The sequence below is a fragment of the Ipomoea nil genome, unplaced genomic scaffold, assembly GCF_001879475.1.
Source record: "Ipomoea nil cultivar Tokyo-kokei standard unplaced genomic scaffold, Asagao_1.1 scaffold0805, whole genome shotgun sequence".
NCBI classification, from domain to species: domain Eukaryota; kingdom Viridiplantae; phylum Streptophyta; class Magnoliopsida; order Solanales; family Convolvulaceae; genus Ipomoea; species Ipomoea nil.
The window spans coordinates 2,072,632-2,185,321 of record NW_017617233.1 but is presented as its reverse complement, the minus strand read 5'-3'; the positions used below and the strand labels follow the sequence as shown (position 1 = coordinate 2,185,321).

Below are 112,690 nucleotides of genomic sequence, written 5' to 3'. Positions count from 1 at the left end.
TAGCATTCAAAAAAAAAAAAAAAACCTATATGAAAGTCCCGGTTTAACTTTAAAATGGGTGAATTAAGTTATAAAATTTTTAAGCCTATTTATCTTAAATGATTAAATCCAAGAAAAAATGAAAAGAAAAACACCAAATTTATAGTGGTTTAGCAATATCTACTCAGGACCGACTCTGGACATGTTTGCCCAGGGCCCAATTATATATATATATATATATATATATATATATATATATATATATATATAGACACACACACACATATACTATACAATAGGTAGTGCTGCCTGCTGTATAGTATGTGTATATATATCATTTTTTATTTTTATTTTTTACAATTGGCCCCCAAAAATGGGGGCACAATTGTAAAAAACATATTATATATATACTATATAAGTTATATATTTTTTTTTAATTTTTTTTTTAATAATTGGGCCCCAAATTTGGGAGCACATTTGTAAAAAAATATATATAAAAATTGTATGTTTGTATACATGGTTGAAAAAATCGCTAGGCATTCCTCTCGGGAGAGCTTAGCGCCTAGACGGCGATTAATCGGCGCCTAGACACCCCTTTATTTTATTTTAAAAAAATTTGTTTAATAATAATATTTGATTTTGGTATGAACAACTAATATGATTTTATTATTATTCTATTCAATAATAATATTCGGAGCAATGCTATAATGCTATATACCTCTGCATAATCACTCTCTATCAATTAGTATTTGTCACTTCAATTGATGTATACAATTTTAAAAAAATAATTACTACGTATAAAAAGCTTGTCACGTTATGTAGTAGTAAAAATATAATGATAAGTGTAACATTTTGATACATAGTATGTGTTCTAACTTATGTGTTATATTTATTATTGAGTTAATACCCAAAATCGTCTTCGACTATAGTGGTTTTTCTCAATTTTGTCCTAAACGACTTTGGTGACTTAATGTAGTCCCAAAGTTTTGTGTTTTTACTCAATTTCGTCACAGACTTTTGTGTTTTTGCTCAATTTAGTCCCCCATTTGTTATTTCGTCAATTTATTGTTAAATAAATAGATAATTCAGTAATTTTAATATTGACATCTCTTTATTCATAGACATGTGAAGTGCGAAATCCATCTTTTTTTTTTTTACGACTTACTCCCAGAATCACTTCTAAAGCTGCGAATATAAAATTTGATTCGTAGGTCTAAGAGTAACTCTGAGTGTAATTCGTGTAAGAAAGAGAGATTTCTCACTTCGCAGGTTGAAAGTAAAGAAAGATCAATATTGATATTATTGAATTGTCCCTTTATTTAACACCAATTTGACGGAATAACAAACGGAGGACTAAATTGAGCGAAACACAAAAGACTGGGACTATATTAGGTCACCAAAGTCGTTTAGGACGAAATTGAGAAAAACCACTATAGTCGAGGACAATTTTGGGTATTAACTCATTTATTATTCATAAATCAAACAATTTTCTTTTTGTATTATTTTAAATGTTCTATATATATATATATATATATATATATATATATATATATATATATATATATATATATATATATATATATATATATATATATATATATAATTCATGATTACACACACAAAAGCTATGGGAGACATCGAAACGAGGAGTATTACTAACGGTGGCTATAGACCTTACGAGCTCTAGAAAATCCCACAACATCCTCATGGATTATAATTTTTAAATTTGTGATTTTATATTTAATAATACTTTTAAATTAATATTATTTAAACAACATTTAAATTAAATTAAAATTAAATTTATTTTTTCAAAAAAACTTTAAATTAATTTCTAAATATATTTTTTAAAAATTGAGTGATGAGGGCACTTGCATTTTTTTTTTTTTTGTTGATGCGACGCTTGCCGTTGCTACCCAAAGTCGAAATGTGCACTGGATAATTCATAATTTATGTACTGTAGATTCATAATTTCTATATTGTAGATCTATAAAATTTATAATGTAAATTCATACCGTATAGAAATTATGGATGTGCAGTATATAAATTATGAATCTACAATATAAATTTTATAAATTTACAATATAAAAATTACGAATTTATAATTTAAAAAGTATAAATGTACAGTATATAAATTATGAATGTATAACGTGTTCACCATACACATGATAAACACGAGTCCATAGCATAATTTGCTACAGTTTATCAACTTGGTTAGATTGTTGTTGCTACTAAATAACTAAATATATAAATTTTATATCTTAAACTCGTTAGCGTCCTCTGTAAATACATAATACGTATATGCTTCGCTCTCAAAACCCTTCCGCTTCGCTTTCTGGGTTCGCTGCCGCTCTTATCTGCGATAGAGATCTCTCACTCTCTCCAATCCAGGTCTATATATAGATGCATCTGATCTTCGCCGTCCGTTCACCGTAACCGCGACGATCATTTACCTTCGAGGGGAAACCCTAGGATTTCTCTTCGATATCGCCGACAATGGGAGATCCCAACGATGCGTTCATGCGCAACAACGCCGCCGTTCAGGCGCGCACCAAGGCCCAAAACCGTGCCAATGTTATGCAACTCAAGCTGGTAAATAATAGTTTTATTGCTGCTTAAGTGTAGGATATCTTGGATTTGTTCTTGTTTTGTTATCTAGTTCTCTCTGGATTTAACTTAATGTGGATGTGAGTTGTTTATATTTACTTTGATAAATATAACGCTATATCAGTTAAGACTTAAGATTTGTTTGATTCGTTCTGTTACTCCACTCGCATCCTTAAATTGCTTTTGAGTTTTGCATCTGCCGGTTGTGAGTTAGTGTATATGACGAATTTATGGCCTTGGATTGGTTTTGAAGAGTGTGTGTTTTGGAAGTATTTTCACTGTATTGATGATAATTTTTGTTGATCCTACGTCTATGTAGAGCTTTGATTTATCTTATTTGTGCTTTGATTTATCTTATTTGTGCTATATTTCCTCATGGAACGCTAAATGCTCAATAAGATTTGAGGAGATTAGCTCAAGCCTGAACTCTGTTGCTTTGGTCTTGCTTCTGGCAAGCAGTAGCTGACAAATGAGACTTTTCCTGAATGATTGAAATAGTTTCAGTAACCTGAACTTTGTTGTTTTGGTCTTTCTTCTGGCAAGCAGCAGCCGGCAGCGGATGCAAATGCAATTTTTTCTAGATGTTTGGATCAGTTTCAGCAATGTTTTTTTATTTTTATTTTTTTTATTTTAATTTTAATAAATGCTAACATGCCCTATTAATTTATAGGGCATTTTGCTTCCTCCTACTAATCTAGTTAATTGTAATGCAGATTGGTCAAAGCCACCCTACTGGTTTGACAACTAATTTGCTAAAACTGTTTGAGCCTCGCCCACCTCTGGAATTCAAACCACCTCCTGAGAAGAGAAAATGCCCTCCATATACAGGTTTCTATTTACTGTTCTGATGAATTTTATTGGTTCGTTGATTAACATGAAGCTAAAATGTAAATCATTTTCCATCGGTAGGAATGGCTCAATTCGTTAGTAATTTTGCTGAGCCGGGTGATCCAGAATATGCTCCACCTGTTAAGGAGGTTGAAACTCCGGTAAGATATTTTCCAAAAATAAAAATAAAATCTTCATGATGTGTTTTATGTAAAGTTAATCACTGGATTTTGCTCTGTAGATGGTAAGGACACATCTTGATATAAAAAACTGATTTCCACTAACCTATTGCATAATGTGTTTTTGCATGAATGAAAGTGTTTGTTTATTCTAATCTTCACAGTTTTTATCAGACCTCATTTTTAAGATGCTCTTTAATGTTCTTCCTCTCTATTGGTCATCATTCATTGGTTATTTTTTATTTTTATCATCATCTCACCGGTTTTCCTTAAATGATAAGGGTATTTTCTTGAAGTTTCTAAAGTCATTTAAATTGTGTATGCGTAAACTGCTTTGGAACTTTGATTAGATTTCACTTAGACATGCCTGATTATGTTATGAATGTGTTTCACTTGATTTCTTTAATATAACAGACAGAAAGAAGGGCTAGGGTCCACAAGATAAGGCTTGAAAAGGGAGCAGAAAAGGCTGCTGAAGAGCTTGAAAAATGTACTTTTGGATTTGCTTCTTGCCTTTGCTCTAATACATACCTGAGTGTATCTTTTGAAAGTATTGGTTGATCTTGAACTATATTCTTGCAGATGATCCAAGTAATGACCCAAATGCTACAGGAGATCCATACAAAACATTGTTTGTAGCTAGACTCGTGAGTAGAGATTATTACAAGTTGATTATTTTAAAATTAAGCTATAGATATATTCACATTGCAGGGGACTTATGTGATGGCTTTTTGTTTGTTAACAGAACTATGAGACAACTGAAAGCAGAATCAAAAGGGAGTTTGAGGCTTATGGTCCTATAAAGAGGGTAGGTATTATTGAGCACCCCCCACAGGGGGTTCCAATTTTTGGCTTTTGAGTCGGTAAGAGGTAACCTATATGGTGGGATTGCTATTCTCTTGTAAATTTCCCAATGTTGTCCTTCCATCCCAAATTGGTTGTCTATCTTTCAATTTAGTCTCTTAATATTGTTGATGTGTCGAAATGGTTGAATCTATACTTGCTTTAGAATGAATATAGTACCAGTTATTTCTTGACCAATTAATATGGAATTATACTTGGGAAGTAACTATGACTAATTATTATTTTGTATTCTCATTTCAAATTGGAATGGAGGAATTATCTATAAACTTCTTAAGTTCTTAAAAGCGATTTTACATAGAAGAAATCGGTTCTCAACTTTTTTTCAGTTCTATATCCATAGCAGTTGTAAGAAGTCTTTCTTTTACTGTGTGTATTGTGTTGCATGACATTTGTCTAAATATATCTCATAAGTTATTCATTGCTGTTGATACCCGTTAGAACCTTTCCCTCATGTAACTTGAATATTGCCACCTTATTTGTTCCAATTTATACCATACACTAAGAAAAAGATTAGATAGTTAGCATCCCTTTTTACTTCAAAAGTAGAGGTTGGTAAGACAAGTTTTGACTTGCTTCTCAGGTAAATTTTTACTCCCTCTGACTGTAACAGTGGTCCTTCTATTCCTTCTTTAGCCCTTCTGGGTCTTAAATTTTTCCCATCAAGTCTTGACATTCTATTAGCTCATAGGAGCTTCTCTGGTAGGGGGTTCATCTGGTAGGTAATGTTCTTGGTAATAAGAAATTTGTTCACGGTGTCGTTTGGATCCTTGACTTGTCAAAATGGAACCATTTTAATCCTGAAGCCTGTGCTTCATCCTGCCAAACTAAGCTGAAAATCTTAAGTTGAGCAGAGCAGTGATGCATTATGCCTTTTGGCCCTTTTGAAGCAACAAGAGAGACACATACCTTTCCTGCGCTGGGTCAAGGGTAAAATTTGTTGGGAGTATCAACATCTCTCTCTCCTTTTTAACTTTCATATGTCCGGTTTCTGCTACTAAAATTTTATTTTTGGATTTAAAGGCTATCAAAAATGTTTCTGCAGTTGAGGAGCCTGGTATTTCATATATTATTTATAGTTATTTATTTATTTATTTCCAAAACATTCCCGGGTAAGGGGAAACTAGAATGTCTGGGAACTGTAAATTCGCCACAGTTTTTTCGCTACTCTACCAGTGACGGTGATGCCTATTGCCTGGGAGCTCTATGATAAAAGGTGAGCACGGCTTATGAGGCATAGTGCCTGTCTGCCGTGCCAGTAGGACTTTAGTTAATGTTTAATTGCATGAAATAAAAATAAAGCTAAAACTGCATTTTGGCATGTAGATATGAATTTCATTCCTAAGATGATTGCTGATTTTGTGTTGTTTGAGTTTCAGGTTCGTCTGGTTACAGACAAGACAAACAACAAACCTAGAGGATATGCCTTTATTGAGTATGTTCATACTCGGGATATGAAAGGTTTTATACTTCTCTAAGGCTTATTTTTTGGGGTGTTTGGTAAATAGTTGTTAGCTGATTGGGTTAGTGAGTTTCACTAGTTGATAGCATTAGGATCAAATAAGCCAAAATTTGCTAATAAGCTAACTATATTATCAAACAGGGCTTTATGTTTCCTCATTTCTTTATATCATTTATACCTTTTACCAAGACTGCAAATATGTGTTTTTCAGCTGCATATAAACAAGCTGATGGGAAGAAGATTGATAACAGAAGGGTGCTTGTTGATGTTGAACGGGGGAGAACTGTCCCAAATTGGCGCCCCCGAAGGCTAGGTGGTGGACTTGGAACAACAAGGGTTGGAAATGAAGATCTTAACCAGAGGTCCTCTGGGAGGTAATCATGTGGTTGCAACATATGCACTTAAGTTTTAAGTTTTAACAGAGAAGATAAGGCTTAAGCCCTTCTTCTCCACCAAGGGGGAACACCTTTAGGTTTTAAATGTAACTAAATGATGTTAATTGTATTGTGAGAGAACAGTATAAAAGTGGAAACAAAATTTGTGAAATTAAACTGTCAACTGGTGTCACACATTTTGTTTTTGCTTTAATATGGCTTGCTATTTGTGAAATGGCCCTGTGTCCACCCTCCCTCCCTCTCTCTCTCTCTCGTTAAATATTAGGTTTTACTATGGTTATAAACTTATTATAGCTCTACTAAGAGAACAACTCAGATAATTTTCATTCATGACATGCTTCAAAATGTAAGGTAATTAGGTAACAAATTTTTATTGTTGGCCTTTTCAATCCTTCAGGGAGCAAGTGCAGCCAGGAGGACCATCTAGGTCTGAGGAACCAAGGATTCGAGATGACAGAGAGAGGTAAGCATTTGCCTATATTGTTTTTGTAATGTTCTTATTTGCTGTAAAACTGTGTATAGAAGCATGCATAATGTGCTAATGAACTTTCTGGCAACATTTCAGGGACAGAGAGAAATCCCGTGAGAGGGGTGGTAGGGATAGGGAAAGAGAACGAGAAAAGTCTCGTGAGCGATCTCACGACAGGCCAAGGGATCGTGAGCATAGGGATGAGAGACACCACAGGGATCGTGATAGAAAGGATAGGGAGAAGGACCGTGGGCGTGACCGTGATAGAGAGCGTGATCGTGATAGAGTGCGTGACCGTGAACGTGGAAAGGATCGTGATAAAGATCGAGATAAGGAGCGGGAACGAGATCGTCATCGTGAGAGGGATAGAGATAGAGGCAGAGATTATGAATTTGATATTGACAATGATCGTGGGCGTTCTCGTGATAGAGACTATGATTATGATCATGAGCAAGACCGACATGGTGAAAAGGAGAGGAACTATGATCATGCAGGGATGGAGGATGACCAAGGGTGGTATGAGCAGTCTGATCCTGGGCATAGGCGTTCAGAGGGAGATCGTGACCGTGGACACTATGATTATTATGACCATCACCAAAGTCGTGAGTATGATAACCAGGATGCACGTGGAGATGATGACCGCTACAAAGATTCTGGTCGTGATCGATATGAACAAACGGAGGATGATGATTATGCATATGGCCGCGCAGGATCTGAGCCATCTGAAAAGGACCGTGATTATCGGAAGTCTGATAGGCCAAGTTCTCGTGAGTATGAGTACTAATGCTTGAAGGCCAACCATCTGATGATTTATTTACTTCAGTTTAATGTCTCAATGTTCCTACGGCACTTTTGGAGCTGTGTTGGCAGTGAATGTGATTGATGTTAGCAAGCTTTAGAAACTGGTATATCCCAGTCTAGGAGTGCCTTTTAGTTGTCTCAGTTCCATTTTCTATTCTGTTGTGAACCCTGTATGTTCATTGGAGAAACATACGAGTGAGTGGTCAGGCACTGGGGGGTTTTTCTTTAATGTTTCGAGTACTCCTTGATTTTGAATGTTTCATGGTCGAATTTTTTTTTTTTTTTTTTATCTTCAGTGTTAAGGTGACTTGGTTTTTGAGTCGATTCTTTTTCTCTCGTGGTGGCATTTAGCTTTACTTATCCTTGGCGGTAGTTTTAATTCTTTTAGACTGCTTGAAGAATTAACATTAGCCAAAAAGTGTTTTCCAGGCCAGAATTTCGAAATGTGATGTGTTTGAGTCGAAAAAGTTGGTTTTTTTTTTTTTTTAGTCGAAAAAGTTGGATTCACATATTACTTTAGGTTGCATTCTCGATAACAAGCTTCTTTGCGATATTCTTCATTCTTGAGTCTTGACGGTAATACTCAAACGTGAAGCTTATTCTTAGCTTAGCTAAAGCTATATAGTACTGGTGGTAGGTACGGTCGGTTTAAACCACGAACTTTCCTAGAAGCTTCGCAAGCAGAGGTTTCATATTCCCAAGTGGAACATACAACCAGAGCAGTGAAACCCAGTTACGGACACATCCTCAAATTATGCTACATCCAATAAAGACAAAGTGATGGCGAGTTACAGAGGACGCAACTCCTGAAGACCTTCCCGGAAGTTTCACAAGCAGAGAGGCGGTTAAGGACAACCAAAATGTCACATATATTGCTAAACAGATCCAATATTTTGCTAACAAATCATTCATAATGCGGACTAGTTAGTTCTATTACAATATACATCTCATTGATGCTAATTACATCTCACTAGTCACTAGTAAGTATAAAACTATAAATCAATTCAGTAACGGTAAGAGTATAATCCACGACGTTAACACCATTCATATATAGTTAGGTTCACTTACAATATGAAACTAATATGTATAAAACTTTAAAGTTAAATAAAAAATTGTTCAACTCTTAAGATAAAGATTTCTCCTTAAGGAATGTATGTAAGAATAAAATGATGAGTAAATGAGTACTCCTTTAGGTCGGACATACTTAAAATGATGAGTAAATGATGAGTAAATGAGTAAATGAGGGCAACCCCAATAAAATTGGTCGGACAACATGTTGACTTGGTAACCACAAGCTTACAAGTTCGACTCTCAAGTCCTATTTGAGGGTTTTCTTAGTTTAAACCAGATAACCAGTAAGTTATGGGACATACTTACCTTTAATAGGCTTAAAGTAGGAAGAGGAACTAGATCCCCTTGTAGGTAAAAGGAAATGAACAGAATAAGTCAAAGTGTAGGTTTTTTACTACCACTCCTTAAGCTACGTACAACTGATGAACTAAGAGCTAACTGTTTCATCTTCTCTTATAAATATAATGTAGATAGAAAACTATGCACTAAAAACGCGTACACTCATTACCTTTCCTCCATCCATCCCCTATTTACACCACTTCCAAGCTAGCTCTAGCCTGCAGATACCAGTGCACACACACACACATAGCAGAGCTAGCTAGCCTTATTGGGTGGTTGCCAATTGCCATGGCTCTGAGGAGCGAGTTGAGTAGAAGAATTCTGGGTTTTGCCATAACAGCAACATGTGTAGTGTTCATCCATGGCTTCTTCGCGGTTGTAGGCAGCACTGACAGGCTCCTGCAATCCCCTGAACCAGCAGTAGTGGAAGACAAGAAAGCAGAAGCCTTTTTAGTCAGGCTAATGCACTTCTTGTGGGATGGACACTCCTCCTATCAACCTGTCTGGCCTGTAAGACAATAAATTCTCTCTACTCTTTTGTAACCTTACCTAGTTAACAGTCTGATTAACTTGACTGGGGTTGCCCCTCATCGATTTCCATAATGTAATATGTTGTGTGGAGAATGCATGCAGGAGATGAAGTTTGGATGGGAAGTGGTGGTGGGAAGTCTGGTGGGGTTTCTTGGTGCAGCTTTGGGGAGTGTTGGAGGGGTTGGAGGTGGTGGCATTTTTGTTCCTATGCTCACTCTCATCATCGGTTTCGACCCCAAATCATCAACAGCCATTTCCAAATGTATGTCACTTCCTGTATCTTGTAAACATGATTGATCAATAATACACAGAAACGAAGTAAAAAGAGTTATAAAGCTGATAAAATACTGCAACACCTAACTGTTTTTGAGTTACCAGGTATGATCATGGGGGCAGCTGGATCAACAGTGTATTACAACTTGAGACTTAGGCATCCTACATTGGACATGCCATTGATAGACTATGACTTAGCCCTCCTGTTTCAACCTATGTTGATGCTTGGCATAAGCATTGGAGTGGCTTTCAATGTTATCTTTGCTGATTGGATGGTCACTGTCCTTCTCATCATTCTTTTCATAGGTAAATCACCACAACAGACATAATTGAATGAAATGTTCTGTCTCAACTAAAAGACTAAGTTTATAGTTAGACTGGACATTTATGTTTATATATTATACACTCAGCACGCTCCTCACGTGTGCCAGCTGGTTACTTTTTAACGGGCTCCAAGCAACATATGGACCACAGTCTTTTTTACCTGATACCATATTGAAAATGTGCTTCTAAAAATCTAAACTAATAGTTGGATTGCACATTTATGTTTATATATTATATGCTCAACAGGCATAATCAATAGCAAGATGTATAGAGTTTGTGAACACTTGTTCTTGCAGGTACATCAACTAAGGCATTTTTGAAAGGAATTGAAACCTGGAAGAAAGAAACAGTGATGAGAAAGGTGAGTTTTTGCTTAGCAACAAAAAATAAAAAATACAGAAACAGAAACCATAATCCAACAAACTTGAATGTTTTGTCATTTTCAGGAAGCAGCCCAGCTTTTAGAATCAGAATCCAAACCAGGTGGTAAGTCTATCACTCTCTCTATACAAAGTCTTAATCTTTTTTTCTTTTTTTTTGGGTATATTCAAGGTAGTGCAGTGAATCATGACTGGTGGTTTAACTTCTTGAATTGCAGAGGGTTCTGGTGGGGACTATAAAGCACTTCCTAGTGATCCCAAGTCTAGTCTAAATGAAGAGGTAAGAGCATTATGGTCCATGTTTGTTTAATCTGCTATTCTTGATGTCATGAGTACAGTGTAATCACTGACAAAAACCTTAAAATCTAGGTTTCTATGATGAAAAACATTTACTGGAAAGAGTCTGCACTGCTGATGTTTGTCTGGCTGGCTTTCCTAGCTATACAGATTATAAAGGTAATATGCCATTCCTTTTTTTTGGGGGGGTGACGAGGGAAACCCGTAGTTATTATCCGAAGGTATACACTGGGTAAACTCTATCTTGTGACCCTAGCCGGTAAAGAATCACACAAAGGTAAACCAGGTTGCCCATAGTTGACCGGCTCAAACCAAGAAGGCCAATAGGCCACTCCAACTGGGAGCCAAACTTAGAATCTTGTGGTTACCAAACTAACAGTTCGACCAACTTGGTTTCTGAATCACATCCAACATTTTTATGAATCCCTTTGCAGACATACACTACAACATGCTCTACCTGGTACTGGATTGTCAACTTGTTGCAGGTAAACTGTCTGAATGATCATGTCATCAATCACTAGATTTTCATGGATTTCTGACAATGATTTTATGTTTCTCAGATACCCATTGCAGCTTCTGTTTCTCTGTATGAAGCAATAGGCTTGTACAAGGGCACCAGGATAGTTGCATCCAGGGGAAAAGAGATACAGACTTGGAAGCCACATCTTCTGTTCTTGTATTGTGTCTGTGGTATGGTGGCTGGGATTGTTGGAGGGTTACTTGGGCTAGGGGGTGGGTTCATCCTCGGACCCCTTTTCCTAGAACTCGGAATTTCTCCTCAGGTACATTCGCCGTTAAAAAGTCTAAACTGATAATTGAAACTGTATATGTATTTATTTACATTTTATATATTATGTACACGACATGACACGTTCTCAGGTTGCAAGTGCAACATCAACCTTCTCGATGACATTCTCGTCCTCCATGTCCGTTGTTCAATATTACCTTCTGAAGCGTTTCCCAGTCCCTTATGGTAAGACATTTACAATCATACGCTTATGCTTTAGAAATTTAAAATCTATTCACGAGCAAACAGAATTCATATTTTATTCCTTTTCCCTTAAAATCTAATCCGTAAACCAAACATGCTATTAAGGTTTTAACCTCTGACTCTAAACATAGGTTTTGAAGTATGTTTTTGGCATTTGCAGCTTCTTACTTTGTTGCAGTGGCTACATTTGCTGCCCTTGCTGGGCAACATGTGGTGAGAAGGGTGATAGCCATTCTTGGGAGGACTTCCATTATCATTTTCATACTGGCTTTGACCATTTTTGTCAGTGCAATCAGTTTAGGTAAAATAGCGATTATTATATTATTTGTCGAGAACTAAATATAAATGTTGATCAGACCGGGATAATTTTAGGGTACTTACCCATTTAGGTTTCTTGCAAACTAATGCAGGTGGTGTAGGAATAGCAGACATGATAGAGAAGCTGGAGAACAATGACTACATGGGATTTGACAACCTCTGCTACCATTCCTAGTATCCTGGATTTCTCAGACAGGATGATGATGATGATGAGGATGAGGATGAATACATGTTTATACTTAATTGTATTCAATTTTATGTGCAATGCAAAGCAAGTCAATTATTTGTCATTTGTTTCATGATCATATGGTGTTGGTTGTGATATTTAATTTGTGTATTTCTTATGCCAAGGAGTGTGAAATAATACTCATACATGTTATTCAATTTTGGTATATTCTGAGTAAATTTCTGCTCTTTTTTTTGGGGGGGTTAAAAAACATGTTATTCACCCCTTCCCATTAGTCCGTATGGACAGATCTCGATCATTGAATGCTTGAGATGCTTATTTCGCCAACTGTGCACTTAACTTGCACAGTTCGCGATGCAAAACTCGCGAAATCTAAGTCATTGATCTCAAACATTTAATGGCTCAAATCTTATCACACGAACTCATAGGAAGCAAGTTGACACATTTGATCATGATATATAAATATATATATATAAATTTTAAAAACTCTTGAAACTAGTATATGGAAAATGTTAGTAGTATCTCATATTTTGATCAATTTTGATATAATATATAAAAAAAAAAATTATCCAAACTAATAACCTAGAAAAGTTCACTCAAAATTTAAAAGTCAGTTTAAATTTTAATTTTTAATTCATATAATATAAATAATAGATAATGGTCAAATAATCTAGCATCTTGTGCACAGATGACACTTGAATTGGACTCTTATATGGGAGATTGTGAGTTCGAGCCTCACTGAAAGCTTTAATAAATTGAAAAATAATTATGAACAGATATTATATATTATAATAGAGTCAGCAACATTCAAAAAAAAAAAAAAAAACTTCAACAGGATCATTAAACTCACAAAATTTATACAATTATGTCATTTTTTTAATGTAAAAGTTTTATTACCGTATACTTGGAAGCCATGTCATGCTACTTTATATTTTTATAATAATTTAAATCTTATACACGATTCAAATATGATAGTTAGCCTTGAAGTGTTGTTTAATTGTTTTATACAAAAAAATAATAAAAAAAAAAATTTAAAATTAAAAATTAAAAATTACATTTTCCAAGGAAGAACTCACTATGACTTATTCGTAATTCGTTCAAACTCCAATTTTAGATGAAGACTAACCATTTTGTCCTTTATAAAGCTCAAATACTTCTCTCTTATTCCTCCCAACAAAGGAAGACATCCCTACCAAGGTTTGGTTGGAAGAAAGGTTAGAGAGGAAAGGAATTGTAATTCGCTGGGAATAGAATAAGGTGTCAATAAATTATAAATTCAGGGGAAAGGAATTGTAATTCGTTGGGAATAGAATAAGGTGTCAATAAATTATAAATTCAAATTATAGTGTTTGGTATGAAGATGAGAATAAAGTAGAAATTTAAATTATCATGTTTGGTATGCAAAAATAAGGCATGGAATTGAAATGAAATAAGTGATACAATGATTGAAATGTCCATATCTACTGTTGCTACTAATAATAATAAAAAAATAATAATAATAGCCTGCATGGGTAGCTCAACTGGTCATAGAGGTGAAACTTCGGAAGAATGACCAGGGATCGAGTCTCGATCTATGTTCGGGAAAACAAAAAGGAAAGCAAAAAGAAATAATGCTCTGTCGGAGAACCGAAAGGAAAAGGGGACAAAATAGTAATAGAGGGTAAAAAATAGTTTTCATACTACCTCTTTTTCTCCCTTCAAAATACCGAATTGTAATTCATCGAGGGGGAGGGAGGTCTGAATTAGAATTCAGCATTTGGAAGAAATTGTAATTTCCTCTACCAAACGACGTATTTATGGTCTCCGCAGATATGTAATTCAACTACGCCTAAACTATCTCCAACAAAACAATCCATAAAAATATTTCTTTGAACACCCTCTTTATCTCACATTCACGATTTCCTTAATTATATAGCAATTCCTCTCCCACTACACATTCCTAGTAAAATATATTAAAGGATAATCATAATTCATAACTTCGCTAGAATTTAAGCTCTAGCATATTCATCCATAATTTCTTTTCATACTACCTCTTTTTCTCCCTTCAAAATACCGAATTGTAATTCATCGAGGGGGAGGGGGATCTGAATTAGAATTCAGCATTTGGAGGAAATTGCAATTTCCTCTACCAAACGACGTATTTATGGTCTCCGCAGATATGTAATTCAACTACGCCTAAACTATCTCCAACAAAACAATCCATAAAAATATTTCTTTGAACACCCTCTTTATCTCACATTCACGATTTCCTTAATTATATAGCAATTCCTCTCCCACTACACATTCCTAGTAAAATATATTAAAGGATAATCATAATTCATAACTTTGCTAGAATTTAAGCTCTAGCATATTCATCCATAATTTCTTTTAGAATATAACTTTCACAAGGATTAACTTTGAACGAAATAATCATTGTGTGTGGAAGTAAGGGAAGAAACTTAAGCAAACTTGCAATGGTGCATATTGGATGGAGGCATATGTGGTAGAGGCACCTCACTCTTTTCAGTAATTTGAATAGATAAACGTGCTTATGAGAGAGCATCCATACTAGTTTAAATTTTCACGGGTTTTTTATGATCCAAGTAGGAGAGATGGATGAAAAATAATAATAATTAAATTAAATTTAAAAAAAAATGCTGCATCGAACTAAAAAAAAAAAAAGCAGGTATAACTCGCAAACGGGCGCGTGCAATGGTGTTTGCTGTGCACGAAACTTGACTGATCCGAGATCCGAATATAGGCACGGGTGATCCGACATGCTATATCCTAATCCGATTTATTACTTCCACGGTGTTATATAATTCGGGTAGTGTTAAGGATGTGGCCACCAGATCCGTTCAAATATCCGAAGTATTATATATGTGTATACATATGTATGTTTCGTACGATGTCGTATGTATGATATATATGTATATATGTTATGAAGCATTGAAGCAGGTATGGTTTCCCATTTCTCCTTAGAGTGCAGTCGGTCAGTCGCGACTTCTCTTTTGCTTCTCTTACCCTCTCAGTTCTCTGAGTAGAACTCTGAGATATATCTTTCCCTCTCTTCTCTAATGACTACTGAGCAGTGAGTATACTCTCTTGAGTCACTTCTAGAGTTATAGACATTTTACGATTCTAGTGTTCTACTTTTCTCTTACTTTGTGTCTTTGACGCCGGACGCCGATGGTTCTGTGGAATGTCAAGTGTGAACCTGTGGTGGAAGCCTTTGATGTTACATGGATAAACAATCAGAGGAGATAATTGAAAAAAAAATTATTATTATTTTATTGTTGCAGGCTTGAATCCTATATTACAATTCATTTTATGAGAGAGATGGATGAAAGATAATAATAATAAAATATTTTATTTTTTTTAAAAGCAGATGCATCGAACAGAGAAGGAAAACAAAAGAAAAAGAAAAAAAGGGAAAGGTATAACTCGCCAACAGGCACGTGCACTGCACGCGCCTTGCTCGGCGTTTGCTGTGCACAAAATTCGACCGATTCGAGATCCGAATATAGGCACGGGTGAATATCAGAATCCGACATGCTATATTTGAATCCGATTTATTACTTCCAGGGTGTTATATAATTCGGGTAGGGTTAGGGATGTGGCCACCCGATCGTCCGAATATCCGAAGTATTATATATGTGTATATATATGTATGTTCCATACGACGTCGTATGTATGATATATATGTCTATATGTTATTAAGCATTGAAGCAGGTAGGGTTTCCCATTTCTCCTTAGAGTGCAGTCGGCCAGTCGCGACTTCTCTTTTGCTTCTCTTACCCTCTCAGTTCTCCGAGTTCTCTTCATCTCTGAGATCTATCTTTCCCTCTCTTCTCTAATGACTACTGAGTAGTGAGTATACTCTCTTGAGTCACTTCTAGAGTTCTAGACATTCTACGATTCTAGAGTTCTACTTTTCGCTTGGCTTACTTTGTCTCTTTGACGCCGGACGCCGAAGGTTCTGTGGAATGTCAAGTGTGAACTTGTGGTGGAAGCCTTTGCTTGAAGCCCTATTTCTCCAGGATATATAGGGAGAAAACAAGTAAATCGCACAATCGCAGTTTTTGTTTGTTTGTTTGTTTTTGTTTTTTTTTTAATATTGTTTCTGTGGTTGATCGTTGATGTGTTCTGTTAATTTGTAAAAATGCAATTTCTATGATGAATATTTCATATGTGAACCCTAATTTTTTGGGGTTTCAATATTCTATATCTGACGGTCTGTTATCACTATATATGAGTCCTAAAATTTTGACAATTTCATATATATGATGGATTCTGATTAGGAAATTAATTGTGGAAGTTATGGTCCCTTATATGCTTTATGTGGATTTCTGATTTCTGTTAGTCTGTAAAAAAAATGTAATTTATACGATGAATATCTCAATATCTCATATGTGAAATGTGAGGCCTAATTTTTAAGGTTTTTACACATTCTCCACATATACCATCCACTACTGTATCATTATAAGTTCCTCTCTTCTTATACTTGATTGGTTGAATCTTCTTACTTTAAATAACAAATTCTATAATTAGCAATTTGATAAATTTGTCAAAATTGGTTAATTTTGATTTTTGTTTTTTAATTTTTGCAAATTTTTTATTATTTTTTTGTTGCAAATTTTGTTTCTGATTTCATCGGCAGATTGATACGTGGACATACAATCTTAAGAATATGTAGGTTCTAAATTATACTCCATCTTAAACTTTAATTTAAACTAATATGAAAATTTTAATTTTAAATTTATAATCATCTATATTTTTATAATTATACAAAGCTATTATTGATGTTACATGGATAAACAATCAGAGGAGACATTTGAAAAAATTATTACGGAGTATTATTTTAATTGTTGCGGGCTTGAATCCTATATTACAATTCATTTTATTTTGTTAACTTTAGAATTCATCCAATTCGCTATTGATGGATGCGATGAGATTGAATTATGAGAAATTCTAAATTTGTTTTTGGCTTAGATTAATGAATTGGAGAGAATTAGAATTTAGATCTTACAAATTGTTACACGACACGAAAATAACATGTGAATATTTACGGTTAACGAATTAACATGTTTTGGGTTATTAATGGATTGACCATTAATAGTCTGTTAAAATTTGTGACTTAACATGCCAACTCATTTTTACATTTAAGAACACTTTTAACCATTACTATTAACATTACTTATGAATGTAAAATATTATGGTATCTTATGAATTAAATGTGTTTACTATAAGTGGGTCTATTGTGTTAACTCATTTAAAAATTATGTTCGTGTTAAAAATTTTAATCGTCATATTTATGTAGTTATTGTGTTGACCCGTTACTCAATTCGTGTATCAAATTCTTAGGTCTAAATTAAATTCACATTTTTAATTGAGCCAGTCATATACAAACGAGAATTAATTTAAATATAATACAAACTTAACTATAGTTAGGATCTACTTAAGAATACTTGCACTCTTAAAAAAAAAAAAAAATGTGCTCTATACACTCATCCGTACGGGCCTACGGGGGAGTTTTTGAATTTTGAAAACAAATGCTTTAATTACTGTGCGCTTTCACAGACGCAACTGGATGGTCCTTTTGGTAAATAAACATCCATTCCTAGGGCAATCTTAAAGCATGGGTTTCCCGCCTTTGGTTCGGATATTACAATTTATTACAGTACCTTTTTAGAAAAGATTTATTTTATTAATTCCATTTATAATCCCAGAAATAGTGGAACTGTCGAAGCGCGTGCTGCAGTTGCAAAGGCCGTCTCATTTTCTATCGCGCCTCCATTCACTTCTGTCTGCAAGTTTGAAGCTCCTCACATTCCCTCCACTTTTCCAGGTAAGGATTCCTTTTGTTGAGCAGAAATCGGTTAGAATTTCTTTTTCCCGGTCGTATATTTGCCAGTTGTGTTTTCAAATTTTTGTGCCCTAATGTTCAGTTTTAGTGATATTTTTTTTGAGGGAAATGTGAAGTTTTCTGCTGTTTTTGGCGGTTTATTGAGTCGATCTTGTGTTTTGTTTGTGAACAAGTGTTATACTGAAGCTTCTGAACGGGATGGAGACCGGAGAGGGAGAGAAGAACAAGCCTACTGCGGATTCTCCGACTTCTGTGCTTGAAGATGAGGTATATGTTATTTATTATTTTTGTTTTCGATTTTTCGTGTTTTTAGCAGAGAGTCTAGGTTTACGAGTACTCTGTTGTGTGTTTGGTTGCTGTTATTGTTGATAAATGCAGGATGAAGTGTTCCTTGATGCAAAAAATGGAGATACTTCTAATGTATCTCAAGCAATGCTGAGAGAAGAAGAGATACTCTCTGAAAATCGTCTAAAGGAGGAGGAAGAGGAAAACGATCCAAACAAGACAGATGAGTTGAGCGAAACTCAGTTTTCAAGGCTGGAAGAGCTTCTCACACAGACACAACTTTATTCAGAATTTCTGTTTGAGAAAATGGATGACATAACCGTGGTATATTATCCCATTACTTACATGGAAAATTAATATTGCCTTTTTTTCTGTTAATCATGGTAATCCTTATTTATTTATTTTCTGTGGGATCAGAATGCAGCTGAAGAAGATGAAGACAAAACTCTTGCAGGAAATAAGAGAGGTCGTGGTAGAAAGAAAAAAACCACCTACAACAATGCAAGTCTCTTTATCGTCTAGTCTATGGCTACTATGAAAGTGACCAAGGATATCTAATTATTTCACATACTTAAGATCATATCTGTTTACCAACCACTCAGTTAACATTTTTCCTGTTAATACTTTTTTAGTTGTTGAGTTTTTGACCATGTAAATTATTTTTATTTTTCTAGTGCTTGTTTGGCCTAAGTAGATAAAAGGCAAAGAGATCAAATTTCTTTTTTATTTTATTTAAAAAGAGCTTATATAAAGAACTTCTGAAAATATATTATTTGTAATTATTTAGAATAATTGGCTAATATTGGAACACAAGCTTTTCATTAAAAGGTCTGTCTCCAAGAAAAATCTTTTCAAAAAAACCTCAAATTGGAGCTCAGGAGCTTCTCAAAATCAATGCAAACTACCCTACCTCTTATCTACTCCAAAAATGCACTTTGTACAAAACCTTGTTTGGCACAACGTATCTTTTTGAGTAGATAAGAGGCAATAAGCTGCAGCATGCACTTAATAGGGTGCTGATTATTCACTTAGCAGTTAGCACTGGATGCATACTTTCTAGCTATTTTCTGCTGCATTTTTTTTTTCTGATAGAATATCATGCACACAGAAAAAGGCAAAGCGAGCTGTTGCAGCAATGCTGACAAGATCTAAAGAAGGTGACTCCTCAGACTATTCATCCCTTACTGAGGAGGAGAGAGCTGAAAAAGAGCAGTCTGAGCTTGTACCATTGCTGACTGGTGGGAAATTGAAGTCTTATCAAATTAAAGGAGTGAAATGGATGATCTCCTTGTGGCAAAATGGATTGAATGGAATCCTTGCTGATCAAATGGGACTTGGAAAGACAATTCAAACAATTGCTTTTCTTGCGCACTTGAAAGGAAATGGCTTGCATGGACCTTATCTTGTCATTGCCCCTCTTTCTACTCTTTCAAATTGGCTGAATGAGATTAATAGGTAATTGAAATGTCTTATTCATCTTCTTTTGAAGCTAAGTAACATATTCCAGTCTTGTTAGGATTTTCCATTTTTTATGAATTCAAATTATCTCTTTATATTTACTATTACTTGTAGCTTTGATTCCAATGACTTAAAACCATTTTATCCTCTAATTGTAAGGTTTGTGCCATCAATAAATGCAATAATCTACCATGGTGACAAGAAGGAAAGAGATGAGTTACGAAGAAAGCACATGCCCAGGACAATAGGTGCCAAGTTCCCCATTGTAATTACATCCTATGAAGTTGTGTTATCTGATGCAAGAAAGCATTTGAGGCATTATAGTTGGAAATATCTTGTGGTTGATGAGGTAATGTGCACTAATGCAAAAATAAATAAATAAAATAAAATTGTATATTAAGTTTGGATATTCATCATTTATCATTTTTCAAACCTTAGGCCATTGGTTTGAAGTTTAGTTACTCTGCCTACTGCTGTTCTGGTCTTATTTACTGTTTCCTTCTTATTTTAGGGGCACAGGTTGAAAAACTCGAAATGCAAATTGTTGAAGGAATTGAAACTCTTACCTGTAGAAAATAAGCTCCTTTTAACTGGAACACCTCTACAAAACAACTTGGCAGAACTTTGGTCGCTGTTGAATTTCATTCTACCTGATATATTCTCATCTCATGATGAATTTGAGTCATGGTAATCTTATTTATTTTTATATTTATTATTTTAATTGCAAAAAAAACTTATTAAGCATTTAAGCTACCATGGTATTATTAACTCTAATTCATATCCTGTGGACATAAGTGCATATTTGCAATTTGTCATCTTGTCCTTGGAAAGTTTAGCAATTGTTGGCATGCATTTTTCTAGTGCTTAATCTTGACACTTGAGAATTGCTTTTCTCTTGATTTGGTACAACATTTGATTGTGTTCATGACACATAATGATATATTGATATAAATTTATGTAAAACATGACATCATATAGTATTTGTGAATGCCGTGTTATGACTTGTGAGATTATTAGGTGGCAAGTCCTGACTCCTGACAGGTGGCTCTGTTTCGCACTGCATATTTTTCCCTTTTCTTTCCCCCCCTCCCTCTCCTTTTTGCTTTTTGTATGACTGCTCTGTTTAGAGGGTGGCCTTAAGTCTATACTTTTGTATGACCAGATAACTGTCTTCCATTTACGACTATTTAGGTTTAACTTCTGTGGTAAGGGAAATAATGAAGATTCGAATGAAGATTTGGCAGAGAAGCGAAAAGCACAGGTATGATTACTTTACAGTTTACACTAGCTGCTTGTTTCCTCATCTGAGCTGAAGTTCTAAGCTTCAGAAGTTGGAATTTGAATAATGCAGGTCGTGGCAAAACTACATGGAATATTGCGCCCTTTTCTTCTACGGAGAATAAAAGCAGATGTTGAGCAAATGCTCCCTCGGAAGAAAGAAATAATTTTATATGCCACTGTGACTGAACACCAGAAGAATTTCCAGGAGCATCTTATCAATAAGACTCTGGAAGGCCATCTGATTGAGAATGTTTCAAATAGTAATGATTTTTTTTTTTTTTTTTTGGTTTTGTTTTGTTTTGTTTTTTTTTTTTTGTTTTTTGTTTTTTGTTGTTTTTTTTTTTTTTTTTGTGGTAGGGAATGCTTAATAGCACAGTGGCACAGTAGCAAGATAATTCATAGTGGCTTATCATTCCATTTGATTTGTGAATAAAGGAATTTCTGTTGTATTTTGTTGTAATATGGTGGTGTATATGCAGTGCATGGTTTCAAAGGAAAGCTTAACAATCTGATGGTTCAACTTCGGAAGAATTGCAACCATCCTGACCTCTTGGAGTCTCAATTTGATGGTTCTTGTATGTTTTTTTCAATTTATGGCAGGTATTGTATTCAATGGGTGGTTGCCAGTCTTAAATTGCCTAACTTTCTCTTTTGGGCAGTTCTCTTCCCTCCTGTGGAGCAAATAGTTGCGCAGTGTGGCAAGTTTCAGTTACTAGATAAACTGGTTGGAAAATTGCTTGCTCGAAAACACAAGGTACTAAATGTGTCTAAATATATGCACGATGTGCTTCATATTTCATAGCATTCATATTTTCACTTAATATCTTTTGCTGGCACAACAGGTTCTGATATTTTCTCAGTGGACCAAAATGTTGGACATAATTGAGTACTATTTTAGTGAAAAGAATTTTGAAGTCTGTAGAATTGATGGCAGTGTCAAGTTGGATGAAAGGAGAAGACAGGTAATTGCTATAATTGCTTCACATCTAATTTCTTTGCAATTTCACATCCCTATTAAAATGAAAAACCATAACATCCGTTGGCTGTCTATGGTAAATTATTCCTTTAAAGATTGCATAGTGTTATGGTGTTTGTTGAAGTTCACTCTGCATCTTTAAAATGCATATTATAGTTCACTTACTAACACTTCTAGGTTTCTTATTTTCTATGTACTTTGTTCTAATATTAGGTGAGATCAAAATCTGCTTTTCTGTAGGGTGAATTTGCCTCTTGTTTCTCTCTGTTTGTTGGGTAGTTTCTCTGCTACTGGTTGGTGGAATGCAGAGTTTAATGCTTTTCTTCTGCTATATTAAAATGCTGTAAATGATAGACTTCGTTCTCTGATGTCTTCATGGTTGAATGTTGGAGTTGATTTATCTTAAATTGTGATGATCAAATGTTCTGGGCTCGTTGTTTGAGTGCAGTCAGTAATAGTGATCCATTAAATTATTGAGGTTGTTCATTTGCATTGAAGATCTTTAGTGACAGTATTATAGAACATTTTTAAGTCTATTTATTAGCTTAGCATAGATAAATAAATACTGAGTAATTATTTTTGATATGTTTGTTTGCTTTTGAACAGATTAACGAGTTCAATGACGTGAACAGCACTTGTAGAATATTCCTCCTTAGCACTAGAGCTGGTGGGTTGGGCATTAATCTCACTGCTGCTGACACCTGCATTTTATATGACAGTGACTGGGTACTACGTTGATCTTGTCCTCTCACCTTTTCTTTCTTAGACCACTCAAATATGGTCATCTAGATTAATATAAATCTGCTGTATTGTTCCTTCTCTCTTGTCTGGCATTTATCTTTCTAGACTAGATTGATTGATTAGTTTGGTATTGCCTTTTCCAGAACCCCCAGATGGATCTACAGGCAATGGATCGATGCCATAGAATAGGTCAGACAAAACCTGTTCATGTTTACAGGCTTGCAACTGCCCAATCTGTCGAGGTATGATTGCCAGTGTCTTATAAACCAGTGTTGCAGCAACATGATATGCTGACCTATACTTGCAATGAAGTAATTTGCGACTTCTGTGATATTAGGGTCGGATTCTGAAAAGAGCTTTTAGTAAGTTAAAGCTTGAGCATGTGGTGATTGAGAAAGGACAATTCCAACAGGAGCGAAGCAATCCTACTATCGTGCAGGTTTGTATAATTAGTTTGATGCTTCAATTTGTTTGGCTTGAAAGGAAGTTTAACTCCCCCAGTCTGATGCATGTTATGTTTCAGGAAGAGGACTTGCTGGCTCTTCTGCGGGAGGAAGAAAACGCTGAAGATAAGCTGGTGCAGACAGATATCAGCGACGAAGACCTAGAAAGAGTGATGGACCGTAGTGATTTGGAAGCTGTTCATTCAAAGTTAAATGGGAAGCCTCAGCAGGCATGTCCAAATGCCCTTCCTCTTAAAGGACCCGGGTGGGAGGTGGTTCTTCCTACAGCAACTGGAGGCATGCTCTCTGGCCTCAACAACTGATGTGCTGGTTTATGGTTTGTGGAAGTGACTTTTTTTTGTGGGAGTATAGAACAAGGAAGGTTATGTTATCCTCATTTTCCTAATCTCTGAGAGGATTACATCCAGGGTGGGAATCTCGGTAGAATTTTGTAAATGGGAAGCTGAAAACTGAAGATGGTGCCTGGTTAGGCAAAACTTAAACTTATTTTTGGTGGTACAGATTTCAATGTGAAATCTAGGGTGAATTGAGACAGTGATGACTTAATATCAAGTAGAATCAAGCTCTATCGAGTTTGGCCTAGGTTTTGGATGTTTGTTATTTTACTACCTTTGAGAATGTCAAGTTTGGCAAATGAGATTTTGACTTCTGACTTGATGATCTAATGATTATATTTCTAACGGGAGATGTGGAAGGATGCTTAAGGTTTTGAATGCCTTAACTTAGTCTAAATAGACTATTAATTTAAATATTTATTTTGAAACTCCCACTTGTTTCAAGATGTTTGAGACAAATTGAATTTAGCATAATTGTTGATTACTTATCATAAAAATTATAATACTTATTGCGTAAAATTTAATGTCAATTTAAAATAAATAAATTGTTACTTACAATAGATATAATAATGTTCATATGTGAAGATTGTAATATGTATATGTGAAATGTTATTTATAAAATAAATTATACACCGTAATTCTTATTGGCTATAGCAAATCACATCTATAATTACTTGGTAAAAAGCAATTAAACAATTTTGCCAGGACAAAAATTCCGTTGCCGGGAATCGAACCCGGGTCTCCTGGGTGAAAGCCAGATATCCTAACCGCTGGACGACAACGGATGCTTGACACTGATCCGCATAAAATATATAACACACGTTTCATAATACCCGTCAGCGTTTCTGCTGCGACTCTGCTTTCATTTTTTGTGTATCTTCCCCGTCTCTCTTCTTTCTATCCACAAATTAATTTTCTCCGGCGACTCTATTTTCAGCTCTTCTTCTCAACTCACATTATCTCCCAACCCCTCTCTCTCTTTCTAGAAATTTGACGAGTTATGGGATTATCAAACATTTCTTAATACTCCGTAATTAATTTCATTATATTGGTTTTTTAATGACTGGAATTTGGTTTCCATTTGCTAAGCTGATTACTGTTGTTTAATTGTTCAGTTCCCATGATCCATGCAACCGTGTTTGTCTTGTAATTTCTCCTATTTCTGTCTCAATATATGATTACAGAATTGAACTTCTACAACTTATGGTTAGTTCCAAATCTCCATCTGTTTCTTCTTAGGGATCCCCTTTTCCACCCACTTTTCCTCCATATTAAAACGAAAACATGGTTTAAATCAAATCAATAAATTTTGTCCTCAAAGATGCAGAAAAATTGCAGTAATCTTTAATGTCTCCTTGCCCCAAAAGTCCATTCAAAGATGTTCAAAAAGGCAGTAAGATCTGTCTCTGCTTTGTCCCAACCACACACTACACATATTAGAAGCCTCCACTAATCCATTTTGAATCAAAGAAACCCAGCTATCATTAGGTTTGACTGCTGATTAACAACCACTTTTGTCCTTACTCATGCAATAACTTAGCTTACCTATGTACATCAAAGATCTGTTATTAGTCAAAATATATATTTGAGATTCTTCCCCCTCCATAATGATATTACCAATAATGAAAGTGACCCTAAGTGTTGTCCTTCACTTTGTAGTTTGTATGGTCTAATGGCCATTAACACTAAGCAAAATAGTTAGGTTATTTTCAAGCTTGTTCTAGATATATTATCTAGTGTCATTCTTTACTTCATGGGGAAACACCTTACTGAATGTCTCAGAAGACCAATATACAGTTCTCACAGAGAGTTAATGAGTGAGTCAAGCTCATTGTAAGTTATTAAAAAAAGCTATAGCATTTTAGACAGAAATTTATGGATATAACAAGTCATCAAGATCAATCATTAAAACATGAATATTAATTCAAGTAAAAATAAAATTAAAAAAATCTCCGTAAAAATAAAAGGAAGAGAAAAAAGAAAAAGTGGAGGACTAGAATGAACCAAATCAACATTGCCGTTAAGGTATGATATGAACCACAGCTGCTTTACAGGTTGGTTGGTCTCCGTTTTTGACGGCAAATTATATTTCCGGATTAGGGTTGATTTTACACCGTGGATCCAATATATAAAAAAGGAAAAATACTAAATATACTCGCAAGGAGTATTACTCTGCATATTCTATTCGACAAAGAAAAATGAATGGATATTTTATCGTAGGACACCTCATTGGGAGTAAAAAATTGAGTATAAAATGAGAATAGATGTAGTATTGCTCTATTTGTAGTAACGATTTTACATACATGTAGATTTATTTTAGAAATTAAAAATAAAAAAATAACTAAAGTATCATTTAAAATAGGAAAAAGGGTCAAACAAGCCCATGAACATTACTTAAGAAGTCAATTAGACTTTTAAACTTTCAAAGGTTGAAATTAAATCCTTAAACATGTTATTTAAGAGTATTAAGACTTAAAAAACGTTTGGTGACCTATACTTACAAATCACTAAATTTTCGGCGAAACTGTTGTAGGTGTCTTTTGGTTGCCTTCTCCGGCGAAGGAGAAGGCAACCCATCTGGTCGCCTTATCCGGCAAGGAGAAGGCGACCAAATGGGTTTCCTTCTCCTTCGCCGCATAAGGCAACCAAACGACACCGGCAATCGTTTTGCCTGTATCTTTTGCTGGAATATAGTTGGATCTTGTCGCAAATTCGCCGGGACTCTAGTGACTTGTAATTATAGGTCACTAATCGGTATTTGGCCTCAATACTTTAAAATAATAATATGTTTAAGGATTTAATTGCAACATTTGAAAGTTTAAGGGTCTAATTGATTTCTTGAGTAATGTTCAAGGATGGTCCCATTTTTTCCTTTAAAATATTTCAATTACTGATTTTAATACGGAGTAATATTTTTTTACTCATAAAACAAGTTAAAAGAAAAAAAAAGGTGAATTTTTTAAAAATCAAAATTCACTTTATAAAATAGGCCTTAATTCACGATATAACTACTGGTTTTTGACTGGGATGGTCCCTACTACCACTTTACCATTTTGGGCCCAGCATAGAAGGGCCCATGAGGCCGTCATTTCTGCAAATATTTGGTGGTAGAATGGGCCCCATCTTCTCCCCTCTTTCCGTTTTATAAAACTCTTTCATATCCTCCCGCAGTCGAAGCTTTGGCGAGTCCAGCACGGAGCTGACTCATCATCATCATCATCATCTGTTTCTGTTACTGTTATGCTACATTTTGAAAAGTGATATATTTAGGTCTTTCAAAGATTGCAATTCAGCGGCGTAGCGACGGCGATGTTGACGCGCCGTTTGCCAGAGTACGTGTAAAGCTCGTCGCTCCGTTTTCATCGGGATGACAAACCTCAACAGGGCGGCTAATTTAAGGAACAAATAATGTTTATCACTAATTTTATTATTATTATTAAGATTTCAAGAAATGAATGGTAAGGTTTTACGGTTTCTCGTAAACTTGACAGGCTAATAGTTATATTATCAAATTACAAAATACTTAATGAAAAAAAAAAAAATATATATATATATATAAAATTTAAATATCTAATTTAAAAAATATAATTAGTTTAGTGTATGTTATACTCCTGATTTATATCTATTTTTATATGCTAACAAAGGTATATATTTTTGTATAGTTCAATTTTATTAGATAAAATCATTTTTACTACATTCTTGTTAGATAAAATCACACTTACACTCTAAGCTGGGCACTACAAAATTAGACACGAAAAATAAAAATTTTTAAAGTTGTGCTGATAATAAAAAAAAAAATTATTAACGAAAAAACAAACAACTAGAAAGTAGTGTGACACTGTGACCTCTCCAGTGGACTTCAGAAAAATCTTTAATCAACCCTCGTTTTCATTTCAATCTAAAACAGAGTTTCCATAAATTGCAGCAAAATCCTCTCTCTCTCTATCCCGCTCACTCACTCATACACATTTTCAGGTCTCTGGGAAGCAACAAAGAGAGATTGGTTGGGTTTGGATAAGACTTGAAATGGCTTATATGTGCACTGACAGTGGAAATCTAATGGCGATTGCCCAACAAGTGATCCAGCAGAAGCAGCAGAAGCAACAAGAGCAAGAGCAGCAGCAGCAGCAAGAGCAACAGCAGCAGAAAGAGCACTTCTTAGGCCTCAACTCATTCTGCCTCAATCCATGGTCCGCCGGATTGAATGGCGGTTCTGGTTTGGGGTATGGACTCGTCGGCGGCCATGCTTTTGCCGATTCGTTTCAGGTTCCCGCCGTTGAGCCTGGGTTTCAGTTCCCCAGCTTGGATAACCAGTTGGGGGCGTTTCGGTTTCCGGATTTTGGGGGCGGAGGCGAGTTTGACTCGGATGAGTGGATGGAGGGGTTGATGGACGGTGGAGATTCCACCGGGAGTTCAAATCTTCATTCTGCCTGGCAGAACAACTCGGATTTCACTGCTCTATACGCTGCCGATCCGTTTTCTGCTTCTCCGACTCGACTCCGTATCGCGTCGTCTTCTCCTACACACCTCAATTCCGTCATTTTCGCCGACAATCAGAAGAATCACGCTCCTCCACCGCCTCAGACCTTGCCGTGGTTCCCAACGGCATCCGCGCAACCTCCGCCGCCGTCAGCTAAGGACACGACGCCACAGCGAAACGACGTCGTCGCAGAAGGTAGTTCTCCGGAGAGTTTATCTTCGAAGCCATTACTGAAAGCCTTGGTAGACTGTGCTAGACTCGCCGTTTCGCAGCCAGAGAATGCCGTGAAATCACTGATACGAATCAGAGACTCCGTTTCCCAGCTCGGAGACCCGACGGAGCGAGTCGCGTACTATTTCTCCGAAGCTCTTTACAATCGCCTCTCGAACTCGCCGGAAAAGCGACCGGCGAACTTCGATGCAAGCTCAGAAGAGCTCACGCTGTCATACAAAGCCCTCAACGACGCATGTCCGTACTCCAAATTCGCTCATCTAACTGCAAATCAAGCAATCCTCGAAGCTACTGAGAAAGCGTCGAAGATTCATATAATCGATTTCGGTATTGTTCAGGGAATTCAATGGGCCGCTCTTTTACAGGCTTTGGCTACCAGGTCCGGCGGTAAACCTGACAGCATCCGGATCTCCGGCATTCCCTCGCCGGTACTCGGAAACTCCCCGGCGGCGTCACTGTTGGCAACCGGTAACCGTTTGCGCGATTTCGCGAAAGTTCTGGATCTGAATTTCGAGTTTGAACCGGTATTGGGTCCAATCCACTCGTTAAACGGGTCAAGTTTCCGGGTCGACCCGGACGAAATTCTAGCCGTTAACTTCATGCTCCAGCTGTACAATTTGCTGGACGAGACAACGGCTACCGTTGGAACTGCACTCAAGCTAGCCAACTCACTAAACCCTAGCATTGTAACTCTGGGTGAATACGAAATGAGCCCGAACCGGGTCGGGTTTCTGAAGAGATTCAAGAACGCACTCAAATACTACTCCGCCATATTCGAGTCCCTGGATCCGAACATGACCCGAGATTCGCCGGAGAGGGTGAAGGTCGAAAGCCTGTTACTTGGCCGGAGAATCGCGGAATTGATGAGGCCTGAGGAACAGAGAGCCAAAACAGAGTGTGTGGAAGTGGAAGTGGAAGTGGAAGACAAAGATCACTGGAGAATTCTGATGGAAAGTGCTGGGTTTAAGGCTGTAGCCATCAGCCATTACGCCCATAGTCAAGCAAAAATTCTTCTATGGAACTATAACTACAGTTCATCATACAGTCTGATTGATTCTCCCCCAGGTTTCCTCTCCTTAGCTTGGAATGATGAGCCTCTCCTCACTGTTTCCTCGTGGCATTGATTGAATTTTAATATCTCGATCGAATTTGGCAGACCTCCACTCCCTGGCATTTTTACTATGTGGTGTGGATCAAGCCAGATTCGAATTATGTATACACCTAAGTTTGAACTTTTTCAAGCTTGATTATCAGTTAGGAAGCTCTTCAAGTTCAGATTAAGCAATATGATAAACAAATTAGGGAAGATTGTGATAATTTTTGAAGCTCTTTTGAGTTCTTACAACCAACCCAAGTTATGAATTTGACAGTTTACCAAAGTCCTGTGTTAATATGTGACAGGTTTCTTTATTTTGGTTTGTAGGTATGTGAGTAGTAGGTTTTCTTTTGGCACTTTTTCTTGTGGGCAGGTTTGTTGTTGGGAGGAGTTGAAAAAAAAAAAAAAAAAAGATGGAAATGGGAGGGAATCAACTGTGATTGTGCAAGTGGGTAACTGTGATTTATCATGGATAATGACAATTGGGGATTTCAACTTCATTTCTTCATTTGATAGGGTGATGAACACAGAGCAATTCTGCATTTGTTGCTTTTGCATATCATTATCAGCCTATAGTAGATTGGTAGGGTGATACTAATCTTTTTTTTTTTTTTTAATGAGTGGTTGAATTATTGTGATTTATCTCTTTATTATTCTGTCGAATTAGAGTGTGATCGGTCCTAGAGTGAGTGAATTTTGCTTTCTGAGGACAAGAGTCTAAGATCCTGCAGTAAACTGTAATCCTTCACAAGCATCATTGCCATCAGCTTTCTAGCTGTTGTTGTTAGGATTTATGGTCAACATAATGATTCAAGTATTAATTTTTAATTTAATTGTAATTGATAGGAGTTACAGTACTCAAATAATTGAATATTAAGGTAAGTTGAAAGGAGAATGTCCAATGGAACTAATAGCATATATATATCCGTCATTTATACTAACACCTGCTCGGATTATACCTCCTATAATGAAATCGTTATATCCTACACCACGGCGCACATAGCACTGTGCGCCGCGCGCCTCCCAAAACGACATCGTTTTGGGGTAGTGTTGGGAGGCGCGGTAGGAAGTTGCTGAGATTATGTGTATTTGTTCACAACGTTATGTGTATTTGTTCACAACGTTATGTGTATTGGTTCATACAGTTATGTATATTTTTTATACAATTATGTACATTCTTTTTATACAATTATGTACCTCCGAATCAGAAAATTTGTGTGTATTATGTTAAGAGTTGATGTGTATTATGTTAAAAGTTTATGTTTATTATGTATTATGTATTATGTTAGATTATGTGTATTATCTTTTAAAAAGAGTGTATATTTTGTTATATAATTATGTACATTCATGTATAACATTATGTGTATTCTAGTATAACATTATGTACATTTTTGAACAGCGGATTTTTTTTTAAAGAAAAAACTACTGCCATTCACTGGGACGGGAAATTTCAAAAAAAAAAAATAATTAAAACGACGTCGTTTTGCATCTGAGCGCATAGTGCAACGCGCGCCGTGGTGTAAGATATAAATTGCCCTTATAATGAGGGGAACGATTCCCAATTTGAACCAATTCCAATATGTGATCAGTACTGACCCGAGCCGGAAGCAATCTACCTTTTAGCTCGGTCCCAAACCCTTATGTATAAGGTGTAGTCACTGGGCATATTTACATAATATTTTGTTTTTCCTAACAATTTTTTTCTTTTTCTTTTTCCCTCATTTTCTCTCTAACCTCTAATCCTATATGGCCTATAAAAAAAAAAAAAAAAACTAAAAACTCAACTACTAAAGATGCCATAATAAAAAAGAATACACACGAAATGAAATATCTCCAAGTTAGTATTATTCAAGCCCTAACTTAAGTTGGGCCATGAGAATTCAAAAGATGAAAACCATTACTTATTTTGAATACTATGGACTCTAGTACAAGATAATACTGTAGTCTAAAGAGTCAATAGGTCAGAAGTTCAATATGTGACCTTCTCTTAATGAGAGTCAAAGAGGTGTCATCTGAATACAAGATACTTGACAAATAATGTTTTTTTTTAGAATATCTAAAAGTGAATCTTTAGTATATTAAGTATGAATATTTATCCATGATTTATATTGCAATGTACTGTAAAAATTACACGATAATTATTTCTCATTTGTAAAAATATTTTTATGTTGGAACTATTGCCACTTTGGTCCTTGAGTATTAATTATGTCATGTTTTTATTATAACATTTGATCTTGCCAACCAAAAAATATAAGTTTTCGTTCATACAAGTTTATTCGAAGCTAAATATATAATACTATTACTAAAATTTACCCATAGCAACCGCAAATGTATAATATTCGGAATATCTAGCCATAGTTATTTATATATATATATGTTGCGTAGACGTACGTGGCAGATTGTAGTGGGTGGTAAGTATACGTGTGAAGCTACGAGAAATCCAGACGGGTGGTCAGAGCTGAGCAGGACATTGTTGAGCCTACTATATACATACATCGGACCACCCATCTCTTCTGATATCTATAAAGTAACTAACCGCCTAAGATCAGACGGCGTAGAACATGCTCACCGCTCTCCGATTAGCAACGGCGAGAACCCCACCACCCGCTAGCCCTTTGCCGCACCGATTGCTTGGCCGGAGCCACATCAGATTACGACGAGCTGTAACAACAGGAGCTGCTGGCTGTCCCGACGCCGCCGCCGACGACGACGACATGCAGAAAGTAAACGACACCGAGAAACCGCCGCCGCAGCCTGCTGCCGAACAACCACCCAAAGTCGGGTCTGTACATTATATTTCCCCCATCATCTTCCCTAGCTAATTAAGCACTGTTTATCTATGTGAGCATATATCCATTAATGTGTATCCAACTATCAGTTAATGTGTATCCAACTATCAGTTTAGGCTTTTAGTTGAGATGGAGTACATGCTTTAATTTGGTATTAGAGCCAGACCGGTCATGGATTCGAATCTCAGCGCCACTCGTCGCTCCCATATTAATGTGTATCTAACTATCAGCTTAGGCTTTTAGTTAGGATGGAGCACATGTTTTAATTATCTATTACTATATATGTTATTCAACTATCAGCTTAGACTTTCATGCTTAGGATACATATGAATATAGTGGTTGTTTTAATTATGTGAAGGGACACAATGTCATCGTTTGGGGAAGGATATGCGACGAGGTCCGACGAGGAAGGGTTCGGAGGGATATACGGCGGAAATACAGGGGAAGAAGAAGGAGAGAAAATTATCCGAGGAAATACCCCTGCCGGTAATCACTAATCAATTTTAGGATGTCTTTCATTCATGGATTTACACAAATGATAATCAAAGTTGATAATCTTTTAAAGCACAATTATGAAATTTGATTACTGATTCGAATTAACAATCTCATTTGAACTTTAATTAAAAAAAAATATCGTGTTGTAATCTAATTTTTAAGTTTGGATTAATATTTTTTAGATTTTTTTCATAGTGATGTGTTGGATGTCATCTTATTAGGATATGATTAATTATCTTAATTTTTTATTTTTTATATTTTTAAAATATTTATTCTCATTATAGAGTCATATACAACCAAACATTAATATTGGTAATAATTTTAATTCCACCATCCTATTAAAAATGTATAATATTTTTACTAATATAAAGTATTTTGATTCCCATTTCAATTTTAATTTTCATGTGAACCAAACACACCTTCTCTTTCTCTCTATTCCTCAGCTCACCGGTTTAGTTTTTATTAGGAAAATGACTTTTTTTTTTTCCTCTTGAATTACATGTTTATAACATTTTATTTTTCTTTGAATTATTCATGCATTCACATTATCCTCAAAGTGACAATTTACTTATTTACCTATGTTAAATGAGTGTTTAGACCTTTAAAACTAAGAGCAAAGTAGGTATTTTATTTATTTTCTCTTCTCTATAAAATTATTACTTATTTATGAAAATCAGAATAAATTTACAAATATTACAATTATAATTTTAAACTAATTAGAATAAATTTACAAATATTACAATTATAATTTTACTTATATGAAAATCAGAATAAAGTTGTAGATATTACAATTATAATTTTAAACTAATCAGAATAAATTTGCAAATATTAGAATTATAATTTTAAGCTTCACGTAGTAACATAATTAAAACTTAAATACAAATGATTTATTATTGCTAAATTTGTTTTTAAGTCTTAATGTTGTTAGTAGCACTATGTTAAAATTATCATTATAGTATTTGTAAATGGTAATTTTTTATATTTATTCTGATTTTACATACAAGTAAATTTCCTCTTTTAGATCAGAGAAGGAATCCATTTAACAAAGAAAGTGTCACTTTCAAAATAATTGAGGGATTAATAACCTGAATAGATGAATGATTCAGATGAAAAAAGTGCTATAAACATATAATTATTATTCAAGAGGAGTGTGTAATTTTTTTTTTTATTTAATTGCACTTATTTAAGCTAATAATAGTCCTGTGTGATGTGTAATATGTGTACGTGATTGGAAGAATATGGTGAGAATCAAGGCAGCGAAGTAAAAGAGAAGGAGAAAGGGCGCCACCAACCCCATCATCACCCTTCAACCTAGCTACCTACGTACCTACAATATGCATGCATGCATGGCATTCACTGCTCATTGCAACACAACACAACAAAATACATATAGTTGTTCCTTTTTTTTTTTTTTTTTTTTTTTTTAATGCTCCTAAATTTGTTAGTTTATGGTCATTTTATTTTTGTTTTTTTTTTTAAATATATAAAATAATATATGTGGGTACTTGTTGACACAAGAATCAATTGTTGGCCCCCCACGGAAAGATCTTTGCATTTTTTTTTCTGCTTTAATTAAATAAATAAAATTGATATTTGCATTTTTTTTTTCTGCTTTAATTAAATAAATAAAATTGGTAACTTATGGAAAAAGAATCTAATCTCCAAAGAATCAATACCGAACCATGACCTCTCATTTGAAGGGTTAATTTCTAGTATGGATCATAATTACAGTAAAATTATGAAACTGTAAAATCGGACTCGTAAAAGATCTAACACGCGTAGGACTCAAAGAGATATTGATTTTAATGCCACGTGATATTGCGCTGGATAACCGCCAGAGCAAGTCGGTTAACGAGGTTAAATACTAACCGTAGATCGCTTTCCATCACAATCAATCCCTACCCTATATTTCTCCTTCACATCCTATAAAACCAGCGTTTTCGCGCAAAATTGCAAACGCCGATCTGCGCTACGCAAAAGTCGTCGTCGTTCTCTCTCACGGGGTATCGAGATTCAACGTCTGCTCGTTATCGCGTCATTCATGCCCGTGGCGATTGATAAGGCAAGTTCTTTCTTCACATCTTGAAGGTTCTTCTTTCAGGTCACCGTCGAAGATGTCAGGAGGTTCACCGGCGCGGCGGGGAAGCAGCGCCTTGGACGATTGGTGTCAAAGAAAATAGGCGGATTGTATTTATGGGTTGGTTGAAATATTGGATGTAAAAGGAGATATCGGGGGATTGAGACCCCCCGATTGATCTTTTGTCATCTCAGACCTTTGCCATGTCGGGTGCGCTCACATGGCAGGTCGCAAACTTAATAAAAAGAAACAATTTTTTGGGTTCTGAGGGGGGATCGCACGGGATCTTTTTCGCCCGGGGTCTTCCCTCTCGGTGTTGTGTTGTGCTTGTGTTTCTTTACGGCTCAACTCCCAAACGGCATCACAATACTACAACATAATTATCTGCGAAATCGAAAGGTAAAATTGCTCAATTTGCTTTTATAATAATTGATCTTATAATAACCCTGCAGAGTATATCCTATAATTTTAACAATGCAAATATGAATGAACGGTTAATGTATCTGCAATAACAATTCCCAATACAATGTTTAGCAACTATGTGGGCTGTAAAGCTCTTCGTTTCCCAATTCATCCAATTCAGGTTCATCCTTTTGTTATACTAAGAGTAGTATTTATTTCAGTTTCTGGTGTATTTTTGGCTTGTAAAGAGCTCTGGGTTGTATTTTGAGTTTGGGGTATTAGAATTCTGAATGAATGAATGGAACTGGTGTTTGTGTAATATTGGTAGTAGATTATATCTGTTTTGGTGGAAGAAGACTTGAGATTTTTCCATCAATTCAATGACTTGAAGAATGATGGTGTCAGCAAAGCTGGAAAGGAGTATGCAGCATATTAACAGAGGTGGAGTTAGATGACATATCCCATTGTTTATGTATTTCTGGATCTTCCAGTCATGAGATTTTCATGCAAAATTTTATGAGATTGGTTGATTGGTTTCTATGGATGCTGTTTTGTTTGTCTGGGGATTTTGTAAACATTGTTCCTTTCAGAGTAAATGCAAGGTTCTCTTAATGTTACTGTCAAAGTTCCAAGTAATCCACCATCCCCTCCTGTCACCTGAAATGCAAGCAAGAATGAGAAAAAAAAGTTGTAATGGCTTATGGACAATCATCACCAGCAGTAGTATTGTTCCAATTACTTCTGTAATTTGGTCATTTACAGTTAGTTATTACTCTGTATATTTCTCTCACCACTCATGGATCAGTGAAGGTTTTATAAGAAGTATATTTTAATGGCAAATGGTTTGTTGCAGTGAAGTGATTTTATAATCTGGCATTCCAATGTTTGTTAAACCTGTAATTTTTATCCCCGGAAACACGCGATCTACCTCACTTTTACTGTTTTTGTATTCCAGATGTATTAAAGAAGACTGGTTCAAGGTTGCATCTATATAGAAAAATATATTTATTTGGGGGAAGAAAAATAGTATATTTATCAGAATTTTCTTGCTGGGGAATAGCAAAGGACTGACCTTCAGTACAGTGCAAGTCAAGGTATGCTGTTATAGATGTGTTTTGACTCTTCCACTGAAAAAAAAGAAAAAGTATGGATCATTCACCCAAAAGGTTGAATCCCTAACCCCAATAGCTCAGCATATAGGCCAAATGTTGGTGGTCACAAGGGATCTGTTCACTTTGAGCATAATCCACACATGGCTGCTGTCGAAGTTTGAATGTTGGTCTCTTCTTCCAAATACTGTTTACTGAACCATTAAGTCCTCCTTATACATGTTGGTTGTAAAGTTCATGGTTGTTGGTAGGTTATTTGTCCACATTTCTTTTTGGCTTTCTAAAGTCGCTACGTGAAGGTGCTTACTTAATGCATAAAATAATTTCAGCAGGAAATTTTCATGAGTTAGTTGCTTTGTAACTTAAATTTTGATAATGTTTTTGCAGGAAGAAAGTGGTGAAGTATTCAAAGCAGATCACCAGGCCACTGAGCTAATTGAGCAGCATCTTGAGGTTGAAAGCCCTAGCTTGCTTCAATTCCATCCCTCTAAACCATTTCGGGTCGGATGGTGGATTTCGGGTGTACGTTCCACAGGACCCAACACCTTTCTGGCAGTGCAATCCATTTCTGAAGGAGTGCAGTCCAGAAATACCAGCAACGTAACAATATGGGATACCGGAATTCCATTTTACACTACTGTATATCATGGTTCAAAACAGTATGTGCTGTTGAAACAGCACCGGTTACGTCCAACTAATTATGTTTTTATGTCGTATTCAGTTCATTTATTTACACCTATTCTTGTTTCATTAGAGCACAATTAAACTATTTTAATTCAATTATAATTTTATTTGACTATATATTTAATATGTGAGATATATTATTGAATTTTATTTTATACACAGTTGTAATTTAATTACAATATACTACTAAAGTATAATTTAAATTCAATTACCATTTCAGAATAATAATATTCAAATAGAGTAAATACCTAAAATGGTCCATCGACTTTAGTTAAATTTACAAATTGGTCCTTAACTAATGATTTCAACCAATTAAGTCCTTAACTTTTCAATTTTGACCCTATTAAGTCTCCACCGTTTGTTGACCGTTATCTCTTAGGATATTTATGTAATTGTAAAGCTCCATGGTATAGATTACAGAACACTTATAAACGCATGTCCACGTGTACGAAACATCCGCTTTTCCCTCTGCAGTTAGTGCTCTTCCCCGACGCAATCCTTCTGCTTCAGATCATTGAGTTCCGGTATTGAATCATGATGCATACTCTGCTGCACACCGATATCTGATTCAGGGTCATTTACTCCGACAGCGCGCCACCGAGGTGAGCTGTGTCGAGGAAGTGGTGAAGCACGGGCGCCTCGTTGACGACCGCTTCTTCATAATCTGCAAAGGCCAGGAGCGGTTCCAGGTCACGAAGCTGGCCGGACCAAGCCGTACTTGGTGGCGGAGGTCACGTTGGTGGAAGACCGACCACGTGACGGGGAGGAGGATCTTGAATCGCTTGCCTCCGAAGTCGAAACGTATATGAAAGACGTGATCCGATTATCCAACAGGCTTAACGGCAAGCCGAAAAAGGAGGCGCAAGATTTGTGGTGGAACCTTTTTCCGACGCCGTTCTCGTTCTTCGTCGGAAGCACGTTTGAAGGCGCGCCCAAAGAACAAATGGCGTTGCTGGAGCTGGAAGACACGACCATGCGGCTAAAAAGGGAGAAAGAGCATTGGAATTACATAAATATCCTCATAGATAACGGTAAAAAAGGTCAAATAGACGAATGCCTTAATTGAGTCAAAATTAAAAAGTTAAGGACTTAATTGGTTGAAATCAATAGTCGATGATCAATTTGTGAATTTAGCTATAATCGATGGGCTATTTTGGGTATTTACTCATTCAAATATGTGAGACATGTTATTCAGTTTTATTTTATACACGCTATAATTTTATTACATTTCTACTAAAGTATCATTCTAATATTTTCAAGAAAAAAGGTATCATTCTAATATATTTTTAAATTTTAATTAAAAAAAATGATATACTTACACAGTTACACTATAATATAATAATTATAATAAGTTTTTATTTTTCATTATTTATTTTCAAAAAAAATATTTGTAATAAATCTATTTTTTGAATGCTACCGACTCTATTAGAATGTAGTATATGTTCATCGCTACTTTCCCAACCTACTAAAGGTTAACACCTCCACTGAGGCTCAAACTCACAACTTCGCATATGGGAGTTCAATTCGGATGTCATCTGAATACAAGGTGCTTGGTTACTAATATATTTATTAGAATTAGAATTTTATTTACAAAGATGAGGTCACTTGTGAGATTAAGTGGTTTGTAAGACAAAGAATAACTTTAATTAAGTGGCTCGGGCAATGAGTTAACTTACTAAATTTCATGCTCGCATATTTAGACCATTGAATTTATTGGTTTCAAGCTTATCGCAATTACCTGGTTAAGTTTTTTTACCCTAACCCTAAAATCATGCTAACATATCAGTTTTGAACTAACATTGACATCCTTTTCTTACTTGCACCATGCTTGCCATCCAAGGGCCGAGGCAACATGGTGGCAGCTGCCCCACTGTAAAAAAATTATACAGCCTCAAAACAACGTCGTCATTTTGGGGCTATATATATATATATATATATATATATATATATATATATATATATTAGGGGTGTTAGCAAATAGGATGTTCGGTAAACTACTCGTGTTTGTGTTCAATAAGCGTTCGTTTATGTTCGTTTATTAAGGTAAACGAACATTAACAAACAAAATTTAGAGCTCGGTTTATAAACGAATAGAGTCTGAACAATTGTAAACTCGTTTGCTAAGAGATTGTTAACATGCTCGTCTGTGTTTGTTTAATAATGTTCGCGAACAAGTTTGTTTAATGTTCGTTTAATAATGTTCACGAAAAAGCTTGTTTGTGTTCGATTAATATTTGTTTGTGTTCTCTTTATAGTTGTGTTACTTGTTTTATTATTTTTCGTGAACATAGATTATTCCTTGTTTACGAACGAATGGTAATCATAAACGTGTTCATATATTTGGTTATTAAACATTCACGAACTTGAACGAACATGTTTGCAACTATTAACTAGTAATAATTAATGTGAGTATAGTATTTGTTGTACTAAATGATTATGAATAAAGAAGAATAAAAAATAATTATTCTCCTTTGATGGTCGAACTAACAACTGGAGATGATTACTAGAGGACAAGCCTTTTTTACGAGCGTACAAAACATATAGAGATTGATTATTATTTTATAAGGGAGAAGCTTCAAAAAGGCATCATCAGGTTACTACACATCTCCACTGACAATCAAAGAGCTAACATCTTGATCAAGCCATTACAACCTCTGCTCTTTCAGAAGTTTGTTTCCAAGCTGGGGCTTCATTCCATGTACACTCCCGTTTGCGGGGTTATTAGAGGACAAGCCTACTACTGGTCACAACTAAAAAGGCTAGTTAGAAAACAGTTAGTGAGGCAGTTAGAGGTAGTTAATCAGTTTACTCTCTTCCTCCTCAATGCTCATCTTGTATTCAAGTCTCATATAAAAATGTATAGAATTAGAGCTTGCAATCGAAACAACAGTAATCAATACAACAGTGCTTTCTTTCCTCCTTTGATCCATCTTGCATTTCATGATAATGATCATGATAGAGAAATGATGGGTGTAACACTGTAACTAAATAATATATTTTTAGAGTTTTATTAAATATATTCTTTTCTATTTCATTGCTTTTATCTTTTTATATGGCAATTATGATAATGTATTTTCATTATGTGAGTTCCATCAAGAATATTTGTGTAAAAAATATGAGTACGAAAATAAAAATTGTGAGTAAAATTTAAAAGATCTAACCTGCGTAGGACTCAAAGAGGTATTAATTTTAATGGCACGTGATATTGCGCTGGATAACCGGATTAACCGCCAGAGCAAGTCGGTTAACGAGTTTTAATACTAACCGTAGATCGCTTTCCATCACAATTAATCCCTCCCGTATATTTCTCCTTCACATCCTATAAAACCAGGAGTTTTCGCGGAAAATTGCAAACGCCGCTCTGCGCCTCGCAAAAGTCGTTGTCGTTCTCTCTTACGGGGTATCGAGATTCAACGACTGCTCGTTATTGCGTCATTCATGCCCGTGGCGATTGGTAAGGAAAGTTCTCTTTTCACATCTTTAATTATTGATGTAGTTTTTCTCCGCTTGATTCTCAGATATGCGCTGAAAGTTACGATTTTTCTTCATCTTTAATCTTCTTTTCTCACGGTATAAAGGTTTGTCTGCGTTGTTGTTCAATTCTGTGATTTGAAGTCGCCGCCTTAATGTTTCTTTTCATGGTTTAATCTTGATCCGAGCCTTGAAGGTTCTTCTTTCAAGTCACCGCGTTTTACCTATTCGAAGATGTCAGGTTTACCGGCGCGGCGGGGAAGCAGCGCCTTGGACGATTGGCGTCGAAGAAAATAGGCGGATTGTATTTATGGGTTTGTTGAAATATTGGATGTAAAAGGAGATATCGGGGGATTGAGACCCCCCGATTGATCTTTTGTCATCTCAGACCTTTGCCATGTCGGGTGCGCTCACATGGCAGGTCGCAAACTTAATAAAAAGAAACAATTTTTTGGGTTTCCGAGGGGGAGATCGCACGGGATCTTTTTCGCCCGGGGTCTTCCCTCTCGGTGTTGTGTTGTGCTTGTGTTTCTTTACGGCTCAACTCACAAACGACATCACAACACTACAACATAATCATCTGCGAAACCAAAGGGTAAAATACCTCAATTTGCTTTTATAATCATTCAAATTCATTAGCTACAGAAATCTTATAATAACCCTGCAGAGTATATCCTATAAGTTTAACAATGCAATTATGAATGAACGGTTAATGTATCTGCAATAACAACTCCCAATACAATGTTTAGCAACTGTGTGGGCTGCAAAGCTCTTCGTTTCCCAATTCATCCAATTCAAGTTCATCCTTTTGTTACACTAATGGTAGCTAGTATTATTTCAGAAATTTCTGGTGTATTTTTGGCTTGTAAAGAGCTCTGGGTTGTATTTTGGAGTTTGGGCTATTAAAATTCTGAATGAATGAATGTAACTGGTGTTTGTGTAATATTAGTTGTGGATTTTATCTGTTTTGGTGGAAAAAGACTTGAGATTTTTCCATCAATTCAATGACTTGAAGAATCATGGTGTCAGCAAAGCTGGAAAGGAGCATACAACATCATATTAACAGAGGTGGAGTTATATGACATATCCCATGGTTTATGTATTTCTGGATCTTCCAGACATGAGATTTTCATGCAAAATTTTTTGATTATGGTTAGTTGGTTGCTATGGATGCTGTTTTCATTGTCTGGGGATTTTGCAAATATTGTTCCTTTCAGAGTAAATGCAAGCTTCTCTTAATGTTACTGTCAAAGTTCCAAGCAATCCATCATCCCCTCCTGTCACCTGAAATGCAAGCAAGAATGTGAAAAAGTTGCAATGGCTTATGGACAATCACCAGCAGCAGTAGTATTGTTTCAATTACTTTTGTAATTTGGTCATTTACAGTTAATTATTACTCTGTATATTACTCTCACCACCAATCACTCGTGGATCAGTGAAGGTTTTATTAGAAGTATTTTAATGGCAAATGGTTTGTTGCAGTGAAGTGATTTTATAATCAGGCATTGCCAGTGTTTGTTAAACCTGTAAGAGTAACTATTAATTTTTATCCCTGGAAACATGAAATCTACCTCACTTTTACTGTTTTTGTATTCCAGATGTATTAAAGATGACTGGTTCAAGGTTGCATCTATGCAGAAAAATATATTTATTTGGGGGAAGAAGAATAGAGTATATTTATCAGATTTTTCTTGCTGGGGAATGGCAAAGGGCTGACCTGCATGTCAAGGTATGCTGTTATAGATGTGTTTTGACTCTTCCATTGAAAAAGAAAAAAGAAAAAAGTATGAATCTTCCCCAAAAGTTGAATCTCCAATTCCATGGAAAAAAATATGGATCCTCCCCAAAAGATTGAATCTCCAGTTCCAGGGCCTCCCCACATTTTGTAGGAGTCGAAATATTTCGGAAGATATAAATTACACGGTGACTCATTGGCTCACTAGACAGGGTCGATTTTCTCACTTTGTACACTGTCGTCGTTGAAATTTGAACTTGGTCTCTTCTTTCAATACTACCTCCTACTAAACCATTGAGCTATGCCTCTTTATACATGTTGGTTGTCAAGTTCATGGTTGTAAGTAGTTGATTGGTCCACATATCTTTTTGGCTTTCTAAAGTCGCCCTTGGCTTGAAGGTCCAAATTCTATTGTAGACCATGGTGGTTGTTGAAATGACATTAGTTACGTCCAATTAATTATGTTTTTATACGGTATTCAGTTCCATTTATTTACATGCACTTTCTCTAGTTTCATTACACCATTAGTTAAGCTCATGGTGTAATAAATTCATTTCAAAAGCGGGAAAGGGGGTTCTAAAGGCTTCTAATCCCTTCCAATCTTTACAATGTCGGTTTATTTGCTACCTTTGAACATATGTGACAGTTTAGAAAGGCTAAAGGCTTATGAACCGTTTTTTGTGGGAGAACAATGGAACAGCAAGTAGAGGAATTTCATGGCTAAGCTGGTCTCGCCTCTGTACTCCGAAGTATAATGGTGGAATGGGGTTCAAAAAAATTCATGAGTTTAACTTAACCCTGTTAGCAAAACAAGGATGGCGCTTGATGACTTGCCTGGAGTCTCTAGTTAGCAAAGTTATGAAGGCAAGATACTTTCCATCTACTGATTTCTTGGGAAAGATGGAAAGTATCTTGCCTTCATAACTTTGCTAACTATGGAGGTCCATATTAGTTGGGAAAGATGTTTTAAGGGAAGGAATGGCTAAGTGTAGGATATCCAGGGAGGAAATGTATACACTGACTCTTCTACATGTATTATATGTCCACCAGTTTGGAATCCTCTGCCAGCCAATTTCTTAAAGTGTAATGTTGATGCAGCTTTATTTGCTGATGGTGGAATCAATGGCGGTGAAGGAAGCTCTCAAATGGTTGAAGATCAATCAATTTAATAATGTCATTCTTGAAACTGATTGTTTACATTTCTGCGCAGCTTTTAATTCTTGTAATTTGAACCTTTCGTATGTTGGTTTGATCGTAAAGCAATGTGGTGTGCTTGCAACAGACATTGAGAACCTTTGTGTTCCCCATGTCAACAAGTTAGCAAATCATATAGCTCACGTTTTAGCATGGGCTTCTGATTCTTTGTCTGCCTTAAGTTCGTGATTCTTTATGCCACCGACATGTATCTCATCAATTTTTGATGCTTAATGAAGTTTCATCTTTTCATTTAAAAAAAAAAATCATTTTAATTCAATTATAATTTTATTTGACAATATATATTTAATATATGTGAAATTTGTTTTGAATTTCATTTTATACATAGTGTAATTTCAATTACCATTTTAGAATATATATATATATATATATATATATATATATATATATATATATATATATATATAAGACAAGCTATTTAGTTTTATTTTATAGACACTGTTTATTACAATTTCACTAAAATATCATCATTCTAATATATTTTTAAATTTTAATTAAAAATGGTATACTTAATTATAATATTTATTAGAATTTTGTATATTTTTATAATTAATATTTTCTATATTTTTATTACGTATGATTTTTGACATAGAACAATTGGTTGCCTATAGTTCTCTGTTGTTTACATGACTTTTTGTGACAAATATTAATAATCAATTAATTTTATGAATCTACCAATATGAGTTGGAATTGAATATTAAATGATCGAAAAAGAAAAATAAAAGGAAATCTTCTAGGCAAGAAGTACTAATTAATGATATAGTATTGATTTAGTGATGATAAATTTTATTTAAGATTAATTTTTATTTTTTAAATTTAAGACTAATTTAACTTCTAGTTTGGATCATGATGAGTAAAATGTTAATCTTAAAAGGGGTAAAGTAAATTTATGAAGAGATGAATGTTCGAACTTCGGCGATGAAAGTGTGGAGATTATGCTTAAATTAGACAGATTCCTTGTACGCATCGATATTTGGTTCGATCCACTAAACGATTGAGGTATTGGTTCTGTTTGGCAGAACTTATAACTTATTTTAAGCTACTAATAAGCTATAAGCTCTGTTTAGTAATATTTCCAAAATAAGCTCCTAGCTTAAAATAAGAGTTTATTTTGGAACGCTATCTTGTAGCGTTTCAAAATAAACTCCTAGCTTCCTAACTCTTTTTTTTTTTTTTCATCTTTATCCTTATTATTTTAAAGAAATGACATAATTTACCCTTCCTAATTAAAACATTTTTCTCTTCTCCTTTATCCGCAACTTTCACCGCAAATATTATCAAAATAAGCTTCTACCTTCCTAACTTCTTTTTTTCCATCTTTATCCGTATTATTTTAAAGAAATTACATAATTTACCCTTCCCAATTAAAACCCTTTTCTCTTCTCCTTTATCCGCAACTTTCATCGTAAATATTATTATTATTATTATTATTATTATTATTATTATTATTATTATTATTATTATTATTATTATTATTATTATTATTGCAACAATATTGCTACTTCATTATGAGATGCTAGATCATGATTATCCTAATAGTTTTATTTCAAAATGTTAATTTTTTTTAATTACAAAATGTTAAATTTTAATATGTAAACAAACTAATTTAAATTGTATGAAGATGTCATTTTTAGTCTTTTTTACATTTATCAGCCTATCAAAAAGTTAAATTTACCAAACACGTTCAATCATAATAGCTAGCTTAACAACTCTTCAGTTTTCAGCTCCTAGCTTATAGCTTTTCAGCTAGGTTTGCCAAACAGAGCCCATGTGATTTACATATGTTTGAATGCTCTGTCAAGCTGGGGTATGGGGCGCAAATTATGCCGTGGAAACGTTTTCACCATGCTTTGGGAACACGTTTCAAAACGGCGTCCATTGCCGTCATATTTTTTTTTAAAAAAAAATAATAATAATTACTGTGTTGTTAACAGCGTTAGTCACGATTTTGCAGAACTAGAAAATTCATAATCTCATAACTTTAAATTCATTATCCCATAACAGAAAATTCATAATTTAATAACAGAAAATTCATAATCTCGTAACAGAAAATTCATAATCTCATAACAGAGTGATTGTGAGAATGGGCGATGTGTTGAAGAGAACTGAGAGAATGATGAAAATGGTAGAGAAATGTGAAGAGGAAGTGATATTGCGAAATGTGAAAATGAAGAGAAAAAATCGCGTTGTTAATTAGAAAAAAAAAAAATGACCGGTGAAAGATAACGGTATCACTTACGGGCACCATTACTTCATTGTAGACGAAACTACGCCGTTTGGGATCGTGTTTATCATTCATGGTGAACACAATTCCATAGTATAACAATTGGGTATGGAGCCTTTGGGTCGAGAATTCAATATTTTGGGGAGAAGTAAAATTAAGAAACTGTAAAATCGAATCTTCGAGATTAACTTGTAAAAGATCTAATACGCGTAGGACTTAAAGAGGTATTGATTTTAATGGCACGTGATATTGCACTGGATAACCGGATTAACCGCCAGAGCAAGTCGGTTAACGAGTTTTGATAGTAACCGTAGATCGCTTTCAATCACAATCAATCCCTCCCGTATATTTCTCCTTCACATCCTATAAAACCAGCGTTTTCGCGGAAAATTGCAAACGCCGCTCGGCGCCACGCAAAAGTCGTCGTCGTTCTCTCTTACGGGGTATCGAGATTCAACGACTGCTCGTTATTGCGTCATTCATGCCCGTGGCGATTGATAAGGCAAGTTCTTTCTTTACATCTTTAATTTTTGATGCAGTTTTTCTCCCCGCTTGATTCTCAGGTATGCTCTGAATGTTGCGATTTTGTCTTCATCTTGAATCTTCTTTTCTCACGGTATAAAGGTTTGTCTGCATTTTTGTTCAATTTTGCGATTTGAAGTAGCCGCCTTTATGCTTCGTTTGTGATCCGAGCCTTGAAGGTTCTTTCTTTCAGGTCACCGCGTTTTACCTATTCGAAGATGTCAGGTTTACCGGCGCGGCGGGGAAGCAGCGCCTTCGAGGATTGGTGTCTAAGAAAATAGCCGGAATTGTATTTATGGGTTGGTTGAGATTTTGGATGTAAAAGGAGATATCGGGGGATTGAGACCCCCCGATTGATCTTTTGTCATCTCAGACCTTTGCCATGTTGGGTGCGCTCGCATGGCAGGTCGCAAACTTAATAAAAAGAAACATTTTTTGGGTTTCGGAGGGGGAGATCGCACGGGATCTTTTTCGCCCGGGGTCTTCCCTCTCGGTGTTGTGTTGTGCTTGTGTTTCTTTACGGCTCAACTCCCAAACGACATCACAACACTACAACATAATCATCTGCGAAATCGAAAGGTAAAATAGCTCAATTTGCTTTTATAATAATTCAAATTCATTAATCTTATAATAACCCTGCTGAGTATATCCCCTATAATTTTAACAATTCAATTATGAATGAATGGTTAATGTATCTGCAAAAACAATTCCCAATACAATGTTTAGCAACTGTGTGGGCTGCAAAGCTCTTCGTTTCCCAATTCATCCAATTCAAGTTCATCCTTTTGTTACACTAATGGTAGCTAGTATTATTTCAGAAATTTCTGGTGTATTTTTGGCCCTCTGGGTTGTATTTGGAGTTTGGGATATTAGAATTCTGAATGAATGAATGGAACTAGTGTTTGTGTAATATTGGTAGTGGATTGTATCTCTTTTGGTGGAAGAAAGACATAAGATTTTTCCATCAATTCAATGACTTGAAGAATCATGGTGTCAGCGAAGCTGGAAAGGATATATAGCATATTAACAGAGGTGGAGTTATATGACATATCCCATGGTTTATGTATTTCTGGATCTTCCAGTCATGAGATTTTCATGCAAAATTTTATGAGTATGGTTGATTGGTAGCTGTGGATGCTGTTTTCTTTGTCTGGGGATTTTGCAAATATTGTTTCTTTCAGAGTAAATGCAAAGTTCTCTTAAATGTTACTGTCAAAGTTCCAAGCCCTGTGTCACCTGAAGTGCAATCAAGAATGAGAAAAAGTTGTAATGGCTTATGGACAATCACTTCACCCCCAGCAGTATTGTTCCAATTACTTCTGTAATTTTGTCATTTACAAAGTTAGTTACTATGTATATTACTCTCACCACCAACCACTCATGGATCAGTGAAGGTTTTATAAGAAGTATTTTAATGGCAAATGGTTTGTTGCAGTGAAGTGATTTTGTAATCAGGCAATGCCAATGTTTGTTGAATTTGTAAGAGTAACTATTAATTTTTATCCCTGGAAACATGAAATCTACCTCACTTTTACTGTTTTTGTATTCCAGATGTATTAAAGAAGACTGGTTCAAGGTTGCATCTATACAGAAAATTATATTTATTTGGGTGAAGAAGAATAGTATATTTTTCTTGCTGGGGAATGGCAAAGGACTGACCTTCAATGCAAGTCAAGGTATGCTGTTATAGATGTGTTTTGACTCTTCCACTGAAAAAAAAAGTATGAATCCTTCCCCCAAAAGGTTGAAATCTCCAACCCCTGCCCGGAAAAGTATGGATCCTTCTCCCTAAATGTTGAAATTCTTAAGCCTGGCCCGCGGTCCGACAGAGTATTTTGGAGAATGTAAATCACGCACTCAATAGATAGGAACATTTCCTCTCTTCCTCTTCTTGATCTTAATATACTTTACTTCAACTTAATTCACATTGCAAATGTTAAATACAATAATGTTCAAACTGCTATCATTCTACCTCTTGCGAACCAACGTTAATGCCCATTGACCAGAATTGTTTGATTTCACCATCCTTGTACAGGCCATCGCCGGTAAGGATTAGGTAATATGGTCGGCTGTCTTCTCTTCTTCTCCTGCTCAACCAATACCTCTGTAGTTTTTCCTTCAATCTCCATCCCCTTTCCCCTTGATTCACAAATATCAAAGCTTTACCAAACTAGAAACCATCAAAATATCAAAAATGAATAAAAAAAAACTCATCAAAAGTTTTCTCATCTCTTCTTACCGGTGATCCGGAAGCCAAGACGACTGCCGTTTCTTCTGCTCCGTCTGCCCTTTGATCGCGGTGGCGTCGGTGTTCTTGCAGGAAAAGACCCTCATGAGGAAAGTCAATGCTTTGTTCTTCCTCCTCTTATCGTACCGGCAGCTAGCAGGCTCATCGCACACGCGCATAGACTGGGACAGCCTGCTGTACGCGACGACTCTCGCCGCCTCGGAGGCCGCCAGCTCCGACGCTACAAGCGTGCTGTTACTCCTTCCTACCCGCCGGAACGACGACGCCCTCTCCTCCATCTTTCCGCAACAAATCGCCTCCATTTTCATCCCCTCTAGTTGGCTATACTTCTCCGCTCCGGCCTCTCAGCCATCTTTTATTTGTCTCAGGCTAAAGGTCTTCTTCGTGGGTGTCATGTGTAGTTTCGCGGTCAACTACAAGTATAATAAATATATAAATTTTTTATTTATTATTACTAAATTTAATATTATAAAAAATTAAATTAAAAATAATTTCAGTCAAGTCTCGTTAACTGAATCAAATCAAATTTATACAGAGAAAATATAAAAGATCATTTGTCTTACTGACGTGGTAAGATCCTTATTAACATTAGACATTGATCTTTTTATTTAATGGATTGTTGAGTTACTATAATTTACCTCTCCATTATTTTGTCCGACGAAGATATGAAAATTTTGTTTTTGTGACAAATAAATTAGTTGGGCTTAAATGCGACACTTTTAAATTGCTAACTTTCTATTACAGGCTGCCAGTTGGGCACGTAACTGGCAATATAATGTTTTATTCTACTTTTGAAATTTTTATTATTGTATATTGATTAATTAATTATCAAAGTCAACTAAGGAGGCTGGTTGCTTGCATTTAGATCCAATCAATATTTTAAGGTTTATTCTGTTTTTATTTTATCAATCTATCATAAGGTTATTCTCTTTCTCTCGTTCTCGTACGGTTGAACTTCATTGTCAATCATAAGTATGCTTGCGAAAGGTTTGTTTTTTATTATGATATATATGGAACGTTTAACTAATTTGGTCTTTTAATAAAGATTAATTAATTTAATTATTTTATTACATGACATAAAGAAATTGAGTATATCTTAAGTTATAACTTAACTGGTTAATTAACTCAAAATAAATTTATAAGTTTAACACTAGGTTACTAGTGTACAAGCATTTGAGAGTCTATCGGCTTGTTGAAAGACGTACACTTAGGCATCCGGCGATTTATTCTTCTTCATATCTCTAAGGCAGTAGTGATTATTGATTTTAAGTTTGGGATCCAATCAAATTTATAAGAAATTGAGTACATCACACAAAGTGGGCAAATCCAGGTGGCGACAATGTGAAGATTATGTCAAAAGTGAGCAGATCTATGGGATTATGCCTAAAGTGAAGCATGAGCAGATCCTTTATGCACATCAACGTTACATCCTTCCAAGTTCTAAATGCACTGTCTGGAAGAAGTAAGAGATTTTATAATAAAATGAGCGAAAATATACATTTTTTTCTCTTCACATTAACGGGGGAAATGAATTTGTGATAACTAGATAATCAATTCTTCTTCCCAAGAAAATGACAGTTGTACTAACAAATATCCAAGATTATTGGTTTTTTGTTTTTGTTTTTGTTTTTGTTTTTAATTATTTTACAACTTTTTGAAAGAGAGAGAAAAGTTAAAAGAAAAGAAAAGAACAAATGATGGGTAGTTATCAATTGGTATCGACCCAATGCCATTGTACCTACTCGTTGGATAGTGCTATGTGCACCAACATTGAATTTTTATTAGTTTTCTAAAAAATTGAACTTAAAAAAAAAAAAAAAAAAAAAAAACTATTAGTGATGGTCTAATATAGTTTGTATTTAAATAAGTAATTTAAAGTATATCAATGTAAGATTAATTATATTGGAGAAGTTCATTATTGACATTAAAATTAATGTTTAATTTTTAATTTTTAATATTTTTTATTTGTAATCTTTGATGTTCAACTTTAAATGTTACGTATGTAGTTTGCCTAATTAATTGACTAAACAGTGGTCATCCCTATCCATTAGAACTTTCGATCTCTACTTGACCTAAATTCTAAAAAATATCCAATTTCATAGAATTAGGGACAACTTCATTGGTGGGGTGTTCATTAGGTTAATATTCAAACCGAATTAACTGAGGGTGTGTTTGGTTCGCACATAGGAATCGGAATTAGAATGGGTATCGGATACGGAGTATTTGGTAATGGTAATGAGTTTTGATTAAAGTATTTAAGATGTTTGGTAGTAGGGTGGAAAGGGAATGGTTACAAATAGTAGTGCTTGAGAATGAATAAGGGAATGAAACCCTTATTTTATTTGGGTATGTATTTTTGAATTGATGGAGTATTCGAAACCCATAGTAGTGTTCTAAAAACCTATCAATCAAACAACAACAATCACTTTCATACACATTTCTATGTGCACAACCCACCAACCAAACACACCCTGAATTTTTACAATACTTTAAGCGTTAGTCGAACTAATATTTTTATTTTTTTAATTAACCGAATCAAATGTATTTGTTGAGCATATAATATATAAACATAAATTTGCAATCCAACTTCAGCTTATACTTTTAGTTGAGATGGAGCACATGCTTCAATTGTATTTTCTTCCGTTAATCAGTTAGTTAACCGGATATTTTAGTCTAATTTAAAAAACCTTAAAATTTTATAAATAAAATTTATAAATTCATATTCACACCACAAAATAGTCATTGCATCAAGGAAAAATTGCATATTTGGTCCCTGAGTTATACCCAAGTTCTGACTCAATCCCTAAGTTATGACTGTGTCCAATTTTAGTTCCTCACTTATGAACGAAGTGGCGCATTTGGTCCCCGACCGTTAAAATTGACGGAAAAATTTAAAAATACTTAAAATTTAAGGGGTAAAGTAGAAAATTCACATTTTATTCTCTTTTTTATTTTTATACCAAAACCACTTTCACAACATTATTTTTCACTTCTTAACCTCTTATTTCAAGATTGTTCAATTCTAATTGCATTTCAATAACTTTAATATGACTTGTTAGAAACCAGAATGAAATTAATATTCTAAATAATGTATTTTCTATAAAATTTAAGTTCGATAAGTTCCTTCTCATTGTTTTTTTACAAATCAAACCAGTCATAAGGATTTAATTATTTGCCCCAACAATACTCTCTCATTTGAAAAAAAAAATGAATTTTACTTCATACCATTATATTTTCAATACACTTTCAAAATATAATAATAATAATAATAATAATAATAATAATAATAATAATAATAATTATTATTATTATTATTATTATTATTATTATTATTATTATTATTATTATTATTATTATTATTGTTCATGTCCTATTTTATCTATCATACTTATTATTTATTGGTCAAACCAACGCTTTCTTCTTTGCTTATTTGTATTAGTATTTTCAAATAATTTTTAATTTTTTTTGTGTTTAATAATACTGTTAATGTTGTTTCTAAATATATAAATTTTACATACAAATTCAAAACTTAATATTATAAAAAATTAAATTATAAATAATTTTAATCAAGCCTTGTTAATCGAGCTGTATAAAATAGAACGAAATTATTATTATTATTATTATTATTATTATTATTATTATTATTATTATTATTATTATTATTTTGAAATAAAAAACACCTAATTTTCGGAATGGGGATCAGACTGACACGTTCTTAATTTGCAAGCTTGAGCCATACAAGAATGCAAGCCCATTCCTTGCAGGGAGGGATGGGTTTGGTCTAATCTAATACTCCGTAATAAATAAGCATGGATCAACCTGACAGCCGGAGTGCTAGAAGCTAGTAAGCCACCGCCCACCGGCCGCCAAATTATATCGTAGACTAGTGTTTATCCGTCTTACATGATGAATTGAATAATCTTGATTCAAAATGATCTCATTTTATATTAAGCGTTAATTAATGTATTATATATATGTTTAACAATATTTTTCTATACTATGTTTATAATATTTTTTTGCATTCATAAACTTTACATTAATATACATATATAAACACTCAAATAAATGTACATTATATATATTTCTATTCATTATATATGCCCGAATGTCCACTCGCAAATTATGCTGTGCAACCGTGTGCACCATGCATGATGCAAAACGGTTACAAAACGACAACATTTTATTATGATGGAGTAACGGTGCCATTAGTGACACCGTTTAACTCCACCAATTAAATAATTTTTTTTAATTTTTCTTTACAAAAATTCCAATCGACATGTAATTATGAATATATAGTTATGCAAGTCTGAATATGAAGTTATGGATATATAGTTATTAAGTTATGGATAAATAATTATGAAGTTATGAAATAGTTTTGAAATTATGGATGTGTAGTTATGCAATTATGGATATAGTTTTCTGTGAATAAGCACTTTTAAGAATTCTGAATATGGAGTTATGTAATTATGAATGTTTAGTTGTGAAATTATGGATATGAAATTATGAATGTGTAGTTATTATTTCTGAATGTACTGTTGTCAAATTATGAATATATAGTCATGTAATGCTGGATATATAGTTATGAAATTATGGACATATCCTACTGTTTGAATACGAAAGGAAACTGCCTAACGCCGTTAACGACAATCCGAATAGATTTTTTTTTTTTTAAATGGAACGGTGTCGTTTTACAACCGTGCACAGCATAACGATTGATGTCCACTACCACGCCCTCCTAGCTTTAGGAGTGCCAAGTTGGGTTGGAGGAAGATTTGCTTGAGTGTTCGGGCTGGAGGTCAAGCCGGGCTACGCCCCCCGGCCACTGTTGCTTGGCGACCCATTCACCGATAACAACGTATACTGGCAATAACTATTGCCACTGGCTATCCTTGTTCCCTATTAATTGCACAGTACTGTCAGCAAATTCCCAACTGTTAACTACTCACGTACACTCCCTATTAAATAAGGCTTTGTATTCATTGAATTCTATTGTAAGCTGATACCCTTATTTGGTTATTGACTGTTTGTTTTCATAGAGCAACTAACCTGCTTGCTGTATTTCCTTGTCAGCAGTTACCATGTTTTGGAGAAAGGCTTCTCATCAGTGTAATCAGGAAACTGAATCTGCTGAAAAGGATGCAAAGGTAACAAGGAAATGATTGGAAACAGATAGAAGGGGTTTTGTGTTGATCAGTTTTAATTTGATGATCTTCTTCTTATTACGCAGATCAGGGAATTAAGGGCTGCCATTGGAGCTCTAACGGGGAGGAGCTTGAAGTTTTGCAGTGATGCATGTATAAGGCTATATTTGGAGTCAAGAAATTGTGATGTGGAACAGGCCAAGAAAATGTTGGAGGAGACGCTTAAATGGAGATCAACTTTTAAACCAGAAGAAATCCGTTGGGTAAGTTGTTGACTTGATAACCACAATATTATATTACAAGTTTGATTAGAAACATATTTTATGACTTTCTTGATTTGAATCTATGAAAAATCTAGGCTGGTTTACCTTATTGAGGTCTTTTGCCGATTAAGTCACCCGCACACCTATAGATCTTCTTGGTCTGAGCCCGTCTGCTATGTACAACCTATGTTTGTTTATCTTCTTGTCCTTTACCCATTAAGGTTACAAGACAGAAATTTACCTTATGCACACCTTCGTGGCTGAAGTTTTTTTGGTCACTCAAAAGTTTTTGTCTCGTTTGGTAACGTAGTTAGTTTATCAGTCAATTTTGACTTATTTGACCACTATTAGATGTTTGACTTGGTTAAACAATCAATATGAGTGTTTGATTAATTAGCTTTTTGTAACAACTTATTGCTTCAAAATGTTAAAATTCAAAAAGCTGCACAAAGCCGCTTTTTCGATCAGTTTTTTAGGAAGCCATTTTGCATGTAATCAGCTATTAACTAATAGCTAATTTACCAAACATTAATTACAATCAGCTAATACTATAAACTAGTAAAACTCACTGACCTAATCGGTTAACAACTATGTACTAAACACCCCTTTATTAGATAGATAATTCTACTGATTTTGACCTTTGATATCATATCAGGATGAAGTGGCACATGAAGGAGAAACTGGGAAAATATCCATAGCCAATTTCCATGACCGGCAAGGGAGGACTGTTTTCATAATGAGACCTGGGAAGCAGGTACACTACATCTGAATATTATCTCATCTATCTTATGAAGACAATAATATATATATATATATATATATATATAATATATATATATATATATATATATATATATATATATATATATATATATATATATATATGAGAGGTCTCCTGGGACTAATATAATTGTTGTTTTTTGCATGCATGGTTGAATTGGGACAGAACACATCATCGGGAGAAGGTAATATTCGTCATCTAGTGTATATGATGGAGACTGCCATCATCAATCTGGCAGAGGGCCAAGAACAGCTTTCTTGGTTGGTTGATGTCAGTGGTTGGTCACTAAGCAAGAGTGTTTCCATCAAAACAGCACGAGATCTTGCCTACATATTACAGAACCACTACCCACAAAGAATTGCATTAATAGTTTTCTATAACCCACCAAGAATTTTTGAGGCATTCTGGAAGGTATACATCTATATATATATATATATATTTATATATATATATATATATACACATATATTTTATTTTTCATGAGGAAATTAAAACCCACATGCCGTCACTATCTGAAGATATGAATTGAGTAAACTAGTCGACAAAGAATCAGCTTAGTTTATTTGTTCACCTGATCAGCTTAAGTCTCTATTCGAGGGTGTGCATTGGGTAAGCCTCCTAGATTGTCCATAGCTGATCAGCTTAAGTCTTGCTCGATCCAGGCCTTGAGGGTGTGCACAAGTAAATTTCCTAGGTTGTTAATAGTTGACCAGCTTAAGTCACTCTGTCCCGTTATCCTAACCAGCAAAGAACCAACTAACCTAGGTTTTTCACAGAGAGTCGAATTTGAAACCTTATAGTTACTAAATGACAGACTAACTTGGTTGAGGTTGTCCCATATGTGGGTTAGAGCAATAGGGTGCAGTTCTCACTGCATGTCTGCATTATTGTCTGTTTGGTCCAATGTTTTTGTCAATGATTTTGCATACACATCTGCAGGTTGTGAAGTGTTTTGCGGATCCAAGAACATTTCAGAGGATAAAGTTTGTGTACCCAAATAATAAAGACAGTATGGAGGTGATGAAATCCTTTTTTGATTCTGAAAACCTCCCCAAAGAGTTTGGGGGAAAAGTCACCTGGAAATATGATCATGAAGAATTTTCAAAGTTGATGACTCAGGAGGATGTAAAGACTGCAAAATTTTGGGGATTTGATGATATGCACACTACTGCTGCAATGGTAGTCAAAACTTGAACAATATCAACCTTCAAACCCACTTATTATTGCCCAATTCCCTGTAAATTGGGCATATAGAAGGCCATCATGCATAACCAAAAGGAGTTTATTGCGTTTTTAATCACTCAAATATAATAACATTTTCGTTTTTTGTTCTCAACTTTGATTTGTTTCACTTGGTCATGTCTCATTGTCACTAAATCAAAATTATTAGTTTAGTTATTGTCACTCTCTACCAAACAAAGAGTTTTTTCTACTTAAACACATTATCATCGTCAATTATTTGATTCTCATTATTATTTCGATTTCAATGTTTGAATGCACTCTAAATTTTTTAACAGGCTGATAATTGCCAAATATACGACTAATTAGACCAAATGTGACAAGAAAACCATGCTTAGCTCTTGTGCACCAAAATATATAAATAGGAATAAAACCGGTATAACATTTTGACTATTGGGCCTTTTAAATCCATAGTAACCACAGAATGTTGTGGATATGTTAATGAAACTTGGATTTTTGAGTTAACTAGTCTGCCGTTACGAAGGATTCTCATTTTCGTTGCTCATATGTAGCAGTCAAGTAGTCAACCAATAAGACATGACTTACAATATTGTAGACTTGTAGTCCTAAGTCCGTTTTTTCCGCAAACATGTCGTGCTATGGGTAACGTTCCATTAGAACTTTGGATCTCCACTTGACCCAAATTCTAAAAGATATCCAATTTCAAACTTCATGGCTTGATAACAAACAAATTAGGAGACGATCGACTTTAATTTTTTGCGTTTTTTTTTTTGCCTTTTTTGTTTTTTTTTTTTATTTGATTGACTTAGCATTGGTCTAAACATTGTTATACCAGGAATCATAGTCTACATTCGAAAGTGAACCAAATTAATATTTTTTATTTTTATACAAATAAAAATAATATATAAAAAAATATTAATTAAAAAGCTCTAATTAAAATATTTTAAATCGCACATATATTGATATTTTTTTTTTTAACTAAATAGGCCATTGAACTATTTGGGGATAGCAATTAAGCTACCAAACTCGAATAAGCTCCAAATTCATCAATGAATCTGGAAAAACGTGCAATTAGCATTTCTAACAGGTTAACAACAAGTTTGGTTGCCATGTGTATATTTTATTTTATATTTTATTATTTTTATTATCCTACTAAGCATTTAACCCTCTTCCTTGATGTCATGTTTTCCTGATGTTATTTCCTGACGTGTCGAGTACTGTATTTAAAAACATCAATTTGCAATTACCATTTTAAGACAATTCTCTTTTGCCTCGCCAAAAGCCATAGTCTCTCTTTCACAATCTAAGGATGATGTATAGGATGTAGCCATTATGTTTTCCTTCAAAATAAAGAAGATGAAGATCGGCAATGGATGTCGTGTTGAAGATGGCCCACAGATGTGTTTTCCTCTTGTTCGCAGATTAGGGTTCGTGACGGGAAATTGGGGGTTTTGTTTTGTTTGATTTTTCGCACTAGTCAGAATAAGAGAAGCGGTCTACGATTGCAAGTTTAAGCCAAATGTCGATTTTAGCCCTGCTAAAAATGGAGAATTTTTCCTCCGGTGAAATGTTTGACGGAAAATTAGCTGGAAGGACCATTTTTGCAAAAAAAAAAAAAAAAAAAAAAAACAAAACAAAAAAAAACAAAACAAAACAAAACAAAACAATAGTCGTGGACTAAGAAGGGAATGAGAGAGTCACCTGCAGGGGAAAAAAGGGATGCAATATAAAATAAAGACTTATAATTTTGGTAGTCATCAACTCATTGTATTTATAGGTGAAAAATATGAGAATTATAAATTTATAAAATTTTTCAAAAAGAAATTAAATTTTATTTATTTATTTAAAGTATTGCCCTAATCAATTCATTATATTAATATTTATAATTAATCTTATTCCTAATTAATTCATAATATTGATATTATTAAATTTCTATTTTTCATTTGCTTACCAAATAAGCTTTATTAATTATTTGACAAATAAAATATAAAATATTTAATTAATTTGACTACAAAAGTTTAGGTGGGAAAATGAAATAGGATGATTTTACATATATATATATATATATATATATATATATATATATATATATATATATATATATATATATATATATATATATATATATATATATATATATATATATATATATATATATATAACTTTCAAGTAGGAATTTATTTCCACCTAATAAACCACGTTAGAGCATTATCTACATTATTGGAAAGTAACTAATTGTTTGAGATAATTGCACGATATTTTTTATATTCAATGATCTCATAGTAATTTTTTAAAGTTGAGTGATTTGATTTTATTTTCGTCCTATTTGACCATTTTATTTCAAAAGTAATAATAATAATAATAAATCTTTGCTGGCTTTGTCTAAAGCACATGTTTTCAAAGTAAAAGTCAAACTGTGTGTTATAACAAACGTTTAGTCAACGAAAGGATTGTACCGGTAGCAATATAATGACAGTTAATTTCGCCATTTGGGAGCCATAACTAAGCATTCATCAATCATCACCAACCTGTACCCAGAAAGCCCCCACCCACTAGATCCATATTCATTATCTTCTCAAAGGGTAATTCTCTATTCTTTACTGGATCGATCTTATTTACCGTAATTTGATGATATATACCCTTTTTTGGTTGTTTTTATATCTTCCATATATCTATACTACCTGTTTTCTTGAACTACTTCTCATGCTTAATATTTGCTCTCTTGGATAGCAGTTAGCATGTTTTGGAGAAAGACTTCTCACAGTGATAAGGAAACTGAATCTGCTGAAAAGGATGCAAAGGTAACTGCAAGAAAATGATTGGGGCCACTTTGATCTCATATATGTTCCTGAGATACTGACATTATATTGTTGCATGCTTGTATGTATTAGATGCACACTAGATATAATCAAGAAAGGTTAAAGATAAGTTTTCTTTTGATAAGTTTTCTTCGAGGTAAACTAGCCTAGTTACCCATAGTTGACTGGTCTATAAATCGATCTCGCTCGATATGTGTTGAATTTGTGATCTTATAATTATAAAGTTAACAGTTTGACCAACTTGGCTCTTGGCTCGGGTTGTCCTATCAATTTTCTTCTTATAAGCAGCGATAATGGAACTTGTGAAGTTGTCAAGGTTTATGCAGCAGAACTGTACTGAATGTCTTAATGAATACAGATCAGGGAATTGAGGGCTGCCATTGGAGCTCTAACGGGGAGGAGCTTCAAGTTTTGCAATGATGCATGTATAGGGCTATATTTGGAGGCAAGAAATTGGGATGTGGAGCAGGCAAAGAAAATGTTGGAGGAGACGCTCAAATGGAGATCAACTTATAAACCAGAAGAAATCCGTTGGGTAATTAAGCTGCCATTGATTTACATCTTTCATTGCTCTTTCTGGGCTTCATTCATGTTTCTGATCTTCAAGAGAAATTAAGCAAAAATACTGTTGAATCAGCTATTCTCAGATATTTTGCAGATACTCCTGCAACAGTTTTTTTTTTTTAAGAGTTAACCTCATCTGGATCCTCCGAATATAGTGGTTTGATCATAAACTTTCAAATTAATCATATATAGTCATTCAACTTTCAAAAGTTGTGGTACTTTTAGAAGGACCACAATTGATTAAAATTTGGAAGTTAAAGGACCACAATTGATTAAAATTTAGAAGTTAAAGAACCACGGCAGATTAACTAGAAAGTTGAAGGACCATAGTTGGTTAAAATTTAAAAGTTAAAGAACCACAGCAGATTAACTAGAAAGTTGAAGGACCTCAGTTGGTTAAAATTTAAAAATTGAAAGACCATAGATAATTAACTTAAAAGTTTATAACTAAACGTGCAAAACCATTATATTCGAAGGATCCCAAATGCCATTAACTCGTTTTTTTTTTAATTAGATCGACAATTCTTATGATCATGATCTTTCCCTTTGATGTCATATCAGCATGAAGTGGCACACGAAGGAGAAACTGGTAAAGCATCCATAGCCAATTTTCATGACCGGCAGGGGAGGACTGTACTCATAATGAGGCCTGGGAAGCAGGTACACATCTATCTTAGACAGACAGCAAATTTAAAGTGTACACCGATATTAGTATTTTTTTTATTTTTTATTTACATCAAGTATAAGAGCATCACCAACAAATATTTTTTGATAATTTTTTTTTTTAAAATATTGTTTTCATGTTTGGGACAGAACACATCATCTGCAGAAGGTAGTGCTCGTCATCTAGTGTATCTGATGGAGAATGCCATCATGAACCTGCCAGAGGGCCAAGAACAGATGTCATGGTTGGTTGATTTCAATGGCTGGTCACTAAGAAAGGTTCCCATTAAAACAGCACGAGACATCATCTACTTATTGCAGAACCACTACCCAGAAAGGCTTGGATTAATAGTTCTTTATAGCCCACCAGGAGTTTTTGAGGCATTCTGGAAGGTGATTGATTGCTCATTTGCTACAAAACTGATAATAAAATATAAGAATTAAAGTGCTGATTTGGTCAATTGTGGCATCCCACTTTTGGTACAGTGCCAAATTCATTGACAAATGATTTTGCATCCATCTCTGCAGATTGTAAAGTACTTTGTGGATCCAAAAACATCACAGAAGATAAAGTTTGTGTACCCAAATAATCAAGATAGTATGGAGGTCATGAAAACCTGTTTTGATTCTGAAAACCTTCCCAGAGAGTTTGGGGGGAAAACCACCTTGAAATATGATCATGAAGAATTCTCGAGGTTGATGACACAGGAGGATGTAAAGACTGCAAAATTTTGGGGATTTGATGATGTACACTACCACGATGCTGATGAACACTTGAGAAATGCCGAGCCGGAGCCAGTGAGTATTGCCCAACCTGAAAACTGAGCATGTAGAAGTGATGTGTGTAAAATCCTTACAGTGGTATAACATTTTGATTCTTTAGGTTTTTATTCCTCTAGTAACCAAGTAAGATTGCAAGCAAAAGATGTCAATTTCGTTCAAGAACCCACATAAGCTTCAAGCTGGTTTCAGTTTTATACACTACTACAGATATAATGCAAACAGTGAAGTACAACAAACCGGCTGAGACTCTCCAATTACATGTATGAAACACGTTCTGGTTCCCGATGCTTACACAAGGGCTAAACAGGGCTGTCGATATAATACACTGGCAGAGATTAAATTTCACTTGAGTAAAGGCACTCGTCGACAAGTTGGCGAAGGTTTGGGATCTCCAGTGCAGCAGCAATTCTTTCCTTATCGTTTAACTGCTTATTTACTGCATCATAATTCATAAAAGAATGTTAAGAGTTTGATAATAGTAGACTGAGTGGCCTAAGATGTGGTGATTGGTGGATTGGGGAACTTCTCTTTTCAAGTGTTAAGCATGCATTTAGTATTACTACAGAAGTCCATTGTTGCCAATTTTGTCTTATGATGCATGAAGTTCATTTTGTATCTCGCTCTCAAGATAAGCAGTTAAGCAACACCCGCAATTAGATATATCACACGCATTCTGAGGTATGTTCAAATTCACCTGATTCTTCATCAGCATGAGATCCAGGAGCCACTTTTATGTCTACCTGAGAGAGCATAAATTTAAAAGAGTCATGAGTTTCACATATTTCATGATATTGAAACAGAACTGCAATACAAAGCGGCATTATGGTTTATGACCCTGTCCCTGGAACTGCAAATGGACCTAACAATAGAGCTGTCAGTTTATGTAGAGGTTTATAATACAACCTTGTAATGTGGAGGGAAACAATTCTTCAGTTTCTCTCTCAAGCACAGGCCAATTACAGTTGCCATACTGCAATGCTGGATGGTTGGTGTGAAAGTTATCCTACAAAGTATGATAACATATAAAACTGAGCACTTGTAAATTTGTAATGCATAGAACCACAGCAGATAAACTGTTCCTTACATTAGGTATTTAAGAGGATTTTTCAATATTATTGTCCTACATTAGGAATGGATCCATATACAAGAACATGTCTTTTTGGAAAATCTGATAAAATAAAATCGGAATAATTCAGAGAAGATTGAACAGCCCCCACACAAGGAGATTGGACAGCCCACACACAAAGTATCATTGTTGATCATATAATATATAAACATAAATGCTTCAATTTGGAATCAAAGTCAATCCCATGCCAAAGGTCATGGGTTCAAATTTCTATGCTTGTAGCTCGTAACCGGTCAACTTAGGCTTTTAGTTGAGTTGGAACACATACTTCAATTATCAATATACAATAACAGCTCCTGCATTTGTATTAACCGAATATATGTTGACATGCATCATTGCAGACAATCAACAATTGGGATTAGTTAACGGTTTCCATTTCCTTCACCTGTCTTTCCCCTAATTAATTTTGCAGGAATTTAAAAAAAAAAATAAAAAATTGTGATATCTTTCTAAATCCAGATCAATTGACTTTGCAGTCTAGTAGAGATGCAATTGTTGCAGTAATAGAAGTCTAGAGCACTATTTTGAGCAATGAATTTTAGAAGACTCTACAAATCACAATAACAAGATCACGCAAAACACACAGCCAAGTTAAGCAGAGCAGAATCAAAAAGTTCCAAACGGTGATCAGAACCGCGATAGCTTACAAATTACAAATGGAAGGTCTAGGATAGTGGTAGTAAAACTTACAAAATGCGGCCGAGTTTCTCATCAACAGTAATTGACTCCTCGGAGAGCACACTGAGCTGCTCCAGAGAATACGGATGCTCCGGATCCCTTATATCCCTCACAAAATGTATCCATTCCAGGTTAAGGATTCTCGGTTGAATTTCAAGTCAATCGCAGCTAATTTTCTAGAAAAAACAACGCAAATTTAGGCGAATAATTTATCAGCTTAAGTAAACACAGAATCCGAGAGAGGATATCATAGATGTCCAGAGGATCAACGGCGTCTTCTGCGTGGGGATCTTCGGAGCGAGCGACTCGCTCCTTCTTGGCGTGAACCACCGGGTTCGCATTGATCAGCCCTAGCGTCATCTTCTTCTTCTGAGTCCTCTTCTTCCTTGTTAGGCTGGGTTCACGGGCACTCTGAATCGTGAGGCTTTGGAGAGGAGAAAATGCTTCGTCGTCTTTTTGTTGTCAACTGAATGACCAATGGATCATTGACACATAAGACGCGGCAATGCTGTTGCTCTACACGTACCGTTGCCTGACACGACACTTCTTGACCATCAATAAAATAAGTTTTAACTGTATGAGAGTCTCTAGTATGGTAGCAAAAAGGTTCCACCGAGTCTTGAACTCGGGTTACTGGATTCAGAGTCCAATGTCCTGACCACTAGACCATGAAACCGTTGCTTGACACGACACATCTTGACTCATCTATATACTAATACTCTGTATTTGTTTTCCCTAATAAAATAAAATTCTAAAGTTTTAACCGTATAGAGTCTTAGTATGGTAGCAAAAAGGTTCCACCGAGATTTGAACTCGGGTTACTGGATTCAGAGTCCAATGTCCTGACCACTAGACCATGGAACCATTTGTTCTCTTTTGTTCAATTAATAAACTTGACCATGAAATATTTCTTTTCATTTTTTGGAAAGCACATTGTATAGTAAATTAATACCATTATTTCATTAATATAACCATTATATTAAACTTTTATATGCTTATTTATTACTTCAATCATCATTTTTTTTACATACCTACCACAATTAACATCGTATCTGATGGATGGGGTACTACTACTAAGGCAAGCTGGTAGGTCACGTACTGGTCAGTCGAACACTGTTTCCAGATTATAGCGCAATGTGAACAACTTGAGGAGTTTAGCAGACGATATACATAGGGAGGGGCCCATGACCCGCGGACCTACTATATTATTCTCTATACTCATTATTTTAACGATAGTGTTGGTCCGTGGTCGACTTACTCGACTACATATTAGTCATGGTTGGTTTTAGGGTTTTTGAACCCAAGGAAGTCCAACACAACCGTAGTTGGTGGACCGATCAAATAAAGCTATGAACTCAAAGAAATTAGACACCATGATTTTGACGTGGAAATCGAAAGGTGAAAACCACGGACCTTTTTGGGTGGTGCCAAGCCTAAATACTTCACTATTTTTCTGGGTATTGTATATGTATTATGGCTATTTTGTACATGTATTTCGGTAATGTGTATAATTTGTACATGGAAACAGAGTCTTCTTCTTGATCTTCTTATTGGGAGAGTGAAAGAGTGTGGATGATGAGACCTTCTTGTTGAGGAAGAGTGGTGGAGTCTCCTCTTGCATGTGGAAAAATGGAGTCTTCGTTGGAGAATGGTGTAGGAAGAGTCTTCTTGTTTGCAAGAGTGGAGAGTGGTTGTGGAAGAGTGATATGCCTTCTTAGGGCTGGGCACGGGTCGAGTTCGGGTTTAACCCGTGCCAATAGTGGTCACCCGAAATATTTCGGGCCTCTTATATTAAAATCCGAAAACCGAACCGAATATCTTCGGGTATTTTCGGGTTCGGGTGTTTCGGGTAGGGTTTAGAGCGGGTCGGGTCTGACAAACCCGAAATTGTAGCATTGTTCCAAAAAACTTCGAAAATTTTGAAATTCAAATTTTCATGAAGAAATTTCTAGAAGCAAACCAAAATTTTTAAAACCAATCTATTAAAATAAAATATAAATTTTCAAACTTGAATCTTCAGCAAGAAATTTCTAGAAGCAAACCAAAAATTTTAAAACCAATCTAATAAAATAAAATATGTAAAACAATAAAAACAATAAATACACTATTCTACATGACAACCCAAAGGGCAAAAAACCTTAGCTAGTTAATTTCAAATTTACAATCACCAAAAAAAGACAAAACTAAACAAAGCATAAAAAATAAGATTTGAAGGAAAAGCTGAGTGTTCTGTATTGGATATAGTTTGCTCCCCTAAGCAAATATTGATCCACTGATCTGCTAGTAGACTTCTACTCTCATTTGTCTGCTCATTTGAACCCCTACAACAAACAACAATAAAGATAGTTTATTGTGAAAGTTCATATATGAATTCCAAAATGCTAATTATGCTATGATACTTGATAGTTGATACAAATTAAACACACAAATTGAAAGTTTAAATATAATGCATGGAGGTTACTTCATTATTGTTATAGCAGCAGTTTGCCAGTTAGTAAAAACACATTACTCTAAAGTTCTAAGGAGAAACTAATAAAAATATCCTAGCATACATAAAATTGATAAAAAGAAAAAAAAAATCATTACTGAAAAAGAAACTCAAAAACTCAAAAGGCATATAATAAAAACTCATAAAAGTCAGTAAATTAAAAAAAGTTATAAATTCAAAAGTTATAAGTTAAGTCAGGCTTTAAAAATTAAGTCAGTGGAGGCGTTATTAGCTCTTTGTGTTTCAGTAGGTTGAGAAAGTATATGAACAGATACTACATTGTAATAGAGCTAGTAGCATTCAAAAAAAAAAAAAAAAAAAAAAAAAAGGCTTTAACACTTAAAAGTATAAATTCAATTCAGTAATGCTATAATGGAGCATGGATAAAGGACACTTACTTTTGTAGGCTAATCTAAAACTAATGCAAATCTGGACTATGGACATCTCAATAGTCTCAAGAAGAGTCACAACTTGTTGATTGGAACTCTGGAAGTGAAACAGAGAGTTAAAATTAATACTGCACAAATCTTGAGTTTTATAGCATTGCTTTTGAGACTAACAGAATATACAAAAAATGGGCATAATTGCATAATTATAGAATTATAAACTTATAGTTACAAGCAAAATTGTAATTTATGTATTTATGAACACAAATTTTTTTAAGTACATTTTTTTTTATTCACATGTTATATGGATAGACCTGATCCAAACAGAGAGTCTCTGTGCTCATATACCCAAATGAGATCCAATAGCAGCTCAACAAGTTGGATTCCAATGTTATGCCAATAAAAGGAAATCATGGTAAATTAAAGAAAGATATGCAAATATGGTAATTTGGTAAGGTGAATCATGTTTAAGTACAAACAATTGATGATGTAGGGCTGTAATTTAAGTAAGATATTGGGATATCCTTTCCTAATACAGTTTTAGGGTGAATCATGTTTAAGTAAAAAGTTAGAAGAACATTAAAAACACTATAATACAGTTTTTTTATTGAAAAAAAATTATATGACCAACTACAAATTTTGAAAATAAATCTTAGTTAAATTAATACAAAAGGAAAAATTTTCAAAAACTTTGGGAAGTCTTAAAATTTTCATTCACTGAGAAACAAATGAAAAAACAAACTAAAGTAAAAATAAGTACCTTTTTCTCCTAGTATATTTTCATGGCCAGAGGCCCAGAGACGGTAAAGCACTAAAGCCTCAATGGAGATCTCCATGGATCTGTAGAGAGCCAGATGCTAAGAGGTCTGAGGGGACTTACCGAGAGTGATTGAGCGAAGGCGAGACTCGAAAGTGAGAGAATCAGAGCCTGAGAAAATTTTCCAAACATGGTTAAAACATATATTTTTCTAGAAAAAAAAATGAAAAAAAAAAACTATTAAACTACCTGTTAGAGTGTTAACGGCCTTGGCCTTTGCGTCGGAGAGTAGCGGACCGCCGGTCACCGGAGAAGTGGAGGAGTCTAAGCCTATCTCCACAGAGGAGTACGATTTGCAGTCCAAGGGAGAGGGAGAGGCAGAGGCCAGAGAGGGTGTGAAAGGTGAGGGATGAGATACTGAGATGAGTGAGATTTGAGAGACAGAAAGAATAGAGAAGAGAGGCCTGGAAGTCTCAAGAGAGAAAGGGGCGGAGAATGAAGATGGATGGGAAGTAGCGAGAGAGAGAGGAGGCGGATGAGAGATCAGTATGTATTCTGTAACCCTAAGCCCTTACTATCATTTATATAATACCCATGTATTACGGGTTTTGGGTCGAATCCGAAATGAATATTACAAATCCGAAATCCGAACCGAGCAACAACATATCAGCTAAGTTTTACTCGGGTTGGACCCGATCCGGGTCGAATCCGACCCGGAATGTGCTTTTTCGGGTCGAACCCGTGAAATTTCAGGTTTGACCCGGAATGTGCCCAGCCCTATGCCTTCTTATGGGAGAAAGAATAGCGTGGTGGGGGAAGAGTCATGTGAGTAGAGTCTACTCCAGGTAGATGTCCCCCACTTTATGCTTCTTGAATGTTCTTTTATAGTAGTAGGATGACATTATAGCCGTTAGGCCATTAGTAGGGAATTTATGGGTGGGTTTAATTGGGTAGTAAATAGGAGTTTATATAGGGGGTTATAGATAATAATAATAATAATAATAATAATAATAATAATAATAATAATAATTAGGTAATTAATTAGTGGTAATGAGTGGGGTAATAATTAGGATATTTTGACCGGATTTGTGTAATCCAATTGGGGCTAAGCGGTTTAACTGGGTCCAAATATCGGGTATCCATCCGTCTTAAAATCAAGAACATCATTGTTACATGTTTTCCTACTATGACTTTCAACGTTATGATTACACCTTCCACGTCTACTTACATATCTACTTGTATCATTGTTTTTATTTATACTTATTTTAACCGATATTATTTGTGACACGTGACTCTAGTTCTACCCTTGAGCCCACACCATTTCTGAGTGGCTACTCTATGCCAAATCAAGATACATCTAGAGCTATATGCTTAACCGAATAACCGCACCTTCACTCTATTCATCTTGACTTCTAACCCTTCTAATTTCAAGAATCAATTGAGTTTCTTTACTGAATAGTAAATTCCCCTAGGGAGGGGTAGGATAGCAATTTTGCTTTTTTAAAAGGAAAATGAAAGCCCCATGGCCCCACCGATGTTTACTTGTTGAGGGTTCGGGTTTAAGACGAGCGCCGCAATCGTAGCGTCAAATCGACCGCCGACGGAGCGACCATGACTGACCAGAGTAACAACCCCATTGACGCCGAAGATTCCGACGAGGTCAACCCCTTCACAATGCTCCTTCCAGGAGAAGAAGTCAACAACGAATCAGCTCCTCTTCAACATCAACGCTACAATCTGCAATCAATCGACTCCGCCATATCCATCAGGCAGCTCCCTTCTCAAGGCCTTTCCTTCCAGCTCTGGCCCGCCGCCGCCACTCTCGTTAACCTCCTCGACGGCCGCTATGACCTTCACCCTAGCCTCTCCGCCTTGCTTGCGGCTGGAAAGCCCCTCCGTGTACTAGAGCTCGGTTCCGGCACTGGCGTGGTGGGAATAGCCGCGGCGGCGACGCTCGGAGCTAGCGTCACCGTCACGGACCTCCCTCACGTCCTCGCCAACATTCAATTCAACATTGACCTAAACTCCGGAGTCCTGGAAAACCACGGCGGCGCCGTTGACGTGGCGGCGCTTTCCTGGGGGGAAATGGAGGATATGGAAGCTATTGGGAGAGAGTATGATCTGCTGCTGGGATCTGATGTAGTGTATTACGATCATCTCTATGATCCTCTGCTCAAAACTCTGAGATTCTTCCTGTTAGAAGGCGAAAGGAAGACGGCGTTCGTTATGGCTCATCTGAAGAGATGGAAGAAGGAATCGGCGTTCTTCAAGAAGGCTAAAAAGGTGTTTGATGTTGAGATCATACATAGCGATCCTCCATTGGATGGATCTCGTATTGGCGTCGCCGTTTACCTGTTCGTCGCAAAGTCCATTGACAAACGATCATCGTAGCTAAGAGCAACCAATAGGGGATCTTTGATGCATTTGGTACAGTAAAAAACTAATGTGTTTGTTTTCACCTAATATGAAGGTTGATTTTTTGGTTGAATTTTGATTTTTACTGCCGCCAGCTGGCAGTTAATCTGAAATGGTTGTCTTTGTGATTTTTATTTTCTAAAGAAACCGCCAATCTTTTTTTTTTTTAATGTGTTAAAATATTTTTAAATTTAATTTTGTTTTAGAATATTTAAAAATTTATACAATATAAATATAGTATATAATTTGATACCATATTATTTGTTTAATTAAAACTTCAACTATTGAGATTGTCCTAAATTCTAACAATCTTTTTGATTAACGAGAAAGTGAGAAAGTACGTTTTGAGTGAAGCCGTAGCCAATGATGATCTTAAAACTGAAAAACGAAAAAAGGACTCCTCTTAAGAAATTATATACATGTTCTGCCGCAATGCAATGCTGCAACTATCTGTTGTCCCTTTGAAAGTCAGTTGGCCAAAATTTTGCAGTGTGTGAAACTACTAATCATCAAATAACTGATATTACAACATGATCATCAACTTCTACAAAAGTGAAACTGTTTCATTGGCTTAATTTTCGGGCTTTAAGGAAATGAATACTTCTCACGAAGCCTTTCCCGACTTCACCAACAGATTTCAGTATATCAAGTGGATCTTCGCCCTCGGCCATGGAATCCCTTTCTCGTTTCTGGAGTAAGCACACACAAGGATTAGGATGGTAAACAGCGACGAGAAGTTAAAGTTTAATATATTGTATTCTGCATACCTTTGAACTAGCTTTTCCCCAAGTGAGACCGATGGCATCACCACCCAACGAGTCATACCATATCTTGAACGTGTCTGGAAATTCTCTCTGCAGAAAAGCAACCGTAACCAATTTGAAACAGAAAAGAAGCAAAGCAATGTCCAAGAGAAAATGTCGGGGCTAGGCTAGCTCATACCTCAATTTCACTAATAAAGCACCTCAGTGGATCAAAGTTCACCATCAGCTTAGATTTCAATTCCTCAGACCTCCTCCCTCTGAGGTCTGCGGGAACAATGAAAGGATGGAAAATCTTGGTTGGTTTGCCATGCAACACACACCGTCCTAAAATAAAACAACAATGGTATTATATTTCAGAAGTTTTATTAGGAGGGAAGAAGATACAGAGAAAAAGTTACTGAAAAAAACCTTGTTTGAGTTCAGATGGGAAAAGAAGATGGTGTGGATAGGGTAATTTGTCTCTGTGAAGGAGAACAACGGCATCATAATTGTTTAAAGGTGTGCGGAAAAGGCACTGCAAGTCGGAAAAGAACACTATAATGAGTGATTCAGTTGAGCAAGTATCAAATAATTTAAAGAGCAAGATGTGCAGATACTAAGCTCACCTTCCAGCCGTCAGAATCACATTCATCTTGGGAAATCAGTTTGGTCAGCAAATTTGCACTGCTAGTTGCATATGCTACTAATCTCTTAAGCTCCTTGTAAACAAAGCATGTGCATTAACTTCATATAGTAATACTCAATTAATAATAATATAATAATAATAATAATAATAATAATAATAATAATAATAATAATAATAATAATAATAATAAAAGATCACTTGGGCGGTGGGATCAGCTTCAGCCTTCAGGCTGAACTGATATATCTCTTAAAAGAAAGGGAGGTTATGGCTCTGAAAAGGGTTAAAAGATGACAGATTTTTCATAAAAATTGGAATTTTTAAAGTAATTTCTGTACTTAAAAAGCAGCTGAGCTTATATCCCTTATGACTTACGAGAAGGTAGCCACTGATTCTTTAAAAATAAAGATAGGGAATATTGACTTTATAGAGAAACTATACTTACTGTCATTGCTGGTGTTGATCTGGTCCAAGCTTCAGAGGCAAGGTCATATTTAGTAGCCAAAAACATTGCTGGACTTACATCATGCATCTTTGTTTCTGATTCTTCTCTGCTTTTTTTAAAAGCCACCTGTCAAGTACATTGATACACATAAACACACATAACACAGGCCATGCAGAACTGTTACCGCATAAAAAAGAGGGCAAAATGAGGGTCGGGATGGGAAGGAACAAATCAAAACAGAAAGTTCATGGAAGTTAATGTTAAGTTGGCACTTGCATTGATTTCCTTCATATCCTTGGTTGTAAAATCACTTCCTTCTTGCTTTTCCTCATTGGTAGAAACACCATGAAAATCAATGACCAGAGGAGAAAACATCCAGTCATATTCTGACAATAATCTCAAGAACCTGTTTCAGATAGAGCATTGAAATTAAAGCGACCAACTTGCAAGAAATACTTGACAGATGTAGCAAGTGCAATTGTGTGGGTGTGAGAGAGAGCACAGCAACTTGTACAATAAATGCCACCTAAACTATCGTAGTCTACCTTAGGAATCCAGTTATCCGAGAGCAAGGAGGATCAAATGGCAAAGGACTCAGAAAACAATGAGCTACCAACAACTCAATGGCCTCCTCTGCCAACAAGGTGGAAAAGAGATGTGCAGATACCCAGCGTTTTGCCAGACTACAAAATAAAGAGAAATCTTTCAAAAAAATAAATAAATAAAGAGAAATTATAAGCCTTGAAGCCAAGGAAAGGTGAGAGAGCAGGAATTCAGGAAGGGTGGAGTGAAATTCTCACCGAACAACTGGCCCATAAATTGGATAACAACCTCGTAAGCCATTGATCTTGCCTGCATGAATGTTACGTAGGAGGAGCTTTTTATCTGCAGAGAGTACCCACTTCGACTGACCAGAATTAACTACCAAGCAAAAAGAAATCCCATGAGTACATGATAGTATGTTTTTTCTTTAAGTAATATATACAACATATAACCATGACAAGCAAGAAGTACCATACTTTGCCCATTTACCAAACTCAGAGCTCTCTCATGCAAAATTTTAAGGCGGAATGCAAATCCAGACATTAGAACCTCCACATCATCCTCCGTTGCTGTACATGTCATCCCCCAATTGTTCTGAAGACTGTCATGAGAATGAAATTGGAGAAGTCAATTCCTAATTGATATAGCAGTCATTTCAAGGGAAAGCATCAACAAAGACCAACCTTTCCCCAATATTAAGAAGAAATGCAGATTTTGTCTTCTCTATAGCAACTTCATCCATTGGCCAATTTCCTGAGCCTTCCAGCTATTAACAATGCATTCAAAATAGTCTTGAAAAATACCATTTGGATAAAACAGGAAAAAGAAAGTACAGAGCAACTATCCATGCCTGGATTGCAACTTCAAGTGGCCGTAGACAGGTAGAAATAGGCTTCTGTAGTTTTGTGCCAATACCCTTTTCATATGCCAGAGGATGGGGTGCAGGGGGGAAGACTGAAGTCAGCCTGAAAGCTGTGACTAATGGTTAGTGCATTGGAAATTTAAGTTCCAACATGTATTTAGATGGCTTAACTCAATGGACATATACAGATATACACATGCACAAAAGAGATCTACAAAATATAAATGTTTTGGCACCATGAAGTATGTGAAAGGTATAGAAAAGAAGTACAAAAGTACCAAACAAGAATACACATACACAAAGAAAGCAACACTCTCTAAGATATCCACCCCTTACTCTACTGAGAAGGATAAGTGCAATAGGTAACTTTAGTTTGGTTTTTTAAACAAAGCTACAACTATGCTTTGTTGTATGCCTCATACACACACACACACACACTCAAAAGAAATATACATATGAACATATTCAATAAAATCAGTAACATAAAAGAACAAGGATCTAACTCTTACTTGCACTTGCCTGACCTTTTCATCTTTAGTTGGGGAAAGGGAGATGGAGGGCATAAAGAATGTAGTTAGGATGCCAGAGTAAAGAAAACAAACCTGGGTCAAGAGCTTGAACGCTTGACACCTTCAAAGGAATATCATTTAGTTGACGCAAACGCTTTGATAGCTCTTCAAATGCTCCCAAAAGAGTAGTTGAGAAAGATATAGGATCTAAAATTTGTAAGCTTGTTTCAATTTCTTAGCACTCTTCAAGATTAGAGATTAAAAAAAAAAAAAAAAAAAAAAAAAAAAAAAAAAAAAAAAAGCAGTTAATAGCCATACCTAAATCCTTCTGGAGAAGAGTGAAATCAAGTTGGCCAGCAATGGGAATGATATTCTCTTTGGTAATAGATAAATGGCGTGATAAAACATACTCAACTATATCTTTCATAATGAGATGCTTTTCCCACTCATTACACTCCCATACTGGATAATGCATGGCCCATGTTAATACTCTCTTAATTCTAATCATGAAAGACAAATAACCATTATTATGATCACCTTACCTGCAACTTCAGCAATTCTATTATCACGAAACTGCCGTAGTGTTGCCTTATCTCCCCAGAACTTCCGAAACTCTAGAGCCTATCATCACATATGACAAAAGAATATTATTTCCCCAAGTCAAAACAGTAAAGAAGTAATATCAGTAAGTACCTTATCTTTTTCCTCATGACTAGGGCCCATGATAACCTTCTTAAAGGCTGCCTCAGCAGAGCTGACTGAAATCCCAATAAGCAATGGTTCTCCATCCCATAATAACATCCCCTAAAAGTATTAACAATTACAAAAATACAATATATATATATATATATATGCAAAATCTGACATTATAGGTTAAGTACAACTGAGAAATACTACCTCCTCCAAATTGCATCCATACACAGTATTTTTCCAAATAACACGAACAACCTTAGATCTGTCTGTCAACCCTTGATTCAAGACAGAAAGAACCTTGTTCTCATAAGATCTCCAACATTCATCGTCCAAACAAAATCCCAATTTACGGAAGTCATGGTGTCCCTGCAGATTCAATCTAAAGAGTTGCCAAGAATCAATGAGTTGTTATATAGCAAAACTTAATAATTGATAACTATTTCATTTGGCAATTAGCTGTAAATAGTAGCATAATGATTATATATTGCCCCCTCCCCCCTCCCAAAAAAAAAACTTGCAGAACCCTAGGATCTATAATTAAGAAATCCCATCCTTCTCTAACAGGCAAGGAAAACTAGAAGAAAAAAAAAAAGGAAAATAATTCAGAGATTCAAGTCATGGCAGATTTTGGCAGTAAACTATTTAATTGAAGTATGCAAGACGTTACAAATATACAGACAAAAAATGAACAGAAACAAATTATTACTCCCTTAAAGCAATTTACCTTATGCAGTAGTCATATTTGGCAGGAAAATCAATCTTTGTCAAAAAAAGCTCATCAAATCCACCATCTCTACAATTTCCAATGCAAATAAGTGCCAATCGAGCCTCATTCCGAAGCTGAATGCAAAACAAACACAATCATCTAGTGAGTGGATACCCATAAAACAATCCATTTAGTGTCATAAATAGACACCTATTATAAGACAGAAATCACAACTTTTTGGAGGATCTTCACCGCTCAACTAAATGGTAATTCATTGTTAAACGAATTTGCATCAAAATAGTAATGCAATACGTGGCAATCAGTATTAGTATGTCTAATCCAATTCCCTCAGTTTCATTGTGATTATCACATCTTAACTTGCACCACATTACCATCAATTCAATTTGAGGGCGAGACAAGGACAAGGAAACAAGTGTGACATTCAGGATAGTTGGGGAAAGGGGTAAAATATGTCTATTAAGGAAATTGGCCAGTTAAACTGACATGGCCATAAAAAGAAATATGTACAGCTGTAGTGAAACTGATGGAGAATCACTTAATAGAATGCAAAAATAACGTGGAGATGGACCACCTCTTGGAAACCACTCTGTGACAGGCGGAATGCCAGATTGAGTTCTACAGATGAATTGCAAATAACCACAGGAAATTGTTGGAAGAATATTCTTCTGTCCTGAAATTCCATTAGAGATGAACGTCAACAAAAACAATGCCAAAAACATCTATGCAGGTGGTTATGAGAAGCAACAAGTTGCCGATCAAAGTCATAGGAAGCATAGAAAATGTAGCTTTTACATCTAGGTAGGCACTGTCAAGGACATGGGACTGGACTTATACAAAAAATCAGTGCTTCTGAGTAGCTTGAGATGTAACAAAAGCATCAAATTACAGAAAAAAAAATTATGAAATAAAACTAGCACATGACAGTAAAAACGCGTGCACACACAATAAATAGAATACACACAGTCAACAAAAAAAATTTGAGATCTTACCTTAATTGAATCACTGTTTTCACCTTCTACCTTAAATAAGAGTCCCTGGTCCCAAATTTTAGAATTTGCTGAAATCATAGTGTAAGGGCAATTAGTAAAGCAGAAATCATTGATTCCCCCACCCCAGGAAAATTATTAGCTTGCCCTAGCATTGTGTAGGTGAGTGGAATTTCAACAAGAGATGACTACTTTCACTTATCAGGAATTTCTATTAATCACTCCCCATCATTTAACAGAACTTAGGAAATAAGAAATCATGAATCATGAATCTGGTTTTCAAAAAAAAAAAAAAAAAAAAAAAAAAAATCATGAATATGGGGGAATCTATAGTCCCCATTTGAATGTAATAATAATAATAATGCAGGAACTCTTTATCATAATTGTTGCAAAACTGAAATAAGAATAAATTGGGGAAAAAAAAAGTATATACCAATAAATTCCAGTGTGACACGAAATATTTGCATTGCAGTCATTATGTTCTTTACACTGTTGCTACCAGTTCTTTTTGCAAGGAAGGCAATTATAACAGAAACTAGGAATCCATTTAAACAATCATGGACATATATTGAACTCCTCTGGTGAGCCCAAACCTACACCATCACAATCAGTATAAGATTCCTCGATAAGTAGCAAGTTCATAATTAAGACCAAATCATGCAAATATAGGTTTCCATACTTTAAGCAGTATCAGAGCTTCTTTCAATTCCTTCCATTCAGAAAAGGTGCTCTTAATGAATTCATCATTATACTCTATGAACAAATCTTCCAATATACTACTGTTGTATTTTGGTGTAGCCTGTATAACATCTCCTGATGACAAGACCAAAAAAAAAAGTATGACGATAGCCACACAACACAAGGCAACAACTGAAATGTCTACAGGTAAACTACATACAACCTTGATTCAGAGAACGAATATTGTTCCGCTCCAACCGCAGCTTTGATGGATTAAACAATGATGTTGCTGTGGGAATTATCCTTACAATGAATCCAGTCTTTTCAACCAGCTTTGCAGCTACAATAACAAAATATAATTCTCTTTTAGTTGATGAAATAAAGCCACATAGATCAGTGGCTAATTACAATAGCAAAATTATTTACAAATAATGAAGTAAAACCCATTAAATTAAACAATAGTCAAAGCATGGAATGAAAACCTGGACAGAAAACCAGTATAGGTTTCCGAGCCTCATTTTGAAAAGCAGACCACCTCAGACTATCAAATTGTGGCAAACCATCCAGATGCTTCTTGATTTTGCAAAGATAAAGGAATCTTTTGGCATGGTACCGGTGGTTCAAGTAGTCTTTCTCATGAAAGCACTCCTGCCAAAAGGGACGTATTGTATAATCAAAACGCTAAAAATAAGCAGCTACTAGATAAACTGATTTTTTTAATAATAAAAATATAAAAATGTCAGGAAACAAAATAAACAATCCAAATGTTCCACCCATTCTAATTAGCCCATAGACAGAAAATTGCAGTACTGTTACTCCAGAAGTTAATGTAGCCCAATATACAATCAATTAAAGAGTTAGGAAGACATAATTTTTTGGGAGAAAAGGTCTCTGTGGAAGTTTCTACTGAGGCCCTAATCTCTTAGTGCATCAGTGGATAAATAACCTCTTGTAACTGAATGTCTAAACTCATTTTCCAGTAAAACTTATAGTTCTTGAAAACGGTAGTTCATCCAGAACATCAAATACGTTTTCTCATTCAATAAGTGAAAAGTTTGGCACTAGAGATGAACTCTATCTATGCTTTCTTCTTCTTCAGTGTGATGCTTTTGAGGGATTATTAAAGTTGCCACTTCATAAAAATTCATGCAAATTCAAGATTGCAAACCCACAAAATTTGCAAAATGAAGAGTCTTTTACAAACATATGCTCTCAGCCATATCATACCTTCGGCAAGCGAAGCAAAAGATCCACATTTATGTCTGGTTTGACAACGCATTGCATTGCATAACTACCACCAATTTCTATCGACAATGGCTTCTTAAACGTAAACTCAACTTTATCAGCATTAATATCTCTAATGAACCCCGGTGCTAAATCAGCAGTAACCTGCAAATATTTTTTTCCAGCAACTTAAATATCAAATAAACAACAAAATTATAAAATATAACAGTTTGCAAGCTGCCATAAACATGAATTTTGATTCTTCGAATCAGTTCGTGAGAAATTACCTTGTTCTCGGGGATTTTGTCGATGGCCTCTTTGATGGAGGAAACCACGTCGTTGATAATTTTGGTGTTTGCCGGAGAATAGTCGAGCTGGACCTCCTTCAACAGCTCGGAAATCCTCAGTGTCATTGAATCCATAGTATCGGAAGCCATTGTTTCTAGCTCGGAGCTTCTAGCTCTTAATTGGTTAACTGCCCGGAGTCTAGGGTTTACACTTGGGGTTTTTCTTAAACCCTGAATCTTTGATTTACCGGCTAAAACCTCTAATTAGGGACAGCTGGACAAGTAATGGAGCTTTTTATGTCTTGCTTGGGCCCATAGCCCAATTATACTTTACCATTATTTTAGCCCATTTTTCTATATAATTACTGGCCCAAAGCCTCCTATTTGGGCTTTCACAAATCTTACCAGCTCAAGGTGACAAATTATTTTGTGGGTCTGAGTCCACCTTGCAAGGTGGACCGGGTCCAAAAATTTACAATTTATATATTGAATGTTCACAATTTATCTATTGATCTTGGTGTTGCTTCTCGTCGGAGAAGGCGACCTTGGTCTCTTCTCCGTGACCGTCGATCGTTCGACGGTAGCCGATAACTTTTTTTGTCGAAAATTTCGTCTGAGGGTGGCCAGAACTCTAATACTTGTAATATCAATTCATTAATCTATTTTTGGACTTTATTGCATCAAAATAAATTATTGATGTGTGTAATTACACCTTTAAATGGTTTATGAAGCTAATTGACTTTCCAGCTAAAGTTTGAGAGTCTATTTCACTATTTTTCTTTTTTTTTTTGGAATAAGGTTCAAATCGGTCAATGAACGTAACCTGAAAATGCAATTAGGCAACTAAACACTCAAAAAATGTGCAATTAGATCACTGAACACTCACCAAGACTATGTGGTCTAATGGTACCCGGGTTGGACTTCCATTTGGAATGTTTTGAGTTTGAGACTCAGTGGAGACGAAAAAAAAAAAAAAAAAAGTATATGAACAGATACTACAATGTAATGGCCCAGTAACATTCAAAAAAAAAAAAAGAAAGAAAGTATATGTACCCAACAAAAATAATGAACAAATACTACAATGTAACATCAATTTTAGCTAGTTACATGATTTACATGATAGCTGAGTTGACATTTTTAATCATTTGTAATAAATTTTAATAATAAATTAAAAAATGAAAAAAATAATAAAAAAAGGACGTCGTTTTTTTTTTAAATTATTATTAAAATTTATTAAATATTATTTAAAATTTATTTGAAAATTATTTAAAATGTCAACTTAGCTGCCACGTAAGCAGGTAACCTGCTAAAATTGTTGGTAACTTGTTATCAGGTAAAATTGCATACATTTAGAGTGTTCAGTGGCTTAATTGTAATTTTTTTTTATTCAATGACCTAATTGTATTTTCAGATTACGTTCAGTGATCAATTTGAACCTTATTCCATTTTTTTTTAATGCAATGATGAAAGTTGTGTTCTTAATTATAGTCATTAACATTTTTAATCTCGCTGTTCTTGATTCTTTAACGTACGTGTGACGTGTCATAGGAAATCGAAATTGAAACCAAACAAATCCTACACATATAACAAGAACAGACCAAACATGTATACAACCTAGCTGGGAGTTGTCCATACGATAAGATTTTCGCGATTATTCCTGCATTAAATTATTAATTAAACATTTCTGCTAAATGCCTGCTGTCGGCTGAGACTACATATTTTAAATACAAAAAGGTTAGACATCATACCGATGATACTACGCCAATTTATGTTTTAAATTATTTTCTAATGGCGAAAGAAATTCACAATCTAATTTTAAAATGTGTACTACATAAATTTTGTTTTTGCAAAGGAAAAATGGCACTTTTTACCCCTGAGTTATATACTTATAGCATTTTTTCCCCCTCAATTATTTAGGTAAGCACATTAGCCCCCTCAATTATTCTAAAAGTGGTGCTTTTTCCCCCCTGATATATTAAATTGACATTTATACCCTTAAAGTAAACATTTTATTTATTTTACTACTCCAACAAATTATTGCGTATACGTAGGGATGACCACGGTTCGATTTGAATTGAACCGGATACTAAAGCAATCGAATTAATAGTTTACGGTTATAATTCAGATCTAGAACCCAATATTTAAATGTCAATTTATTAAAATTATGTATCAAAAAATTGAATCTTGAACCGTGAACCGGCGGTTCCGGATCTGATTCGCGATTTTGAACCGTCTTTATTTTAAAATTTTATTTTTTATTTTAAAATAGTCTAAATTCAACAATAAATGTATTTTATTTTTTTTCGGAACATGAACCGTCCGTTCCGGTTCACGATTTTAATAAACTCTAAATATCGAATTTCGATTCTAAATTGTAATTGGAATATTTCGGTTTGGTTGCTATAGTGTTTGTTTAGTTTAAACCAAATTATGGTCATAATTTGTTGGAGAAAAAAATAAATTAAATATTTAGTTTAAGGGTAAATATGTCCATTTAACATTTCAGGGGGAAAAACAGCCACTTCAATAACTTAGGGGGAAAAAATGCTATAGGTATATAACTCAGGGGGAAAAAGTGTCATTTTCCCTTTTGCAAATGATCGACTGAAAAGGTATTATTCAGAATTAAAATGCTTAAGGGTCTGTTTGGAAATTCGGAAAATGACTTCTGGAAAATGAGTCATTTTCCAGAAGTCATTTTCCTTTCCTGTGTTTGCCTGCACAATGAGAAACTGTCTTTTGGTGTTTGGTTCATTTTCCAGAAAATGAACAGAATGACATACTTAAACATTTTAATTATTATATACCAAATATGATAATTTGAAATCACAATTACATGTTAGAAACAACATAAATGCATAAATAATCAAGTCTTGAAAATTAAAGTCTACAAATTAAGCAAAGCATTTTATTATATAATCAGTACAAAAAAAAAAAAAAAAAAATTGCAGCAACAAGTTTAGACATAAAAAATCAAAACGAAAAAAAAAATTGCATCTGGTTTCCGATGCGAAAAACCAGTGAAGAAGGCATAACATCTGGAAAAAAAAAATTAAAAGGGGAAGTCATTTTTTGGGAGAAGAAGGCTTGAGCGCGTGTTGATTGGAAGATGGAAAATGACTTCCGCCAAAAAAAAAAAAATGAAAGTCATTTTCCGGATTTTAGCCCTCATTTTCATTGACTAGCTAGCATTTTTCTTTGACCATTTCATTTCCAGCCTTCCCAAACACCAAAAACTCGAAAAATGATTTCCAGAAGTCATTTTCCGGGTTTCCAAACAGACTCTAAACTCAAAATTATTACAAATAAATATGGTTTAGATATATTTTCTTTTAAACCAATAAAACAAAGAAAAGTCAAGATGAAGCTCAAAGATATGGGTGACTACGGTTCGGTTCGAACTGAACCGTGCACTGTTGAATCGGAACTGGAATCGGAATCAAACCGTTCGTACGGTTCCGGTTCCTAATCGGAACCAATATGGTTCCGGTTATGGTTCGAGATGAAAAGGAACCGGAACCGTCAAACCTGAAAAAATTAAAAATTATTGTGTTTTTTTAATTTTTAAAAAAAAATAAATCCAAACCAAGTGGCTTGTGGTCCACTGGTATCGGATTGCTCCCTTATGTGGGAGGTCTAGGTTTTGAGCCTTGTTGTAGGCGTAGTTTGTATGGGTATCCCCTTCCTTTGTAATAAAAAAAATAATAATAAATCCGGGATTCCGGTTCCGGTTTGTCCATTTGCGGAACTGGAACCCCTACTCAAAGATCATTTGTGAATAACTCATTAATTTTTTTGTTTGACCATGGATGTCTTCCGTTAATCCACTAGTAATTATACACTGAAGTTAATGTAAAATTATATCATGGACCAGGGTCTACCTTGCATTGTAGACTTTGGTCCAAAAATAACATTTAAATTCTGTATTTATAGTTGACACATTCTGTACCTGCAGTTGATAGTTTATGTACCTGTAACTATCATATTATGTGTCAGCAATTATCAATTCAGATTTTGCACCTATAGTTGACACATTATGGTTGATAGTTTTTGTAGTCAATCAAGTTATTTAAGAATGTGTTAACGGAAGGTACAGATTTTTTGTATCAGGGTTCACAATGTAATATGAATCATGGTCCATGATATAACAATTGGAGGTTAATAATTGTTCCCAAAAGGTTGAATCCCCAACCCCAAAGGCCCCCAGACACCGCCCTGACAGAGCATCTGTGATGATGTAAATCATGGTAACTCAGCTGAACACAGTTACACAGAGACTAAACATTTGTTTAGTGCACACAATGAGCTCCCCTCACTTTGAGAGGTTTCTCCCACGCACACTGCCACTTGAACTCGATCCTAAGTCATTGTTCATAAACTTCATCTGTGTGACCAACTGAGCTGCTCATTCGGACTACTGAAGCTAATCATATTTGTATTATTGAATAAAACCTTATCATGAATTTTAAGGTAATTACATTCCAATAGTTTAAACATAAGTGTCACATCATCTCCCCTATCCCATAAGTAAATTAAAGTACTGAACAACATGGGAATTGGTTTCCTGAGAATTTCCGGGAATACAAGTGGTCGCAGGAAACATAGTAAGAATCGACGAATTGAAGGCGATGGAAAAGTTGGGGAATCCATCCAACATTCCTTTGGGCACAAGGCTATCCCCCCTCAAAGGAGACAATAAGAGGTTACAGTTTATTCTTTAGAGGTAAGATGATGTTGACCATATCTTCTTCACTTTCCATTACTACATATATACTGCTCTTATTATTAAAGCCACTCCAATTCTGTTCTTCTAGACTCCCCTTTTCCTCCTCTTGGGTTTATACATACATCTACTCTCCATATAGCTTATATAGCTTTCTTTTCCTTTACTCAATGTTCCCCTCCCCCAAGAAAATGAGGGGTGTCTTACTATCCACCCAAGTTTAAATGAGTCTAGCTATTTGTGAACTATTCAATTTCAACAATAACAATTGGATAAATGTTTGAATTCGATCAATTCATTCCATTGTGTCAAATTCGAGTTCAAATAGTTCGAGTAATAAATTAAATCGAATTCAAGATACTCAACAAAATTAGAATTTGGTCAAGTTTAAACTTCAATTTTTTAAATCGAGTCCAACTTTAAACCTTTGACTATTCAGACTCACCTTGACTAGATTACACCTATATAATCACTTCTCGATTTATGCACTGGGTGAACTCTATCTTATGCCCTAATCGACAAAGAACCATAAGGAGATAAACCGACCTAGGTTGTCCATAGTTGATGGCCTTAAACAAAGAAAGCCAATAGGCGGCTTCCGGTTGAGAGTTGAACTTGTAATCTTGTGATAAATAAGTCAATAGTCTGATCAATTTGGATGAAATTGCCTCTAACTAAATTATCTATTTTTCTAAGAAATGAAAAATTAGGAAAAAAAAACTAAAGAATTGAAGTAAACATTCTATTGGTTGCATTGATCGGCTAGAAGGGAAAGAAAAAGAAAAAGAAAAAAAAAAAAAAAAAAAAAAAAAGGGATCACGCTCGAAAAGTAATGATCAATCAATACAAGATTAGAATATATAACGAGTAAAATGAGAATACATGTAGTACAACTTCCTATCTTAGCTTGAATCCTTTATATACTGTTCATACTGCATTCTCCTTTAACGTTACATGGTAAAAGCATCACTAGACCAATCTCCAACTCACTCCTACAGACAATCAAGAGAAAGCTACTATCTAGAGAGAGAGAGAGTTCAAAAAGAAGAGGTATATAGAAGAGAGTGAGATTCATTATATTCCAGTTGTATCTTGTCGCTTTCGAGGAATGCGTTTTTAAATAACCTCTATTTAAACACTATTCTAAACCTTTAAACATTATTGTTCGCACACTCTTAATTAATTGCCTTACATGCATGCATCATGTGTCATGGCCTTTACTAATAAAATTTTAAATTTATGTACCGAAAGGTCACGAGTTTAATTTTTACAAATATCCTCTCGATCGAACATATTATACATAATTTTTTTAGTGCAATTTACGTACCTATCATGTATAATTTATAGATTATTACATAAGAATAAAATCTATTCAATGCACACACTTCTGAATAGTAGATATAGGTTTCACTCGTCAGGAAAAAAAATTATTTACAAAGTTATAACATAACAACACCTTTTTTTAAAAAAACATAATGTATCAAAATGTCTACTTCATTCAACTAATTAAAATTTTAAAAGTAAACCATTTTAAAACATGTATTTTATACAAACATATATATGTTTAACAATTATAGCCCCAAAATTAAGAAAAGTGAATTATTTTTAAGATTATAGGCATAATTGGACATAATTGTCACCAAACTTAAAACATTTCATACTAAATTACTAAAATTTAAAGATTTAGATATAATGGTGATTGGAAAACTCTTTATATACATGTTATTTTTGGATAACGGAAAAAATTCATAGCTACTATCGAAAAGTGTAGATTAAATAAATATCGCTTTTGCATAATAGTCTGTAAATTATACATAAAAAATAAATTGTACTAAAAAAATTGATGAATAAAGCAAATTCAATCGAAAGAACATTGATAAAAATTAAATTCATGAATTTTAAATTAAAAAAAAAAAAACCATAAGTCATCAACTCCACCACCCATTTCCAAACCAAATCAATTAGTTGAATGATGACAAAATGGTAAAATAATGGTACCAAAATCTACGTTGTTCGATTTAGATGCATGCATGGGTGCATGGATGCATGCAAATGGCGTGGCACAAGAATTCATGACTAATGATTAGTCTTTTTGGGTGGGGGGGTTAGTGTTAATGCTCATGCAAAGTAGATATGCAATATTTGGAAAACTGGTCCAACTTCAAAAGTAAGTAGAGTTCGCGCTGGGGAGGGCCCCACCAAATCCAACCAGCCACGTAGCATCATCATTCAAAATGATTTTATTGGTATGTATGACCATCACGACCTTGCAAGCGTGATTGCAAGAGTATGTGTATCTTTTTGATGAATTATTATGATTATTATAAGACTCAATTGATTAATTAGTTTTTTATAACTTTAAAATATTAACATTTAAAAAAGCTATTTAAAATAATTTTTGAGAAAAATAAATTATATCAGATAATTATTAGTTAATTTACAAAACACATTTCTACAATCAGTTAATGTTATTAATTAGTTATACCATTTAATTAACTCAATCAGCTAAGCTAACAGTCATTTATTGAACATGGCCTATATGTCGAACTAAAGATGACACCAATCTCTAGATGATTTGATTCTCTCTTATTTGAATTTTTTTTCTTGGATTTGAATCTTTCAATCGAATCCATATATATACCAGAGGGGCAGAGGGAGTTGCTGTTCTTGTTCGATCGGTTTCGGCTTTAGGGCATGATGATGATGATGAGTGGTGGGGCCATTGTTGCTACCTCCATTGATGCTGTTTTTATTGTTTTTTGGCATTGTTTAGTCACTGTATGTATACATCTTTCTACCACTTGTCTGTAGTTTCAGTTTACTTTTTTTTTTTTTTTTTTTTTTCTTTACGTAAAATAATAATGTTTTAAAATGTGTGGGTACGAATTACTTTTGTTGTCTTTTGTGTGGTTGTAAGTAGTTTTCCATGTTTGAGTCAAAGAATGCTGTCTTAGACCACAAGGATCATAGGTTGCTTTGATGACTGACTGCAGAGTATCCCATTTTGATGATTCCAATCGCCTTTCAATTCCTTTCCCTCTTACACCCACAAAATCCAAGGATCTCACACTCCCACCAATAGGAGTAGCTAGGCACGGGTTGAGCTATTATTTTAAACTTTATATGTTTTATCAAAGAGAATTTATAGCTCATTAATAATTTAATTTAAATAAATTCTGCCAAACAGAGTTATATTACACGAGATAGTTCAATTGAGGGATTTCATAAATTGAAAATGAAATGATTTCCTTTTTTAAGTTTGCATTATAGCGTATGAATAAAATTCTTTATTTTCATTGGTACTATGAATTAGTTAATCTATCGCATATTAAAAGTAAAACATACTTAATAATCAAACATAGAAAAATTTAATCAGATAATACCATATCAAAAGGTGAATATAGAATGACAAATTTAAAAAGAGTACATGTATAATATTACTCTTTGAAAATCAACCAAACACATCACACTATATCAAATGGCTATCAAGAGTCAAGACTAATATTTTTAGTTTCCTCAAAAGAAAAAAAAAAGTTTACTAGATCAATCTATCTAACTTATTTAACTTAATTACAATTGTTTAAAGTATAAATGTTCAAATATTACATATTAGGGGAACTTAAACTAGTATACCTCATTGTGATCCTTTGTCGGCTAATGGTACAAGGTGTGTGGGTTTCACTAAAATCACACAATTAAATAGCAGTTACAAACTTTTACATAAATCAAATAACTCATATTGATATTTCAATAAGAGAATAAGGGTCAAATAGGACATCCCATTACACAACAAACTGCAATTAAGCTACAATTAGGTCTCCGAACAATGGAAAATAATACAATTCAACCTAAAATGACATATTGACCTGGTAACATGATGATGTGGCGGTTACCGAATTTAAAAATATATATTTTAAAAATTTTACATTACTAAATTTAAATAAAAAAATTATTTAAAAAAAAAAAAAAACAAGGTTGCCTTCTTCGATGAAAATGCGAGGTTCCAGAGAAGGCGACCTTTTTTTTTTTTTTAATTTAAATATTTATTTTATTTAAATTTATTAAAATAAAAAAAAATTTAAAAAAAAATCGGTAACCGCCACATCATCATGTTAATAAGTCAACATGTCATTTTAAGTTAAATTGCATTATTCGGGGATTTGATCTAATTTTTTTTTTTTTAAATTTCGATGATCTAATTGCAGTTTGATGTATAGTCGGATGACCTGTTTTACCCATACAAGGCGTTTGGTTGGCAGGAATGAATTTTTTTTTTTTTTTTTATTTCGATGATCCAATTGTAGTTTGATGTATAGTCAGATGACCTATTTGACCCATACAAGGCGTTTGGTTGGAAGGAAGGAGTTAGGGGGGAAATGAATTGTAATTCAGTGGGAAAGAATAAGGTGTGAATAAAGTAAGAATTCAAATTACGTTGTTTGGTAGGGAGAAATATAATTATTGGAATTGAGAAGAAAATAAGTAGTATAAAGACTAAAATACCCTTATGTATTAATAATAGTAATAACAACCAAATCGTAGTGATGTCATTTTATATGTTTTTACTTTCTCAAATACCCATGAATTGCAATTTAACAAAAGTAGGGAACAAACAGCCTATTATTTCTTCAATCAATGATAAATTATGATTATTAATTATTTTTTAAAAAAATCACTCTTCTACCAATCAATCATCAATTCCTCAGACCTCAGTATAAAATTATACTGATTGACAGATGGTGGTAATTTTGGTTGTGTTCACGTGATTCCAGGGTACGGCAACTGAGGATCATGAACATATATATGATACTGTTTGTTATTTAGCGTATAATGTATGTATGTGTATCAATTTGTAGTTTGGTTTCATATGGTAGACTGGTAGATTGGACCGCATGCATAAACCAACTAACCAACACTCTCATGACACTCAACTCAGCTCATAGAACGATTTTTTTCAGATTAAATTATGAGAAAATTTAAATTTTAGTTCGAGTTATAAGCTTACCATTATTTGTCCTATGTTTTTGTTAAAGTGATGTTTTTTTTTTTTTTTTTTTTTTTTTTCTGATACCTTAACAATTTTGTTATAATTTATAATTATTTTATCATATATTTTAGTTGATCAAACTAATAATGAATTTTTATTTTTATTTTATTTCTCTTTCTCCATCAAATTACACCCTAACTCCACAATTTAGTGGCCACAAATGTTTTTGATTGAAGTTAGAGTGTAATTTCCCTCAATTAAGATTTTTGACGGGAAATAAATAATAATATTTCATAGACCCTTAACAGATGGGTAAGAAAAGCCATTTTGGAGACTATACTTATATATATATATATATATATATATATATATATATATATATATATATATATATATATATATAGTATAAGAATTGAGCTTGCAATTAACTTGGTCGCCGTCCACTTTAACTAAAGTTTTAAAATTGAATCATAAATTTGTGAGATTGGTCCTGAATGGTAATCGTACGTACATAAAGTTCAAGTTAAGTTTTGAACATTAATGACTACAATTAAGGTTACGGGTTTTATTTTGACAAATGGTGAATCGTTGATTATGATCAAATATAATGGTTTACCATTCAAACCGTTATTTATAAAGAATAGTTTAAAATTTTGCTAAGATACATAAGGAATTCAACCTTGGTAGTTAAAAAAAAAAAAAAAAAAAAAAAAAAAAGCTTTACGAAAAATAAAAATAACTTGTAATACTTTACAACTTAAAGACAACATTTCAAATTTTAAAATATGAAATATAACATGTTTATTTAATTTATATTCCAATCTTTTATTTAAAATTAAAATTCAAATAATTGGTTATATTTAAAGGCTAAAATACCTTAAAAAACAAACAATAATTAATTGACAATTCATGAACAGGAATCGACATTTTATAAACCGCCTAAAACTTCATAGAAATGGTTCAGTTATTTCTTGGCTTCTTGCTAATGATGAATCGTGAACTAACAATGGTTCTGAAACGTGAACTGAATTTACAATTTGGTTGGGATGAATGGATTTGGAGGGAAAAGAATTGTAACTATGGGAAAATAATAAAATGAAATTTAAATTACATTGTTTGATATGTAGGAATAAAAGATATGTGAATTAAAAGGAAAGAAATGAATAAATACTAAAATGTTATTATATAATATACTCTGTAATAATATAATAATAATAAGGGAAAATGACACTTTTTCTTCCTAAATTATATACTTATAGCACTTTTTCTCCCTCAATTATTTATGTAAGCACATTAGCCCCCTCAATTATTTTAAAAGTGGTGGTTTTTCCCCAAATATATTAAATTGACATTTCTACCCTAAAAGCAAACATTTTATTTATTTTACTTCTCCAACAAATTATTGCGTATATGTAGCGATTATCACGGTTCGGTTCAAACTGAACCAGACACTATAGCAATCGAATTAAAAGTTTTCAGTTATTATTCAGATCTAGAACCCAATATTTGGATTTCAATTTATTAAATTTAAGAATAAAAAAAAAACTGAATCATGAACCGTGAACAGGCGATTCCGGATCCAGTTCGCGATTTTGAACCGTCTTTATTTTAAAATTTTATTTTTTTTATTTTAAAATAGTCTAAATTCAACAATAAATGTATTTTATTTTTTCAGTTCGGAACATGAACCGGCCATTCCGGTTCGCGATTTTAATAAACTCTAAATATCGCGTTTTGATTATAAATTGTAATTGGAATATTTTGGTTTGTTTGCTATAGTATCTGTTTGGTTTGAACCAAATTATAGTAATAATTTGTTGGAGAATAAAAATAAATAAAATATTAATTTTAAATATTTATTTGAAGGGTAAATATGTCCATTTAACATTTCAGGGGGAAAAAGAGCCACTTAAATAATTGGGGGGAGAAAAAGTGCTATAAGTATATAACTTAGGGAGAAAAGGTACCATTTTTCCTAATAATAATGGAAAAATAGTAATTCATTTTTGAATTGTAACTATTCCTAGTAAGAACTTAAGAATTGCAATTACATGGTTGGAGGGATTTACAATTCTCTTAAACCAAATTATAAGATAAAAAAAATTCATGGAGTTCGATATAAATGGATTTACAAATCCATCATACTAAACAACCCCTAAATGTGGCCACTACTCTTTACAATTTTTTTTTTTTTTTAGTATTACTGACTCTATTACAATGTATATACTTTTTCAACCTATCTAAACACAAAATTTGTTATTTGGGAGCATTACAGTGGTATTATTGAGTTACAAACTACTTGATTACTTTTTGCATTTATAAAATACGAAGTATCACCTAACAACTCTAGAGGTTAAAATTGTAATTATTTCTTTAAAAAAAAAAATAAAAATGAAGTGTCGGTTCAAAATGTGACGTATCAGAAACAATCATTCAGACGACAGGGTTCATAATAATCTTATAAATAATAATGTACTTATGTACTTGAATAATGTTGGGTGACTGAAAGGTGAGTAAAAGGAGGGAAGAGAGATTGGACCCATGAACTGAAGGCCTGAAGGGATATATGAAGAAGAAGAAGAAGAAGAAAAAAGCAGCTTAGATGGCGGTGGGGGCGACTCCATTTTCATTGGGGTGAGGGGTGGCTGCGGACAGGGCGGGGTACGGTGGGGTTTGGTTTTGAGCCACCTCGTGATCGGAGAAGGCAGATCCATGGAAGACTGTTCCTGCTTGTCACGTGCCCTCTTTTGACTGCCATTATTCCATCTCACTATATTATTATTATTATTATTAAAAAAAAAAAAAAAAAAACTCTCTTGTATCAATTCAAAACAACAAGTGCAACAAAGCAATAATCTTATCTGCCAAGCATCTTGTATGACACTCGAATTGGACTGAGAGATTGTGAGTTTAAGCCTCAGGCGTTATTGACTTTTTGTGCTTCAGTAAGTTGAGAAAATAATTATGAACAAATACTACATTATAATAGAGTCAGTAACATTAAAAAAAAAACAATAATGTTATCTGTTTTTACTACATGCCCTCTTTTGAACTATTTAACTTAATAATATGTGTTTGAAAACTAAAGGAGAAGATGAGAATATATAGATCCATAAGTTATTACTACTAATAAAATTTTTTAACGAATCCAGTATCTATCGTATTAAAAGAGAAGGTATATCTTCATGAATACGATTTATTTTTCTTGCTAAGCTAGCTATGTCACCAGTAAGGTTTCCACCCCAGCCTTACTCGTACCTTAATGAACATTATGGGTGAAAAATAATTTTTAATGTAAAGTTCTAAATAAGTTTTTTCAACAATGATCTTGTAGTCAAGTAGTATGAAGTGATTCTCTCAAACGGGAGATCATGTTCGATTGATAGCTAGTATTTGTGATATTAATTCGTTGTGCTTCAGTAAGTTTGAGATACATTGTAACAGAGATGTATGGATTAACGTAAAAATTGAAAAAAAAAAGAGTAGTATTTTGCAATATTTAATGATATTTCTGGGACATTGTGTGTACTAGTACGCAGATCGAAGACATTGTAAGTATAAACTTCAAACTACATACAACTCAGGTTTTACTATAAATAGGGGAGCACTTGGCAATTGCCATAATACACATACACAAAACACCCCTCTTTTCTCTCTCTCTCGATACACAGTTCTTGGTCCCAATCAGCAGCTAGCTAGCAGCGAAAAATCCAAAAGAAAAAAAAGAAATAATGAAGGTGATGATGTTGTCATTTGGCGACAACATGGGATACTGCTAGTTTTGACTGGTTTTTGCCAGTTTATATTAACAGACAAACCTCGATCTTCTCATCTCCCAATTCAAAACCCTCATTCAAACATTATATTATTATTATTGCCTGCCCCTCACTCTCATTCAAACTAGCTTCTTCTGAACTGAAGCGAGAAGTGATCGAAGAAGTTAAGAAAAGAAAAAACATGATGCGCAGGTGCAGCAGCGGTTGCCATGGGAACATGGTGGGGACATGTTCATGTGGTCTGTTTCATCATCATCATCACAGTCAAAGTGGCAATGGGTCATCGTCTTCTGCTTTCTCCATGTTCTTCTCATCTGCGGCGCCCAGTAATCACCGGCCGGCGGTTAATGCTTATGGGGATTATGAAGATGCCCAGAATATGTATTCTTTTGCTTCTTCTTCGTCTTCTGTGGATTGTACGCTTTCTTTGGGAACTCCTTCCACTCGTCTCACCACTGAGAACGAGAAGAAAGCTGATCATCATCGCAGCAAGTCCAGCTTTTGCTGGGATATCTTCCAGTCCAACAAACAACCGCCTTCATCCGCCGCCAACCACAAATCCGGCCGCCCCGCCGCCGCCCCTGACGTCGCTCGCCGCTGTGCTAACTGTGACACCACTTCCACTCCGCTATGGAGAAACGGTCCCCGTGGCCCAAAGGTATTTTTTCAACTCTCATCAAAATGCACACTTTTTTTTCGAGTATTCAAGAAATTAGTAGTCACTATTCCAGCATACTCTAACTAATAAAGGACCATGTTGAGGCATATAACCATTAATGTACAATCCAACTATCAGCATTTTAGTTGAGATGGAACACATGCTTCAATTTGGTATCAGAGTCTAACTTAGCAGGTTAATTGCTCCAAAAATGCACATTGTTTGAATCTTTTAATGAGTTCCAACTCACTCACGTACTTATATGTATTTGCAATCTAATATATGCGCAGTCACTTTGCAATGCGTGTGGAATTCGCTACAAGAAAGAGGAGAGGAGGGCCAGTGCGGCGGCGGCCACCGCAAACGGCGGCGCCCCGGGGATGGACTCCCAACAGATGATGATAAACAATCCATGGGTTCATCATCACCAGTACTCACAGGCCCCACAGAAGGTCTCCTGCTACCCTTCAGTAGCCTACGGCAACGAGTTTAGGTTCATCGAGGAAGACGACCACCGCGATTCCGACGCCGGCGCCGGCGGCATTTCCTTCCTGTCCTGGCGCCTCAACGTCGCCGATCGGCCCAGCTTAGTTCACGACTTTACCAGGTGAAAAAAGAAAATTACAAATCAAATTAAAGCTGCAGCGCAGCCTGCGTGCCGATCGAAGAAGCATACATGGATAGCTCATTATGGGAATCATCTTTTTCTCCAGCTGTTTGTTTTATTCTTTTTGGTCTCTGTGTTTCATAGATTGAGTGAAAATGAGTTAATTCTATGTTGTCTGCCTTTTTTTTTTTTTTTTTCTTTTTAGCCGGTCAAGATCAAGAAGCAATTAGTTAAGTAGCTTAATAGGGCTTTAACTTTTCACTTTGAAGATGATGATAATATATATAAATATATATATATACTCCGTAGTATATATACCAGTTGTAGCATCGATATGATCACTTTAATGTTTTTATGTTTCACATTTTCGTACGTTGTCGGAACACGTTAAACCTGGGCAATCAGGAATCAATTTCAAGGTCCCTCGTTCAGTTAAGTTAACATGATTTAAATTTTCTCAAATACTTTATTAGGTAGGTCGGGATGTTAAAACTCTTAAAATTAGAGATTCAACCTAATTTATTTATGATATTTTATTGATTAAAATTTTGAGGCTAATTTTTTGCAAAAGGCTTTAAGATTAACCCAAAGTATTATAACCAAGATTATAAATTTGATTACTTCTGGAGTTACCTATATATTGTCTCTTTAATTGGGCAACTTAAGTTGATTTATCTTCTTATGATTGTTTACCGACTAAAGTCAAATTCACCTAATATTTTAAATTTAAATATTTAATTATTTGACCAACTCAGTTAGGATGGTACATAAATGGGTAGAACTAACTTCTCACCATTTGGATCATTTAGTTAAAAGTGGGCAAAACTAAAATGTTAGTTCAAAAATACCTAATCCATTCTCTATTTATTGTTTTCCATGTACGAATTAGCTTTTTTACTTTTTCCAGGTATGAAGTAGGAATGAATTGAGACAAGAAGGGACAAGAAGCTTAAAGTAGATATAGGCTATGCTTAACCTGCGACGTAGGTTTTGACCGTCACAGGAACCGACAACGGCAATACTCGACCGTTTCGATTCGATTCTCTTCTGATCATTGCCACTTACAAACGGATTTCTGTGTTGGAGAAAAGTTTGAGATTCTTTAATTTTATTGGCATTATTATTTTAAAAATGTATTATAATAAAGGAATAAGGACCAGGACTATGTGGTCCAATGGTACCCGGGTTGGACTTCTATTTGGAAGATTGTGAGTTCGAGCCTCTGTGGAGGCGTTATTAGCTCTTTGTGTTTCAGTAGGTTGAGAAAGTATATGAACAGATACTACATTGTAATAGAGCGAGTAGCATTCAAAAAAAAAAAAAAGAATAAGGGTCAAATAGGTACATTGTAATAGAGCGAGTAGCATTCAAACAAAAAAAAGAATAAGGGTCAAATAGGTCATCGAATTGCACACAATAATACAATTAGGTCACTGAACTTAAAAAAACAACAATTGGGTCCCTAAACTAACCATTTTCATGCAATTAAGTCAATTTACAGGTTTTGCAAGTTAGTAACAGGTCACCCAAATTTTAAAATATATTTTTTAATTATTATTTAAAAATAATAATTTAAAATTAAAATTTAAAAAAAAAAAGTTTAACCGTCTCTGGCCGGGGACGAAGAGTTTTTCCGTCTCCGGCCATGGAGACGAAGAGTTTCTTCGTCTCCGGCCATGGAGACGAAGAAGATTCTTCGTCTCTGGCCGGAGACGAATAAACTTTCTTCGTCTCCGGCAGAGCGAAGAAACGTTTTTTTTTTAATTATTATTTTATTTTATAAATTTTACTCCGTAATTTATTATTTTAAAATAAAAATTTTTTAAAAAATATTTTAAATTTTTTGAGTGACCTGTTACTAACCTACAAAACCTATAAATTAGATTAATTGAATGAAATTTGTTAGTTTAGTGGCCTAATTGTTTTTTTTTTTTAAGGTTCGGTGGCCTAATTGCATTATTGTGTGCAGTTCAATGGCCTATTTGACCCTTATTCCTATAATAAATTAAACAACTTATCAAATTTGATATCGCAAATGGGGTGCATGGTATAATGCACTTGCTGTTCACCTTACATATTCATTTGTAAATTGTAATGTATGTTTATTTTTAGTAAGTTTATTATATATTAATATACATTCATTTTTAGTATATTATTAAATCAAAATGACACTATAGTATACTAAAAATAACATGTAAAACATTAAAATAAATTTGTATCATGAATCTATTTTATTATGCGAATCTTTGTTCATGGTATAAGCGGTAAATTACATTATGGATTAGGATCTATATTACATTGTGGGTTCTGATCTAAAAATAACTTTTAGATTTAGTACTTGCAGTTAATCGTTTCCGTACATGTAAACAAATTGAATGCACATCGATCACATGGTAATTACAGACGCATAATATAGTAATTACAGGCACAAACTATTAATTGCATGTCCAAAATATGTTAACTGCAGATACATAATGTTTGTGTGTTATTAACTTATTATGTGTCTGCAGTTAACATATTATGTATATGCAATTAACAATTTATGTGTTTGTAGTTACCATATTATATGATACTACTAATTCCTGCTACGTAGTGTATGTACATGTATCTAAACTGTATATGAACAATGGAGTAGACAACAAAATGTAGAGCAAAGTGGGCTTTTTATTCATCTTGTTCTTGTATGTTGTATCTCATCTATTCTAGAGAGAGGTGAGAGCTTATAGCTTAGAGAGAGAGGGTAGAGAGAGGAAATGGAGGGGCCCCTTATAATGAAGGCTAATGGCTCTTATATAGGACTTGACCTATTCACTTTAACCCAAACCGTTTGATCCCGACTCAAGTAGGAGCACAGAGCATACGGAAAGTCTGAACCCGAGGTATATTCCCCATCATTATGCGTCTGTAATTATAATTAACAATTTATGTATTTGTAAACACATGATTTTTGGACCAGGGTTCACAATGCAATATGAACCCTGATCCATGGTATAACAATTGGGTATAAGCACTGTTGTATATTTTGATTTACGGAAAATGATACAATCACTATCTAGATGTGTGGTATAAGTGAAACCCACTTTATGACCACAGCAAACAAAATATTATATATAGTTATCATGTCAACTATTCAACTAATTTGAGGTTACCGTATACATTTTAATATTATGGACCTTGTCACCTTTGGTCTTGTGGTTTAGGTATCTCTAGCTTTAATGGGTTTAATTGTAGAATTGTTATGTTGGTTGAAACGAAATTATAGCCCACCAGGTCAAGTTACAGTCGTTATATCATAGACTGCGGTAAAAAACGATGCCGTTTCTTTAAGTAAAGAAATGACCCGTCGTTATTGTTAACGGAATCCGCTTATTTGGTGTATTAAACATCAACTGACACTACAGTATATCTAAACCGACACTGCAGTTATATCAAAATGATACTATAGTTGTAGTGAAATGAAACTGCAGTGTATATAAAATGAAACTGAATAACATTTTACATATTTGTGTGTATATTGTACAATGAAGCTGTAATTATATCAAAATGATCATGTAGTTGTGTTTTAATTAAATTATAGTGTATATAAAATAAAATTAAATAACATTTTCACATATTTGAGTCTATAAATATCGAATGAAACTGTAGTTGTGTTGAACCGAAACTGCAGTGTATACGAAATGAAACTGAATAATAGAGTTATTTTTTGCAGAAGAGTGCGGAACGGCGAAAAACGAATGCCGTTTATTTTCATTTAACAAAACGACGTCGTTTTGATGCGCGGTGCATAATCGATTATGCACCGCGGTGCACGATATAATTTGCCGTCAAGTTTAGCAAATTATATCGTGCAGCAAAACGATGTCGTTTTGTATTTTGTTTTTGTTTTTGTTTTTGTTTTTGTTTTTGTTTTTTTTTTAGAAATTTCGTTTCCCGTTTCTGTAGTTAACTTCTAAAAAAAGAAAAAAAAAATCTCCTGTTTTGGATGTACATAAACTCATAACAGAATACACATAAACTCATAACAAAATACACTTAATCTAACATAACACATAATACACATAAACTCTTAACATATTACACATAAACTCATAACATAATACATTAATACACATAAACTCTTAACATAAAAAACGACGTTGTTTTAAGTAAGACCCACAATGCTTTATGTGCCCTGGTGCACGATATAACGATTGTTCAAGTTAGGCCATGTACATTTTTTATAGAGAACTGTTGGGCTTGGGATATTTTATAAAAATTTTGGTAGGTGATAATAGGCCCAATCGGCCCAAAAGACATATGATAGCGAATTATTCTGTGGACTTAGATCGAAAATACAAAATTTAAATACTGGATGTTCACAATTACATTCTCACAATTTTATAAAAAGTAATTGTCAGCATTTAATATGTAAATTGTGAACATTCAATATACAAATTTTGTATTTTAGATTCAATCTACCTTGCAAGGTGAATCATGATCCATGACTCTGGTATAACAATTGACATATGACCATCTAGTCTATAGAGTTAGCTCGGTGAAAGTCATTGAAAGATAATTAATATACATTAATGGAAGACAATAAATGGTGATCTTGCAATTATGGAAAACCTAGTCAGCCTCAATCAACTCCTCGTTCCGAAATTACCATCTCAATCCCATTAAACAATTTAAACATATTGCCTAATTACCATAAAGAGACCCGATTAGTTGATTACCGTACACATCTCACCTACTTCTCTATTATAAATGTTTATAGTCAAAAATTTAAATGGGACAACATCTCTTATGAGGGTCGAGGGAGCAACTTAGTGCCACTGGACTACAAGGTCCTTGACAATTAACTTGGTTTTAATATTTGAACAAATTATTACAGTGGATGTTTTCCAAATATTTCATGTAGTTAACGGTGAGAACTAATTTGGTTAGATTTGAATGTTGCACGCAGACGGCAGATCGATGAGATAGTGTTCTATGTCTTGTTTATTTCGAGTTTTGACAAGGTTGAATTTAAAATGATAATGGTTCTTTTAATGGATAAATCACTTATTATTGTGCCACAAACAATAACTAATATCTAACACGATGCAACTTTATGTTAAGTATAGTGCCTTGTAGATCAAGTCCAACATCTTACTATCTAAACGTGATATTGATAACTATACAAGTATTAAAAAAATAAATTTGTGTTTTCACTACTTTATAATTAACAGCTAAGATAAACATTATTTCTTTATATTCGCGTAATAATATTAAACTTAGCACTTGTTCAAGACTATTTGTGATATTCAATGACAAATTGACAATAAAATGAAGAATCATGAGTATTTAAAAATATTGTATTCACGTAGTAATAGTATCATATACTGATATACTTACTTTCATCAAAAAAAAAAAATTTAAAAAAATCATATACTTACTACCTTGAGTCCAGATATATAAATAATTCAAATGTAAAAACTTGTATACGACCGTCTTCTGTGAGATTATAATATATTTGAGTAAAAAATACAGGAAAATGTTTAAATTATTCACCAAATTACACGTAAAAGTGTAATTGAATCATCTAACTAAAAAAATGTAATTAAGCCCCTGAATTATCTAAAACTATGCAATTCGATCAAATTTAACATGATTGTCAAGTCATCGCTGACGTGGCAGTCATTCTATTAAAAATTTATTATTTTTTAAAATTTATCTTAATAATTTTAAATAAAATAAAATAAAGAAAAAACTCTTCTCTAGCCGATGACAAATTGACAACGAATATTCTTTGTCTCTAGCGCATGGAGGCGAAGAAAACATTTCCAACATATATCTACTATCTACTATCTACTATCTACTATACTAATAAGAGCCCAAGAGAGTTAGGCCTATAATGGGTAGAAAAAATGGCGGTCACAGATTTTAATCAAATGAATGGCTCAGATTGATTAAAAGATTGATTAGATTTAAATTTTACACTAAAATTTCCTAAAATACCCACACACCATTACTAATTCCGTTAAAATTTTAAGAATTGCCGTTAGTTCACCGTTAACTTACTCATTGATTTCAATTAAAAAAAAAAAGGTCTTAGGTTCGAACCTCATCCCAATCAAAATTGACATAATTAGTACTATATTTTACTCTTATTAAATTATATAAATAATAATTTAGTTGACATAATTAGTACTATATTTTACTTTTATTAAATTATATAAATAATAATTTAGTAGAATAGTAGTTACAACAAAAAATAATACATATGCATTTCTTTAATTTAAAATTATGTGTCCACGATGTCTTTATTAAAAAAAAAATTATTCATTATCAATAAATTAAATAAGATAAATAATTTTATTAGTTATATTGTCTTTATTTTTTTTCAATATAAAAATTCTTTATATTCAAATTTATTAATTGATTATATTCGCTACATTGTCCTTACAATGTCTTTATTCAGTGACAAAAAAATTATTAATTTTTAATAAATTAATTAAAAGAAATATTTTCATTAGTTATTTTGTCTTTATTTTTCTCAAATGTACAAATTTTTACATTCAAATTCATCAATTGATTATATTCACTACATTATCTATTATCTTTTTTTGTGCACTATTTTTCTAATTAAAGATCAAAGTTATAACATAAAATAATGCTATATATTTATTTACCAAGGATTTTATTAATACCATGAAAAAATTAAAAAAATATAATTAAAAAAGCCAACCATATTAACTACTTGAGAGATTTTGTGACAAAGAGAGTATTCAAATCACACAACAAATTGAAGTGAGAACTACCTCGCAATGTCCTTGTTTGACAATCAGCAGTTAGCGGATTATACTAGCGGATTTGACCAGCGAATTTATTTAATTATTAACATTGGGTAGAAAAATAACCGCCAAATTATTAAATCAAATGAATGGTTCATATTGTTCAGGTTTTAATTTTTTTCTTTTAAGATTTTCTAATTTATCCTTAATTATATGATTATCAATTTAACTTTTCCGTTAATTCACCGTTAGTCTAATTCTAATATTAAAGTCTAATATAGAATTATAACTACACCATTAATCTAATTCTTATATTAAAGTCTTAATAGAACTTAACCACAAATTCTAATATCGGAATCTCCTCAAACAATATTAGTATATATTTAATATTTTATGCCCTAATTTTTATTTGTTCTCTCTTATGTCCCGTATTTGGTTTCAACCATACCTATACAATTATTTTATTGACAATTATAATCAATATTGACTATATTATCTTGCATTTGTAAACTTAGAATTACCTATTTAACCCGCACGGGCTTAGTTCAATGATTTAGTGGTAAAAAGATATTTGAAAATATTAGATGTTTAGATTAAAATATAAAATGACTTAAGGGTATAATAATAATAATAATAATAATAATAATAATAATAATAATAATAATAATAATAATAATAATAATAATAATAATAATAATTGTTTTAAAAAATAAAAAAAATATAAAAATATAATCAAGTCAATCATATTAGCTACTTGGGGATTTATTGACAAAAAGAGTATTCAAATCACACAACAAATTGAAGTAGGAAACTATCCCGCAATGTCCTTGTTTGGCAATCAGCAGTTAGCTTTTCAATATTAGTATATATTTAATATTTTATACCCTAATTTTTATTTGCTCTCTCTAGCTTATGTCCCGTATTTGGTTTTAACCATACTTATGCAATTATTTTTTTGACAATTATAATCAATCTTAACTTTATTATCTTCCATTTGTAAACTTAGAATTGCCTATTTAAATACGCAAATTTAACATTTAATTATCTATGCATGAACAATTTCAATATAATCTTGCCTTAATATACTTTAAAGTACTTATTTAAAAAAAAAAAAAAAAACATTGGGCATTATCCCAATCGCGCAATGCGCGTAAAAAACTAGTAACACTATAACCCTAATACATTCAGTATATATCTCCCCTTTCCATATGAACAACCAAGTTACCATAATCAAACTAGGAAAGGATTACAATTACCAAGATATTCAAAAAGAATTTTTTTTTTCCTGAACATAATAATAAAGATATTTTTTATAATAAACACATCCAATACGCAAAATATTAACATAAAATATTTGTCAATAAGATTATAAAGAAGTACTATATATCTTTTTTGAAAAATATTACATGTCATATGCAAAAAGAGTAAAAGACCTTGCGTGGTGGTATCAACAATTTAGCACTACAAAGAGTCGAAGAGGAGTGAGTACTACCATCAACCAACTAATCACACCTTAATGAAGAAGGGAACAATCTCGTCATTTTCGGATTAAAGTGTCCCAAAACGCATTAGCAGGTTAGGATAGGTCTTATCCCAGAACAAATAATCCTAAGTTTCGTAGTTTACTTCGCTTCTTTCTATTTCGGTTTCTTTAAATGAACTTACCTAAGCAATGCTAATACTGGCGTGTATGTACTTATATATACAAGATATATAATCTTATTTGTGTAATTGTGTCGTAAGTTTTTGATAAATCATTTACATTATCCGCTGGATACTTCTAGGATTAAGGTCAAGAGGATTTGATGGTTTTTTTTTTTTTTTTTTTTTTTTTTTTTTTTTTTTTTTTTTAGTGGTAAGGAAAATTTGTAATCATTATTTAAAAATGTGCATTGGGTAGAAAATGAGGCTATGTAAATTAAATCAAATCCACATTTTTTTGGATGAAGGGATAAACATGCATATGCAACAACAAGATCTTTCGCAATCATTACTTGGGAATGTGTAATGGGTACACCCCTTAATTAGGAGAGGTAAATTGTACTGCACTAAGACTCGATCAAGAGGGTGTTGACAAGAATCGAATTCGTGATCTTCTAGTTCAAAAATTATGTTCCTCCCATTCAACCACTTTTTTTGAGACCAAAAGTTTGCGTGTATGGCCGTATCAACATATTCAACGCTACAACAAGAAGTGTGATGGTTTTGTTGCGACCAGGTCTACCATAAACCAGGTATATGAATATAAAACACGGGTAGAAAAGTACTAATTTTATTGCCAGGGCGTGAGACCCAATAAAATAAGTACAAAGCCCAAGAGACCAGCCCAAAGAATAAATAAACGAGCTATGGAACTAAAATATATTAGCAACAGGACTCAAACCCTAATATACCAACAAGAGGGAGAAGACCAAACCACTTGACCAAAGGAATATCTATGTCTATGAGGTGTGTCTTATACGAATCAAACCCCCTCCCCCCGGTTTATACTGTTACCCAGCCTCCAGATGCTGTCCACGTGTACGTCATCCCTAAGAACCAACCTTCGCCAACTACGTGCCCCATGTCGCCCAACCTCCAACCTCGTCTCCATGCCTACCGTCGTGTCACCTGCCTTCCTGCTTGCCTCCATGCCATGCAACCAGCACCCCGCAATGCCACGTCTTGCCATGACGCCATGTGACCACCCACCAGCATTCATGCCATGTCTCTGCTTGCATCAATACGTCTTCACCATCCTAGCCACACGCATGTACACCTTCAATACTGCGTCCCCCTTCCGGTGGGGCGCCGTCGCCACACCACGGGACACCCTAGGCCCGCCGGGAGCGCCATGGGCGGAGGTGCATGGTCGGCGGGCCAGGCGGCCACTGGCGAATCATCGATCGGTCGTGGGAGGGTTAGTAAAGTTGCCCGCCCGAGGAAAGTGAATAAATATAAGAATCATCGCCTCAGTGCACATGAGATGGAGTGGCCTGGTGGTCAGGATTGCGGGTTCAATTGTCGTTGGCAGCATCCTCCTTTTTATTTTCCCTTAAGCCCTGGTTACTGCTGCGTTCAGCCAGCCTGCCAGTGGGGCGCCACCGGTCCCGCGGGACTTACCCCACAACCGCCGGCCCCGCCCCGCCATGGGGATTCCGATGGACCACCCTGTCAGTCAGTAGCCGACAACGGGCGATTTTTCCGGACGAACTCTTTCTCTCTCCTCTTTTATATTTTTTTTTGGACTACCATGCATTCTTAACCCAACAAAATATACGCCAATTAACCTCTTTCCTTCATCACCCAATTTGGATCAAGTCTTAAATCCCATGTCCCCATCAAAGTGAGTACTACCACCAACCAACTAATCGCACTGTAATAAATAAGGGAACACTATAAATCTTGTTATTTTCGGATTTAAGTCTCCAGAACCGCACGAGGAAGTTAGGACCAATCTTATCCCACAATAAAGAATCATCTGCTTCTTCTTCGGTTTTTTTTTTTTTTTAAAATAATTTTTATAACCTCTGCTTCTTAGTTACTTCTTTCCTTTTGGGTTTCTTTATTGAACTTACCTAAACAATTTAATTTCAGTATTTTGAGCAGCTTAATCAAATTGCTTACCAAACATTAAATTTACAGGATTGAACTCTAATCGTGAGATATTAACTCTTTAAATTGTAACAGATAGAGAAAGTATAAAACAGATACTACTTGAGTCAATAGTAGTAATAAAAAAAAAAATTATAAACTATTAAATTTGGCTCTTGGTGAAGCTATTTAGTAGCATTTTTTGTTTGAGCATGTCAACTATAGATAATTTAAACTAATTTGTCATCCTTTACCATATTGTGATCCTTTACCAGTAAAAATCACAACCCCTATGTTTAAGTAGTAAATTTTTTTTTTTTTCTTTTCGAGAATTGTATGAATTAGGAACGCATCACTATGTTTCTTTCTAAAAATAAAAAAGTTTATTTGCTTTGATATAGGATCGTATCTCAAGTTACCGTTTATGCATCTTAAGCTTTCACGCTATCTTCATTTTTTCAGCAGACGTATGCAATAAGCAATTCACCATGCATGTGGCATATGTAATACTAATTTTTTAAAATGAGGCTACATAAATTAAATCAAATAATCCATTTACTTTTTTTTTTTTCCTACTTGTTTGATTAACTGCTTACCTAATCATCCATACCTTCACCTAACAATCTCCTTCTAATATTTGTTTTAATTTGTAACTGCAAGTGGATAAAACGTTTATTATTACATTAAAAGTTATAATAAGTAATAAAATATTACGTTTCAATAACAAGATGATATATTTAACACTTTTACCTAATACGTTTACCGTGTTAATAACGATATACAAAACAATATAAATGGTAAATAGTTGTCCAGAAAGAGACACTGCAACTAATACGAAAACTAAGATGTTTTCAATTCATTATTTTAATGACGATTCACTTCACTCCTACTCCGAGACGGTTTACCAATTTCAAAAATGGAACACACTAATCATTTTCATCTATAATTTCACAAGAAACGTTTAAACTATAAGGATGCAAATTAAAATTATTTTAGGTATTGAAGACCTTTCTAAAATTGATATCTATTTGAAGTATTCGTCTTATCTCATATGTTTTTTCCTGAAATAGAGGGCTTTTTATCTGATCACTTGTGATTTTTAGTTGTTGCTAGGTGGCGACTCGGAAAGTCGAGTCTATCTAACATCTTACCATCGAAACACAACACTGACTGCTATGCAAGTATAAGAAAATAAAGTCGCGCTTTCAACATTATTAGCTTTAGCTTTTGACATAATGATAAGTGCTTGATCTTGTATCAGAGTAGCATGTTGTGCAATTGATGAGGCAAATCCTATTGAAAGTATGATGTGTAGTTGAGGCTAGCAAGTGTTGGGAGGATTGTTGGACGGCTCGGAGAGTCGAGTCAAGCATCCTGCCATTGAAACGTGGCGCTGATTGCTACACAAATATAAATAAATAAAATTGCGGGCACATTGGCTACTAGCTATAACTTTTGGCATAGTAGTAAGTGCTTGATCCTTATAGTTACAAATTTACAATGCATGTTTATTATTTAATTTATATGTATTATGCTTAACACACATCCTTACGTATGCATGTCGATTACTTTTTAATGGGTTAAGCAATATGTGGATACATAATCTCTTTTATCAGGTGATGCAAAGATTTGATTGAATTTCAATATTAAATTGAAAGATTTGTAATGTTTTAATTAAAAGTCTTATCCGATAGTTAGACTATACATTTATTATTATATATATTTTGCTCAATGTTGACAAGTCATTAGTTAAGATTTTTGAGGCAAGAAGAGCTGGCAAGAAATGAATCTGCGAAATAATAAAATAACAAGAAAATGAAATGAAATGGAGTAGATATCTCAACACAATTTGATATGCATAGTTTGCAGATGTTATAAAGCTTCACATATTGCCATATTGGTGACGTATAGTATTCAAAGTCCAATAATCTAATAAATAATTTTTTAGAAAATGACTTTTTTCTTTTAAATTTCAAATTGAGGACAAATAGTCAACCAAAATATTTAATTATATACTCCATTTATCTATTATTCATTTGTACCATTTTATTTGTCATCTTTACTATTTATTGTCAATTTAACTCAGCTCTCTTCAGTTATTTTCTTATAATTTTTTTATTGGTTTTTAATAATACTTTTCATCTAGTGTCTAAATATATATTTATATATACTAATACTAATTGTTTTACTAGTAGTTAGAGGATTTGATCTATTTGACACTTATTCCTAAATCTCACACTATGTATTTGATGTTTTATTCAAAGTTCTCGTTCCACACTTCTACATTTACTTTTTGTTGTTTATATCAATAATAAAAATATGTGTAAAATTTAAGGTAAAACTAGTAAAGTGTCATGGCATGATGGGTCAAATTAGTCATCTTGGTGTATATAGAATTAAGAATAATATTGATTGCATTTATAATTTTTGGACTAATTTAGTCTGTATATATAGGATTTGGATCAGATTAGAAATCGGTGGTAGGAAAGAACTAAGAATCAATTAGAGTTGTTGATTGAAAAGATTTAACAACTTTAAAGCAAGGACGGAGGAAAAAACATAGTAGAACTGTCGTAAATAATTTAAATTTTAAGTGCAAATAGTAACACCATAGAGTAGACTTAGTAACATAAGAAACATTTTTGTTTTATCAGCAATCGTACGTATTCGAATAAGCAGCCATGTACGATAGTCATTCGAATGAGTTATCGTCGAAAACACCCTTCAATTGTTATTATGTCATGTATTATATATCTACCAACTACCAATTAATTGATTTATATAAATGCAAGAAGCCAAGTTGAATATTATTACTAAGATATGGCACTTTAGAAGAAAGCAAGTATTATAGACACCTTGCCTACTTTAATATAATTGAACTTCTACACGTAAATCAATTGCACCAATTCATAAAGAAAATGACAACTATATATATATATATATATATATATATATATATATATATATATAGGATAAACCCTAATATTAAAAGTGAAACACTTAACCAAATAAAAAACTAAACTATCAACTGTAAAAGTATAACCATAATTGCATTACACTTTAAACCTAGCCAAAATACATGTGTAGAATTACAAAGTGCATTGTATATTATTGAAAAATGTACTTCTAAAATTGAAAATAATATCAAAATTTCATCACAATTTTCCTCCATCATTGCTTTAGAACCATTAAATTTGATTAGGTGGACGACGAAGATTGTGCTTTGGTTTTCTCCCTCAAACAACTTCTTATATATAATGATGAACACACATGCTTACAATGTTTTATTTATTTTATGTTTAGGGCGTAGTCCAATTTTAAAATTAGTGATGTCAATTTAATTAATTTAACATAATTTTATAACATATACAAATTCAAACATGAAAATTCTTATCAACAAAGGGGGTGTTTGGTAAATAGCTGTTAGCTGATTGAGTTAGTGAGTTTGACTAGTTGATAATAATAGCTGATTGTAGAAAGATGTTTGGTAAATTAGCTGTTAGTTGATAGCTGATTACATGCAAAATAAATTTTTCAAAAAGCTGTTTTGAACAACTTTTAAAATTTTGGCGTTTTTGAGCAATGAGCTATTACAAATAACTAATCAAATACTCAATATTGATTGTTTAACCAATTCAAACAGCTAATAGTGATCAAACAAGCTAAAATTGACTAATAAGCTAACTATATTACCAAATAGGACCAAAGTGTTTATTTTACAACGGTTCACAACATATTTTCATCATATTTTAAAAATGTTGCATAAATTTTTCTTTATAAACATTTTGAAAGACATCTTTTCAAATAAAGAATAAAACCAAATATATAAACGTTCGTCAATATCTCTCATTTGATTGTGTTTGTTCTTCAAAATCTTCATGATTGAAAAAAACCCTCTCAAACACTTTGTAATTTTCACAAGTAATATAAAAATTAATGAATAGACAAGTAATAATATAATTTTTGCATAACTGATGTGATAAGTGTAGCATATGACTATACGAAAACAGATATGTAAGCATATGCTTCAACTCTTCAAGTCTTCAACAATGCTCATTTGACTAAATTGGATCACCATGCCATAAATCCTAATAACATACATTATATTTCAACTTATTCAATACGTATCAATTAATTAATTTAATTAAAGTGAATAATCAGTCCATATATCCTATATAAATAAGTATCAACTACTTAGACTCCTGCATGTTTCTTTGCTTCATGTCTTCATATTGCACACAAAACTCCATCATCTCTCTATCCTCACCTCGCCCCCTGTAGAGTGGACGGAAATCGTGAACCTTTCAACTTTGATTCCCAACCTCTTTTGCTTCGCCGTCCCATACAATTACGAATTACGGTAATTTTATTGATGTCCACAATTTTATCTAATTTATATTTTTATACTTGTGATTTTAAAATTGAGTTATAAGTGGAGATATCTGACCCCACAAAATCCCCACAGGATGGGTATGGGTTCCACCCGCCTAATTGTTATCCCTAAATATTACTAAGTAGTATTCTATTGCTCTATTTTTAATTTGGAGAAGCAAATTAAATAATGATTTGATATGGTGCAGAGAGTGGTTGTTACTTGTTATTGGGCTTAGCTATAATTCTATAAAGTGTGCATGAAGCTAGAGAAAACTTCAAGGACAACTTCAATCATCACTTGTGCTATGGCCTCCATAGACTATTTTGAAATTTTTGTGGCATTTTTTTGCCTTGTAATTTGGATAATTTTGCGAGACGGATATAGGCGACCATTAAAGGTGCCATTGTTTGGGATGTTACCAAGCCTTTTCTTGCATGTTCGCAAGATTCACGACCGGTGTGCGGCGGTTTTGTCGCTGCATGGCGGCACTTTCTTGCTCAAAGGCCCATGGTTTACCAACCTGGACATTCTTATCACGGTGGATCCTGCAAATGTTCACTATATAATGTCTGGAAATTTTGAGAATTTCCCAAAGGGGAAAGAGTTCAAGAAGATCTTTGATGTGTTGGGTGATGGGATTTTCAATTCGGATCTGGATCTGTGGAAGAACCAGAGAAAGCTTGCCAGGGCTTTGATCATTCACCAGAGGTTTAATTCCTGTCCTGTATCTATTATAATAATTAATTGTTAATTGTCTGCTTATAATAGTTGTTGCAACATCAGTTTCAATTCAACTCATATCTGTTCTTCTGAAAGTTTATGGAAGTGTTTGGTAAATGGGTGTTAGCTGATTGCGTTAGTAGGTTTGACTAGTCGATAGCATTGACTGATTGCAGAAAAAATATTTTGATAAATTAGCTATTAGCTGATTACATACAAATGACTTTCTCAAAAAGCTGGTGGAAAAAATAACTTTTTGAAATTTAGCATTTTGAAGCAATAAGTTATTACAAAAAGCTAGTGGTCAAATAAGTCAAAATTGACGGGCTAACTATTTTACCAAATGGGCCTATATATACTTAAATTTTGTACAGGTTTCACAGGTATTTGGTGAGGACAAGCTGGAATAAGGTGGAGAAAGGGCTGATCCCGGTTCTTGAATTCGCGGCGGGGGAGCGCGGCGGCGTTGTGGATTTGCAGGATGTTTTCCAGCGGTTTACGTTTGACACGACATGCACGCTTGTTACGGGCTACGACCCAGGATGTCTGTCCGTGGATTTCCCCGACGTTCCGTTCTCGAAAGCCATGGATGACGCCGAGGAAGTTCTGTTCATCCGGCATTTGCTCCCGGAGAGCCTCTGGAAACTTCAGCAGTGGCTGGGAATCGGGCCGGAGAAAAAATTGAGCCGAGCTTGCGAGATTCTCGACCAAGTTATCGGCAAGTACATAACAATGAAACGCCAGGAACTAATCCTGACCTACAAAAACCAAAATCCCGATAATGATATAAACGACGAAAACGGATTCGATCTTTTAACGTCGTACATTAACAACAACGACGGCGAAACAACGATGGGGCTAAAATTCGACGACAAGTTCCTAAGAGACACGATTCTGAATCTCATGATCGCCGGCCGCGACACCACCAGCTCCGCCCTTACATGGTTCATCTGGCTGGTTTCAACCCACCCGGAGGTAGAGAATGTTAAGCTTATATGTGCCTAATATTATAGGAGTAAAACTAGTGCAAGATCAGGGGTTTCAATTCATGAGACGGGTTGGTTTGATTAATGGATCAGATCTTTGACTTCATTAATTAAAGATTTTATCCGTGTTTGAGACACGTGATATGGCCTCACCCAAATTTTTGCCATATTATATTTAGTTAATTATTTATCAATTTTATTTACGTTCCTGTAAACCAGCTTAGTTGTAACCTGTTAATTCTCCTCCTCTCTTGCACACTATTTATACTGTGTTATTCTTTCTTCTTAGGTGGAGAAAAACATAAGAGACGAACTTTTGACCGCCGTGAACTCCGGTGAAGACCCCAAGAAATTCCGGCTTTTCAAAGCAGAAGAGCTGAAAAACCTCGTCTATCTCCACGCCGCCCTCTGCGAATCCTTAAGGCTATACCCACCGGTCCCATTCCAACACAAATCGCCGCTCCAGACAGATATTCTCCCCAGCGGACACAAAGTGAGTCCCGATACGAGGTTAATGTTTTCCTTGTACGCCATGGGGAGAATGCAGTTTATATGGGGGAAAGACGCGAAGGAGTTCAAGCCGGAGAGATGGATTAATTGGGAGCGTGGCGCCGTGAAACATGAGCCGTCGTACAAGTTCTTGGCGTTCAACGCCGGGCCGAGGACTTGTCTGGGCAAAGAAGTGGCGTTTACCCAGATGAAGGCCGTGGCGGCCGCCATTATCCATAACTATCATGTTCGCGCCGTCAAAAACCATGATGCTTCTCCTAATGTCTCCATAATTCTCTACATGAAACATGGTCTCAAGGTTCGTGTCCAAAGAAGATGGACTTGATCCCGCCCATTTCTTGTTCTTAATAATCTAAGATATGATGTCTCCGTACGAGGTGTGTAATTTGCTTAGCTTGAATTTGTTTGAAGTTGTGCCGCGTGCATGAACAGTTTCAGAACACTACTAAAACTGAAACGAACTGTGTATTCCTGTAATAACAACAAAGAAAATGTTATGTGTATTCTCATTTTTTACTCTTAGCTCTTACTTCTGCACACAAAATTTTAATGTAGACACTTGTATTGGGACCCACCACCCACATGAAAAAAAATAGGTTACTTATCAGAGCTTGCCACATCAGAGAGTAAGATTACGGGAGTACATATAGTATAAATCTAACAACAATTACATTTACTATTCAAAATTTTACAGTTTAGTACTGTCATATTTTATTGAAAAATACTACTTAGCTTCGACTCTCAACTTATACTCATCACTCAAAAGTGGGAAGCTTACGTAAGACAGCTCTGAGCCACTACTTTGTGAACATGTCGTAAAAGACGCTGATTCACGTAGTTCCTAATAGCGAACACGCGTCGTTTCCCTGCTCCCCCTAATGAACACCCAAGTCTACCAGTAACTATCCTCTTATTACACCTGACATATCAAATGAAACAAGAAATCAACGGTAGGTAACTAAGTGTTATAGTGTTGGACGGAGGCTTGGAGGGTCAAGTCTAGCATCCTGTCATGGAAATGTAAACGTAAAGTTGACTATTATACAAATATATATAAGGAAATAAAGTTACGCTACATTTTTGCTACTAGATATACATATTGGCGTAGTGGTAAAGACTTGGTATAAGAATGGTATTAGACAAAGAAATGTATTTACGCAAATATAAGAAAATAAAATTGGATCTTCATTATTAAACTTTTGGGGCAGTGATAAGCTGATATATAGATGGTGTGTTTTTCCCCAGTCATATATGGTAATAATTGGCTAATACTCATTCTACTTGCAAGAAATGTATTGTTACTGCTTTCTGAGCAAGGTGGTGATAGAGATTTCTTTAATTTTCTAACTTTGTCTTGCTTTCACAAGTACCTGACTTTGAGAAGTTAAGTCATTAATAATTATCTTAAGATTTCTTAGACAAGAAAAGTTTATTACTACAAGAAATGGAACAGCAAAATAATGAAATGAAATGGAGAAGATATCTATCTGAACTATGAATGCCCTGATATAATGGGTCAACAAAATTTGATATGTATAATTTGCACATAATAAGCTAATAAATTTTGTTTTTAGAAAATCATATTTTTTTCCCAATTATGAATAAATAATAGTTAATGCATTCCCTCAATTATATATTTATATGTGTTATTATTTTTTGTCTTTAAATGGTTAGAATGGTAGCTTAATTAATTAGCAACAAAAACAAGTGGCAGTCATAAAATAAACTAGGAAGTACGACGACGTTTGAAGGCAGGTCACTTGGTTCAATTCACTTAGAGCGACCTTGTGTCTACGTGTCCCACTAGATTTTCAGATTTTTGGCAAATAATTGTTAGCAGATTGAGTTAACGGGTTTGACTAATTGATAATATTAACTAGTTGTAAAAAGATATTTAATAAACTAGCAGATAGCTGATAGCTAAGTACATACAAAATGACATTTAAGGATATAATTTATTTTCTCAAAAAACTTATCGAAAAAACTGTTTTGAGCATTTTGGAGCAATAAATTGTTACAAAAAGTTGATTAACCAAACACTCATATCGACTGTTTAACCAAGTCAAACAAGTCAAAATTGACTGATAAATTAACTATATTAGCAAACAGAGTATATTACACAATTCAAACACTTTTAAAAGTTGATTTGTATTTATTCCACACCTACATCCATTTCTAATATGGGATAAAGGTGACTTAAAAGACTCCCTAATAAACTCCATTTTTTTCAACTTAATGGATACATTTTTTAGAATTAATTTCATTTGCCTATTGTTCATTTTGAGCGTATAATATATCAAAATTCATCATTTCAACTAAAAAAATCCAAATCTAATAACAAACACTTTATTCACACAGATTAGTATTATATTTTGAAATATAAATATTACACTCCAATATTGATCCAACCCGACTTGCAAAAATAGAAAAAAAAAAGAAAAAAAGAAAAAAAATGATCTGTGAGACGGTCTCACACAAGTGTGATCATATTGGGTCATGACCCTTTTTTAAAAAATTGAATTGTATTTATATTGGTGCAAACTTACATCCATTTTCAATGTTGACGGTAGTTACATTACTCAAATTAAAAGCCTTCCAAAACACTATTTTTCTCAACTCAATAGGTCCATTTTGATAATCAATTTTTAATTCACCATTATCGATTTTGAGCGTATAATAATATATCAATAAATGCATTATCTAAACTAGAAGAATTCAAATTCACTTTGAATTTATCTAAATAAAAAATGGTCTTACTCAAATTAAACCTCAAAATGATTACTTAAAATGTCATTTTATGTTAATCTTTCAATAGTAGTATTCTAAAATTAAATCTCATTGTAGTTTTTTGACCGCTAAAATTACAAGACCATTATGAGAAATCTACGCTAATTTCACCTAAAGCGCACTTTCAGATAGTGACCGTGAACTTTTTCTTAAATAAAATGATAAGACATGCTTCCAAATCAAGCCCAAATTTTGAATAGTATTTTGCACCATGTTAAACCACATAAAGCCCATGATAGAGTATATCTTCCAGTCCAATTTGATGATGAGCCTAGCTTGATTATCACAATTCTTTTGTAATTTAATTTTAGGGGTGATGGTTTCACATTAATTAATTGGCCCTATATAAACTAGACAAAAATAGTGAATTGAGAATAAGACAGACTTTCTATTGAGACTTGAGAGTTAATTTCATTTTTGATACTATATATATATATATATATATATATATATATATATATATATATATATATATATATATATATAGAGGCAATGATAGTTCACTTTAAGTCATTTTGATCAGAATATCCACTTTTGGTCTTACTATTATGATTTTTTATCAACAAAATAGTTTAAATATCGTTAAATACAAATTTATTTTGGTCTTTAATTATGATTTTTTTTAAAGAATAAACATAAAAAATAGAGTGATTCAACATACTTTGTATAAAAAAAAAAAAAGATTGAAATATCTTTGTACTTAACAACATTTTGACAATTTTGTTGATGGAGGAATAAAAATGGTCATGCTACAATAATACTAGGACCAAATGAGAATGTTCTAATAAAAAAGGACTAAAAGTAGACTGTCAACTATAAATCTAAGTCTTTCCATCTTCATTTTCCAACTCAAATAGGTCTAAGAATCAATTTCTCATTCACCCATAATTCGTTTTAAGCGTACAATATATTGATTCCTTCTTTTCACTAGGGAGAACATGAATCTACTTTGACCCAATTTAAATTCAAAGTGAAGCTCAAATATATTTGTACCACAATAGTCACGTAAAATATCATGTTATGCTATTTTTTTTCAACATTGAGTACTATGTGATTAAGAGCTCGGTTGACTAGGGTATACTAGTTTTTTTTTTTTTTTTTTTTTTTTTGGGGGGGGGGGGGGGGGGGGGGGGGGGAATGTGTATACTAGTTGAAAAGCTCTGATCAATTTACAAGATTAAACTAATACGAATTGAGATATGAATTAGATGATCTAAGTTGACAAAGATTTTATTTATACTAAAGTCTATAGTTAGTGTCATGATGGCTTGTGACAAACTCTAAGTACCCTACGTAAAGTAGTCACTATTATAAGTACATAAAGTCATTATATTACTATAGGTTCATAAAGTAATTAAATGTTGTACATTTATAAAA

The 112,690-nt window shown here is 34.1% G+C and overlaps 12 protein-coding genes, 6 long non-coding RNA genes and 3 other non-coding genes across 29 annotated transcripts; 12 read left to right on the top strand and 9 right to left on the bottom strand.

Annotated features, from left to right (window-relative positions):
• The first annotated feature begins 2,241 nt into the window (after positions 1-2,241).
• Positions 2,242-7,900, top strand: LOC109177681 (U1 small nuclear ribonucleoprotein 70 kDa-like). Its single transcript, XM_019327109.1, has 10 exons — positions 2,242-2,568; positions 3,297-3,411; positions 3,493-3,572; positions 4,005-4,080; positions 4,173-4,237; positions 4,336-4,398; positions 5,831-5,912; positions 6,125-6,287; positions 6,706-6,771; positions 6,874-7,900. Exons 1-10 carry the CDS (start codon positions 2,473-2,475, stop codon positions 7,559-7,561), a joined length of 1,494 nt encoding a protein of 497 aa, XP_019182654.1. The 5' UTR covers positions 2,242-2,472; the 3' UTR covers positions 7,562-7,900.
• Positions 7,901-9,125: 1,225 nt separating this feature from the next.
• Positions 9,126-12,507, top strand: LOC109177534. Of its 2 annotated transcripts, none has more exons than XM_019326912.1 (12): positions 9,126-9,498; positions 9,622-9,781; positions 9,898-10,098; positions 10,413-10,477; positions 10,563-10,599; positions 10,715-10,776; positions 10,866-10,952; positions 11,228-11,278; positions 11,354-11,575; positions 11,673-11,766; positions 11,945-12,085; positions 12,195-12,507. In XM_019326912.1, exons 1-12 carry the CDS (start codon positions 9,277-9,279, stop codon positions 12,275-12,277), a joined length of 1,425 nt encoding a protein of 474 aa, XP_019182457.1. In that variant the 5' UTR covers positions 9,126-9,276; the 3' UTR covers positions 12,278-12,507. The 2 variants fall into 2 exon arrangements, with proteins under 2 accessions (XP_019182457.1, XP_019182456.1); XM_019326911.1 differs by having other exon boundaries at positions 10,563-10,602.
• Positions 12,508-16,888: 4,381 nt separating this feature from the next.
• On the top strand, positions 16,889-24,019 carry LOC109177965 (ATP-dependent DNA helicase DDM1). 2 transcript variants are annotated; one of them, XM_019327483.1, is made up of 17 exons: positions 16,889-16,960; positions 17,998-18,114; positions 18,298-18,401; positions 18,513-18,743; positions 18,837-18,920; positions 19,528-19,874; positions 20,037-20,226; positions 20,389-20,564; positions 21,069-21,138; positions 21,229-21,418; positions 21,638-21,733; positions 21,818-21,912; positions 22,001-22,120; positions 22,741-22,860; positions 23,019-23,117; positions 23,213-23,312; positions 23,386-24,019. In XM_019327483.1, exons 3-17 carry the CDS (start codon positions 18,333-18,335, stop codon positions 23,481-23,483), a joined length of 2,085 nt encoding a protein of 694 aa, XP_019183028.1. In that variant the 5' UTR covers positions 16,889-16,960; positions 17,998-18,114; positions 18,298-18,332; the 3' UTR covers positions 23,484-24,019. The 2 variants fall into 2 exon arrangements, with proteins under 2 accessions (XP_019183028.1, XP_019183027.1); XM_019327482.1 differs by having other exon boundaries at positions 23,213-23,314; positions 23,399-24,019.
• A 368-nt stretch (positions 24,020-24,387) lies between these two features.
• Positions 24,388-24,459, bottom strand: TRNAE-UUC. Its single transcript has one exon. It is a non-coding gene; the product is annotated as a tRNA-Glu (tRNA).
• Positions 24,460-27,550: 3,091 nt separating this feature from the next.
• On the top strand, positions 27,551-29,734 carry LOC109177830 (scarecrow-like protein 4). Its single transcript, XM_019327303.1, has one exon. The coding sequence runs from the start codon at positions 27,701-27,703 to the stop codon at positions 29,507-29,509; it is 1,809 nt and encodes a 602-aa protein (XP_019182848.1). The 5' UTR covers positions 27,551-27,700; the 3' UTR covers positions 29,510-29,734.
• Positions 29,735-31,988: 2,254 nt separating this feature from the next.
• On the top strand, positions 31,989-34,157 carry LOC109177832. Its single transcript, XM_019327305.1, has 3 exons — positions 31,989-32,263; positions 32,629-32,756; positions 34,001-34,157. Exons 1-3 carry the CDS (start codon positions 32,043-32,045, stop codon positions 34,078-34,080), a joined length of 429 nt encoding a protein of 142 aa, XP_019182850.1. The 5' UTR covers positions 31,989-32,042; the 3' UTR covers positions 34,081-34,157.
• Positions 34,158-35,103: 946 nt separating this feature from the next.
• LOC109177837 lies at positions 35,104-41,194 on the bottom strand. The gene is made up of 2 exons (XR_002053646.1): positions 41,113-41,194; positions 35,104-35,250 (listed from the first exon to the last, which is right to left on the bottom strand). It is a non-coding gene; the product is annotated as an uncharacterized LOC109177837 (long non-coding RNA).
• On the top strand, positions 35,246-37,116 carry LOC109177836. Of its 2 annotated transcripts, XR_002053645.1 has the most exons (3): positions 35,246-35,685; positions 36,200-36,338; positions 36,741-37,116. It is a non-coding gene; the product is annotated as an uncharacterized LOC109177836 (long non-coding RNA). The 2 variants fall into 2 exon arrangements; XR_002053644.1 differs by lacking the exon at positions 36,741-37,116 and having other exon boundaries at positions 36,200-36,339.
• Positions 40,539-41,977, top strand: LOC109177834. The gene is made up of 2 exons (XR_002053642.1): positions 40,539-41,103; positions 41,458-41,977. It is a non-coding gene; the product is annotated as an uncharacterized LOC109177834 (long non-coding RNA).
• On the bottom strand, positions 41,929-48,190 carry LOC109177838. Its single transcript, XR_002053647.1, has 2 exons — positions 47,864-48,190; positions 41,929-42,225 (listed from the first exon to the last, which is right to left on the bottom strand). It is a non-coding gene; the product is annotated as an uncharacterized LOC109177838 (long non-coding RNA).
• On the top strand, positions 46,221-46,629 carry LOC109177835. The gene is made up of 2 exons (XR_002053643.1): positions 46,221-46,306; positions 46,398-46,629. It is a non-coding gene; the product is annotated as an uncharacterized LOC109177835 (long non-coding RNA).
• Positions 48,191-48,203: 13 nt separating the features above from the next.
• Positions 48,204-48,882, bottom strand: LOC109177831. The gene is made up of 2 exons (XM_019327304.1): positions 48,444-48,882; positions 48,204-48,343 (listed from the first exon to the last, which is right to left on the bottom strand). The coding sequence occupies exons 1-2, from the start codon at positions 48,758-48,760 to the stop codon at positions 48,223-48,225; spliced, it is 438 nt and encodes a 145-aa protein (XP_019182849.1). The 5' UTR covers positions 48,761-48,882; the 3' UTR covers positions 48,204-48,222.
• A 4,560-nt stretch (positions 48,883-53,442) lies between these two features.
• LOC109177922 (random slug protein 5-like) lies at positions 53,443-60,898 on the top strand. 4 transcript variants are annotated; one of them, XM_019327417.1, is made up of 6 exons: positions 53,443-53,585; positions 58,616-58,638; positions 59,015-59,191; positions 59,782-59,880; positions 60,034-60,276; positions 60,412-60,898. In XM_019327417.1, the coding sequence occupies exons 1-6, from the start codon at positions 53,531-53,533 to the stop codon at positions 60,706-60,708; spliced, it is 894 nt and encodes a 297-aa protein (XP_019182962.1). In that variant the 5' UTR covers positions 53,443-53,530; the 3' UTR covers positions 60,709-60,898. The 4 variants fall into 4 exon arrangements, with proteins under 4 accessions (XP_019182962.1, XP_019182963.1, XP_019182965.1 ...); XM_019327418.1 differs by having other exon boundaries at positions 53,443-53,588; positions 58,619-58,638; XM_019327419.1 differs by lacking the exon at positions 53,443-53,585 and adding an exon at positions 58,233-58,419 and having other exon boundaries at positions 58,571-58,638.
• Positions 60,748-62,974, bottom strand: LOC109177923 (protein AE7-like 1). The gene is made up of 5 exons (XM_019327421.1): positions 62,719-62,974; positions 62,483-62,588; positions 61,570-61,669; positions 61,361-61,406; positions 60,748-61,102 (listed from the first exon to the last, which is right to left on the bottom strand). Exons 1-5 carry the CDS (start codon positions 62,828-62,830, stop codon positions 61,002-61,004), a joined length of 465 nt encoding a protein of 154 aa, XP_019182966.1. The 5' UTR covers positions 62,831-62,974; the 3' UTR covers positions 60,748-61,001.
• Positions 62,975-63,074: 100 nt separating this feature from the next.
• TRNAQ-CUG lies at positions 63,075-63,146 on the bottom strand. The gene has a single exon. It is a non-coding gene; the product is annotated as a tRNA-Gln (tRNA).
• Positions 63,147-63,262: 116 nt separating this feature from the next.
• On the bottom strand, positions 63,263-63,334 carry TRNAQ-CUG. Its single transcript has one exon. It is a non-coding gene; the product is annotated as a tRNA-Gln (tRNA).
• Positions 63,335-64,532: 1,198 nt separating this feature from the next.
• Positions 64,533-66,910, bottom strand: LOC109177915. The gene is made up of 4 exons (XR_002053649.1): positions 66,351-66,910; positions 66,105-66,272; positions 65,357-65,444; positions 64,533-64,791 (listed from the first exon to the last, which is right to left on the bottom strand). It is a non-coding gene; the product is annotated as an uncharacterized LOC109177915 (long non-coding RNA).
• Positions 66,911-67,514: 604 nt separating this feature from the next.
• LOC109177914 (protein N-lysine methyltransferase METTL21A-like) lies at positions 67,515-68,589 on the top strand. Its single transcript, XM_019327409.1, has one exon. The coding sequence runs from the start codon at positions 67,713-67,715 to the stop codon at positions 68,490-68,492; it is 780 nt and encodes a 259-aa protein (XP_019182954.1). The 5' UTR covers positions 67,515-67,712; the 3' UTR covers positions 68,493-68,589.
• Positions 68,590-68,903: 314 nt separating this feature from the next.
• On the bottom strand, positions 68,904-77,115 carry LOC109177913 (nucleolar protein 6). Its single transcript, XM_019327408.1, has 26 exons — positions 76,857-77,115; positions 76,573-76,734; positions 75,828-75,993; positions 75,569-75,685; positions 75,347-75,480; positions 75,101-75,260; positions 74,671-74,738; positions 74,253-74,351; positions 73,679-73,794; positions 73,159-73,333; positions 72,955-73,065; positions 72,804-72,882; positions 72,580-72,723; positions 72,355-72,468; positions 71,741-71,862; positions 71,574-71,656; positions 71,367-71,491; positions 71,148-71,268; positions 70,893-71,030; positions 70,624-70,753; positions 70,348-70,473; positions 69,886-69,978; positions 69,689-69,794; positions 69,459-69,604; positions 69,284-69,370; positions 68,904-69,205 (listed from the first exon to the last, which is right to left on the bottom strand). The coding sequence occupies exons 1-26, from the start codon at positions 77,004-77,006 to the stop codon at positions 69,080-69,082; spliced, it is 3,198 nt and encodes a 1,065-aa protein (XP_019182953.1). The 5' UTR covers positions 77,007-77,115; the 3' UTR covers positions 68,904-69,079.
• Positions 77,116-90,207: 13,092 nt separating this feature from the next.
• Positions 90,208-91,932, top strand: LOC109177632 (GATA transcription factor 19-like). The gene is made up of 2 exons (XM_019327049.1): positions 90,208-91,000; positions 91,291-91,932. The coding sequence occupies exons 1-2, from the start codon at positions 90,524-90,526 to the stop codon at positions 91,609-91,611; spliced, it is 798 nt and encodes a 265-aa protein (XP_019182594.1). The 5' UTR covers positions 90,208-90,523; the 3' UTR covers positions 91,612-91,932.
• A 14,221-nt stretch (positions 91,933-106,153) lies between these two features.
• Positions 106,154-109,048, top strand: LOC109177956 (alkane hydroxylase MAH1-like). Of its 3 annotated transcripts, none has more exons than XM_019327473.1 (4): positions 106,154-106,171; positions 106,515-107,018; positions 107,405-108,005; positions 108,306-109,048. In XM_019327473.1, exons 2-4 carry the CDS (start codon positions 106,567-106,569, stop codon positions 108,849-108,851), a joined length of 1,599 nt encoding a protein of 532 aa, XP_019183018.1. In that variant the 5' UTR covers positions 106,154-106,171; positions 106,515-106,566; the 3' UTR covers positions 108,852-109,048. The 3 variants fall into 3 exon arrangements, with proteins under 3 accessions (XP_019183018.1, XP_019183017.1, XP_019183016.1); XM_019327472.1 differs by lacking the exon at positions 106,154-106,171 and adding an exon at positions 106,278-106,295 and having other exon boundaries at positions 106,516-107,018; XM_019327471.1 differs by lacking the exon at positions 106,154-106,171 and having other exon boundaries at positions 106,430-107,018.
• The last annotated feature ends 3,642 nt before the right edge of the window (positions 109,049-112,690 follow it).

Bases quoted from the DNA above. Each gene is read 5' to 3' on its own strand.
- LOC109177534 (XM_019326911.1), top strand. From the start codon at position 9,277: ATGGCTCTGAGGAGCGAGTTGAGTAGAAGAATTCTGGGTTTTGCCATA. The intron at 10,099-10,412 runs GTAAATCACCAC...TTGTTCTTGCAG, and splicing joins TCTCATCATTCTTTTCATAG to GTACATCAACTAAGGCATTT. The intron at 11,576-11,672 runs GTACATTCGCCG...ACACGTTCTCAG, and splicing joins AACTCGGAATTTCTCCTCAG to GTTGCAAGTGCAACATCAAC.
- LOC109177831 (XM_019327304.1), bottom strand. From the start codon at position 48,760: ATGAAAATGGAGGCGATTTGTTGCGGAAAGATGGAGGAGAGGGCGTCG. The intron at 48,344-48,443 runs GTAAGAAGAGAT...TTGTGAATCAAG, and splicing joins TCTTGGCTTCCGGATCACCG to GGGAAAGGGGATGGAGATTG.
- LOC109177832 (XM_019327305.1), top strand. From the start codon at position 32,043: ATGCTCACCGCTCTCCGATTAGCAACGGCGAGAACCCCACCACCCGCT. The intron at 32,264-32,628 runs GTCTGTACATTA...AATTATGTGAAG, and splicing joins GAACAACCACCCAAAGTCGG to GGACACAATGTCATCGTTTG. The intron at 32,757-34,000 runs GTAATCACTAAT...CGTGATTGGAAG, and splicing joins CCGAGGAAATACCCCTGCCG to AATATGGTGAGAATCAAGGC.
- LOC109177965 (XM_019327482.1), top strand. From the start codon at position 18,333: ATGGAGACCGGAGAGGGAGAGAAGAACAAGCCTACTGCGGATTCTCCG. The intron at 18,744-18,836 runs GTATATTATCCC...CTGTGGGATCAG, and splicing joins AAATGGATGACATAACCGTG to AATGCAGCTGAAGAAGATGA. The intron at 23,315-23,398 runs GTTTGTATAATT...GTTATGTTTCAG, and splicing joins GCAATCCTACTATCGTGCAG to GAAGAGGACTTGCTGGCTCT.
- LOC109177923 (XM_019327421.1), bottom strand. From the start codon at position 62,830: ATGACGCTAGGGCTGATCAATGCGAACCCGGTGGTTCACGCCAAGAAG. The intron at 61,670-62,482 runs GTAAGTTTTACT...CATACTTTGTAG, and splicing joins GAGAAACTCGGCCGCATTTT to GATAACTTTCACACCAACCA. The intron at 61,103-61,360 runs GTGAATTTGAAC...ATTATGATGCAG, and splicing joins TCATGCTGATGAAGAATCAG to TAAATAAGCAGTTAAACGAT.
- LOC109177956 (XM_019327473.1), top strand. From the start codon at position 106,567: ATGAAGCTAGAGAAAACTTCAAGGACAACTTCAATCATCACTTGTGCT. The intron at 107,019-107,404 runs GTTTAATTCCTG...AATTTTGTACAG, and splicing joins GCTTTGATCATTCACCAGAG to GTTTCACAGGTATTTGGTGA. The intron at 108,006-108,305 runs GTAGAGAATGTT...CTTTCTTCTTAG, and splicing joins TGGTTTCAACCCACCCGGAG to GTGGAGAAAAACATAAGAGA.
- LOC109177914 (XM_019327409.1), top strand. From the start codon at position 67,713: ATGACTGACCAGAGTAACAACCCCATTGACGCCGAAGATTCCGACGAG.
- LOC109177681 (XM_019327109.1), top strand. From the start codon at position 2,473: ATGGGAGATCCCAACGATGCGTTCATGCGCAACAACGCCGCCGTTCAG. The intron at 4,081-4,172 runs GTACTTTTGGAT...ATATTCTTGCAG, and splicing joins TGCTGAAGAGCTTGAAAAAT to ATGATCCAAGTAATGACCCA. The intron at 4,238-4,335 runs GTGAGTAGAGAT...GTTTGTTAACAG, and splicing joins CATTGTTTGTAGCTAGACTC to AACTATGAGACAACTGAAAG.
- LOC109177830 (XM_019327303.1), top strand. From the start codon at position 27,701: ATGGCTTATATGTGCACTGACAGTGGAAATCTAATGGCGATTGCCCAA.
- LOC109177913 (XM_019327408.1), bottom strand. From the start codon at position 77,006: ATGGCTTCCGATACTATGGATTCAATGACACTGAGGATTTCCGAGCTG. The intron at 72,469-72,579 runs GTATGGCTATTA...TACAAATTTTAG, and splicing joins TCTTCTCCAGAAGGATTTAG to ATCCTATATCTTTCTCAACT. The intron at 71,492-71,573 runs GTTGGTCTTTGT...TTCTCATGACAG, and splicing joins CTTCTTAATATTGGGGAAAG to TCTTCAGAACAATTGGGGGA.
- LOC109177922 (XM_019327417.1), top strand. From the start codon at position 53,531: ATGTTTTGGAGAAAGGCTTCTCATCAGTGTAATCAGGAAACTGAATCT. The intron at 53,586-58,615 runs AGGATGCAAAGG...ATAAGGAAACTG, and splicing joins GGAAACTGAATCTGCTGAAA to AATCTGCTGAAAAGGATGCA. The intron at 59,192-59,781 runs GTAATTAAGCTG...ATGTCATATCAG, and splicing joins AACCAGAAGAAATCCGTTGG to CATGAAGTGGCACACGAAGG.
- LOC109177632 (XM_019327049.1), top strand. From the start codon at position 90,524: ATGATGCGCAGGTGCAGCAGCGGTTGCCATGGGAACATGGTGGGGACA. The intron at 91,001-91,290 runs GTATTTTTTCAA...ATATATGCGCAG, and splicing joins ACGGTCCCCGTGGCCCAAAG to TCACTTTGCAATGCGTGTGG.